Raw genomic sequence first — 144,179 nt, forward strand, 5'->3', positions numbered from 1 at the left:
TTCATTTCTCTGGGGGCATCTTCTCGGCAAATATTTGCCGAGGTAAATGGCTGTAATTTAATCTTCAAATTTGTTTCAATGAAGTTTTCTCAACTCTGCTCCGTTGTCTTGTATTCCTTTGGTTTTTTGTTTTTTTATTTTGGTTTTTACCAGCTCAGTTTGGGTCACTTTATTTATATAGTCTTGCGTATTTATTTAGTGCTTTTGCGATTTGTTTTTTTTTTGTGATGTTCCCCAGGGCGGATGCGTAATGCAGTTGCATTGGATTCCCTGGGACACTTTCCATGTTACATTTATCTGTTGCATGGGTCTTGGAAAGTTATCGGGGACTATCTCAATGAAAAGGTATTCGGGCTAAACGGAATATAAGGATATTTTTCTTACAGATTGTTGCTTTGCTCAGTCTGAGGTGGTTTTTGTTACTCTTACACTGGAAAATAATTGTTTCTTTTCAGGAAATTTCCTTTTAGTTGCTATAAGATAATTATGTTAAAATTAAATACGAAATTATTACAAAAATTACATTAAAATAATATAAAACTATATTTACAAAAATAAAGCATACTTTTTAGGGTAATAAAGTTTTTTCCGTATGCCACATTGGTTCACAGGGAAAAAAGGGAAAAACTAAAGGCCACTAGGGTCCTGTAAATGTCGCAGTCGATTTTGTTGGTGGTAAAGAGCGCAGAGTGGGTGGCCACCCACTCCAAGGTCGTTTACGCTGGTTTTGGCATTTGAAGTAAAATACGCGTAAAATGATCGGAAAATCTACTGCCAACAACAAACACCCACTTGTGCGTGTGTTTGTTTCGTAACCCACAAGCACTAATACCAAAACGCTTTTGTTTGCCACCCACAAAAGAAACAAAGTGTCAAATTTCATTTTATTTTTACGCCTCTCGCTCACTCCACCGCACTGCGGCATAGTGCCCTACCACTCGCACATATGGCATACGTCCGATTTTGCCTGCCATTTGTTTGTCTGCATATTTGGCGTCTGATTCCCATTACTCCCTCTCTTAATACCCTGGAAAAGGCTCTTATTTATATGAGAATTAACCTAACAGACCTCCCTTTTTAACATATAACAGAAGTATATTTCTTTAAAACCCATAAATTTTTATATCAAAATGTAAAATTGGTGTACATTTTAGGTATTTATTTTGAATAAGTCTGAAGGTTTTTAAGTTTCTAAAAAAATATTTCAAAATACCATTAAACTAAGTTACAAATTTCGTTAATATTCTATTATTTTGTTCTGCTTAAGATTTTCTTGAGAAATTTTACAATCATCAAATTTGTAAATAGTTTGTTTATTTAAATTATATTTTTTAAAATTTGTATTCGTATATTGCTTACATTGAAAAGTGACCTAATGATTGCTACCTAAACTACAAGTGAAAAATAAACATTAAATAATGACAAAAACTCATGAAATCCCATTCCTAGGGTATTAACCAAATCGATTTGGTTTCCCACTTGTCAGCCCGCATTTCTACTTCTCATTTGAATTCAGATTTTGTTGGTTTTCCGTTGGTGTCGCTGTGCGTTTTGCTTTGCAATTTGTTTTATTTGAGGGCATTAAATTACTTTAAATGCTTTTGCACATTCGCCCACGCATTTCGTAATTAATTTCATGCGTGTGTGCCCAGGAATACAATGGTTTTGTTGGGGGATAGGGTAGGCTTCCTATCAATGGAACTTCATCGACTCCCGACTCCACTAGGCCCGCCTCCATTCATCGCACTTCTTTTGACTCGTCCGCACTTTATCATCATTAATTTTGCAGTTAAAAGAAAGCGTTGAAATTCCATTTAACTGCACACCCACCAAAAACATCAGCCCTATGCTACATTTCCATCTTATTTAATCATGCGCGCATACGGGTCGCCATATAATATCGCCAGATATATTATTTCACACACACAGTGGGGCTAACTTTATTAGTATATTTTATAGAAGTAGGTGTACAGAATTTAAAAAAAATAATAATGGACAAAAAAGTCTTCGCTTTCTAGAAATAACAGTATCAATGTATTCATTTTGTCATAAAAAAAAACAACAACAAAAATGTAACTACATTGCAAATTATTTCTTTGCCATTTTTTTCTGAATTTCATTTAGTACAAAAAACAATTTTTTTTTAATAAACACAAATAATAACAATTGTTTTTACACATGACTTTTAAATAAATATTTTAGCATGAAAACACAAGTATTTACAGAAATAATAAAAAACTAATACAAATTAACTGGAGACTTAAAAAGTTTAAAGATAGATTTATATAAATATTTTTGCAGAATAAAAAAATTTTAAAATAAAAAATTAAAAAAGTGAATTATTAAATAGCTTTCAAATATTTTTAAATATTCAATTAGAACGCGTTGGAGCAATACATTTTAAGCCTTTAAAGCATGTTTTATTTTGTTGATCCTCTTAAAAAATAGCAAATAATTTGGTTTAGAAATCTTAATTTAACAAACTAGCTATTTAGCTTTGAAAACTGATATTTGCTGTGGGCAAAGACGGTTAAAATGTTTGTTCTCAGGGCTGTTTTTTGGATTGCTTGTAGGATCCTGTTCCACGGTGTCCTACATCCTGCCCTTGCCCCTTCATGCTCGTCCTTTTCGCCCTCCTCATTAATGTGCGCCGTGTGCGCTTCAAATTAGGCACGCAAAGCGTTGCCATTAAAAAGGAGCACAAAGGATCCTCGTGGGTGGAAGGAGCAAGGATGGTAACAAACAAAAAAGGAAAAGAGCCCACTGAAAAACGAATCTGTCGCATAATTACAAAAAAATGTGTCAGACACGGTGGCCAAGTGGGAAAATGGGAAAGTGGAAAAGCGGGACTGCGAGGCTTTTATGTGGAAATGTCTAGACGCTGGAGGACCCAGCTGATGGATGGCGGGCGGTACCATGAAGGAAGGAGAAAGGACGAAGGACGAACAACGAGCCATATGTCAAAGCAAAGCGGCTGCCAATCTTTCCTCACTGCAATTGTTGTTGCCATTGATGCTACAAAATCAATATTTATCATTGTTGTCAGCTTAACCACACACACGTCCATAATTTAATGGGAAATATGTGAGCAGCAGAAAAGACCTTTTACTAATAATTAGAAAACATTGTAATCATCATAACAATCATTTCAGAAACCAAAAGGGTAGCCCAATAATGCCATACAAAAATTGTCCAATTATTTATTTATTTATTTATAATGAGGGCCACAAACAATACTTATTTAAACACAAACATTAATATAACTAGTAATAATAACTAATAAAAAAGTTCCGAGATTCAGATCCCGACGCTAGAAAAGCAACCTATTAATATTTTTTGGAATTCGGTGTAGTTAACAAAAATTACCCAACATTTTTTGGAAGTTATTCATAAAATTTCCAATCGATTGGCATTCACAGAAATATTTTTGTTTGAAAAATTTGTTTTTGTGTCAAAACCCTGGGAAATAATGCTCAAAATGTGGAATGTCATACACCGTTGAATTCGTAATAAAATTTCCAATCGAATGGCATTAACAGTTAAAATTTTTTCAGATTTTCAAATTTCTGCAAAAAATGATGATGTACCCCCTTACAAAAAAGTCAGAAATTTGGACAAAAATAAATTTTTTAAAAAACGTTTTTCTAAATTCTGTTTTTGAGTCAAAACAAAATTAATTGTTTGAAATCGATCATGGACGGATGGTATAAGTTTCCAGCTGTTCAAAATGGCAAATCTTTTGACTTTGGGTCTTATTTGGCAAAGTTACAACAAAAAGACTATTCAGAAATAATTTGGTTTGAAAAATCGTCAAAAATCGCAAAAAAACACATTAAAAACTTGGTTTTTGTGTCAAAACCCTGGGAAATAATGCTCAAAATGTGGAATGTCATACACCGTTGAATTCGTATTAAAATTCCCAATCAAATGGCATTCACAGTTCAAAATTTTTCAGATTTTCAAATTTCTGCAAAAAATGATGATGTACCCCCTTACAAAAAAGTCAGAAATTTGGACCTAAATAAATTTTTCAATAAACGTTTTTCAAAATTCGGTTTTTTTGTCAAAACGAAATTAATTGTTTTCAATCAATCAGGGATGGATGGTATAGGTTGCCAGCTGTTGAAAATAGCAACTCTTTTGACTTTGGGTCTTATTTTGGAAAAGTTACAGCAAAAAGACTCTTCAGAAATAGTTTTGTTTGAAAAATCGCTAAAAATCCCAAAAAACACATTAAAAACTTGGTTTTTGTGTCAAAACTCTGGGAAATAATGGTCAAAATGTGGAATGTCATACACCGTTGAATTCGTAATAAAATTTCCAATCAAATGGCATTCACAGTTAAAATTTTTTCAGATCTTCAAATTTCTGCAAAAAATGATGATGTACCCCCTTACAAAAAAGTCGGAAATTTGGACAAAAATAAATTTTTCAAAAAACGTTTTTCTAAATTCTGTTTTTGAGTCAAAACAAAATTAATTGTTTGAAATCGATCATGGACGGATGGTATAAGTTTCCAGCTGTTCAAAATGGCAAATCTTTTGACTTTGGGTCTTATTTTGGCAAAGTTACAACAAAAAGACTATTCAGAAATAATTTGGTTTGAAAAATCGTCAAAAATCGCAAAAAACACATTAAAAACTTGGTTTTTGTGTCAAAACCCTGGGAAATAATGCTCAAAATGTGGAATGTCATACACCGTTGAATTCGTATTAAAATTCCCAATCGAATGGCATTCACAGTTCAAAATTTTTCAGATTTTCAAATTTCTGCAAAAAATGATGATGTACCCCCTTACAAAAAAGTCGGAAATTTGGACAAAAATAAATTTTTCAAAAAACGTTTTTTCTAAATTCTGTTTTTTTGTCGAAACTAAATTAATTGTTTTCATTCATCAGGGATGGATGGTATAGGTTGCCAGCTGTTCAAAATGGCAAATCTTTTGACTTTGGGTCTTATTTTGGCAAAGTTACAACAAAAAAACTCTTCAGAAATAATTTTGTTTGAAAAATCGCCAAATGGGATGGATAGTACACAAAACTGTCACTCTTATGGATATGCGTTTTATTTTGGCCAAGTTGCAACAAAAAGACTCTTTGAAAATATTTTTTTTTTCACATATCTCCAAAATCCCACAAATTATGACACAAAAATTGTCTTTTCTTGATCCTTTAATAATAAAAATACTTTTAATATGTGTTATATATTCTACGCATATTAAATAAATTATGATTTGGATTTTACTACAGTAGACACCCCCATTAAGTACCCGCCATCAAAAGTGGTGATTCCATTCGATTGCGATTGATTGTGGCTCTAAAATGAATCAGACTGAAATCCGTCTAAATTCAGCAACATTTAATGGCATGTAGAGGACGATGATGGGTCAGCATCAGCACAAATAATAAAAACAACGAAATGAGCTGGCCGAAAGGCAATTTAGCCATTCAGTTTTTTGCCCTGTTTCTTTTTCATTTTTTTTGGCAATGTTTTTTTTTTTTGCTTGTCTGGGCCAAGAGGCGCATTGATTTAAATTGGCCATTTCATTGCTTCATTATTTGCCCGGCGATTCGGGCAGATACTCAAGTTGATTGTTTGTTTTGTTTGGTTGGCGCTCTTTTACTTATTTCTGTATATTTAGTAGTATTTTATCTGGTCGGGATTTCTGGAAGATTTGTGGAATTTCCACAGTCGCCATTGACAGGTTAACTTTCAAGTAAAGTCCCCCATTTAAACCTGATTACCAACGAACTTGGGTGTAATTTTAGAGCCGAGCCACGCGCCTTTTCTGTTTGCTAAATTATGCAAATCGAGAGCAGCATAAAATGAAGTCAGGGCCACAACATACGATCGGCGGGTCAAAGGCTCCCCAAATTTTATATATTATTTTGATTATTTTTTTTTTATTCGGCGACCCACTCGTCTCAAGTCTGTCTACAAATGTGGATTTACTTAATCAAGTATTTATGTTGGCCTACAAAAGTTAAAATTATGTGGTGCCCATGGTGGCCGTCGACTGTCCGCGTCCCTTTTCTCCAGAAGACAAATAAAAAAGGCAGCCAGTACGAGGAATTCAGACTGAAAGAATATCCTGCAGTCGGTGGTTATCATTTTACAATGATATAAAAATAATGTTTTGTTTTTGTTGCTCTTAAAAACATATTACTTATACACCATGTTAGAAAAAATGAGTAGTATTTTAATTGGATTTAAACAACTATTTATAATAAACCCATTTTTTTTTATTTATATTTCTTTGCTTCTATAAACATATATTAATTGGATTTTAAAAACTATTCATAATGAACCTTTGAAATTGACTGTAAATAATATTTAGTTTTATATATATTTATTTGCTTCTAAAGACATATTACTTATACGCAACGAGACATTACATAATTTTCTATATATATATATATATATATATATATATATATATATAAATACCCCAAAAATATTCTAGTAATGGGTATTAAATGTACAACAACAAGAGGAAAATATGTACCTCCGTCTGCCAAGAAAACTCTCAAGGACGTCAACGAAATTGAAAACTTTTTTAATACCCATGGCCGTCGTCGTGGCTGCAGTCAAATGAGCGAATCGACGGCGCAAATGTGTCAGGATTCGTATTAGAATTAGAATTAAAGTCGCTGCAAAAAGGACCTCGAAATCTGCCACATCCCTAGGGTAATTTTATCCAAGAACCATTTGGTAAACAGTTTCTGTTTGACTTTACAATTAGTTGGCCCGTTTTTGTTTTTTTTTGGGCGCCTTGGCAAGTCCTTTGTTTCTACACGGCTTTCGATTTGTTCAGTCGGTCGAAAAGATGCAATAACAGATGGCCTTGGCAGGCAGAACAGTGCGGTATAAAACTATAAGGCCGAGTCCTTGATTTATAATTTAATACATATCCAAAGAAAATAGTTAAGTTCAGACTCCATATTTATGTGTTATATTATTAATTAGAATTTGGCCAACGATATTAGGCCTTATATTCAAACATGTTATAATAAATAACACTTTATAAGAACTGAAAAATCAATAAGTTAAGAAATAAAATTGTGAGATTTATCAATAAGAAATTTGTTTTATAAGTAGTTTTTTTTTTTTAAACACTATAAAAATAGTTATTTAGTTTAGTTTTATATATTTTCATTGTTGTTTTTATAAACCACAGACAGCCTTATTGCAATGGGAAGCACCTTTTCGCCTAGCTATCCCTTCTATTGTTCTATTGAATAATTGAAGCTTTTCAATCTTATTTAATTAAGAAGCCAGGAGCCACAGGGATGCGTAGATGGATGGACAGGTTTTTTTGGGGCGCGTGTTCAGATTTCGGATCCTTTGGTCTGCTGGCCACAGACAGGACTATAAGGGCGATTGGGATTTGGCATTGGAAATGGGGCCTGGTGTTGGGTGCTGGGTGCTTGGTGCTTGGTGCAAAATCCCAAGTTCCGAAAAGAATAACGAATAAAGTGAATTGAATTTGGATTAAACTGAACGCATGTGCGTGTTTTGGGATGGCCTTCGATGGGCACTCGTTGGACAATGTAATTTAATTTCTGATTTTCCTGGAAGCGAGACACGATGGAGGCGATCCTGGGTCCAGGCATCTAGGCAATTAAAAAATAATATTCTGCCAGCAAACTGTGGCGCCTTTGTTTGCCCCGGTCACGTCAGCCAATTCACATCAAATTTGTGCCAAGCCAGGGCCTCAATTATCGGCCAACTGCAGATCCGCTTCCAGGCTCCAGGCTCCTCAGACTCCCGACCTCCTCGACACTGGGCGAAATGGTTGAAAAAGTGGTTAAATTAATTAAGCTTATTAAGACACACAAATAAAAGGAAGAAGTTTATTTAACATAAGCCCATGTTATAATAAAACTACATCCACAAAAAACGTAATAGTTGCTTAAATTCAGATTGACTATTACATATACACTCAGAAAAAAAAAGGAATTTTTGACTTAATTTCCTTTCATAAAATGTAAAAGTAGTTATGGACATAATAATAACAATAATAATAATTACTCGTGACCTTGAATTTATGGCCATGTGTGTCCATGATTGCTTTATTTAAGGAAATGTAATTTATATTTCCATGGTTTTTTTTATATTTTTCTAGCTGAAATTTACACTATTTTGGTATAGGGTATTTTGTTTAAATTTTAATATAACTTAAAGTAAATGCTATTTAACATTTAATTTGGTGATTTTCCCACTGTGCGATGTCAGTGCAAAATGTTGCAAAGGGCACGTTTTCTAGTGAAGCCCATTCCCTTGCCTTGATTGATTTGCATAATTGGCAGACTGGGCGACAAAGTGGATTAGAGTCGCCCGCCCAGGCACACAAAACACACTCGAGATTTACAATTTGACCTCTTCAATTGCCAAAAAAAATCACATTTGGGTAGGCGAAATTAAGACGAAAATAATTAAGCTACAAAAAAACAGGAGTCACACAGTCTAGAAATGTGCGACAAAAAAAATGGGTAAAATTATCTACATGTGTCTGCTATTTGCATAAGGGTTTTTGGGATTTCGTTAAAAAATTAACAATTAACTGTAAAATACGATTTTAAATTTATTTTCAATTCAATTGATTTCCATGAAATCCAAAGTAAACACTGTGCCAGGAATTTGAGCTATTTCCATGTAAAATTGGTTTAAGTTAACGTGTCCCTTGAATTAAGCCTCTGAGCCATATGCCAATTAACCAAATTTCAAATTAAAATTTCATCAATATGTGTGGGGGTTACTATCTTTTGTAAGCTATGTAAACCGCTCGACAAACCCCATGGGCAGCCAACTAATGAAGTGCATAATTTCCAAACGATTACGATTCCTTTTGGCTGCCTTTGCGTTTGCCTCTTCCACTCCCATTTGTCTGGGCGCATTAAGTGATCAGAATTTGTTGCCTGAAACAGACAGAAACACTCGGAGCACCCACATCAGCTCATATCTGTGCTACTTAAGCCCAATAAAGATGTGCATATTTTTTAGGCAATTACCAAAAGTTGGCGTACGCCTTTGTACTGATGTAACGCATGGCGGGCGAAATTATGATGTCGTTAATACAATTTCTACGCTGGCATGGTCATACAGTACTGCATCGCTGAGTAGAACAGAAAGTGGAGCATTTGAATCTATTCAATAATAAATAAAATTTACTTATAAATCCTAACCTGGTTCACCTGCTGGTTCAATAGAAAAGAAAAATGGGTGAACAAGAACGCGAATTCTTTAGCTTCACATTATCATTACGTTAAGAAACAATTTGTCAGCTCAAGATTATCAATATAATAAATAAGATTTAGACTAATTTGGGAGCAATTGTTAACATTATTAATTAAAAAAATTAAAAAATAGGTATGCTATATATAATTTTATTTGGCTGAAACTACAATTAAGTAATGACAATTTTGTATACTATTTTGTGGCTTTTTGGCAATTTAATTTGTCGTACATTTGGTTTTATTGCTGGATTTATTTTGAATAAGTATGAAAGACAATACTGATTTTCCCATAACCAATACCCACTGTAGTTTCCACTATGTCCCATTATGTTTCACTAAACACAACCTAAATCAATTACCAAGAGCAGGACAACAGAAGATAAGAGTTGAGTTGGCCATGATGTGCGTGCCAGTATCGCCCGGCACAATTTCCATGCTTTTTCTAGCACTGTATGTCGGGGACACCTGTAGCACAGTCTGGCTGGAGACCTTTCACCAAAAAAAAGAACAATAACCACAAGCTTTCAGACAGTTGGCAACAATTCTCATGGGCCAACAGAAAGTCACTGCCACAGTGAAAGTGAACTAAAAATATTTTTGCAAAACGGATACCCTCAGTTAATCCTTTTAAAAAAGTTTACCCAACTAATTGAGCACACAAATCAAATGGCTGCCAAGCCGCAAGAATAACAACAAAGGCGCCCAAAAAGAACCAAAACAAAGGCCCAACAATAAGAAAGGCTAATTAAATATCATAACAAAGAATAAGCGTCAAGGGAACCAAAAGTTTTGGGGGGAAAATATCAGTGGCAAGAGGTTAGTTAGTTAGTTCTTCCAACTGAGAATTCAAAATAAGCGCCAAAAGTTTAAAAAGCTTGCACAAAAAGCTATATTTTAAGTGCTTTCATAACACTGAATTCCCGTAGTAAAAACTTTTTTTAAATATGCATTTGAATATAATCTCAATGTTATATTCTTATTATATGATAACATATATATTTTTTAAGACAAGCAGTTTTAAATGGAAAAACATTGTTTTTAAACATCAATAGCTTTAATAATACTACATTGCTATTAAAAATTCAATAGCATTCTCTCAAACAATAAACTTAAGCCAAATAATTTGTAATCCTTACTTTTAAATACCACCCAAAATAACACAAGCTTAATAGTTTGTTTCTCTTGAACATTTACTTGCAGACACATACATACTTTAGCTATTTTTTTAAATTACATACGTTGCGTAATATTCAATGGATTTCTGCTAATTTGATTTACTTATAGGAGAACTTTTCTAGTAAATACTGCAATAGCACTAAACAAAAATTCACTAACTTAAAAACAATTGATGGAAATATATGATGCAAAAGTTGGTAAGTATACGTTTAGAAAAAAAATTAATCATGTAATAATAGGATAAACACAGATATTTTTGTAGTAGACTTAAACATAGTGGATCGAGACCCGAAGTGGCATTTTTTTTAAAATATTCTTTTGGGGCGGGCTTTTTCTTGCTTGGCCGCGTTTTGTTAGAAAAGAAAAATCGCGGTTTGTGTGTTTACCTTTTGTTTAGTTTGTAGTGTTGTGAATTACAATTAATGATTTTTCGGGTTGTTTTGGTTTCAGTTTGGGGAATAGCATATATATATATCGAATTGAGGACGGCACATTCCTGCAGCAGCTTACGCCTCCTTCTTGTGCTTGAACTTGTTCTTGAGGAGGCCGGGCAGCAAGGAGGCGCAGGCACAGACCATCAGTATGCCCATCGAGGTCCAGGAGAAGGCCTCGCTCGAGCTGGTCATCTTCTGGAGCGTCTTGCCCGCCTGGATGGCGATCACCGAGGGCGGTGCCACGCCGCAGAAGGTGCCCAACGCGAAGACGTGCAGCGGCACACCGATCACCGGCGATGCCAGGTTGATGAACCAATTGGGCAGGATCGGCGTCATCCGCAGGAATAGCATATAGTTGAACAGACTGTCCCGGTACTCCTCCACATGCTTCGACCACTCGCTGGTCTTCTTCGGCCAAAAGTGCCGGATCAGGCGACGTCCAACCAGATTGGAAAGTGTGTAGCATAGGGTGGCGCCCAGCGCCGAACAGAAACAGATGAGGAACAGGGCGATCGGGAACTTGTACAGGAATCCGAGTAGAATCGACAGAAACAGCGATCCGGGAATGGCGAATGTTTGCAGGCTATAAATGAATTTCAATTGGGTCAAGGCAACCAGTCGCAGGCGGTTCGATCTGAATAATGGCTGAATTATTTTGTACAGTGGCACCCCACTAAGCGTCAATTCAAAGGAATTGAAAGGAATCTTTCGGATGTTAGCCACATTGAAAGCTTATATTTCAAAGCTAACATTTTTAATGACGTTTTAAAATATAAATACTTTTTTCTATATTGGTTCAATTTTGGGGCTTACCACATTGAAAGCTTGTACTTTTAAGCTTACATTTTTAATGGCAAAAATTTATTTAATTTGTATTTTTGTCTACTTTGGTTTAATTTTGGTTTTTACCCATTATGAAAACAAAAAAAAAAAATTTAGAAATGCAAACAATAAATGACAGCATTTGAACTCAGCCCAAACCTACGTGAACCCCTGCAAAATATTTTTTTGTAATAGATTTTAAAATATAAATCAATTTGATTGGGGATTTTTCTAATAAAATTTATTCCTAGTAAACTAACATGTTTCTAAGTTCTTCTTGTCTAGGAACTCCTGTATTTGGCATTAAAGGCAAATCGTACGACTAGTTGGACGCGTGCTCGAACGTCTGTGGGCGGGTATTTATAGACGCCAAGAGTTGACAATGACACCCCCATCGACACGAAAGACCCCGACAATCCCGCAGAATCGTATCATCTGGCATCGGACCACGTATTCTACAAATGCCCGATAACAATTGCACGGGGGCAATAAAAAACATTCACCCACACACTGCTGCACAGCCATAAAGTTACGTATCTGCTTTTGCTTTTGCTTTTTTGCTTTCTGCCTTGGCTGGGGTCTAAAAACGCAATTAAATTCAAAGAGAGCACTAAACACAAATCAAAACACTGACGACAAAAAAAAATTGTGTCCAGCTCAGCTGATTTCTGAGGCGAAAACAGCAACAAACACAAAGAATGCGTCACATGAATGTCCGAAGTCGATTTTTGAGGTAGCTCATGCTCATGTGCATTAGGGTGAACCTGTACAAAAAACAAATATTAAAAACTTGATTCTCAAGTTATATACTTCTGCCTAAATTCAAAACTGGTCCACATTTTCAAAGCGTTTCTGATTCATAACTCATACGCAACGTTGACCAATATTTTCCTAGTCTGCACTAGTTTTGTTATCACCACAGAAAACTTTGATTTTGAAAACCCATCATTCTAAGGTCCACTCTAGAGAGTGCAAGTAGTAAGTGCGTGGAGAAGTGCGAGCGGGAGGGCAATATCAGCTGTTCTGCCGCTTCCTAGAGCCAACTCGCTCGCACCTCCGCGTGCTGCCCACGTAATTAATATGCACACTATGCCCGCCGTTCGGTGATCGTGCATTAATTAAGGCAAGGAAACACACGATCGTTGGACCGACCGTGAATAGTTTTTTATGCGGGGCCTTCTTTTTTTTTGGTAATCGGGTCAAGGTCACCGCGCCGGACAATAGAACTCTATTGGGCGCTTATCTAATCGGTCTTAACCGATTTTGCTTACTTGAACTTTGATACTCAAAAAAAGGATACAATACGTAGGCGACGACCACGCCGAACATCACTTCGAAGTAGTACATGTCCTTGTAGCGATCAAGGACCTTGGCCAGCATCTTAGCATCTTGGATATCACGCGGAATTTTCAAATGTTGTTTCTCCGACCTGCGGAAATCGGAAGAACAAGAGAGAGAAAAGGTGTAAACATGGTGCATATGTATAAGTATATTATATTGGTGGCGTGACTCGATATATGTGTGTGCGTGTGTGCGAATAACCCTCTCGCCAGATAGAACTGTTGATTCCGACATTTTCCAGCCAAATCTGGCTAATATAACTACGACTTACTACATATGTAGGTAGTAATTGTCTAAACTAAATGATTAATAACTTAAAGTAACTTAACAAGTTTCAACTAATAGCCAGTTGTTTTGTATAAATAGTTGACTAAATAATAGTTATCTACTTTAGAACAAACTATTTCTAAAAGCGTTTAACTATTTATAGCTATTTGTAAATAGGTCTTATCTTTACTCCCTGAAAACGCCTCTTGAATGGAAGCCAACACAATACAAAAGATAAGTGCTTTTATAGTACCGTAAAAGATATCATTTAGTAACTATTGCAATTGTTTTATAATCACGATATGGCCAAACTGTAATGACGTGCCCTAAAAACGCTAACAAACAGACAAAAACAGATAAGAAAACTTTCACAACTCTATTAATTAATGACAAACAACCTAGCCAGGGACTTAAAAAAAGATAAGAGTGATCCCCCAGTGATCGTATTCAACCCCTTGCTTTTTCTAAATAAATTTGACAAACAAAAAAATGAGATTATGCGATGACTTGCTGATTTAATGTAAATCAAATTTCAATGAATTGGGAGAATATATACTATAGTCTTGAATTTTATACACCATTTTGGTTATTTCAGTCTGTGACTAATATGATTTCCGAGGAACAATCTGGTTCCGGTTTGAAAAAGTACAATAACGGAAAGGGGAATTTATTTTCCTAGAAATGTAACGTCTTCTTTTTTTTGATGATCAAGACTACACAAAAATGAAATGCAATTTTCGGAAATGTACCGAATCGACTTTGGATAACAGATCAAGGTGTTATTCTTAACCGCAGTTAGATGTGTTCTAGCTTCTTTTAGCGGATCTTCGGCCGTCATCTCTGCTCTCTGCTCGCAAATCAAGCGAGACCGCGCACACACACACACACAGATCGTGGCCACTTAACACCTTACAGGTGCACGAATGCGCTGGGGACACATCATCCGTGGCGGATTAACCCCAGATAGACCCACTTACGCGTTGAGCTCGGGGAATATGGCGTACACATAGCACATGGTGGCCAAACTGGCCACAAAGATGCCCGCGACGATGACCAGGGACTTTTTGGTGGCCTTCTTTTCGTCGGCGGACATGGCCTGCTGCTGTTTCTGCGGGGTGGCCTGTTGTGGGTTAAGGTCCTGGTGCTCCTGCGGCGACTGCGGAGCCACCTGATCCGGCGACTGCTCCTGGGGCGCCTTGGTCCTGCCATTGCGCAGCGTAATGCCCTTATCAGACATGTCTAAAAGGGGGAAAAACGAAAAGGTGTCGATTTAATCACCACCGACTGACTACGGTTTAATCAGCGTTCTTTGCTTCGCAGACAGTACACTGACTACGGGTTAATCACCGTTCTTTTGCACCAGCTGATAAGCAAAAACAACAAAAACGCACACCGACGAGAACTACTCACCCACACCAGTGCAGCACGACATTGCGGTTTAGACGATGTAAACTTTGCTTTAAACTTCTGTAACCGATTTATTTCACGCGTTTACTGGTTTATTATGCGATTGACTCATTTAGCGTCTAAGCAATTTATCAATTGTTATTGTTATGTGTGTGTATTTGCGCGCCAGCCACAAATTGTTGTTTTCCTCTCTATCCGCGTGCCCGTGTGTTTGTATGTATGTGAGTGTGGGTGTGCGTGTGTACTCACAAAGAATTTAATCAATAAAAAAAAAAGAAGTTGTCTAACAATTTGTTGACACAATAGTTTTGTCGAAGGCTGCTTATTCCCGCTCGTGTTCTTTAACTGCAAATTTTGGCCGACTTCCGAGACGCGCGCTCTTGTTGAGAAATAAATTTAACTAAATTAAATTAATTTCATAAATTTCCGTCGCTACCAGTGTGACCAAAATAACTGCGTTGCTATAAGCCAGGAAAAAATTTATAAAATATACATTAAATATACCAAAACCATATGTAGCTTGTGTTACAGCATGGCCACACTTAGGAAAGAAGCGCGCCAATTCGTTTATTTAAATATTTAAAATATTCTCTTAGCATTTAAACTAGTATTGTTTTAAATTTTGTTCATCAACTTAAGTGAAAATTGTAATATTAAAAATTTCAAAAGCTCAAAAATTTATGAATTTTTTCAACGGGATTTTGGTTTATTTTATTTAAATGATTCAATATTATTATTTCCATTGAAATATTGTTATAAGGAATTTGTATTATTTAATAAATAATTAAAATATTCTTTTAGCTTTAAAGCAAGTTTTGTTATACATTTTGTTTGACGGCTATTGTATATTTAATATCCTTTAGTTGGAACCGCAATAAAAGTATCTCCATTAATCCATTAATGTCATAAATATATAAGAAAATAAAAGCAAATGATTTGTTTTTTGTTAAAAAATGTATTTACTATGAATCTTATCAATTTATCAAACATTGTAAACCGAAATACAACTGCTCTTGTATTTCAGAAGGTAACAAATGCATTTACATAACCTTAGTGATTAGGTTTAGGGTAAAAAAATCAAGTATATAGTCTATGTTTTTTCAGTTTTCTCAGGCATCCGCCGACGTCTTGTATTTCAGAAGGTAACAATTGCATTTGCATAACCTAAGTGATTAGGTTTAGGGTAAAAAAAATCAAGTATATAGTCTATGTTTTTTCAGTTTTCTCAGGCATCCGCCGACGTCTTGTTCTTGAGCTGACGGTACAGTAGAACCATTTTGCTGCGCTCCGATTCGAGCATAGATCTCGTGGCCAGGGGCAGATCCTTTCGCTTGCCCTTCATCTGCGCCTTGGTGGGCGCCTTAAAGGCGCTCTTGGATTTGGCGGCCACTTTGGTGCGATCCTCCTGCGGCTGTGGTGCCTGGGCTTTGTCAGGATCCAGCATGGATTTCAGCAGGAGATTGGTCTTGCGTCCTGGCCGTGGCACAGTCTCGTTTTTGGCCGCCTTGCGTGGCAGGACTTTGAGGGAGGGCGGGGCATGGACAATCTCGCCGAAGGCCACCACATCGTGTTTGTACTCCATGGGCCCGGCGTTCTGCTGCTCCTCGATGTCCACCTCCTGCTGGGCCTCCTTGTAGGCCCGTTTCACCAGCTCCCGACTGGTCCTGGCATCCATGGTCGGTTTCTGTGCGCCCTGCTGGGGCTTCCTGCGACCGCCGCCCTTGCCCGCCAAGCGGCGTTCCTTTTGCTTCTGTTTGAGCAGCTCGTCAATCTCGTTTTTGGGCCGCTTCTGGACGGTGATCTCCCCGGTCTTGGGGTTCCTTATCACATTCACGCCGTACTTGGCCTCGTATTGGGCCTCCTTAACGGACGCACTGGTGATGCGGTTCACACGACGCAGGTAGTCCTCGTCCGTTTCGTTGGCAAACTGCTTGATGTTTCGCGTTTCCTTCGCGGCGGAGGAGGAGGAGGAGGAGGAGGAGCTGCCTGGCGCGGATTTGGGTCTATCCTCGCGGCCAATTTGGGCCAGTTTAGTCCGCTTGCCCGTTTTGGTGGCATCGGCCAGCTGCTTGAACTGCCGGAACTTGAAGGACACCTGCTGCTCGTCCTTTCTCTCGGGCGGATTGTTGGTGACTTTGGAGAGTCTGCAAGTGTGGACATGTGTTATTCGAGTTATTCAACTTAATTTGCACCCACTTCTTTTCCTTCTGCTCCTGCTGCTTGAGGGGATCGCGAATGCCATGGTGCTTGCGCACCGGAATCTTCCGTTTGCGAGCCATTCAATTTCTTTATTTCTTATTATTTTGGAAAACAAAATTAACGATTCCACCAAACTCGTGGTCAAATAAAATATACCAATCGCTTGGTATTGCGAAATACCAAATATGCCATACAAAAATCCCTTTTAGCACGGACTTAAACCATTACAAAAAAAAAATATACTCTTCTAAAAGGGCGCCAAATTTAATTTAAATAAAATGTGATGGTACATTTTAAACAATATAGTTGAAATTATAAAATGATTTGGTTTTCGCACCGAAATAAAACCCTTGATTTGATAATAATTAAGGAATTAAGTATATTTTAATTAAAGTTAATTAAAACTGTAACAATATCATATAATATAATAATATAATAAACCAACTATAGGTTCAGTATATAAAAAAATAAAAAAAAACGCACACAAAAAGGAAAAGTCACAAAATGGACACCCGCTCTATTTAAGAAAATACAGAGGACATATAGATATTACAAAGAAAAACACAGATTTTTAAAATTCATTTTTAAAACTGCGAGGGTGTATTGAAACTCAAGCTTCAAATCAACCTGCCTTTGTTTTTACTTTGAATTTCAAGAATCCGTCCACATGCTAACTTTAATCCACGTATGTGTATTTAAGTTCATTGGATCCGTGATAAGAAAGTTACACAAAAGTATTATTATGTTAATGATTGGATAAATGTCGTTTGAGATAACAAACTAAATACAAAAATTATAAATAGTTTTGAGAGCACCTTTAACTTAAATCTTTACATTTCTAAAGTACCACTAGTTTTTACTTATTATTTATAATTTGTATAAAGGTTTATCCTCCAAAGAGGCATGTTTGGCGTTTATCAGATAATTTTTTTATTTTAATAGATCAGATTCAGATTCTTATAACGTTCGGAAGTAATCCCCTTTTTTTCTATAATTGAATGAATTGCAATTGTTGAGCTAAAATTCTGCTTAATCATTTTTATTCTGCTTTAATTACCTTGACACAGTTTGTCGGTTCTCACAACTTGAACTTCATTGGGGGTCGCTTTAAGCCGAAAAAATGAAGATCTTGAAAAGTGCAAGCCAAGTGAAAAATTGCTTATAAAATGGATGGTGCCACAAGCAGAAGTATTCAGTGAGTCGGAAATTACAAAATGGGTAAGATCTGGTGATTTAAATATATTAATAAGAAAAATAGCTGGACAATTTAGAATCATCATTTGGTCTTAATTGCAACAAAAGCTTTAAAGTGAGATTTGGAAAAGGAATCATTAAAATAACTTACCCTTCTAATATCTTATAAAGTAGGGACTTTAAAAAGTTTAATATTTTACTATTTATAAATATATTTCTTAAGCTGTCTAATGCGACCTAAATATAACAAAACGTCTTAGAATTAATTTCGTTGTTTTTTTTAGAATTTCTGGTATATTAAATTTATCTCAATTTACCTTTTTTTAGCTGCGTTTAAGAATTTCCTGCTGCTTGTGGTCCTTTTGCTGGCCATCCATTTGGAGGCCTCGAAAATAGTGTACAAGAAGCCGCTCTACGGAAATGGTAATACCATCAAGGAGAAACGTCTGCGGAGTAAGGGCCTCAAACCGGAGACCACCACAATTAGCAGCACCACCGAAGCAGATTGGCTCACTGGAGCCGTGGAGTTTGTGATTGTGACAACGCCCAGAAATGATTTGGAGACCAGTTCGGAATGGATTAATAATAATGCCAGCACCACGGAATCGATTGTCGGAGATGTCGCAACAAAGACGGTAGTAGAACATCCGACTACATTGGCCGAACCATCCCTAAATCCGCTGATGACGACCACCATGTCGAGCAGTTTGGCCAACACAATACCATCACCACCGACGCCAGGATCAGCGGTAATGCCCCAGCAGGATAATCAGCCAGTTCCTTGCACTTGCGGCGTTTTCCTGTCCTCGCAAATTCCCAATGGCTTGCCGACGAAGCCATTGATCCACCAGGAATTGGATCGAATGTTCCCATGCAATGCCATCGGTCGCAAACAGTGCCAAACTAAGTGTCTGGAGGCGGTGAGTACTGTACAGTAAACACAATATAAAGAATTGAAACATTTAACTGGATATCAAAATGGGAAGACATTTTTAATTTTCAAATCATGATACATACATATTAATTACCTACCATGATTTCCCCATTTAAATGTATATATATTTTTAAGAAAATTAGAACAAATTTCATTAAATATTTATTTTAAATTTCACTTTACAGAGATTTTAAAGCTCGATTTACATTTTTCCAACACTTATATTTAACAGTGTTTATTTTAAACTGCAATTTATCTATATTTTTTTAATTTCTCCATCAAAAAATGTAATTAATAAGATATTTTCTCATTGCAATTCATGATCATGTTTTAATATAATTTTTCCCAATACTCAGTAAACACTAAACTATTTACCTATCAATTTTAGATCGTTCAACATCTGCCGAATTCCGCAAATATTGTTTGCTCCACATTGGGTCACGATTGTCACAAGGAACGGGCCTATTTGTTCATCAAAAACTGTCACAACCAATGGGTTAATACCAATCTGCAGGCGGGCAGGGAATACTGTTGTCGCGGTGGAAACCCCTACCGGTGTCCTTTAATGGGTTAAAACTGTGGAAATTCAATAAATGCTTGATACAAAAACATATTTAAAAATATTTTTTATTGGGTTAAAATACAAGAATATAAAATTATGGGGTTAATATATTAGAGATTTATGTTAAACGGTCTAAGAAGTATAAGACTGTTAGGATTCGGTCCTCACTAGCATTTAGTATATTTGGAATATAAGAGTTTGCTTGTGTATAAATCTTAGATATAACCTGGTCACACTGTGCACCAAAAATTAATTAAGACTTAAAAAATAAAAGGAAAACAAAGCTCCCCCTGGAAGATAACTCCCCCTGGAAGATAACTCCCCCAGCAAGTAAGTAAGATATAAAGTTAGGAAGTCTATTAATCCAGTAATACCACAAACGACCAGGTTTTCCCACAAACCAAAAGAACAATGGTGTGCGTGCCCTGTTTTATCATTCCACTGCTGCTTTACATTTGGCACAAATTCGTTCAACCGATTTTGCTGCGCTACTGGAATCCCTGGCAAAAGAAGGATGCCGAGGGCAATGTGATCAAGAAGGGTCCCGAATTCCCCTTCGAGTGCAAGGGCGGCGTCTGTCCCTTCGTTCCGGGGGCCAAGAAATCCGCCGCTGACGGTGATGCCGATTCCAAGGATTGCGACAATCCTCACACAACGAGTACAACAACGTCACCGGAAACGGAAGAAACTAAAAAGGAAATCTAGTCGACATTTTCCAAAAACTATATTCTAATCTGTAGTCCTGTTTTTTTTTTTTTTTTTTGTTTGCTTGTCTGTAAGATAAGAAAAACGCACACTCAACACAACTAAAATGTAACGTCATCATGCGATGTGCGGTGGGCGGCGGTCGGTTTGGGGGTGTGGCCTTAAGGGAGCAACAAGATCCCTTGCCGACAAATTAACTTAAATTAAATGTACACCTTTGACAACACGAAAAAGCTGTTTTTCTCTATGCATTGGTTGTGGGGGTTAAAGGTTAATTTTACCAAATTCCATTAGTCACAACTAAAAATTGTATTTCTTATTTTGTTCAAAGCTATGCTTTAAATAAAATTTTTAAAATGTTATTTCAAGGTGTCAAATTAAAGCTGAAGAATTTGCAAAAAATGATTAACAGCACATTAATGCTAAAGAATTCGCGGTAGGTATGCATATAAACATAAGTGCTTTCTGTCTGAAGTTGCGGTTGATGTTTTTACAGAATTGTTCATAATTATTTCCTTTATGTATTGTATTTTTAACTCACAAGGGTTTTTCGCTCCCCCACAAAATAATTAAAACACGTTGTTTTTAAAATAATTATTTAATATTTATTATTTATGTCAAAAAGGTTGCATTTACGTTTTGCTGTCTTGCTGTTTAAGTTAGGAAAACAAATAATTTTACAATTTACACATTAAAAACTTACACAAAATATAGACGATAGACGAAAGCATTACAGTTCAAATTAAAAATAGGGCAATTCGAACAAAAAAATCGTATTTGTGGTCATCTAGTGTCTTTTTCTGCCGTATATTTTTTGAAAATATCTATTAATCAACTAAGCTTATAAGGGGGGGCCTTATATATATAGAAAACTTGGCTGGTTACTGTCTTTTTTCTTTTTTCTTGTTTTTTGTTCGTTTTTGTTTTGTTTTTGTTTTTTTTTTTGTATTAGCATTATACGTTCTCGTTGGTGATTTTTTGTATAACTTTTGCAATTCCTTTTGTTTTGTCAACTTAAATCAAACAGTTATGAGAATCTTTTTACAGTTTAGCTTAGTCAATATGTAATAATACATAATAGTCGTAATAATAATAATAAAAAAAAAGTTGGTGTAAAAAAAAAGGTTTTGATGCGGTGTACGTCTAACAATTTTGTTTATATAAGCACTTCAGTTTCGAAACCTACAAAACTACGAAATATATATATTTATATAGCTGTGGGCCATAATTAAATGTAGAATTCGATAAAAACTTAGCCTAGACTTAGGGCCTAGTGATATAATGGTCGCTTACAACTACAAATGTCCCACCAACGTTTAATCGATCAATCAGAATTTGCGCTAAGTTTAGTTTCTCCTCTCTCTCTCTCTCTGGTTATTATTTTATGTTTTTATATTTTTTTTTTCGTTTACTGGAAGCTACGATGACGTTACGACAATAAAATAAGATGCGCCACAAAACGAGCTCTTAACTGGTATATCTATGAGTAGATACCTCTATATATAGTATATATATATTTATATATATATATATTTATATATATATGCGATCGGCGCGCACTGTACAACAAGCATTAAAATAATTTAAGTTCCTACAATTTATGACGCTTCTTCCGCTAGAATTGCGCATTTCGATCTAAAATCTAAAACTTATAGACACACACATACTCAAATAAAAAAAAAAAAAAAGTCGCGTGAAAAATACATATTCGTAGAGATTAGAGAATTACATTTATATAGCATATTTTAGATAGAACGTAGCCGCGGACTCTTTAAGAGTCCCTCTGCTGTCATCCTTGGCAATCGACTTTGCTTTCGATTTCAATCCCATCCGCATCCACATCCAGATCCACACCCAGATCCATTTCCATATGCGTCTTGTCCAGCTTATGGTCAAATGTAGATGGCCTCGGATCCCTTGTTGGCCTGATGGCCACCGGAAATGTAGAGATTATTGGCCGCCGGCGACTGGACGCCCTCGCTCCAATCGGAATTGGATCGCGGCGAGGAGGAGGACCAGTGGCCGGGCGACTCCGGCGAGGGCGTCGGGTAGCTGTCCAGCGTCTGGACCAGGTGCTGCGGCGTATGGCCGCCGGAATGCTGGCTCGGGGGCGTTAGGTACTGGTAGAAGGCCTGCTGGTTGTGCTGCGACGACGGCGACAGCATGTTGGTCGACGGCGACGAGCCGGACATCGAACTTTGTATCGAGGGCGGATTCATTTGACCCGAGTGAAATGAGTCTGCAAAGTGGAGCACACAAAATTGATTAGTTTCCACATTGATTGAAAGGCATTGCAGCTTAAAACACCTATGTTTTCAACCTTAAAGCTAAAACAAAAAAATTAAAATTAAAAAAAAAAAAGTATTTTCCCTTTCAGCTAGCCACATTAAACAATTTTTTATTGCCAAAATAAATAATATAGGATTATTACATTTAAAATGAGGGTGCATTATTTTATAGCCATTCCAAATGTCTATAAACCTATATATATTTATAACGCTCTGCCTGCTATTTTTACTGCCGAAATGAATGGTATATTAATTTGAAATCTTTTACAAATAAATCACCAAATTTCTATACAAATAAATATTATGAAATTATTTTGAAAAGTAGAAACAAATAAAAAAATTCGGGCAAATTGCACACTAAAAATGGACCTGCCATGAAAATTCGTGAAGATTAAAATCTTAAAGATCAAACATTTTACAAGAAATAGTGCTGATATAAGCATGTTTAGGCTATGGGTAGTCCAAATTTGGACATTTCGTTTGTTAGTATGTGATATATATGTATATGAACCTACCCGGAGATCCACAAAATCCATTCAGGTCCAAGCCCGCTGAACCGAACTCCAGTCCTCCGAGTTGCTGTTGCTGCTGCTGATGTTGCTGCTGCTGCTGCTGCTGTTGCTGCTGTTGCTGATGCTGCTGCTGCTGTTGCTGCTGCTGCTGCTGCTGCTGTTGCTGTTGCTGCTGCTGTTGCTGGGGGGACATCGTCTGCATTATTGCACTACTCTTCGAGGATTGCGGCGGGGCGAGCATGATGCCCATGTCGCTGCCCGTTGGCGAGATGATGCCCAAGCTCACCGGTGAGTTTTGGGGCCCCAGGCCGCCGCCTCCTCCTCCGCCGCCTCCGCCGACCACGCCCCCACCGTTGGCCCCGCCCAGCAGGCTGTTGAGATTGCTGCCACCGAACTGCTTCTGCTGGGTGGCATGCCTCATCGCCTGGATGTGGGTGGGCGAGGTGGGCAGACTGGGTCGCGACTTGGCCGGCGATGGTGAGCCTGGAACGGAAGAATTTAGATCGATTAGTGAATACTCGATATGGTCATCATTACATATAAACTATGGATAGGTGAATCTCATACAAAATGTGTTTGAAACCATTCAATTTCATTGCTTTGCCACCAAAGCAAAAAGGTAATACCTACTATCAAATAGATTTGATAATCATTTTAAATCAATAGTAAAATCCCATATAACTTTTATTTTAAAGCCATAAAATATCGTTGCTTTGACATCTAATTAAATAATGTTAATGCCAATTAAATAACTTAATAATTGTTAAATAAGTTTATTAATTAATTAGTCTGTATTACCAAAAGGATTTCTTATAAATCTCACATATCATTTTTATGAGTACTATAAACTCATATAAAATCACACTAATATTTATTTACAAACATGGTGATAATGAAAGCTCTAATTGAGTGATATGCTATAGTTTATACATTTTTGCTAACTAGTTATATATTTATCAAGTTTAATAAAACTCAAAATCAAACCACATTCATGATTGTTGAAAATCGAAGTGATAAAGAACACTCTAGTTGGGTAAATATGATTGTTTGTATGGGTTTTCAGTCAATAAATATTTGGTTTATTCATTAAATTATTTAGATTATCGTATTGTATTGTATTGTATTGTATTTTTTTAGTATGAGTAAAAGTAGTCGAGTCGAAACTTACCCAAATAGGCGTGGGGCGAAAGCGCCAGGCTGCTTTGCACCGAGTGCGGCGGCGACTGGTTCGAGTACGGCGGACTCAGTCCCTGTTCGTGGCTATTTCCGTTTCCGTTTCCGGTCCCGGTCAGTCCGCCCAGGCCGCACAGTCCGGCGGGCAGCACGCCGGCGACGACTCCGTTCCGCTGGCCATTGCCGTTCATCCCGAGTCCTTGGCCATTGAGCGGCTCCTGCTGAAAGGGCGAGCCCATCGAGTAGCCATAGTTGTCCAGCTTGATCATGTCCAGACCGTTGCCCTGCAGCGATTGCAGTGATTGCGCATTCTGGGAACAAATTGCGGAGAAATTATTAGCATCTTACAAGCTGTTTCATTGCAATTATAACAAAAAGTGTTTTAATTGCACAACTAATGTATGTACATAAAAAACTTCTCTCCATGATTTATGTATTATGAACCAGTCTCAAAAGCACATTATTGCCCTATTCCCAAAATCACATTTAAATTAATGCTACTTGAAGAGATGCTTAAGAATTCACTGTTTGCATGAAAAACTGAATATTTTCCTTAATCTTTGCTTTATACTTTAAGAAATGTAAGTACAAGAAGGGCTTAAGAATTCGCAATTGGATTTAAAAAAAAAATATTAAACGCAAAAAATGGTTTTTTTTCTGATAAGCACAATATTGACTGGAAAAATGTAGTAATAGCAGTGATGCTTAAGAATTCACGTTGTTAGAACAAGTGATGCTTAAGAATTCGCGTTTATTTTAATACTTTCTGCTAGGACAATTTCTGGCCAAGTGATGCTTGTCTTTTACTTTTAACAGTGCTTTTTATAATTCACACTTTTTAATCATCTTCAGTTACACAAGCGATGCTTAAGAATTCGCGTTGAACTCACCTTGATGCAATCCTCATAGCTCGGCGGCTGTTTGGCGCCCGTGTTCGGATTGCCGTTCGCCAGCGGTGCGGCCATCGCGTTCGAGTACATGGAGCTGGTGTCGTACGGACTGGGCATGTTGCCACCCATGCCGCCCACGCCCACGGGCGATCCCTCCAGTTCGTGTGACATGGCCGCCACGGCAGCCGCTTGTGCCGCCGCCGCCGCCGCCGCTGCCGCTTGTGCCGCCGCCGCCTGTTGGGCGACAGCCGCCGCTGCTGACGGCACTCCCTGCTGCACCAGCTGGCCAGGATTGAGGCCATTCAGGGTGGCGGCCTTTTTGAGGCCGCACTTGTCTTTTTTGAACTGGCCTTGCGTCGCAGACTGCCCGTGGCATCCAAGCCATTGTCCGGACTGCCCTCGATCAGTTTGGCCTTCTTGGCCGCCTTCTGCTTGGCCGTTTGGCTGCTCTGCTTCCCGTTGGCAGAGCCGCCGTTGTTGTTGTTGTTGTTGTTGCCGCCGCCGCCGCCGCCGCCATTGCCGGCCGAAATGACCGTTGGCTGGGTGATCAGCTGCGGCTGCTGTTGGCCCTGCGGCGGCGAACCGATCATCGCCTGCGGCGTCATGCTCAGCATTTGCGGTGACCGCGGCACATGCTCGTCCAGCAGCCGCACAATGTCATGATGCAGTCGCTCGCTGGCCACGTCGCGCGGCAGTCGATCCATGTGATCGGTGATCTCGCGATTGGCAAAGTTGTCCAGCAGCGCCTTGCAGGCCTCGTAGCTGCCCTCGCGGGCGGCCAGGAACAGCGGCGTCTCGTCCTTGTCGTCCTGGGCATCCCGATTGGCATGGTGCATCAGCAGTATGTTCACCGCCTCCGTGTTGTTCACCGCCGCCGCCCAATGCAGCGCCGTCTTGCCCGAGTTGTCGGCCGCATTTATGTCCGCATCGGCCGTGATCAGATCCTCCACCATGCCCTCGATGGCCAGACGGGCGGCCAGTATCAGCGGTGTGGTGCCGTCGTGCATCCTGGCATTCAGATTGGTGGCCCTGTTGCGCAGCAGGATCTGGAACACGCCCATGGCATCGGCCGCCACGGCCGCATGCAGCGGCGTCCGGCCCGTGTTGTCCTGGCAATTGGCATCCGCTCCGGCGTCCAGCAGCCGCTTGGCCGCATCCGCCCGCGCATAGCGGGCTGCCAGGTGGAGCGATGTCTCGCCCGTCTTGTCCATGGTGGCATTCAGCTCGGCCCCCTGGGCCAGCAGATCGGATATCACCTGGGCGGTGCTGTCCTCGTTGTTCTCGATGTCCTCGCCGGTGTCCAGGCCGCCGCCGCGAACGGCGGCAATCATGAGGGGCGTCAGGCCGCAGGGACCGCGTGCATCCACGTCGTGGTCGCCACCATCCTGATGGGCGGGCGGCGTCATGATGGCCCTCACATCGGCCACATCGAGGTGGGCCTTCGACCACACCCGCTGGTCGGCCTCCTCGTACTCACTGACCATGGTGTGATCGCTGGCATAGCCACCGTTGTTGCCCAGGCCACCGACGCCGGAGCCGGGATCGCAGCGCTGCCGCTTGGGCAGCTGCATGTCGCTCTCATCGTCGGACCAGTGCGCACCCGGCTGGCCCACTCCCTGGGCCTGCAGGGCCACCTGTTTGTTGAGGTTCCGCATCTCCTGGCCGTGCGGATCTCGCCGACGGCGCGACATCACCGCTCCCGGGGCTGGGAATCCCTCCGGGAACCAGGTGACGCCATGCGCCCGCTTGCGCTGCGTACTCAGGACCATGCCCAGGAAGGCCAGCACTATGATGACCAGGATGATGCCCGTTATCACGTACTTCACATTGGCCGGCGGCTCGCCGTTGTCCTCGTCGCCGGGATTCTTGATGCCGCGCACACTGTGGATCTGGAAGTCGTTGCGCAGCTGATGCTTGGCCGCGGTGGCGGCTAGGAACTCGGCTGCCTCGGCGGCATGGGTGAAGCACTCGGTGCACTTGCGATTGTCGATCTCCAGATAGACCTGGATGCCGGTCTGGAAGACCTGCTGCGTGTAGAGTATCTTGTTCTTGCGCGCAAAATCGGTGTCCTCGATCTCCGGCACTCGGACATTGTCCTTCCAGCTGATGATGTAGTCACGGCCCAGGGAGTCCTTCTTCAGTCGCACCGTCGTGCGGAGCATGTGGCTCATGTTGCGCAGGAACTGGGCCTGCACCTCGCGGAACGCCTCCACGTTCATCAGCATCACCACGGACATGGCGCCCTCGGCCAGCACCGGGCTCTGGGTCTTGTTCTCGCAGTCGAGGCCGTCCCAGCTGCACTCGGCATTGTTGCAGCCGTAGTCGCAGAAGCCGTCGCCGTAGTGCTTCTGGCAGTAGGCGTCGTACAAACTGTTGCAGCTCTTCAGCTTCCGCTCGCAGTCGTGGCCGTCGAAGTGGCAGGCGGCGTTGTTGCACTCCTCGTTGCACTTGCCGTTCTTGAACTTGTTCCAGCACTCGTTGGCCGAGCAGTTGGCCCACGGGTTGATGCCCAGCGAGCAGTCGTTGCCGTCGAAGTTGCAGGCATACGTATTGCAGTCGGAGTCGCACACCCCGTTGGCCTGCTTCTCGCTGCAGCCCCGCTTGTCGCACATCGCCCGCTGTTGCTCCAGATCGATGGCATAGCGCTCCTGGCCGCCAGAGCCGCCGGAGCCGCCAGAGCCGCCGTTCCAGCCCGGATAGCTGGCGTCGTAGATGTCGCACCGCTTGCCGTTCCACTTGCTGGGACAGAGGCAATCGAAGTCGCCCAGCAGATTGTCGCAGGCGGCGCCCTGGGCGCACGGATTCGGGGAGCACTCGTCCAGGGTGTCGATCTCGCAGTGCTCGCCCACCGTGCCCCTGGGGCACTCGCAGCGATAGCCGAAGCCCTCGTCGGCCACCACACAGTTGCCCACGACGCAGGGATTGGAGTCGCAGTCCTGGCCACTCAGCTCACAGTTCTTGCCGTAGAAGCCGTTGTTGCAGATGCAGTGGTGGCCGCTCTGCCGGATGTTGCAGTTGCCGCCATTCTGGCAGGGACTCTGGGCACAAAAGTCCACCTTGTGCTCGCAGTGGCGTCCCATGTGTCCGGGCCTGCAGTTGCAGTGATAGTTGTTGACCAGCTGCACGCAGTCCAATGTCCCCGCATTGGAGCACGGATTGCTGAGGCACTCATTGATGTCGCCCTCGCATCGGGCGCCCACAAAGCCGGGCTGGCAGACGCACTCAAAGCCGCCGACGCGATCAATGCAGCTGCCATTGTTGTGGCACGCTCCCGGCTTGCAGTCGTCCTTGTTGATCTCACAGATGATGCCCACCGTGCCGGGCGGACAGCTGCAGCTGAAGTTCATCACACGGTCGTGACAGGTGCCGCCATTCTGGCAGGGATTGGGCGCACAGTCGTCGATGTTCAGCTCGCAGTTCTGGCCCTGGAATCCCTGGCGACAGCTGCACTCGTAGGCCCCAATCAGGTCGCGACAGGTGCCTCCGTTCTGGCAGGGCTGCGACTGGCACTCGTCGATCTCCTTCTGGCAGTAGCTGCCCGCATAGCCCTGCGAGCAGTAGCACACGTGGCTGTTGCCGTAGTCCTTGCACGTGCCGTTGTTGCACAGCTGGCGCAGACTGAGGCCCTTCCTGTCCGCCGCGTCCTGGCAGGAGATGGTCTGCACATCGCACAGCTTGCCCGTCCATCCGGCCGAGCACTTGCAGCTGAACTGGTGCTTCATCTGGCTGCAGGTGGCCCCGTTCTCGCACGGCGACTGGGCACACCAGTCCACATACTCGGAGCACTGCTTGCCCGTGAAGCCACTGGGGCAGTGGCAGGTGTACTCGTCCCGCTGCTCGTGGCAGGTGGCCCCGTTCAGGCAGGGATTCGAGTCGCACTTGTTCAGCTTATACTGACAGTTGGCCCCCGAGAAGCCGGCCAGGCAGCTGCAGTTGTAGCCATTGATGCCGTCAATGCAACTGCCGCCGTTCAGGCACGAGCTCTCCGTGCAGTCCTCGTCGTTCGTCTGGCAATTGATCCCGCTGAAGCCCAGCGGACAGGTGCAGGTGTAGCTGTTCACATACTGGCTGCAGGTGGCTCCGTTCTGGCAGGGCTGGCTCAGGCACTCGTTGATGTCCGTCTCGCAGTGTTTGCCATCGAAGCCGTCCACGCACAGGCAGCTGTAGTCCCCGATCCCGTCCAGACAGGTGCCTCCGTTCTGGCACGGGAACGAGGCGCAGTCGTCCGTGTTGATGGCGCAGTCGCGGCCCTCGTAGCCCTTGGTGCAGAGGCACCTATACGAGCCGGGCACATTCAGGCAGCTGGCCCCGTTGCGGCAGGGTGAGCTCAGGGAGCACTCGTCGATGTCCTCGTCGCAGTAGCGGCCCGTGTAGCCCAGCTTGCAGGTGCACGAGAAGTCCAGGAAATTGGAGCTGGGCGTGCACTTGGCATCGTTCTTGCAGCGATTGCTGGCACACGGATCCATCTTGCTCTCGCAGTCGCGGCCCGTGAACGGCACCTTGCACACGCACTTGTAGCCGTTTACCTTGTCGATGCAGGTGCCGCCATTGCCGCACGGATTGGTCACACAGTCGTCTATATTGGTCTCGCACTTGTGGCCCGTATAGCCGGGCATGCACTGGCAGCTGAAGGCGTTCAGCTTGTCATAGCAGGTGCCGCCGTGCTGGCAGGGATTGCTGCTGCACTCGTCGATGTCCTGGTCGCACCGCTTGCCCGTGTAGCCGGGCGGACAGTGGCAGATGAACTCATTGATGCCGTCCTCGCAGCGACCCTCGTTGAGGCAGGGATTCGAGGCGCACTCGTCCACATCGCTGAGACAGTGGGCGTCGTAGAAGCCGCGCGGACACTCGCACTTGTAGCCATTGACCTGGTCGATGCACACACCATTGTTGGCGCACGGACTGCTGATGCACTCGTCCACGTTCTTCTCACAGTGCTGGCCCGTGAAGCCGGGCACACACTGGCACTTGTAGGAGTTGATGCCGTCGATGCAGGTGGCCCCATTGTTGCACGGATTGCTGTGGCACTCGTTCACATTCACCTCGCAGTTCTTGCCACTGGTGCCGGCCTGGCACTGGCAGTAGTAGCTGCCCACCCGGTCCTGGCAGTGGCCGTCGAACTGGCAGGGATTCGATTCGCACTCGTTGATCTGCTTCTGGCAGATGTAGCCCGTGTAGCCGGGGTCGCACAGGCACTTGAAGCTGTTCACGTCGTCGATGCACTTGCCCCGATGGCAGGGATTCGAGTCGCAGTCGTTGATGTTGATCTCGCAGCTGGTGCCCGTGTAGCCCGGCGGACACTCGCAGCTGTAGCCGGCAATGGAGTCGTGACAGATGCCCCTGTTCCGGCACGGCTGGCTCTGGCAGTCGTCGATGTTGATCTGGCACCGGGCGCCGGTGAAGCCCAGCGCGCAGCTGCACTTGAACCCGTTGATCTTGTCGTGGCAGGTGCCGTCGTTGAGGCACGGGTTCGATTGGCACTCGTCGATGTCGATCTCGCACTGGGTGCCGGTGAAGCCGGGCATGCAGACGCACCGGAAGGTGCCCGGATCGTCCAGGCAGCTGCCCTCGTTCTGGCAGGGATGCGACTCGCACTCGTTGATGTTCGTCTCGCAGCGCGGACCAGTGAATCCCTGCGAGCAATTGCAGCGGTAGCTACCCGGGGTGTTCACACAGATGCCGTTGTGCTCGCACGGCGATCCCTGATCGCACTCGTCGATGTCCTCGGAGCAGTCGACGCCCTTGTAGCCGGTGGCACAGGAGCAGGCGTAGGAGCCGTTGATGGGACTCGTGTCGCAGATGGCGTCCGCATGGCAGGGATTCGAGGTGCAGGCGTCGTCCAGGTGGCACAGCAGCCCCGTCTTGCCCTTGGTGCACTGGCAGTAGAAGCTGCCAACGCCATCGATGCAGGTGGCTCCGTAGAAACAGGCCGCCTGCTTGCAGTCGTCCGTGTTGTTGCTGCAGTCCAATCCTGCCCAGCCATTCACGCAGATGCAGCTGTACGAGCCGTGGGTGTTCGTGCAGGTGGCTCCATTCTGGCACACCGGATGGTCCCGCTGCGCACACTCGTCCACGTCGTCCTGGCAAAACTTTCCCGTGAAGTTCGGCGGACAGCGGCAGCTGTACTCCGAGATGCCATCGATGCAGGTCCCTCCGTTCTGGCAGAGATGCCCCAGACACTCGTCGAAGTTCTGCTCGCAGTTCTTGCCCTCGAAACCTGTAGGATGCGGACAAGTACATCATGAGTGAGGTGTAAAATAACTAACAACCAAACACTAATATTTTCTAAGCTTAAGCCTTAATGTAGTATAGGAAAATAGGACCATGCTCGATTAGCAACCATTAAAGGACAGAAAAAAATTTTATTTTAAATTACAACCCTGGAGTTCATAGTAATAACATGGAAATGTAACATAAACCTTATCATATGTAAATGGCAAAACCAAGAACTAAACACTATATTAGAACCCATTAATTGTTCTAAATTTATATATTAATAGTAGTATTAGGTCTTACGATCGATTATAATATTAGATTATAATTCGAATTTGTAATCGAGAAGTTCGTAGTAATATTTGATAATTAAAAAAAAAATATCAAAAATTTAAATATAATTTAAAATTTCCCTGATACATCTAAAATCATATCATATCGATATCATAATGGTAAAATATAATTAAAACTAAAATATAATGAACATTATATTAAAAATGCTTTTGGGCTGCTCTTTTGACAAAAGGCCCAAATTGCCACCACTACATAATCCAATAATTGAAGGATAAAGAATAAAATCGTTTTATTTATATTAAAAAATATAGCATTTTAAATTAAATTAAATTTTTAATTAAACAATTTTTTTTTATTTGAGCATGTTTTTTTGCGTTTGTAATTTCATGTTGCATTTGATTTCAGTGTTACATATATTTAAAAACTTCAAAATTTAAAAATGATTTTCTTCAAAAAATTGTTTATGAACAACTTAAAAGTGCATCTGTCCTATTTTCTACCATCTCCCTCACACCCACTGAATGCAATGAAGTGCATAAAAACCGATTTATGGCAAGCAACGTAAAAATGCTTCAATAATAAACGATTACAGCAACAACAAAAAGTGGTTGAGAAACAACAATAACAAGAGGGGGAAGAGCGAAGGAGACATGCAAAAGGAAAACGACGCTTAAAATTGTAGATTTGCAGCTGTGCAGCACATGTTTTTAAGAGCGCGAAAGAGAAAACGAAAGAGTCATATTCAAAAAGAGAACATTTCTCTTTCCTTTTTTTTTTTTGTTTTTCAATTTTTTCATTTTTACTTTGCGCCTGCGCTTCGAAATTTATGCATCTGCGCATGTGTGTTGCTCCTTTGGCTACTTCCTCGCCAAATATAGAGGCAGAATTCGTTTGGCTTAGCTTACTTTTAGCGTTTTTCAAGCATTTCTAAGCAGACAGCTGGCAACACTGCTGCGCATGCGAAGCGAATGGGCAAACAAAGTGTAACGAGAAAACAGACAAGGCAAGGCAAAAAGCGCGCAGACGCAAACACACAGTCATTTACAAACAAACAACACACGCGCACAGCAGAGGCCAAAACAAAAGTAACTGGTGTTGAAAAGGGTTTTTTGCAATTTATTAACCAATCTTTTAATATACAAATAAATTATCCAAATTCTCTTAATTTGTTTGTAACTTGTAAAACTGAATATTTAAAAATGTGCTCGGTAAATGATTATCATGTTGAATTATTTATGCAACACTTTTTTCTTTTTTTTATATTTCATTCAAAACCGATAATAGGAAATCATTTAATGGAATGTTCTTCTGTTTTGATATAATTGTTCGAATTGCTCAATATGTGTCCTATTATTGTGACCGCTATTGTGTCAGCATACATGTGGCACTCATACACACAGCCAGCAACAACATGTCTTTCGTTGTTCTTTCCCACGGTCTCATATCTTTTGCCCCAAGCCTCTGGCGCGGTCGACGTCCACGTCGCTGCCGCGGTCAACTATTTCGAATGCGCGCCAAGCCATCTTCCCTCTCTTTCGCACTGCCACTCTACTTATTATGCCATCTCTTTCGCACAACAATGGAAAAATGCCGTTTATGCTTAATTTTTTTTCGCTCTCTTCTCGCGCTCTTTTTCTCTCTCGATCGCGTTTTTGGACCTCGTTCATTGCGCTTTATTTTTCTTAGTGTGTATGTGTTGGAGGAATTAAATCGCATTTTATGTGCATTGGTATTTTTTTTTATTTTTTCTCTCGCTCTCGCCCACGAGATTTGTTTTTTTAAATGGATTTTCTTGCCTGGTCGGTTTTTTTTCCCCATTTTTTCAAGCCACAAAAGAAGGGCCACAAATACACAAACACAAGAAATATGCATGCGTGTGCGGCATTTATTATTATTTTTATTATTTGCAACTGCAACTTGTTGCTGGAAAAGTGCAAACAAAAAAGGAAAGGAAAAGGGCAAGGAAGAAATAATAAGGAAAAAAAAGATAAACCAAAAAAGGAAGAAAAAATTGTGACGAAAGTGACATTTTAAGGGTACCCCACAACATTCACCATTTTTTTTTACATACATATATAAATAAACCAAGCAGAAAGAGATAGAGCACAACATAACAACCACATCTGTTTCATATACATATGTTGCGCTTTTTTTCCCAAGTCACCCAGTCACTTAGTGACCGCACTTTGAACTCTAATCCTTAAGCATTTTTCCAAAAAGAGTCCCTAAATATTTTGTACCTTAACGAAAAGGAACCCTTACTTCCTCTTACTATAAATACACATTTCTTTTACTTCCTTTCAATGTTTGGATATCTTGATTACTATATACATATATTTTTTTTAATTCTTCTAATAAAATGTACAAATTTTTTTTTAGTTTTATGCAATACTATATTTTAAGTCAAATGTTCCGTTTCAAAATAAAATAAGCTAATCCTTTAGATGTTATATCTGTGTTTTAGACATCCGTAAAAAAAATTGTTTTTCCGGAATGTATTTCTTTTTTGCTAATAGACCCTAAGATACCCGTTTTCATTTTAAGTCTCCCTTTTCTACATCAGCTTTTTAACCTTCTGTCGCCAATTGTCGCCCATTCAGTGTTTTCTTATTGTAATTTTGTATTCATCATGTAAATTGCTCGCATTGCATTTATGCACACATGTGTATGGGTGTGAGTGTGTTTTGTGTGCAATTTTCAATTAATTCATTTCAATTGATGCGAATTGCACACGACAATTTACAAGCTGCACAAACTGCAGCGAGGGGAGTTAAAACAATTTGATAAGCTCTGTGTGTCTGGCCTTTTAATTGCGCCCAATCAAAAATTCTAATGAGGCAAACGCAAATGAAAAGTTCGAAATAGATCAGATCAGCTAAAGATCGTGTGAAATAGGGATCAAAACAGCAGGAATTGAACAATATTTATTGCACTGGGAAATTTGTATTTGCGGAAAACGCAAACTTTTCAAATTGATTCGGAGGGAAAAAACTTGTTTAGTTAACAAATTATTTTAAAAAAAGAAAAATTCGGCAACAGTGTTCCTTTCTAAAATAATTCCAAGTGTTAAACCACCTTAACTTGGATTGTGTAGAAGTTTAAGTAACATCAAGTGCTTGTAAAGATCGTGTGAAAGTGTGACCAAGGCTGGAATTTGTAATATTTATTGCAATGGGAAATGTTATAACGCCTTTTTCGCACTCCGTTGTTGTTGTTTGTTAAGCTTAAGTTGTTGTTAACCAATGTTGAGCAATTCCAACCGAATTACAAAAGCAAGCGAACAACCAAACAACGAACAACAACAACGAAACCGACACGACACGAATCGCCCTGTGGACATCACGTTGCAATAAGAGTGCAGAAAAAAAAACATAATGGGAGGGGTAAAAAGGGGGAGGGGCAAGTCAGAGTTGCACTCATTATGCAAAATAAAGAAAGAAGTAAAAAAAAAAACTAAACAAAACAACGGGCGGCAACTAACTTAAGTTGTTGGCTGGGAAAACAAGTTGAGGGCACCAAAAAATAACAAGGAAAAAAAACCGTCAAAATTAATTATAAATAAGCAAGAAGGAAAAAAGTAAGACAGAATAAAATACAAATATTTTGAAATAATTTAGACAAAGTGCGATAGGTTAAAATAGTGCAAAGAAGGATTCTGATTAATCATATTTATAAAATCTGTCTTACAAATTGTTAAAAAACGGCTAGTTGTTTTTCAATAACTTCATTAAATAACAAATTAAATAAATAATAATGGTGGGAATTAAACCTATCGTAAGTTTGATTGGTATTTGGTGTACTTGTCAACCATTCATTTTTAAGATTATATATATTTGTTTAACCCTTTTAAAAAGTAATTAAATTTTTAAGATTATATATATTTGTTTAACCCTTTTAAAAAGTAATTAAATTTAAGCCATAAGTGCAAACTACAGGGGTACATCTTCCCGATTCTTCTTAATTTATCTGATACCCCCACAACTGGTATCTTCCGTCCAAAAACTTTTACCAATGATCTGCGGGGTGGCATGGATGCTTAAGCACAGTTACGCCCTAAGGAGGTCATGCAACACAATCGGAAGAAACCAAGGAAGCCGAAGAGACCGCCAGAAGAAACAGAAGAAAGACGCGCTGATGGGGCCACGATCTTTAAATTTGTAATGCGCCCGGAATGGTGGAATGGTGGAATGGAATGAACTGCACTGGGAACGGGCTGCAATGTAAAAGTTGCAGTCAAAAAACTGATGAATGATGCTGGGCTGGTCAAAAAAGAAAAAAAAATATATATATATATACGAAAAAAGAGGAGGCAAAGGGGTTTTTAGCTGACAAACGAGTTTGCCCCTTGTGGCAGCTACTTCAGATACTTCAGCGTGGGCGACTATTTCTTTTTTCTTTTTTTTTTCCTCCATTTGGCTCGTGGCCAGTCATGAGTCATGACCAACCATCATCGATAACTGGTTATCGATAGGCGGAGGGAAGCGTTCTCATCGGAAAGCGTCGCGAAATTTCCCCTGATTGCTGAGAACTTGAAGCCTCGGGTTGGATTTGGTTGCTTCCATAGGAAATTAACCTCCAATAACAGATCTCCAAGTGGGAGTAAGCAATTGAAATTTGATACTTTAGGGCTTACACTGATAATAGTGACTTTAAAATAATTTCAAAGAGTGTAGTTACTTAAAATACTAAAGTAACCCATAGTAACTTGGTTCGGAGTTAAGACCAAGATATGAAATGTGGTATTTGGATGGTCTGCATAAAATACCTATGTTTTAATTCGACTTGATTGTAATGACTCTTATATTTAAGATGTTATATTAGAAAACCTTATCGTAACTAGTTTTGTATGATGGTTCGTCTATTATTTTTGGTACTCATTTGAATTTAAATCAGATTAAATTGGCTCAGATGTCATAAAATATTTTTTAATATATCTAAAGTTACCTTGGGTAACTTTGATTCTCACGAAACAATTGATATTAAACTTGATATTAAAGTACCTTTTAATTGTATATTAACATTTGTAGTTAGCAACTTACCTTTGGGGCACTTGCAGTCGTAGGATAGACCGTTCGACCGGCAAACTCCACCATTCTGGCAGGGCGATGGTGAGCAGGGCTTGTACTTGGTGTCGCAATCCTTTCCCGTGTAGCCCGTGGGACACATGCATCTAGAACAGAAGCGAGAACAGCAATTAAACGCGGTTTTAATAGCAATTAAATTCGGGCTGGCCGACTGGTGGGTCGCCAGGGAAACCATAAAATCTGTCCCTTGCCTGAACTTCCGTTTTGGTTGCAATTCGAATTCGGAATCGGATTCGGATCTGGATTTGTATCTCAATCCGAAGGGGGCTTAATTCGAGCGAGTGTGCGAGTGTGTGTGAGTGTGAGTGTGTGTTTGGTGAACTGGCTGTGGCTTTGCCACAATTGCTTAGAGGAGTTTCGACCGGTTTTTCGTTTACCACAAAAAAAAATAAATAAATAAAAAAAAAAACAAAACAAAGATATATAATAAAAAAAATAAAATAAACTCCAGTGGAGTATCTCTCTCTGGGACTCTCTTTTATGGCCCGGGTTTTTGTTCACTTTGATTTTGTACTGCCGCGCGCTTCTTCTTTCATTCTTATACCATTTTTTGTTTTTTTTTTTTTTTGTTTTTGTTTAATGTGATTTAAACTTAATTTGCTTGTGCCTTGTAAACCGAACCAACTGCACTGGGATTCTTGAGAAATGTTTTTCAGCCATTAAAACGGGTTTGGTTTTTGTGTTTTTTGTTTTTTTTTTTGGCCGCGTCGGGAGCACCTTAAAAGGCCAACGGACAAGACCACGCCCCTTCCAGCGCTAATTAAGACCATTAAAGAGCATTTAATTAAATTAAACAATTAAAAGGCACCAACCGAGAAGCAGCAGCAGCTCTTAAAATAGTCAGCATGGCCAAAACAGAACTCATTGGGGATCCCAATTCTTCGTAGAGACCCCGCAACTTTTCCCCCCCAACCCCCAACGCCCATCTCCAATCTCCAATCCCCATCGCCATACGCATATACGCATTTCCCCAAAGGTTTTCGAGTAAATTACATTGAATTGAAAATTGCCGGTGCCTAACAAAGAAAACAAAGCAGAGAAACATTTCGAAAAAAAATTGATTTTTGATTGACATGTGAAATCCAACAGGCCAATAGCCCAAGGGCCTCTCTGTCTTTTTATTATCTCTCAAAACGAAGATTGGATTTTGGGTTTTGGGTTCGTTGAGTTATGGGTTCTTTTTATTTATGGGTGTGGGGCTCCTAATGAGCAAGTGAAATCTGGGCAGATTTCAATTATTTATTTACAAATGGTAAATTTCTTTTCTTTCATAAAAAAAAATATCTCTAAAATATTTTATCGTATTTATCAAATTATAATCAGCTAGCTGATTGGCGTTTTCTTGGAATTACCATGGTAATCTTATGGGGACATAGAAACAATACCCACTATCCACACTGCACTCGAAAAAAAAATGCAGTTCACCTTTGACCGACTCCCATGGAATATTATTCATCCATTAAACCACTCAATATTCAATGGGCCCATTCCAATTGCCATGAATAAGGAATCACGAATACCGAATACCTATTCAGTTAATTATTCGTTTGTGTTCGACAGTTTGTTTCCATTAATAAATTCCCACCAACTGACAGTTGACAAATAAAATCGCTGTCTTTGCCAAAATAAAACGAAACAGAAAACCTAAAACCCCATAAACTAAAGCATGACTAAGCTTTCGGCCGCAGGTTTTAGGTTTTAGCATAGAAACATCATAAAATCCACAAATCGAATATGAAATTTATGCAAATTGCCCTGCCAGAAATTCAACGGTGGCAGAAGATCATTTGGGCCCCCCATTCACTTCCCGATCGCAACGATTTATCATATTATATTTTTGTGACACACACACACACACACACACACACACAAAAGGACCAAAATTAATTGCAATTTATGGGGTTTTAGTTTTCTAAATGCATTTATTCCTATTACGTTAATTTGTATTATCTGTAACTTTAAAACGAATTTATTTCAAGTGTATGCTAATTGCTTTGAAAACATGCACAGTCAAACTAAACTAAAACAAACAGCAAACACATGTTCACATCGCACTTTTCGGCTCAAATGGTTTTTAGTAAAGATATATATAAATGCCCACACACCCTCTTCACCGCTCCCTTTGGATAATTTGTGTGTTTCAAATTAAAAATGCAAATGATTCCGAACTGACACAAAAAAAACCAAAAGCCAAACGTAAACGTAAACGAAATAATTTAATTTACGTGGCTGAACCAGTTCCCCTTAAACAAAAAAAAAAAAAACCTAAAAAGAGTAAAAACTTGTGTTTTCTAGACAAAAGATCGCCGGAAATTTGAGATCTTTTGTCCGACGACGACTCATTTTCTATAGGTCGATCGCTTTTTGTGTGTTTTAATTAGAGTGGAAATGTTGTTGGACCAATTGGCAATTTGTTGTTGGCCTAAACGAAAATCAATAAGCTATGCAAATCGCTTCGAAATAAAATGCGATTTTATAAGTTATTACTCTTAAATTGCCATTAATTAAAGGAAGCCACCAGCAAGCAAGCGGCCAAAAGCTTCAGATAAATATGCTAATCGTTTCGCAACGATGATTTGTTATCGATTTTGGGGGATTTGAGGTTTTTTTTGGGGCGCCCACAAAAACAAAATTAAAAGAAAAGAAAAGGGTGCAGAATCAGACGTGTTTGATCTTTTGTCGAACAGAGAAAACAATTTGCACTTGTCAGCGGGAAGTTGAGTTATCACATCCGTTGACAATTCGATTTATTGAAAATCGGCGTTTCGATTGATATTCAAACGGATTGGGATTTCGATGTTCATCGATTTGTTTTTTTTCTCTTTAAGTTATTGTCTGAAGAGCTGTGTTTTTCAATGCGTAATCGATGCGTTTAACAAAAACTTGACAATGCTTAATGCGATTTCCATATATTTATTGGTGTTTTTTTTAGATTTTTGATAAAATTAGCCAAATTGGAATTACTAGTTTTCTTTTAATCAAAGGTTTTCTTTTCCTAGTTAATGATGGTTAATAACAAGTTATTTCTTTATTTTTATTTTAGTTTAATCGTTTGGGTTATCCTGTACTTATATATATATATATATATCCACTTACTGGTACGATCCGTGGGTGTTGACGCAGGTGCCGCCGTACTTGCAGGGATTCGACTGGCACTCCTCGATGTCCTCGGAGCAGGTGTGACCCGTGAATCCTGGCGGGCAGGAGCAGGTGAAGCTGCCACTTCCGGCCAAGGCGGTACAGGTGGCTCCATTGCGGCAGGGCGAACTGGCGCACAGATTCTTCGTCTCGCAGCGGGCACCTGTATAGAATTGAGTTAGATATAGTCCCTGATCCTGGTCAATGATCCTAAGGGTATTGAATGCTCACCGGTATAGCCGTTGGCACACGCACACGTGTACTCCTGCAGGGTCTTCAGTTGGCAAGTGCCTCCGTTTAGGCACGTCACATGGTCACAGGCATTCGGCACCGCTATTTCGCACAGGGACTCGTCGAAGCCCAAAGGACATTGGCACGAGATGCCCAGGCGACCGTTGCGAAAGGTCACCTGACAGGTGCCGCCATTCTGGCAACGCATCGAGTTGCACGGATTGCGGTGTTCACAGTAGTCGCCGACATAGTGCGAGTCGCAACTGGAAAATGAGACATACAGATGGATACGGATTAGCGGGTTTGCCATTTAAATGGGCTGCAGGTGGCGATTTGAATGGGAGCAATGAGACACAGATCTAAGCACTGGGAGAAAAAGCTCATACTCCACGGAAACGGATTTATTCAAGTGGCGCCTGGCCTCACATTTTTCCCCCCAGTGCTTTCACACACAGATATCGTTCGGCTGGCTGGTGCAGTTTATCGACTTGTCGGCTTAGTTGACCAAAGTCAGGAGCCCAGATCTGCGCCGCCTGATAAATCCCAGCTCCAACGACTCCGAAGTGTTAAAGCTGACAAAGTAGCCCCATTTCCGCCCCAACGCTGCTCCTTGCACCACTTTCACATGGCTGAATTGGGATTGGATTTGGACAAGTTGGAGATCCAGATGAAAGAAAGATCGGATATCGCGACAAAGGTGATTTCTTTAGCTTGTAAAATACCAAGTTATTAATTAAAATATTTAGCACCATAAGAAATGCCTTCTATTCTTATCTATTTTGTTTATAAATTTCTTTTCTCTTTCTAGCAAGATCCCACAGTTTTTCACGACATTTCATAAATCGGGGCCAAAAGAAAATCCCTCCAATAAGTTTCCCATAAACAATGTTTTAAAAAAAATACTACAAATTGGTTGGGTAATGACAATGATGGAACAATATCTGGGCTTCATATTGGCGACTCTCTTTTGCCGATTCTCCACTCCCAACTTGATTTTAGTGTTGTTGTTCTTCTTCAACGACATTAAGGCCTTTTTGTTGTTACTTTTCCCTTGAGAAAACAATTTTTATGTACGGTAATTTGTGCGCGATCTTGATTGCATATTAAATTTTTTGCCGCTGCCGCGCTGTTGCTGCTGCTGCTGCCGCTTCTTCATCGGCGCTGCAATGAGAAAATTACACGCATTGCTGATGCAGTGGCAACAGCAACATCAAGCAGCACGGCAGCAACATACCGAACCGAACAACCGAACAACCGAACAACCAGCAACAAGCAATGAATAATCATTAAGGCGGCTGCTGACCAACCTGAAAAGCGATGGAGAGACGATGGGATGTTTGCTGGTCCAGCCAGCAAAGCAAAATCAGCAGCAGTAGCAACAGTGGCAAAAGCCGAGGAAAAACTGCTTTTCTTTTTTCTTTTTTCTTTATTTTTTCTCCTTTTTTTCCTTTTTTGTTTGTCGATGCCTGCTTACTTCCCGTTACAAGTGTGTGAAAATGCTTTAGATTTAGCATTAATTTGTAGCAATCCCCTATAGAGAGGCCCTGCCTAACCTCAAAGTCTGTCGATCGTAATCGAAGACAGCTTGCAAATTTTTAAAAGAGAATTTAGAGAGTTTGCCAGCAAAAAAGGCGAAGTGTATTGGTACACTTAAAACAATGATGAAAAGGGTTTTCTATTCGCAAAATTAATAATTAAAACATGAGGAAATTTTAATAATTATTTGATAAAGACATCGATATATTTTGCGTCGCGATAAGTTAATCGATAATACAACAATGTTAATATTTGCCCTAATAAGTATGAATATAGAATTTAATAGTCTAAGTTTAACATTTTTTATAAGAATGAAAATACATTCTATTGCTCTGAAAACGGTATTATTATTTATAGAATTTCGATAAACCGATATTCTGTTGATAAATAAATTTTAAGCTTTCTTCGGCACTAATCTGGCAGAGAATTCGATAGGTATTTAGCCGATATTAACCCACTGATAAGACCTTTCTAAAAAGGAGAAATAAGCTCCAGCAAAATCTTGGATGAGAAGGCAAAGAAGTAGCGAAGGGGAAGCCCCATTCAAATGAGGTGTCAGGCTTTTTGCTTCTGCCCGAAAGAGAGGGAAAAATTGTTGGATGGAAAAATTAATGTAATATAAATTATAGCCAGGCCAAGCCGAGTTTTTCAGTTCGAGTTCGAAGTTGTTCGTAACTTGTTTCGCGGCGAAATAGAGAGAGGGATAGACCGGGTCAGAAAGAGAGGGCTGGCAGAAAACGTGACTCGCATTGGCAAATAAACCAAGGCAGCCACTACTGGGTGTGTTAGTGTGTGTTGCTGGCTGGCTTTATCTCCTTCTACCCATTATACCCCTCTTATGCCCCCCTTGATCTGCTTCCAAGCCTCCTATATAAAGTTGGCCAAAAAGGGAATGAGTCACCTTTGTCACGTGAAGGAAACGGAATGGTAAATGGGTAAGGAGTATATCTTATAAATGCCTAAAACCATATATTTGTGATCAATAAGTTGTATAACTATAAATGCTTTTGACCAACAATATTTATGTGCTTTATCGGTAGATAGATAGATAAAAGTTTATAAATGTAAAATTTTAAAGAGCACATAAAATTGTCCACAATGCCTTTTTGAAATTAACCTAATTTAGCCATTATTTTATTTTGAAATTAATAAACCCAAATCAGTCGTGAGAAAAGCCAACGCTAATCTACCTCAGATCGGATCAGATCATTGTATCCGTATCTGCATCTCAGCATTTGTATCTGCATCCGTATCTCCGCTTCCAACTCAATTTGCGGTCGGCGATCGGTACAGAAATTGTTCACAATCATAACTGCATGAAGTGAAAATGAAATATACATAGATATATTTTATATATGTATATTCGCTTCTCACGATCGTTCGATTGAATGGGTAACCACAGCAGCTCGTATCGAATGGATTATGAATTTCTGGGCTAGATGAGGGGCGGCGGTATGGCCATAGACTCATGGCTCATAAGCAAATGATTTAATGTCATCGCCCGATGATCATTCATCTTTTCATTTTTTTCGACCACTCCGCTTTACTATAGCTATATATGGCTTCCAGAGATCGAAAGACAACTCCTCTCGACTCTACGTCTGGTCTGTCTTTCGAGTCTCTAATTTCCCTAGTTGCAATTCACACGCCTTGTGCACTGCTCAAAAGTAATTCTATTATTAATAAATTAAGTATTCCATGGTTTTTAAAATATACAAAAAATATTGCAAAAATTTAAATGAATTTTAAAACATAACAGAACATCGTTTTAATATATTCTTTTTGACCATAGCAAACATAAAACAATATAAGCTACAAAAATAAATTTGATTAAAATGTAAATGTGAAGCATATATATTTTTCAAATATATATGCAGCTTTCTGTTGATCTCAGCACAATATCACAGGATCGATTGAGGAGTAATTGGGGGGATTTGGCCTGACAACAAATAAACTGCTTATCGCCGCACAAATATTCCCCAGACAGTTTTTCACAGATCGCAGTCACTTTTTGTGTGATCCCATTTGCTTAATTAGCTGATAGGACACCAATTAGTTGGACTGGACAAGTTTGTCCGATTCAAAGTAATTATGAAAGGCATTCTTTGTAGGGGCTCTTATTAATCTTGTTTTATCACTACTCGATTAAGCTTTGATCCCAATCAATCTATTTTGCTAATCTTTCATTGGTATGGAAAACCCCCGATTTGTTTTTGCGCGTTTTTAATGGTTTCTAAACTTTGACTTCGGAAATATCAGCATTGTTAATAGGCATTTGATCTTTTGACATACAAATAATCTTTGAATTTGACTAATATTTGATTCTACGACTTCATGATCATATAATTTATACAAGTAGATTTTATAATTTATTTCTTAAAGAAGCTCTGTCTGAGTTTTTCCTTAAAAAATAAAACATTAACTGCGCGGTAAACAAAACTTCAGCCAAAAACGAGAAGCGAAAAGAATAATGAGGAGTGAAGGGGAATATTCAGGGTACCGAGCACACTTCTCGCATTACATGCACTCAGTTTTTCAGTTTTTCAGAGTTTCCCGTTTTCGGCTTTTGCTGAGCCGTGTTTTTCACGTGAAAATGTGTGTTCGTTTTCCATGCGCAGGTGCAACACGCCCAAAGTATAAACACACATATCTAACACATATCGGTATGTGTGTGCACATGTATATATCACTCGCCCGATTCTCCCTATCCCTGGGCCTTTATCTATCGCTTCCTTTCACCCAGACATTTGCTGGTATTTGGTATTTGCTTAGCTGTTCGAGAACAATGGGAAAAGAAGGGAGGACAGAGTGGAAAAACGAACTACACTAAACTGAACTGAACTGAGCTGAGCTGAGCTGAGCTGAAATGAAATGAAATGCGTGACCCCCGTGCTCACTAACAAATTTTACACCAAACAAATTTCCTTTCCGTTCTGTTTCCATCCATATATACCACATACCACATCTATCTATCTATCCATGCATCCATCCATCCATCCATTTCCAGCTGTTGTTTGTGAAGAGATTTAAGGTCTTCTTCGGTTTGGTTTGGTTTTTGTTTGATTTCCCATTGTCCGTTGAGCAGGTAACAAAAAGTAGAAAAAAATGCATTTTCTGACACTGGTCCGTCAAATGATTTCCACAGGTTCCAGTTTCCAGGTAACGAAAAATACCTGACCATATCCCATTGCACAACGTGGAGATATCATTCCCGAAAATTTCTGTTATACAGAACTCCCATTTTATGAGCTTTTATTGGTTTAATAAAGCGGAAAAACTTCTTGTAGATATGAGCCATAAAAAACGGTTTAATGATGGGCTGTTTCACTTTGTCAAACTTGTTTGTTTTATGCAAATGTTAATCAATCTAAACTATCGCTAATAAAAAATATCTTTATGCTGTCAATTTGAAAATTTTAAATTTAACTGTTTTTGATGATAACATAAAACCACCAATGGAGCATTATCATAAAAGCGACCATCTGAACTCATTGGAACTTGGGTTTAGTCATGAAATTTGTGGTATGTGGTATACCTTAGACCAAAGCCTTTATAATAAACAAAATGCTTTGAGATATTTTAAAGAGGGTTCCCAGAAAATTACTTTTTTACTTTCTCATCGAAATTCGAACTAGGGAATTTATGAATGTTACCAATACTAAATTTAAATGTGTACTTATTATCCATAAAATTAGCAATGTAAACCCTGTAATGTTGAGGTATGGTTTTCCCTATATTTTAATACATTATAATCCCTTCCAACATATACAATTTTTGTTTTAGAAAGGCTTCCCAAATAGGTACTCCCACAAGTTATAAACTTCGATATGCGATTGCCTGACTTGTGGATGTGTGTTGAAATGATTTGTCGCCGGTAGTAGAAGAAAAACCCAAAAAGGTATTTTCATATATGCATAATTAAGAGATGCAAGCCTGGGAAAATCTTTCATTTGAGTTATGAGAGAAGACAAAGCTCAGATTTATGTAATGCATCATTCCACATTCGAATAATTAACATTTTGCCTTCTACGCCTCATCTTCTCTTCACCATCGAACCGAACTGAACTGAACTGAACTGAACCATCCATCCAACCATCCAACCATCATCATCATCATCATCAACAAACAACAACAACATCGTCTTCGAGTTGGTCTACCATCTTCAGCGTTTCGTGAGAATGCGCAACTTAATTGAGTTTCAATAAAACGTTTTAATTTGACCAAAGAGAGAGAGGCAAAGAGACGACCTGGCTAAAGGAATTTTGTACGCCAACGCCTCGACTGCAAAACTAAAAAAAAAAATAAAACTGCAAAACAAAAAGCACAAAAAAAGTAAATAAAAAATACGATAAAAACAGAGCACATAAACATACAAGAAAAAAAAGGGAGCAAAAGGGCCTCTTGAAGAATGTAAAATGCAAGCGGAATGCACAATAAATATTCGCTACGCTTTTCGGGTAGCCAAGATCTCATGGGATGGGCCCATGGTACTACCACTCCGCGCAACTCTCCTCATCTCGAAGACCCTTGTTTCGTTTCTTCGGAGCTTGTGTAACACAGAAAAGCAATCAGAGCAGGTTGCAAACAAGTTTTTTCTTTTTTTTTAACATCCGAAGGATGTACACATATATAAAGAAAGAGATTTTTATATATATATATATATATATATATATAATAAAAATGGCGGCTGCAAATTAAATGTGTCATCCCAGCACAGATGAAAAGTTGGCTTTTCCATTGTCATTTCCAGACCATATAGACCATAGACCATAGAGCATAGAGCATCGAGCCCCATGGCCAATGTGCTTAATGATCAGTTAATTAAAGTAATTGCAGCCTGGAAATGCTTTTCCCCCTTTTTTCACTTTTCGAGCAGAAAAGAAAAGGCGAGACAAGAAAAGAAATGAAAAGAACAAAACCAAGAACAAGAACGAGGAAAGAGGCAAAAAGGAAAGGTAGAAGAAAGCAGAGAACATTTTCAAGTGCAAAGCGTGTGAGCCAAGAGTTCAAATAAAAACGTAAATTATTCCCCTGCTGTGAGTGTGTGTGTGTGTGTGTGTGTGTGAGCATTTAGAAACACGCACACACACACAGGTGATGTCTTGAAAACAAAAGACTTAGGCAACGAACTTTTCTCACTCGACGGTTAATTCACTTTCTGAAGATCAAATACGCCTGAGAATAATGCTTTATTTCGATTTAATTCAATTTGTCAAACAAATTTAAAGATAATTTGATTGGACTACAAATTTAAATCGATTTTACATGGTTTTTACAGTTTTTACACCTTTCTTTTTTACGTTTAATTTTAAAATAAATTAAGTTATAACTGATTAGTTGATTCCTGAAAAATTAAGACCCATTTATGTTTTTTTCTAAATCAAATGTTTTTATTGGTTAAGTTTTAAAAATCTTTCTCTATTCAATGTTATTAATAATATATTTTAAAATGTTTAGCTAGATAGATCGCATTTGCTCATTAAATCTAGTGCCACAATCAATTCAACCTGATCTTGTTTGTATTCTAAAATAGTACAACAGTTTCAATGGCTGATCAGTTTGCCTTTTCTGATCGCCGAGATCTTGGCGTTCGTTGTAAACAGAGTTTTCTAGGGGAAACCCCCTGCCGCAATCTCTCTATAAAGAGACTCCACATGTCAACCGATCCTTTAGCCCGCTCTTTCTTCAACTATCTTTGGGCAATTACATAAAAGCGCTTGCCTCTTAGCCTAATACTGCGATGCCGCCGATGCCAGTTTGGCTTTGGTTTTGGTTTTGGTTTGTTTTTTCATTCGTTGTTTGTGTTTCGTTTATATAGTTTTGTGCAGACTCTTGGATCTCGGGATCCGTGGGTTATTTTATTTTGCTTTTTTTCTGCCTTTAGCTTTTAGATCTTTCCTCGGTTGCCTTGCCTTGGTTTTGCTGCGATGATCATCAAAGGCACGATCAAGCCAATGGCCATGTGTATATGTGGCCTCTCTTTCTTTAAGACATTTTTTTTTTTATTTCGGATTTGGCGATAAGATCGCTTTGAACTTTTGTCTTGAGCTTGAGCTATTAGAGCTGATTTTTTGTTTCGGCCTTATGGCCAACTGATCCTCGGATCGTTTTCGGTTGATCCATGCTGATCCATTTACCACATTGTCTTGATTTGGAATTGCTCTGGTTGTTTTCTGGCTGCTTTTCTCTGTGGCGGCCAAAAAGCTTGGCTTTTACGATCGCTTTTCCGCCTGCCAGCTTGTTTGTTTAATTGACTTGATTGCCAACAGAGCAACAGAGTTTGGTTTTCATTTTTTGACTGGACCACGACGAAACATTTTCGCATTGCTCCTCATGTCAAATGTCATGTAGTCTGGCTCAATTTTGTCTCTGCCATCTCAGAACAATGAGTTTGATTTATATGGCAAACTGTGGGCAAACGGTTAAGTGCCACAAAAGCGGTAAAAAAAAAAAAAAAACAGAGTTTCTTTCTTGCGGTTTATGACATGTTAATGAGCAGCATCTCTTGGCCGGGCCGGGCCGGGCCACGCCCCCTCAGCGCGCCCCCCTTTTGGCGGAAATTTCTTTTGATGTATGAAACTGCTTTTTTCTTCCCTGCTTATTTTTTTTTCTTTTATTTTTGATGAGTCAATGAGCCGAAACGAACATCAATAAGGGTAAATCAAAATGAATATTTAGCGCGAAATATGAGAGGAGGTTTTTAGAAATTCGTTGATTTTACAATTTTTGTTGGCTAATCGTTGGTTGAGATTTTTGACTTACAACATTTTTTAGGAACAGAAAAACTTTCTCATTTCTTGTCTATTAGCTTTAAAAAAAATATTTTAAAGAAGAATTTCTTGACTAGCAAAAAACAAATACTTATAGTTAACAGTTACTCCTCTTAACTAAATTTTTAAGTTGACAATAAGATATGTTTTCCTTATCTCACTGTTGACTCATAAGGTATGCGACAAAATTAAACCTAAAATAAAACTCGATCGCTGGAAAAATAGTTTAAGCATGAGTGTGCGTCTCCACCTGGCTGGAATGCAATTCGATCTCAACTTTTTGTGTGCGTTCTTGCAATGAGTTTTTTAATTATGCCATGTAGGTTGGTGTTTTTCTTTTTTTTTTTTGGTCGGCCCGCTTCACAGACTCGTAAAAATTGTTGACGACAGTCTGTCAAAATATATGGATATAGCCGATCGTTTCACCGACTCTCCAGACTCTCTATTTATAATAACTCAAACGGAGTTATGCGTTGCGTACGTGCCGTTTGTTTTGGGCCGCATTTGATTTATTGCGGAGACAACAACAGAGAAATAGACAAAAAACAAAAAAAAAAAAACACAAAAGTCAAGAAAGAAATAATAAATAAATAAATAAAAGACAGCAAATACACGAAGGAGGAAACAAAATACAAAAATCGAAATACGAAATACGAAATACGAGATACGAGGCGAGTGAAAATCATGCGAACCGGGCTAAAGGCACGAACCAGAGACTCCCAGACTCTCGTTTAGGTTCAAACCGATTTGCCAGGAATGTCGCTCGACAACGAGCCCGATTTGATTCGATCCGCCGGGGAGAGGACTGTAGAAGACTCAACTCTGAAGACTCAAGACTGAAGACTGGCGATTGGGGGAACTGCAGAAGACTGCAGACTGGAAACCGCAGATTCGAGAGACCGAAGATTGTGCGGGCGCTTTTGTCTGGCCAAAACAACACAACTTCCCTCCTTTGTCTAGACGAATTTCGAGTTAAATTAAAAAGAGTGCACAGAAAATCCCTTGTCCTTGAAGCTGATGAGCTCTTGATTGACATATGCTAATGCCACGCCACGCCACGCCACGCCGCCTCTCTCTATCGCATCAGTCTAATATTCCCTATATTTATGTCTCGAACTTTACTTACGCGCAGTAGGTTTTGCCATTGTTTTGTGTGACGCAGGTGCCGCCATTCTGGCAGCCCAAACTTGTGCAGGAAACAGACACCAACGCGGTATCTGTAAGGACAATTGAAAAAGGATTATAATTAATTGGGGTTGATAATATACATGTCATTTTAAGAGGTGCTGAAATAACATAGCACCCAAAAAACATATAAAACCTGGTAAATTAAATATATTCTTTGTTTTAAAAATATCTGAAAGTAAAGTGCAACTTCATTTTAATTTGAACAACCATATTTGTTATTATTTGTATGAGATTGTTAATTGTTCTGTGTTAAATCTTTATTAAATAATCATCCTTTTTTTTTTAGTTTATATAAAAAGAATATTTATTTCGATTAAAACAATTTAAGGTTGTTAGTTTAACAAATTTGGAGCTATAAAAATAACACTTATAAATATTTTAAGCTTGTGCATTAAATTTAGTTTTTTGTTGTTCGCCGCACTAAATATAACAATACCCAATAAAATTAGTTTTCTCTTTACTATACCAATTTTATGTTGTCTTTCTAATGAGTTTTGAAAATATGGTCATTACTTAAAAGCTTCTCAGCTTTTACCAACCAATACATCTTGTATAAATTGTAATAGACAACTTCTCAACTGACCCGCCCCCAAAGCTGTCCGCCATATCTGTATGATCATGCTAACTTGTCGCCCATTTATGTCTACTTAACATGCCTCTTCGTTGCAAAGCAAAGAAGAAAAAAATAAGAAATACTGGCAGGGGAAAAGAGTGGAAAACATTCTTGTTCTGTTTGCAGAAGATCGGGAGATCGTATATGTATCTGCCTTTTAAGGGCAAACGGGCGGCATGTCAAAGTCACCGTCTTCATCATCATTATCATCATCATTGTTGCCAATCACAGACAAAAAGTTCACTGCACTTGAACTGCCCAGCGCTGCAGAAAAGTAGTTGGATAAGAAACTGAAACTTGTGCAATCAAATCAAATTATTATTATGCATAAAAAAACACACACACACTGAAAATAAAATGAAATATTAAAAAAAAGAAGGCACACAAAAATTATGCTTATTCCATTGAAAAATATCTGGCACACGAAATTAAACAAACGAAGCCGCAAACAGGCAATCCCCCCAATTTCACTTCACCTCTCCAGGTTCTGTGATCCAAAAAAAAAATATTAGCTATGAACAGATGGGCTCAAAATATTAGTGGGTTTTTAACAAAAAAAAAAAAAAAATAGTTTTAATGAGATTTCAAAAAATATGTTTAGTATTTAAAACCATTTAAAAAGTTTTTATTATATTGTTATAGACTAAAAACTAAAATTATGGTAAAAGTCTTATGGCATAAGTATCGACAAGCTTTTGGTATTTCATTAAGAATCCATTACTACTCAAGGAAAATGATTTGCTTGCATTCATTTACTTGAATTGCTTTTCTCAGCACTTTTCACACCTTCTTTGCTAATATTTTGCGCTCAACTGTATATTTTGTTTGCTAATTGGGCGTGTGGCGATTTCCTGCGCTGAAATAAACCAACAAAAATAAATAAAAAAGAAAGCAGAGGGGTTCCTAACTCAACTGAACTCAACTCAGAATTCCATGCGGCTCGGTTCATTTCGGTTCGAGGCGACGACAATAAGTTTTGATTGCCCCCGACAGGCGGAGATAAATAAATCGCTTTGTCTGCCAAGGGGGTGGGGGTGTATCTGGAGGGTGTCCACACACACACTAGCACAATGGACTGCCACTGTACCGCCTTGCATACACAAGCATATATCAAATGCAAAAAGGTTTAAGTTAAGCGCCAATTGAATGCACAAATTGACAATTTCCAAGAAATATATTTCAGTTTTTTATTGGCTGATTTTTAATTCATTTTATTAAGTATTATTTTTCAAACGGTTTTACTAAGAATTGTATTTCAATATAGTTTGTTTTTTTTTTCAAAATATTTATTTATAAAAATATTTTTAAGGCTTGTAATTCGTTATTTTTAAAATCCTTTGTAAATTTTGTTTACGTATTTTATAAGATTAATAGTAATTTTATATTTTTTTGTACTGTCCGTAATATATTCCATAATTTCGCTCACTGTCTGTCGTCTCCTTTAAACATTGATGATCGATGGCTTGTGGACAAGACGTGGCATAAATCCCAAAGATACCCCAGATATATGTATGTATATATGCCTGATTAACTTGCTAATGACAATACATAAATAAAGCAGTGAAGGAAACAAAAAAAAAAAGAGATAACTCCAAATTGAGTCACAATCCAAATGTGTGCACAATATTGCAGAAATTTATGCAAAAAGAAAAAATTATTGCAGCATGCTCTCAGATGTTGCTCTGCATTTGATTGTCTTCGTTTGTCCGCGAGTGTGTGCGTTTGTTTGTAAACTAATTGACCCCAATTAGTGTAAAAAAAAAGCAGATGCAAAAAAAAGGTACAACTCTAAAAGAGGAAAAAATATAAATAAAACGCATTGTCAGTTGTGGGTGCAGCCTCTTAAATCTGCTGATTTGATAAGTTTGTAGTTCTCTAAATATTTAAAAAATTTTACAATTTTATAATTAATAATTAAGTATTGTAAAACTGAGAAATAATATTAAGTTTCAAAATTTGATTGTATTCTTTTCTGTTAAATAGTTTATTTGGGTTTAGGTTCCTAAATAAATTATGTTTTTTAAGGAAATTAACCATTTTAAATGCTGGTAAAATGTATATGTGTTTTACGTGGACTGCATGAGGAATAAGTGAGGCAAAGTTGCTATCCAAACTGGGCAAAATGTCTGAAATTGAATTATACAAATTCCAGGTAAAGATCACACAAATGGGGACAGAGCTTAAATGGGTTTTTCGAGAGGTGTGGCCGGGGCTTATGACTCTGTTTAATTAATTTGCCGGCAAGAGGCGAGAAAGACAGGGATGGCATGAGCACTCAACGCTTCATCGACAGAGCGTGAAAAGATTTTCAGTTTTTCAAGTAGTTTTTTTTTGGTTTTTATACCTATCTGGGCATTTGTTTTTATTGCGTGTGATTTACCACACATGTAAAATCAACGTGGAGCAAAATTGTGTGGAATTGTTTTGGCCGGTATTTATGCGCCGTTTAAACAGATGCCTGCCTGCACATGCTTTTCCGCTTACTCGCTTTTCCAACAGTGCCGACAAATGAGCTGTTAATTGCTTGACTTGGCCCAAACCGAGTTAAGACCTAATTAAACTTGCTCAACGATATGTGTAATAGAGACTGGCAGGGGCAGCAAATCGGGGGGATCTCTCAAAGTCACGACATTTCACAATCAACGATGAAGCAGGCGTGACTGTGACTTGCAAATATCCGTGATATTGATCGATGAAAATGGCATGGAAACGACAGTCAATGTTGCATGTAATAAAACCGAGTTATTCCATTTTTTGAAAGAGTGTATTATTCGGTTGTGATTTTGGGCTTAAACTTTTTTTCATATCGATACAAATTTATCAATTTTTGGGATAACTATTAAAACTAATATTTCATAACTATCTTTCAGAAATAATAAGACAAAAAAAGGTTTACTTAAAATGGTAAATTGACATTTTTTTTTGTTAACCAGCCAAATCTCTTCCATAAAGCGATCAATGAACCACTTGTAATTACCCAAAAAAAAAAAAAAAAAAAAACAATTTACATACATCAAACAAATAAATACAACAAAAAAGGGAAGCCAAGACAATAATGAAATATCTCCGCGGATTTTTTCTTTATAAATGGCGCTTATCGAATTTAAATTTTCGCATTACCACATACGAAAAAAAAACAAAAAACAGCAACAATGAAAAAGTAGCAAACGCTATCAGCATAATAAGCAACAACACAACAGCTGCGACAACTAAAACAAAAAGCAAACCACACCAAACTAAAACAAGAAAAACACCAACAACAAAATAATAAAAAAAAGAAAAAAACAAACCACGGCCAAAAATTTCTCACGCTTTTCTCTAGGAAAAAAAATATAGAAAACAAAAACATATCAACAAGAATGTCAGCAAGTGGAGATATAAAATAAAATAGCAACAGAAATTAATGCTTACACGAATTCTAATTATGAAAGGAGAGAAAACAGTAGAGTGCAAATTATAATGTTTTGGGCACACGTGCAATAAGAAAGATAAATTGACTTGCGAATGAAATCGGAAACTGGGTTGAAAGACCAGAATCTTTAACGGCCTTATCGCATATCCATACACTATTCCGTTGGGCGAATTTCTTATCTAAACTCGGTTTGTTCTCAGGCTTCATTCATGATTTTTATTAGGCGACTGTTTCGCCACGAATTTTAAATGGACCAGAAAAAGTCCGGAAGCTTAATGAAATTTGATTGATTTAAACAAATGTAAAAATAGTCTAGTAGTTTTGAAATTCATACCATACACTAGTCTTCAAAGTGTGCCCTTTATGTAAATCGATTAAATTTAAATGATTGCACAAAATTGTTTCATTAACAATAGATGTAATTATTTTTTTAATGGCAATATTTAATTATATATTTTCGGATCGATCAAAAGAAACTGTAACAGTTTCTTGGAACGAATCTTTTTTAAGCTGCCGAAATAAATTCGTGTAAATTGCTCATTGATTGCTTACGAACGCTTAAGCCCCCGCAATATATCATTTGTTTCCAATTTTGTATTCTTCTCAAGTATTTTCATTTGCCATTGATCTCTTCTGGCTCATCTCTTTATGCGCATTTTACATGTTCGAAGTGTATGGCGAAGATGATAAAAGACATTTTCATAAACAATTTGCGTCGCAAAAAAAACTGCAACAAGTGATAAGCTTCCAAAGAAAACGAAGTGATCATCATACGATCATTCTTTCTATGGGAATTGTTCATCGAATGATCACAAATTGCTGCGGGGGCCAGCAATAAATAAATACTTTGCCTACATAAATGTGTAATGGCAAGTAGAAAATTGGTTAGAAAGAAGTACAGCGGTGGCAAAAATAATAGTGGGGAAAACGTTTGGAAAAAATTTTTAAAAATATTGGTATTATTATCGATATTGCCGTTAATGCTTTTATCTAAAAATGTAATTTAAAAACCAAAAATCTACTTGATTTACTATTTAGATAATGTTTATTAAAAAAATTACTGAGCGTTATCATTGTGGACTTCATAATGATGCATCGATATTAAAATGCTAAGCAATTTTTATTTTATATTGGTTTACACTTAAAAGCACGTTCATAAGCAATATAATTTTTTGCTAGCAAATAAAACACATTATTTTGGCCATGGCTGTAAATGTATAGAAGATGGCGAGGGCATTGGAAAATGAGCGGCATGCAGAGGCGTTGTAACAACAGCAGCAGGCAACAAAATGCGGAAAGATTGTAAAGTGTTAATGAAAAAGTAGCCGAGATCGCTGGAGAAGCGAGTAGCAAAATGGGGCTCGATGAAGGAGGGGGAGTGGCACAACAGGGGCGGTGGGGCGTTTGGGGGGCGTGGAGCAGGGGCAAGTCGTAAAACGAATAAACGAGTGTGGGAACCACCGACGTCAAAGAAACACGGTCTCGCTCTTTCTTTTGGTCTTTTTGGGTTATGTGGCATGGAATTTTGTCTTTTTGCTCTCTCTTTCTAACAAACCCCCTCTTCTGTCCGTCTCTTTCACACCATCTCTAGCCATCTCTTTCCTCCTTCTATCTCTATCTCAGCTAACCCCTTTTGTTGGTCCGAAGCGTTTGTAGCTTTTTGATAGATTAATAGGCCACAGTCAACTGTCGTCGTCGATAGAAAAAATAAAAAAAAGGAAGCAAAAAAAAAGTATAGAAATAGAAAACACAACTCCAATGCTCCTCCCTATCATAAACCCTTTACCCCCGCCACTGTTTTCCCCATTCATGCGCACAGTTTTGGAGCAAATGGGGGAGGAAGTTTGTGGTTTTTGCGGTCTACGAAATGGTTATTGCAACATATGTTGAAATAGATTTTGGATTAGTCGATTTTGTAAGGGGCGAAATAACCTAGAGGAAGTGCCTGAGAGTGTAGTTTATAGATTCCCTGATTGATTTCTCAATAAGACTTGTATTTGAATTTGTTGATAAATAAACTGCGTTGAAGTAAAAAGTCAAGAAAAATGTTTGTTAAAAATACTTTTGATATTTATAAAACAGAATACAATATAAAAACAAGCTAAATACTTACTATTATTTGAAAACAAGCCATTAAATAGAGTTCACCAACATAATTTTGTTTTTTAATATTATATTTAACAATTATTTCTGTACTAAAATTTACAATGAAAGTAAATAAAAACCCTATTTGCAAGTGGCAAGCAAAACTTTTCACAGTTGAGCGCTGTTTCCACTTGATGATCATCACTTGTTTTCCCCCGTTTTTCACCGACTCGCATTTTATTTTCCCACATGAGAAGCTCGGATGATTAGCATAATGCTTAGCCAAATGAAAGATAATATTATGAGAATAATTGACCTACCCGACGATGTAATTGAGTGCATGATAAGAAGGGGGTGGAAAACGTTTTGGAGGGAGGGATGAGTGATAAACAGCCCTCAGGAAAGGACACACAGCTGCAGTTGTAAGTAATCTATATAAATTTATATATATGTACATATATTTTTTTTTTTTTTTTTGGTAATTGAAGTGCACTTGAAAACATATGCGACACTTTGACAAAATCCGCCCTCGCCGGAAAATAAAAAAAAACGCAGAGAGAGAGAGAGAGAGAGAGCGAGTTGGAGTTCAAAAGGTCGAGGCTGAAGGAAATGCGCGCCAAACTGAAAAAAGGCCACGCAGGCGCACACACAAAAGGGTTGTTGTCGCTCGAAAATCCATAAAAATAATGGCATATGAGTGATATTGTATGGAGTCTCGGTCTCTCTTTTACTCCGCTTGTGTACTTTAAATAAACTGAAGCATTTAACACTTCCGGCAGACAACAAACCAGCGTGTGAATGTTTAGTTTAAGTTTGGAAAAAGAGGAAGATAGAAAGAAGGCAGAGTTCGAGTTCGAGTTCGAGTTCGATTCATATTTACTTTCTGCGACTGTTAATTTGTCACAAAAAGAAATGCTAGTTCTTCTGGCGCCGCACGGAATGGTGGCCTTATGCAAATGTGCTAAGGGAAAAGTCAAAGAGAAAGAGGCTGAAAATTCAATAGATGCATCCAAAAGATATGCCTAATCAATGCTAAGTGATCGTTCGGCTGAAGTGGAACCAAGACGCTAATGATCGTTGCATAAAAGATACAGCTTAAGGAGCACTAAATAAGTTGCTTAAAATTCAACTGAAAAGTTGCTTCTGGGATTCAACTGAAAAGCTATCTTATAGATATTGTCAAGACAATTTCTTTCTATATAATTTGGTTGTAAAAATATGTTATAGGTTTTTTAGACAACCAAATTCGTTTTTAGATGTTAGACCTAAAAATGTAATTGTTGTTATTAATATGTACTTGAATCTAACATTACCCAGAATTTCTTTCAATTACTTATATCAAAAAAAAAGCTTCTTTGTCTATTTAAAGTTTCTCAATTGTTTTGGTAACTTCAGCCAAAACAAAGTACATCCTTTTTCGTATTTCCTTGAGACTCGAAAAGCATCTTAAGTACTTTAGAGCCAACAACTGTCAGATGCTTGAAATTTGAGATGCATTTTCAAGTGGCAGCTTGAAGCATGTGTTTATCTCCGTGTTTGTGTGTCCTGCAGTCTTAAAGATACCTTTTTATTTTGTTTTAAGTATCTTTCATGGTATCCAGTTACTTTACATTGTATCTACTTTAATAAGTATCTTAATGGTTTACCAAAATATCTAACTCATTTTTAGCAACCGATCTTTAAGGGGAATAAGAAACATACATAGATTGCAATCAAAACTAGTCTTAGGCATTACATATATCTTTATTACTGTGCAAGAATCGCATCTCTTTACGATGCGCAATTCCTTGCTAATGCTGCTTGAGTGTATCTTTTAAGGTTCTTAGGCTCTTATAGACCACCATGAAGATGTATCTTTCGGTCATATCATCCCGTATCTTTTGGCAGTGCGTTTTCCCTCGACCACCGATCATTATTGTTATTATTATGCAAGCCAAAGTATCTATGCATCTCTTAAAGTCAACCACTCACTTCAGCTTGCACCGATCTCTATTTCTTCCTCTTTACAGATGATTCTCAAACACGCACATGAGGAGGAAGATGGGAGAATGAGGCGGATAAAGAGAAGACAATGAAAAAGGAGGAGAAGAAGAAGGAAAGGAACGGAACGGAACGGAAAGGAGAAGGTAGAAAAGACAAAGTCGGAGCAATTTCAGTTTCAACTTGAGAAGACGACGAGCACACGATCGGCGACTGTCGTCGATCCGCTCAAGTGTATATAATGATGATTGTCATTTTTCATTGCCTCCTCCAAAACAGGATAGAAGACGGGAAAGAGACGGCCTATGGGTTGAGCGAAAGAGACGGGGCGACAGAGCCAGCTTGGCCAAGAAGTTTCTATGCCAACTGATTGCGTTTGCCCAGGAAATCGTAAATTTCTTTAATGCCAAGACCAGGGCAAAGAAAAAGAAATTTTATTCAACACAGCATGTAACAGCAATTTTCTAATTATTTTGTGTTTATTCGGTTTCTTTTTGACTGCCCAAAAACATGTTTACAATTATTTTTAAGTTTTATCATCAAATTACATTTAAAAAAATTCCTATGGCTAGGTTATTGAACCCATAAATTTCGCAAATATCTTAATTAGTTTTCTTCGACTACAGGAAATTTGTATTATTAATCATAAGAGATTGCAACCTAGGATTGTCTTCTAAAGATTCGCAATATTAAGGGCACCCTCTTTGTAAACCATTTAATTTAAAGAATTGTCCCTATTAATTTTTAAGCCTTAAATAAGTTATTTATATAAAATTATTTATTATAGCGCAATGAACCAAAAATATAACTCCCGAATTCTTTAGCATTTTCATAGTCTGTTTAAGACTTTTGTATGTCAAATATAAATTACTGCTTAATTGTTTATAAAAGTGGTAGCGAAAATACTATCCGCCAATTTATCAGCATTTTCAACCGCCAGGCAGATTAGTTTTAATCGAAGCTTAGACAACACACAGGTATTTTCATTAACATCGACGTTTTCCAACCGATTTCCCACTTTTCGAAGACAAAACGAGAGAGCGTGCTGCTTGTATAAGAGAATCGGAACAGATCCCATGGCAACATAGCGTGCATTGCAAAGGGGGATTTGCAGGGGCGGGGGCAACCCAGGAGGGGGGGGGTGGGGGCGTGGCAGGGGCCCAGCCTAAAAGCCCAAAAGCCAGGAAGACAAAAAGAGACCGGGTCGAAAAGCGAAGGAGAGAAACCAAACCAAACCAAACCAAACAAGACAAGACACTTTGGGTAATATCTATAAAAATTGCTGTTGGTTGCTTTGGGGGGCGAAGAAGGCAGGGTAAAGGGGCGGGGCTGGGTCGAAAGGAGGGGTTCTTCTGAGGTTGTCAGCCTTTTTTTTATTTTTTTTTTTCTTGTATCTCTCAGATACTTCTACTTGGCGATCGCATTCGCGTTCAAGAACAAGCCACACAAAGGAGAGAAGACCAAAGAGACCAGCCAAGAAAACCCAAGAAAAAAGAAGAAAACGAAAGAAAAATAAAAAGGAAAAAAAAAAACTAAAAACTTGTTCGGTCAGTGCGTCCGTCTGTTTGTGTGTATCTTGTATCTCGTCGTCTTGGCTCAAACCGTACCTGTATCTGTGTGTGTGTGTGTGTGGTACCTGTATCTGCTGGTCTTAAAGTGTGTGTGTGTGTGTGTGTGTGTGTTGGCCTGGCCATAAAGAAAACTCATTAAACTGGCCATGGCAGAAAGAGTAAGTCAGGGCGCACTAATTCGCCTGGCCATCATTAAAAGTCAATAAAGGCCGCGAAGAGCGGAGAGTGGAGAGTGGAGAGTGGAGAGTTGAGATTTAGAATCCATACACAATCCATGGATTTTTCAAAGCGGATTTAATTGCAGACACACCGACACATACTGACTGTTTTCATAATTAGTTTGACCAGCAAATCATACACACATGTGGAGAGGGAATAGATGATGAAAACCTCAATTCATCGCATCGCATCGCATCGCATCGCCGATGCCTAGCCATTTGAGGCATTTTCCCAAGACAAAACTTGGCTTGGAAAGCAGTTGTCAACAGGAGAGATGGGCTGGGAAAATGAATTTCATGTTTATGCAATGACGATGGGAACAAATAACAAATATCAGCAAAGCGAAGAAAATCACAAAAAATCAGTGTGCAAGCAAAGAAACAAATACAAAAATAAAAATAAAAATAAAAAAGCATTGTGGATTTCCGGAGAGCAAAGAAGCGAGCAAAGTAGACATTGGCAAACAAAATTCTACCTGAAAACCTTGCCAATTCTGGTTTCGAGGTGTGTCCCGAAAAACAGGATCGGCATCGGCATTGGGATCGCCATCGCCATCGCCATCGCCATCGGGATCGGGATCGTCTGGAACGGAACTGCTCTGCCTTATATCCAATGCCATATCAAGTTACCGACCAGGCAACAAGATTCCACTTCTCTTTTTTTTTGTTTTTGGTTTTTTGTTTTTTTTTTGATTTTTTACTTTATCACTTACAGGTTTTTTTTTTTGGTTTTTGACCAGGCGAAAGGCAAGGAGTAACAGCAGATTTAACACTTGAGAAATTAGCCGATTTCATATACCGTTTTTTTAATTAAGTCTTCTTAAGTTACTGATGGGAAAGTTATATTTTTAAGTGATACTTTTTTCTTTTTTTTTTTTTGTTATTTGGGCCAACGTCGGCGGTGTCGATTAATTAATAAATGCGACAGTAAATGGTCGATAAGTGGTTGTCTCGAAATTAATTGAGACGCCGAAATAAAAGAGAGACTTTCACAATAATCTGGGGGTTTTAAGTGCCGCGCGTCCTTGGAAAAGGGTTTTGAAGTCGTGAGAATTGGCCTGATTTTTGGATTTTATTTTGGGTGTAATAAATGAGTGATTCACCTTAATTAATACATATTATCTGCATTGCTTTGAACTTAAGATTTATTCATAATATTTGCATTTTATTTAAGACACTTATGAAGACATTTTTTGTTATCGATCGCTAGATCATTTGCTGGCGCAATATATTATTGTTTGTTGTAATTATTTACTTGAGTTTACCTCTTACTTTGTTGCTTTAAGAATGTTGTCTAAGCTGTTCTTAATGATCATTTTATGCATACTTTATTATAACTTATCAATAATTTATTCACGATTTCTAGTCGAACTTTAATTGATCCTACAATATTTAGAAGGTTAACTTAGCTGCCTTAGTTGAATTGAACATAATTTTGTATTTTGTAATGCCGTAGTCATAATATTTTTTGTGAGCCGTATGTTGAGTTATTAAGGACCTATAAAAGTTTCCTAATTTTTGTATTGTGGTATGCTTTCGACTGCAAAAATAGTACAAGTATGTACAATTTTAAAGGTTACATATATTTCCCAGCTGTAAATCTAGGTAGTACTACCCTCATCCGCCAGTTGATCCTCAGTTTAAAGCGATATATTCCTTCAATATGAGTGCTCTCTTCCCCTTTAATTTTATTGCCATTAAATTTAGTTGCAACTTTATGTGGATGATCCATCCATTCCGATCATAAAATGCACATTTTACGACCCATAACCATGGGCATGTTGGCTATGGATCGCTATATACCGACTTTATGCGCATGGGTTATATAGTATTTATATAGTATTTACTGAAGTCTAGGCGAGGGCTAATTAAGGAACCACCGCCGTGTGCGTGACTTACGAAAGTCAAGAAATGTGTTTTTGGTTTTTATTTTATTTTTTTTTTGTTTTTGTATTTTCGGGGTGCACACACAGGATATACAGGAAATAGCTGAGCGAGAAAGAGCGAGCGAGCGAGAGAGAGAGAAATAAATACGAGGCATTCAAAAGGGAGCAGAGCTAGGGCAGGCAGAAAAGATACAAAAGTATCTGAAGCGCGATACTCGACTATATTTTCTCTCTTTCACGGCTCGATGATGCCCCATCCCGCTCGCTCGCACGCTCACTGCATATCGTAATTTGATCTTTCAGCAAGCAGCAGCAAAAAGGACGCGCATGTGCAATATGCCAGGATTCAGGGGTTGCTCCTGCTCCTGCTCCTGTTCCTGCTGTTTCACTTTTGGCTCCAGGAGCCCAGCTGTCGTTTATTCTATATGCTATATAGTAGTCCCTGTCCCTTCTGCCCCGATATGATGAAATCGAATGCGGTGGTGGTGGTTGCTTGTTGGTTGTTCTTATTGTTTTTGTTGTTTTTGTTGTTTTTTTTTATATTTTTTTATTTTTGATCCCCGAAACCGTTACGTGCCACATTAAACCTGCAAAAAATAAAACCCTAAATTGTTGGCTAAATGCAGGCGTTCGATCGCCGAAAGTTGAATAAACTTGGATTGGAGCAAATGGGGCGTAAACTTTTCAAAAAGAATATTAATAACCTTTTTTTTTCTCACCGGCATATTTAGACATTTTTTTCTATACATATTGTTAAGAAATGTTACCTTAACCATTTGCTAAAAGGGTACTTTTGATTGCTTACTATCATGAATTACTTAGTTGACTGTCATAGTAGAAATCTGACTTAAGACCCAAATAAAACATTAAAACATTACGATTAAAAAAATTTGTTTGTGGACAAAATTGAAGCAAGTTTACTGTTACAACTTACAAGACCGTTCCAACTCTATCCATCCTAGCTAAAAACGTTCAAATGTATTTAAAGGGTAAAGTCTTCTGTAGAACTTTAGAAAACTGTATTTTTTGGGCTTACACATTCAAAAAGTTAAAAACTATTTTTATTTCTATTTATGTACTATTATTTCAAAGGATTTATGAGGGGAAATACGAGGCATAATTGAGCGGCGGCTTAGAACTTGTATAGCGAATACCTAAACTTGGAAGATCAGTTTAATAACCACGAGATTCCAGGCTAATATTGAGGGTTGTTTATTTTATAAATTTGTTCATACCAAAATCGTATGTCAAAACTTTAAAAAAATCTACATAATTTTTTTTAACATAAAAAGGGTTTACTCATTTCTCATTAGCGTACTCAAATTGCGTTTTTTTTATTCTAATCCATTTGAAAATATAAAAAATTGCGAAAAAGCGCTAGAAAATTACAGGTACAGTGGCCAAAGAGTATAAAACGCGAGTGGAGTTGATTTCAGTTACGTTTAATTATACCATACAAAGCAAGCTACATATATAGTGGTTAGTCCTTAAAATGCAATTACAACCGTAATTTAGGATTGATTAAGATCTGGGAATTGGTTTTAAATCTATCCAATAAAGTATAAGAGTCTACAGCTTAATGGTGTTTCAAGTTATAGTTTGGTGTACCAGAACCGTAATAAGACCCTGGAATTCATGTTTCGCAAGTGGAATCTGGGACTTGTAGACCTGTAAGTCGTCTAAAACCTCTAAATCTCTCTTTGTTAACTATAAATTCCAGTCGAATATCATCCAGTTTTTTGTAGCTTTAGACACTTTTGGTTGCATGAAAGCCGCAATTTAGTGTTCTTGAGCCCTGCAATTCCTGTTTTAGCGCCCACCCTTTTTCCGCGACTTGTGCTGTGTCCCCTCGTTCTTATCGGCGTCTCCTCTTTACTCACCAGTTCCGCGAACGGTGTGCGGCAAATTCGCAAACGCCAGCGTCAGCAGCAGCAGATGCAGCGACGCTGGCAGCGAAGCGACCGCATGCATTTTGTTAATCCAAAAACAAATCCAAGTGTTTAGTGCGCGACTGCGACGTCGGCTGCGCTGCCATTCCATTGTAATCCAGTTTTCCAGTTAACCACTTTTCCAGTTTTTCACTTCTTCTGGTTTCTTTTTCTCTCCTCTTTCGGTCTCTCTTTGAGGATATTTATTTAACAAAGGAATTTAATTTGTTTCGTATATATTTAAGTGTTTAATATATCTAACGGTGTTTTATAGTTTTAAACTTTAAATGTTAAAGCTTTTTTTGGTAAACCAAGAGGAGACACTCTCCCGACGACGGCGACATTTTCCGTTTTGAAACATTAAAAAAAATGCCAAAAAAAAGAACAATATTTTGTCGTATTTCTTCGAGGATCGAGCAAATATTCAAATTACCGACCGACGCCGCACGCTTTTTGCTCTTTCTTTCTCACTCTATCACTCACTTTTCCGCTCGTCCGCTTTCAACCGTTTCATGCACTTTTTCGCTTCGTTTTCAATTCAAACCGATCTGATCGCACGCTAGAGGCGGACAAACATCGATGCCGACATCGATGCCAATGTATCGATGATTGAAACTATCGATGAGCCTGGTTGGGAACTTGGCTTACAAATCGATTACCCAATCGAAATGTTAATATGTAGTTTGCCTAACAGAAGGGTTACAAGCATACAATTTTTCCTAAAAATAAGTGAAATTAAAATACAACGTTTTTTGTAACAGAGAAATGTGAATGTTAACTCGGATGCCAACTTCAATGCTCACATTGATGTATCGATGCATGAGACTGGTTGAGAACTTGGATGAGGCAACCGATTTCCCAACCGAAGTTCTTTAGACTCTAACGAGTATTCCGTCTTTTAAAAATTCAAACGACTTACTTACTTTGTTACTTATTTTATTTATTACGCACTGTAACATTCATATAAATAAACATAAGTTTAAACATTGTTTAAACATTAATGTTTTCCGCCAAAAGCATCGATACCCGCAAACAGCGAATCGATCGAGGTTGAAGTAACAAATAAGTGAAGCCGAGTTTTCAACCTTTGTCGGCCAATAACATGGCTGTCTAACAGAAATGTTAAGAAAATGTTACTTAAAGTAAATAAAAAGGACTAGTAATTATAAATTAACCAATAAATAAATTAAAATATAATTATTTTTACTTTTATAATCGAAATAAATATCCATTGGAAACCAATAAATTAAATTGCAAAAGGGATGTGATATTGATGAAGATTGGACTAGACTTGAAACCTTGAAAATAATAAAGGTTTATTTTCTAACTTTATTTATTTTAAGATATACATAAATATATGGCATATAATATTATAATTATGCAATTTTTTAATTTGAATATCTACTTTTTTTTGCTGAGAAAATCATAAAATCATAAATCATCACGAGTTCGCCGAATTAATGGCATTTCAGTTTTTGAACTTTATTTTCCAGGGTTTTAATAGAAATACAGAAACATGTTAAGATTTTTTTTAGTTTTGAAGGCCATTTGATAGGAAATTTAATAACGAGTTTAACGATGTATGACATTCTAACTTTTGAATATTATTTCGCAGGGTTTTACTATAAATAACATACATACATGTAAGTAGTTTATGTCGCAATTTAAAAATAATATATAAAATTATTTTAAAATGAACTACATACATATGTACATACAGCGCTTCAAATTTCTTGATTTTTTTTTAAATTTAAATTTTGAATTTTAGAGCTGAATTTCCCAGTTTCCCATTGCAAAGCCAAGAATTCGGCTTAAAAACTTTCGAGTTCCGTGGAAAGTTGACATTTTACTGGGGCAATCGACCCTAAGTACACCTACATAAAACTACAACCGATTCGATGCAGTATTTACTCAGTGATTAGACAACGGCCGTTCCATATGCAAATATCAAATATTCCCCTCGCTTCGCCAGTTGTCAAATAAACCACATAAATGTGGTATAGTTCATTAAGAGGAGTACTGGAAAGGAAGTTGTCCACTCGAAAAAAACAAATAGCGAAGCGAAAAACTCAAAGGAAAATGTGCTGGCACAGAAATTTTGCCTTTTGCCGACGGTAAAACAAATCTTTTTTTTTCTTGTGAAGGCGGCTTTGTAAATCTGAAAGAGCATGCGTAGTCAGCAAAGAGACAAAATAAGAGAAAAGGAAAACATTTAAGAGAAAAACAAGAAACGTATAAAAAAAAACGACCACCTGTCCGAAAAATGACAACACAACAAAGCGAAGCAAAGGAAGGGGGCGAAAAGGAAGAACGGAGAGCGCAGCCGCAAACGCAAAACGCAAAACGAAGGAAAGGAAGACCACGACAAAGAGTGAGCGAAAAGAAGGGTGAGAAATTTGGAGGGCATATTTTTAATAAGTCTCTTAAAGAGCTGCATTTATAGAGATTTAAAGTCACTTGGTTATTATATTTCCAAAGTTGTTATCGTTAATAATCTAGATTTGTGTTTGTGAAGCTCATTTAATCAACAGGTAATTATGGGTGTCTAAAGTATTTACAAATAAGATCGTATGTTAAGATCATAGGAAACTACATACAGTGGGCAAAATAAGTTAAAGTACACTTTGCCTACTGTATGTATCAATATATCAAATTGTGAGAATTTTCCAGTTGGAGTTATTGTGAATTGGATTAGTAAACTATAATTTTCTTTGTATATCAAATCTATAGGCGTTTTGTCAACTATCTTTTACGAAAGAATTTCATTTTATAGTTCAACATTTTCAGCATGGGCAAGATTTTATGTTGGAATTAGAAATGTGGTACCATATCTCAACTACCGTTAATGCCTATAAGTCGAACTGGTTTTATTGGAACTAGTAAGTGTATTTATAAACAATGTTCATATATTGCCTATATATGGCTTAAAGTTTTGTTAAACCCGAAACCAGAGTGCGTTGTTCAATAAAATAACATGATAAGTTGTTTATGCCGATTAAAATGCACTCTTCAAAACCGGGTTTAAAAGTAAAAAAAATTTAATAATCCCATAAGGTTGTAAAAACTTGGCATAATCAGGTGGTTTGATGTATGTAATTATATTATTTAATTTGTGATATAGTTTTAGATAACTAAAATGTCTGAGCCAAATACCATTGGCATATTGTGTTAGCCCTATTTTTTTCCGTGCACAACTCTCTTTATGACAATTAACTGTGGAGTTTTTTTCAACTCATTTTTACTTACTACCACTTCCTTTGGCTAATTTCTTGCAGCTGAATAATGCAAATGTTTTGTCGTTCGCCTTTGAGTTCGCAAAGATCACACCACAACTCCCATGGCTAATAAACCTAGAGAAAAAAGAGTTTAGGAGGCGGAAACCCGAGCTCAGGAAATGCCCAGGTAAAAGTTATAAAACTAATAGTTCAATGATCTTCATTCAGTCGCAGCTGTAAAAAACTGTGAGTGTTCAAATAGAGTATGGAAGAATGAAACTGCCTGATGTTCACGAATCTGAGTTCTGGTAACGAATATTTAATTGCTGGAAAATGATCTGCAATGATTGATGGATCGTAGGACCTACAAAATGCGAACCGAAACGAACTGGAGAAAGATATTAAGGTAATAATAAACTTAATCAATTTAATTTGAAGGGTAAGGTGATTAGTTTTTGTTCCAATTTAGAAAAAATATTTTTCAAATTATTATTACATTTTTTTTTATTGTAAATCAAAGCTAGGAGTTGTTTTTGGTTGATAAGACTTTAATTTCTCAATAATTTATTAGTGAGCTATTTTAAAATTGCGACCTATGAGAAAGTTGATAAGTTTTATGTAATTTTACAGTTCTCTCGATTAAATCGTTTTTTAGGAAGTAATTTACTAAAGCATTGCATACAACTTGAACAAATTTTTTTTGAAGTCTTAATCAAAAAAAAAAAAATAGTAATCCCTTTTCACGTTTTTTTTTTCTTTCATCTTCTTTTTATAATCAACCACCAAAATAAAAAATCGGATATTTAGCATTTTGAAATATTTTTTATTTCCTCTTTTTCTTGTATTTTTATTTGCAACTAATTTGAGTTGTTCTCGACTTAAAGATACATTTTCATTTTCTTTTCATTTTGCACGCAGTACGTTCTTAGTTCTCGACGCCGTTTTCATTTTCTGAATCTTTTACTCTGCATTCTGCACTTCACATATTCGTTTCTTGTAATTATCATAATTTACTTGGCTTAATAGGATTTGCATTTGAATTTGTTTTTGTTTTTGTTTTGTTTTGTATCGTTTCGTTTTTGTAACGTCTATGTAATTGAACTCTTAATTGAATCGTTTGACAATTATCCAAAAAATGTAACACCATCTTTTATATCCGATATTCGGAACGTTATCCCATTTAAAAAGCTCATACCAGCCCAAGGAAAGAATAGAAATAGAAATAGATTCGAGTAATTAAATCAGGTTAAATGAAGAACATTTAAAGCATTTTGTGTATTACTCTATATAAATATGTATATTTCGTGTATATGTTTGACAAAAAAAAAAATTAATTACAGTATTGGCTTAATGATTTAAGAACCCAACAAGGAATCATAAGGCAGCATTTCGTGTTAAAAATTTTACGCTTTACACTTACTTTGGTTTTTTGGTAGATCGCTCAAATGTTTTACAAATTGTTGCTAAGCTTTTTTAATTTTTGTTTTACCTTTAAAATTGTTTACATGCACTTTTTTTTTTACTTTTATAAATAGGCTTATATTTCTAGGCAGAAAAAAAAAACAATCATTCTCTCTAATCTTAGCTAGTCATTTATTTTAAGCGTTGACATACACATTTATGCTTCATAATTATACGATATACAATATTCCATTTGTTTCTTTACATAATTGATTTAAAGTTAAATTTCATTTACTCGCTTAAGGGCTAGACAAAAAATTTTTAGTTTTCACATGGATGCTGATGCTGAGGCCCTTGAAACCCGATCAAGTTTGGATTTGGGAACTATGAAGGCGGCCTTTCTTAAATTAATCAAATTAACTTTGAACACCAATATATGGATTTATTAATCTAATATTTTCTAAGAGTTTGTGGTTTTTGGGCATTGTTTTTTAAATTGTTTTAATACTGAAACACCCCAAAAAAATATAACTTTAAAAACAAATCGGTGTTTTTTGAAGAACAAAAAAAATATCAAATTATACGTTACAGAAAATAAGTTTAAGTTTATTTTTTCATTTTCATTTACTTTTGGCTTTTCTTGACCGGGTCACAAATAAAATACAGCACTTACTCTAAAAGTTTCTCTCACTGCATTCATTTCGTATTTTTTCATAAATATATTTTTATATATTTATTAAAGTCTAAAAATTGGATAAATTTTGGCTTAGAAAATTGTTTTTGCTTGCTGCTTTTGCATTTTCTTTTTTTTTTTTTTAGATTTTTTCGTTTACTTGGAACTAACTACAGGCATTTTATATTTACGTTTTTACATATATAATTGAATTGATTTTCGGTTTTCGTTTAAAAATGTATGCAACTCGCTGTTTAAAATGAACTTTTGAAGTTTTGTAGTTGGTTTATTTTTGCATTTCTTTTCGATACGTTCCGTGTTTAATTGATATACGATTTTTTTACTCGATAAGTAGCTTAAGATTTGCACTAGTTGATATAATTTGCCGTTGCAAAACTCATCGAGCTTTGCCATAAAATAATTAACGCTATAAATCACAATACGGTTTTTGTTTTCTTTTTTTCTATGCTTTTGTTTTTTTTTGTTTTTCTTGTTTTACATATGTTTAATTTTTACTCAAGGGTGTTTAAACTATTTTCTTAGGGTCCGTTTTTTTTTATATGCCGAGCAATACGAACAAAAATCTCAATGGTGTATATCAATTTCACACTTGATGCTGAAAATAGTGATTGCCTTTTCGAAAATAGTTAACACCACTTGAATCAGAATTACGCTATTATTTACTGACAAAAAAAATATTACCACTAGAAGTTCTGCGTTATCTTTTTTAAATACATTTACGGGTTATGCTAATGGCTCTTCCAATGATTTTTAAGTATATATCTATATATATATATATGTATAGGGTGATCTTTCGGGCATTTTGCGTATTTAAACGTGTGTGGCCAGAGGTCCTTTTTGCGTGTGTCCTTTGCCATTATTGGACAGTATAAATTGCCCGGACGGACTCTGGGCACACTGGCCGCTGGTTCCGCCTACGCCCGCTAGGGGCGTGGCCGCCAGGGTATTACTACTGGCGGTTAAATTCGAACTGCTACCGCTCACACTGCCGCCCGCCGCCACGACCCCGCCCATGCCACTGGGCGTCGAGGCGCCGCCGCCCCCACTTCCGTTCAAATTCCCAACTGGACTCGTCGTGATCACTGCCCCGCCCACAAAATGCTTGAGGCCCCCATTGTGGGCATGGCCGTGGCGGGCGGCATTATAGGGAGGCGGGGCGGGCGTGGCCGCCGGATTGGCGGTACTGGGCGGCGGGAGGGGGGGCAGCAGCGAGGAGTTCGTCCTTAGGTAGGGATTACCGTAGATGGCGCTAAAGCGGCTATCGATGCCGTTCTGGAGCAGCGGTTGTCCTGGAAAAGCAACAAAATTCGATTTATTTATTTATGTTAGGTAAAAGGAGAATTATTAAATAGAATAGTCTAAATTTCATAGAGCTTTTTACATTCAGTTACCTCTTTGTGCTAAGTGTTTTGTGTAAATCAAACATGAACTTATAAAATAATGGTACGAATACTTTAACACTAAAACATAACAGAGTGTAAAAACCCGTTATCTTGGCTAAACTGAATAAAACTAATTTAACATTGACACGCCACCTCTTGGTGTGTATATAAACTAACATTTTACATGTGTAGCGATTTCAAGCCTTTAAAGATTTTTACAATTTATATACATACAGTGAGCAAAAAAAGTATACGTACATTTTGTATGAATGTACTTAAACTTTATTTGCACACTGTATATGTATGTAAATCTGATATCTCTTAGATGTTTAAAAATGGTATACTATGAAAAATTGTTTTAATTTTGGTTTCAACCTTTTTGTTTTTTTTCACTTTTCAATTACATTTTAAAGAGACTCAAAATCTAGAATACTTAACATAAACACTGAAATCCCAAGAGGCTTAAAAACCACTTAAAAGGTGTCAAATAGTATAGTGTTAAGAATAATATTATATTTAAATAGTTTCTATATCATTTAAATTCATTTTTATTAATTTAAATATAGTTTAAATTTGAATTAAATTTTTAAGTACTAAAATCAATTTCAAAAATATTTAAATAAACAAATTTAAAAAATTGTCATATTTTCATGATTAAAATAATTAAAAATGGATGGAAATCGAAGCCAAAAATATTTTAATTGAGTAGCACTTTTCGAGACTTTTATATTTAATTATTTATTTAATTTCACTTAAATTAACACAACTTAACTCACCTAGAAATCCGTTGGCCTGCTGTTGTGACTGTTGAAGTTCGTGTCTCTGGTTGCGTGGCAAACTGGCCCCGCCCCCATTGCCAGCGCCGCCCCCGTTTACAGAGGCGGCAGAATGGGGCAGTGTGGCCGAGTTCATGCCACCGTTCTTGACCTTGCCGGCAGCACCACCTCCACCTCCACCTCCACCTCCAGCACCGGCCCCGCCCACAACCACAGCCGCCCCCTCACCAGGCGGACTGTAGTCGAGGGCATACTCGAAGTAATGCGCATATCCATTGGCCTGGGGACTGCCCTTGTAGGCGGTCTCCTGCTGGTTCTTCAGATTCTTGATGTGACACTGGCGATTGTATCGATCCGCACCCCCGAAATCGCCCGAAAATCGTTCATCGAATTTCACGGGTCCGGCGAGCGGTACCCCCAAAGTGGCGCCCTTCATCTGCACATCGGGCATGGGCGATTGCGTCAGATTGATGGCCAGTCCATCGCCGCCCGCCTCCGAGTACTCCACATCGTAGGCCTTCGATCGCAGTTCGCTCTTCAGCTCGTTCAACTTGTCGCCGCCACGTGACGCCTCTGGAATCACGTCCGCCGGCATGGGCTTCTTGCGACTGCGTCGCTTTCGGTACACAATGATGATCATCACGATCATCAGGATGATGGCCACGCAGAACATGGAGCCCATGACGACCAGCAGTACGGGTATGCTGCCCGGCTCACGCAGCAGTGTGATCACCAGTGAATCACCGCCGTACGAATTCATCACCGTGCAATTGTACTTCCCGAAATGCGTGGCCTTGCTGTCGCGAATTATGAGCGCTGCCCTCACGCCCTCCGGCAAATGATGCTCCTCGAATATGTAGATATCCGGATCGGCACTGCTCATATTGATGATCTTGCCCTCGAACGACCAGAGTATGTGCTCCGCTTTGGGTATGCTAAAGGCCAGGCAATCGATCTTCACGCGGCCACCAACGCCGCCAAATTGCACCTTATGCGACGTTATTTTCGGGGCCCTCTTCACATAGACCGTGGCCTCGGCTCCGATCTCGGGGAAGCCATTGACCACCGCCTTGCAGAAGTATCGGCCAGCCCTGTCGCTGGTCACCTTCATCTTCAGTTCCGGTGAATTGCCAACAACCTGCGAAATAAAGGGTAATTATGTATTGTACAAGAAAATTATAGTAGTGTCACATAATCTCTGGAAGGCAGCTCATTGTTTATTTTTAAATCAACGCGAATTCTTCAGCCTCATCTTAACATCAAAGGTTTCTCAAATTATCAATCAAATTTGTAGCCAGTAAAGTTAATTAAAGTTAATCACTGCTGATTTTACTTTAACATTACGTGAATTCTTTAGATTAATCATTTTTAAGCATTTTCTTTAACATTACGCGAATTCTTTAGATTAATAATGTCTAAGCAGTGAAGCAATGCTGAGACAATCATCAAGAAAATTCAATTGGAATTCAAATGAGTTCATTGTTTACTTTAAAATCAACGCGAATTCTTCAGCCTCATCTTAACATCAAAGGTTTCTCAAATTATCAATCAAATTTAAAGCCAGTAAAGTTAATTAAAGTTAATCACTGCTGATTTTACTTTAACATTACGTGAATTCTTTAGATTAATCATTTTTAAGCATTTTCTTTAACATTACGCGAATTCTTTAGATTAATAATGTCTAAGCAGTGAAGCAATGCTGAGACAATCATAAAGAAAATTCAATTGGAATTCAAATGAGTTCATTGTTTACTTTAAAATCAACGCGAATTCTTCAGCCTCATCTTAACATCAAAGGTTTCTCAAATTATCAATCAAATTTAAAGCCAGTATAGTTAATTAAAGTTAATCACTGCTGATTTTACTTTAACATTTCGTGAATTCTTTAGATTAATCATTTTTAAGCATTTTCTTTAACATACGCGAATTCTTTAGATTAATAATGCCTAAGCAGTGAAGCAATGCTGAGACAATCATCAAGAAAATTCAATTGGAATTCAAATGAGTGGAGGATTTTCTTTTGGGTAACCGCGAGTTCTTTAGATCTGTATGACCACATTTTAAATTACCTTATCGGAGTTTTCGCTGATCCATTCGATTTCGGGCGTGGGATTGCCAGCCACCTCGCAACGCATGGTCACAGTGGCGCCCAAGTCCGCCTCCACACTAACGGGGCGTTGTCGGAAAACTGGACCAACTTATGGTGGGAAAAAATGATATATATTTTAAATATTTCAAATACCAGACATAACAAATATTTAGTACTTACAGCTTATGTCCAGTTTCTGGTTTTCCTCGCTTTTGCCCACCGCATTGACCACTTCGCACCTGACACTGGCATTGTGATATTGCCGTGTGACATTGTGAATGATCTGGAAAAAATTATTGTAAATAATAATCATATATAATTAATAGTTTAATAATATATACTCACCATTTTAGTGGTAAAATCACCGGTCATTAGCTCATCGTTGATGAACCATCGATAGCTGAGCTCATGCGGATTGGCGTCGGCCTGGCAACTGAGGATGACCTCGGCGCCCTCGGGAATTTTACCGCCCGCCAGGGCACCACCCACCACCGAAATGGTGACCTTGGGCGCATACTTGACCTCGAGCAGCAGTTTGGCCGATCTCTCCGTTCGATCGGCCGTGTTTTGTGCCTGACACGTGAACGTCGTATTGTGATGCTCCTTTTTGGGCGCCAATTTCAGTATGGATCTGGCTGTGATCCTGCGCGAATCGGCCAAGGGTTCCTTCACGTATTCAATGCCCTTGGTGAGGACATTGCCCAGACCATCGATCCAATGGATTTCCGCCGCCGGCTTTCCACCCGTCGAAACGCATTCCAGTTCGATTTCACGATCCTCGGTGGTCACCATGTAATCGCCTTGGGTGATTTTCGGTGCCTCCGGTGGAACGAGAACGGTGAGTTTGGCGAATCGCGATCGTATGCCATGTTCACCCTGCGGACCGGGACCCACTTGGCACTGGTACTTGGCATCGTCGTCCAGCATCAGTGGATAAATGTCTAGGGAGAAATCGCCCTCCTCGTCGCTGCCCACCATGGAGTAGCGTTCGAATCCGCTCAGATTCCTGTGCTGGCCCAGTCCGAAGTCGTCTTTGGTCCACTGGAGGGCACCCACCTTCTCCATCACCCTGCAGGGCAATGTCACCCGGGATCCGACCACTGCTGTCTGATCCTGTGGCTCAATGGCAAAGTGCTGGCCCCCATTATCGCCGCTCTTCGGTTTGTTTTCCTCATTCCCCGCGGACGAGGAGGATCCCGACGACGATGACGACGATGACGACGATGACGACGACGACGACGATGACGAGGAGTCACCGTGGTGCGAGTTCGAGTTGGACTTGTTCTTCTTCGACTTGGCTTGGACGGCAGTCGGTTGGAGGAGCATCGTCAGGATCAGCAGTAGGATCAGTGGCAGCTCCAGGAGGCGACTGCTGCGCATTCTCTTCATTTTCACCAGGCAATTGTTAACTCAGCTGCAAACAGCAAGGTTAAATGCAATTAGGTGATTAAGAAGGATTGTGGAAATTATTGAGTAAGTATATAATTGTATACATATAATAATTTATTAAAAGTTTGAGCTACCAAAATAACTGTGGAATTATATAAGAATTACTTTTTCTTAGTGGTTGAATTAAATAATTTTTTTTAATTTGAATACCTAAATTTGGATTTCCAAGGTGATAAAGGTACAGAAAATTTGTGTAAAGTGTTTGTCAGTTGGTCTATTTAACAAGAAATTAAAAATACAATTTTGCATACGAAATGTTAACATATTTATAATTATAATTGACTGAATAATTAAAATAATGAGAAATGAAGTTTTGTTAGCTAAACAAATTCTCTTAAGCCTCTGTAGCTTAACATATGTTATGCGATAGCATATGTCCGACAATACACTGCTGTCAACCGCTAGATGTCGCCAAAGAAATTGTTTAAAAGTAAAATGTAAGATTCATGTAAATTGATTTTTCAAAAAATGTATATAAGTTTAGAAGATTTTAAAGAAATTGTTCTTTAATTGCAAATTCCGCCACAAAAGCGCAAGTCTTGGTACTGTTTAATATTCTTCAAAATATTTCAACAAACATTTGTGTAACTTATCCGTTTTTGGAATTTATTCCATACTTTTTTATTCAAGTTTTTTTGTTGTTTATATTATTCCCTTAATTGAGTTACATCTTTCGGTTTCGCAATGAATGAAATCGGGATGAAAACAGATGCCATAAAAAATAATTACAAGCCAGGCCAAAGGAGATTCGACTTTTTAAAATCCCCAACCCCAACTTTAACCCCACTCCCACTCGCATTTCCAATCCCTTTTCCACCTTTCACCTTTTTTTCTTCTCGCAAGGCAAGCGAATGCAATAAAATTCGTTTTTGTGGGTCAAGTTTAAACCAAATGAAAGGGCAGAATGTGTATGAAAACTCTGGTATTATGAGGCGAAATGTGTGGGGTTGTCAGTTGTCTGGATTTGTGCCATCAACTGCAGCAGACTGCGACTGCCAACTGCTGCTAAGCTGCATATGTAACTGCATCTCTGCACCGAAAAACTTAAGAAATATATTTTAATATTACCAACACTACATTAATATTTAAACGTCTCCAGCCGAATATACAGATATTTTCATTTTATGGTAGAAAAATTTATAAAAATCACTAGACCAAAGCAAATATGCTTAAAGTTACAGATATAGGTCTTATAAAAGTTTAAAGTCGACTTTAAAACTAGAAACAGTAAGATTTATTGTGTAGAAATTTTCAAATACCTTTAACCGTCTTAAGGTTTTAAAATACTTTATTTAAAGTGTTATTGTAGTTTTGTGCTTTTCGAAAGAAGATGTTTCTTTTTCCATTTACATTTTTTTTCTGCATGTAGCCAAAATTGAAATATACTCGATGCGGACTTTGCACGCATTTCTGCTTTCTGCAGGGTTTTCTTTTTTCCGGCGATTTTTAACGCGTTTTTTTCACACTTTTTGTAGCTTACTTTTTTGTATTTTCCGTTGGGCTTATGTACATTTCCTCACTTCCATTTTTCCTCGACTGAATGCGGCCCCCATAAACAAACGGGCCGCCAAACATATGTATGACATATGGGATAGGACCTCCCCCTATTTTTCCTTTTCATCCCCTTGTCAGTCGGTGTTTGGCCTTGGCATTTGCGGCTTTTGTTTGTTATTCGCATTTTTCTTTTTCTTTTTTTAGGAGGAAAAGTCGGTGCTGACCCAAGAGCATTTAAAGCAGAAGAAAATGCCAGTTGTTTGTGAAGTAAATTTAAGTAAATTAAGTACATTTAATTTGGAAGTATTTATAACTCAAAATAATCATTTCTTCTATCCCAATATTTCTTATCTAATATAAGCTATAGATACCTTATTATAATAATAGGAACACTAAAATTTTGCAGTATTGCATCAGTGCTAAATTGTTTGCCAAGCAGACTAAATAAATGACTATAAAATCACAGTTTTATAAAATATAAAAAATTAAATAAATGATGCACAACAAAATTCGAACTGGAAAAAATAAATAAAATTATGAGTTAAAGATTTGAGTTCTTGATTAGCCTTTGTACTTTTTTGTTTTTTTTTGTTTTTTTAAGATTTCTTAAAATGTTAAATTTCTTGTATTTGACACTTAATTTAAAATACAAAAAAATGTTAATTGTTTGTTAATCATTGCTATTGATTATTTTTGTTTCCGCACTTGAAAGTGCCACTAATATTCCAGAAGTTGACCACGCGAAATTCTTTTTAATTCCTTATCGGGTGTACACGTGAGAAATTTCCGTGCTTCTTTTGCTTTCGCCTTATCCTTGACACTCGCACACACTTGAAACTATGGAAAATCTCCTCGTTTTTCCAGCAATTTTCCCTTTTTCCCTCTTTCAACATCTAGCCAAAAGGTAATGCTAACGATTTCATCAAATTGGCGGCACCTTTGGAGGGCAAAAACAAGAAAACAAAAAAAAATAAAAAGGAAACATCTGAACGGAATAGCAAAAAAAGCGCGAAAAACGCGGAAAACGCGGAAAACACGGAAAAACGGAGCTCAAAAACGCGCTTAAAACTCTAACGAAACGCGCCGAAAGACATCGTATATATCCCCACAATCCGTATCGCTATCGCTTTAGCTCCTGCTATAGCTATACGACTATCCCATTCGCTATTTTCAGAGTTTTTCTTCCCCTTTTTATACCCTTTTCAAAACGGAGAATATCGGTTTAATGATTTGTTTATTAGGAATTAAATTTAAGAGTTAAAAGAACTCTTTGTTTTTTAATATTAAAGTCTCTTATATTTTCATACAATATGATTCGGAAATGCAAATTAAATCAAATCAAAAATTTAAAGGAGTTTTTTATAACTTGTATCTAAGATTATACCAAAACGTAATAAACAATAAACAATAACAATAAACAATAACAATAAACAATAATAATTTTGCTCTTGCACACTGATAAATAATAATGTAAAAGTAATGGCAAATACAATATAAATGTTAAAAAGTTTCTATAATTGAATAATTTATTTCCAGGGTATTTACGGGTGCTTTTCCGCAAAGTCCTCCATTATTTTCGTGCAGTTCTCTGTGCAGTTCTCACTGTTGCTTGTTTACCAGCGCCATGATTTACGGCATTTGCACTTTGACTGCGACTACTGTGCTGCACTGTCCGTATCGGTGTCCGTGTCCAGGTCCGTCCGTATTTTGTCCGTCCAGAGAAAAGTCCGGGCATATATAGAGCCGGAAATGCCCGGCGTGCGTATATGCCAGGTGATAAAGGGGGTCGAGGGAGGTGAGTTAAGGGGAGTTGAGGGGTTAAACAAAAGGCAAAGAAAAACTGTGGAAAAACTTCGGATAGCTCCGGGTTCGCTTGGCTGGCAGCAATATGCTTGCCTAAATTATTAAAAATTATAATAAAATTTTTATGACCATAAAAGGCCACCGAACGAAAGCCGCTTGGCTTGAGGGGAGGGAAGGGGAGGAAATGGTGTGTTGTAGACCCCCGAAACCCCCCTCCCCCCCCCCCCCTTTTTTTTTGTGGCAGGACCCCATGGGTCCTTCGACCGAAAGTTGTACAGGAAATGACTGGACATGATTTTTCGTGCACACATAACTTTTGTTTTTAGTTGCGGTAGATTCTCGTTGGATAGTAAAAACCACTTCCCCGATAATACCCATCCCCAACCCACCCCCCTTCCACACACACAAACACACACACTAACACACATACCCATTTTCTTTTGCGTGCTTGGGACCTAGAGGATTTGAGTTTTGTTCTTCAGTTTTACCCACGACTTCGGCTTTTATGTACTTCCAGGCGAGACATTAAAATTACTTTTGGCCTGCCCTCGCTGTGACACTTGCTTTTTATTGTCCCTAAGATCATGAATTACTGTAATCACTACGATTGTCCAGAATTATGTGAAGTGGAACAGGAAAAAAATATGAAGGTTTACTAACCTTTAGATGGTATAAAAACATCTTTGATTGAGTCTAATGTAAATTAGGAACTACGCAGTAGAAATGTGAGTTCTTTAGCTATTGGGAAATGTAAAAACAATCTTAAAAATAATGTAAAATATACACACTCCTATTTGAGAAATTTTAGGATACATTTTAATTTATCGCGATTATATGTGATTCAGGTTTCGATAAGTAAAGAAATGTTCATTCCAATTGCTTTCTAATAAATGAACAAATGTGTAGTGTACGATAATTGCTCAATATATTGAGTGTTGGGTAATCGTTTATCACGCATTATTATTAGTGCTAATCGGCTGCTGACTGTACTTTTTCGAAGTATTACCATAATCAGGGTATTGTACACTTTTCGAGACCGCACCTTTTAGTTTCCTTTGTACGACTAACCCATTTCCTTTCTGTTGTTGTGTCTTTTTCTCACACCTTTTTTTTTCTCTCAATTTTCCCCATTTGCCAGAATTTGCTGCGTTTTGTTTTGTTTATTGTAATTGCGGACTGTCAGCATTGTTGTTGTCTTTGTAGTTACTTTAGTTGGGTTTAGTTTAGCTGCCATTGTTGTTGGTATTGTTGGAAACGCACGTGCTGAAAATGCCACCGCAAAAGGAAAAGCGAAAGAGACGGGTAGAGTGCGGAGCGAAAGGGAAAGATTAAGGGACACGCGTAGAAAAAAAACATTTTTTTAACCTTTTAATATTTATATAGGGAAAACAATAAAACAAAAATGTTTATAAATATATGTTATTGTCTTGAAAATTTAGTTTGTGCTTAAAAATAAATTAAATATTTAAATCTTGTTAAATATGATATCTAGATATTTAGGTTTGTAAATCCTTGTTTAACCCTATTTTTAAATGTTTATAAAAGTTTTTCTTTGTGTGCAATGGCAACATAAACCGGAGTTGGTAAAAGTGGAAAAACACATGCCACGAAAACGCTAATGACACATACAAGCAAACACACACACTCACACAAACGCACACATACACCCACACAAATGCAGTGTCATAGAGATTGTGGAAAAAAAAGGTGAACGAGGGGGTGTTCCCAACATTATGTTAATTAGATCCCTCACGAAGGAATTTTCGCTGGAAATATCTTTCATTCCCCAGCATTGGGTAAACAAAAGTTTTTCCTCCTCTTTGGAAAACTAAGCCACACACTCACACACACTCAAGCAAATTAACACATACACGCGCACTTTCTGGATTGTCATGTGTTTATTATCCTTTTTTTGTTTTTTCCTTAGCGGAAGTTTACTTTTCACAAAGCGAATAACTTCAAGATAAAGTGTAAAAAAGGAGGAAAAATGAAAAAGTAACTAAAGACAACTTAGGAAATTAACGAAATAAACAAAGATAATTAAAAAAGGTCTATGTAAAATAAAGAGTATTACTTAAAGTATTTTAATAATTTTAAACATCAAAGGGTTATGCTTAATTAATTTATTAAATAAAAAGTCAGGCATAAACAACAGGGAATTTGAAATTGTTTAACAAACAGTTGACAATAAATCCAAAAAGAAAAAAATCAAAATCCAGATTAAAGCATTAAGAAGGTGAATTTAAAAATGTGCCCAATATATAATTGCACTTCATTCTAAATTCCGTTAAGAAACAACTGAGAACAGTAAAGGATACACAACTGTTCCCACTCTCCGAAAACAATGTTGAAAAAAACAAAATTGGAAAAATCGTAATCAAATTTATGTTGCTCAGCTGCTGTTACGTTTTCCTCTTCTTTCCGCTCATCAGTAGCAGCCATAAATTAGTCAGGGGGCGTTGAGGAGGGGGGCGTGGCCAGGCCAATAAATTCATCAATTTTTGTTTTCGGGCCCCAAAGAAAAATAAAGCGATAGGGGAAAAAGGCATTGAGGAGAGCTAAGCAAAACTTTTCGCGCCGCCTTCGCACTTGCCAACTGGCCACGCCCCCATGGCATCCTGCGAAAAGCCGCCCCCCTTTTAAACCACTCCAGCTGAAGCCTTTTAATTGAATATTAATAACAAAATCCTGCATATTAAACGGAGGCCGGCAACAAAGCAACTTTAGCATCAGGAACACAGGCAGCCGCAGAAAGGACGAAAACCTTTTGTTAATGTATGCACACATCTGTGTAGGCGCACTGAGAGAAAAAATGGTGGCCTCTAGTGTCGTTTTACGTTTGAAAATCATATGTTTTAATCTTAAGGTATATTTTTTTAAGAATTTATTTTAAGCCAAAAAAAATTATGTATTTAAATGTATTAAGAATTTGTGCTATTTTTAAATAGCCTTTAGATAGCCCAAATAATCTTAAGAGCATATGGGTTAATTTAAATTTTAAAAATGATTAAATCACTTTAACTAATGGAATATATTTTTTATTACAACATAAATAAACACAAACTTTAAAATGTTTTTAATTGCCAAAAAAAAAAATGATTAGCAAAATATCTTATTCAAAGAAATGTTTTAAATTCATCTTCAAAACTTTTCCTTTTAATTTGCTTTTATTATTTATAAATTTTTACTTGTAAATCTTTTAAGCTTAAATCTTGTACATATCGATTCTGCCAACCAACTAACACTTATTTCCCCCAGTGTAAGCGTGTGTGTTGTGCCCTTTGTATTTCGGCACGTCTCCTCCATCCTGACCAAAAGTCCTGCGCTCCTGACGATGTCAAATGTTAATGCAATCAAATTGGAACCTCATTCAGTTCGACGTGGAGTGAGAATTAGAACAAGCGGAGTGGTACACTAAATTCAATTATGCATATAGTGCGGGGGATTCGAGGATCTAGAGCAGATTAAGACCAAGCCGAAAACGTGTCCTTCTTTTTTGCGCCTTTGCAGCTTAATTTCGAGGATAATGGGAACAGTGAATCCCTTTAAGTGGCCCTGAGTCCAAATTAAAGTCACCAAAACATAAGCTTATGTCAAACTTACCCAACTAATTCTAGTTTAATAATTTCAAATGTAACTTCTTTTGGAACATGGCTTACCTGCAAATATAGGAAATAGAAAAATGTTGTCAATGCAGAGTTCTTTAATACCAATACCAATATTTATGACATACTTTCATAGTTTTTATTTTAAATTTAGAAATTGATGAAAAATATTTACAAATACAGCGGGGTCTTAAAATTAAATATCTTGCTTTCAAAAAGCATTAACAGTTTTTTGAACGAAAATAAAACACATATTTTGTAGAGTGTTCTTGTTTTAACTGGGTCAAAGTCAAACTGACTATTTTATGCAGCTACACCATTCATCCCCATTTGATTTTTATAAATTATTTTTTCTGAATTTTTTTATAAAGGGTAGCAACTAGTTTTTTTGCGAAGATTGGCCAAAAATAACATTTTTCGGCTGCAAATGCTATTTGATTGACATTCGCAGTTTCGACCAATATTTAGCCAGATTTAAATAAAAAAAATATTTTTTTTACGTTTTTATAGGAATACCTCTTTTTATTAAAAAAATATATATTTATTTATTTTTCTCTCACTTGTTAATTCAATGACTGGTATTCAAATTAGGCAAGTCATCCATTTACGTCTTTTGAATCTTTGCGTGTCGCATTCGCTTTTCTTTCATTTCACCGTGGCTACTTTGTCCACTTTGCTGTTGTTATTGTGTTGGATACCACATGCATATATGCTGGGTCCCATCAGGCCCCCTTTAACCCCCTCGTGACCCATCCTAGCCCCTGTTTTCCCCCTTTTGTCGAGCGGGGCGCAATTAAATCGATATTACGCGAGCCTGAGCCTGAAGTCTGCCTAATTGCGGATGACACGAAATTGTTTGCGCTATAACAATAAAGCAAAGCGCACGCCCCCAACGCCCCCTCAACACCCCTCCCCCTCAACGCCCGTTTGGCACCTCTAATATACGATAGATTAGGGGCGTAGTCAGGATTCTATCAGGGGGTTAACGAATTTTAGTTTTTTATAAGCTAAAGAAGAGTTAGTAATATGAGAAAAAACATTTCAAAATCAATTTCTGCGTATATTTCTTATTTTGTAAGCAATCTGTTTACATAAAAATATATATTATTGAATACATATAAATACAATTTTGAAAGTATTTCTTTACCAATTTCTTTAATGATTTGATTTTTTATGGTAATTTAATTAAGGGAAGTTCAACAGAAACCTTTTAAAAACATTAGTAAAAATTTATGGGGATCTTAACCCAAAAAACCCCTATTCACAGTCAACGCCCTTGAGAAATTTGTCTGTCTCTTTCCTTCCCGCGGGTTAAAGGCAAATGTTGGCCTTTCTTGACCCGCGAACCGAGTGCTGCTCAATATTTGCACTAGATGGCGCTGCAAAGTGATTGAGCGTTGTGAAATTCTAATTGGAAATTGATTCAATTGGAATCCAGCGAATTCCCGCGAATGAAGGGGTTAACTGTGTAATTAACTCCAGGGGAAATATTTCATTAGTGGCCCATCAGCTGCTTGTTGGCTTAAATAGTTACGTGAATTGGGTTAATTTATTAGGGAATTTTTAATGTCGTTTACTGGTGACTTTGTGTAAATTAATTTAATATAATGATTAATGATTGAAAATTTTATTTTATTTTGCTGTTTTTATGTTATTTTATCAGAGTAAATTTTATAATTATATGTAGGTATAATTTATTATATAATTGTATAATATTAGTTAAGTGTTATTTGCTTAAATTTAAAATTAATTTAAAATTTTTTTATTTAATTAATATTCTTTAATGCTTATCAAATGTAATTTGTATATAAAGGCTATAAAATATTCAATTAAATCCTGCCAAGTGTTTTGTTGTAGGTAAGCAAACTCTTTATCCAGTGTATTCCCCCATAAAGGAATTTGGAAAAAAATACCCAGGTCCTGAGCGATTTACCAAAAGGCTCGCAAAATGAGTTTAAATTCCCTAAATGCGCTTAGGTACAAATTTTCTTGCCCCAACATCAAAAAGGAAAGAGGAAAGGAAACTAAATACAGTAGGTCGATGCTGAAACATCCTTGAAGCTATAAGAAAAATGTTGTTTCTATTGGTTTTCTTTAAAACCAAATCAGTTAAGATCAGTAAGAATGCCGTAAATTATTCTTTTGACAAAAATGAAACGCATTTAATTTTTGAGCTTTTATTTTCTGATAAGCCCACTCAAAACAACGAGTCGCTTCTGACTATATATATATTTTTGTATAATAATGAAAAGTTTTTAAAATCGATTAAAATAAATCCGTGTCTTTATCGAATCGCCTGATGATCCTGGTTAAGTATATACATATATAGTTTATATTTTCCAGAAAGTATTAAAGGCCTTGCCAGCTTCTGACAAAAATTAATCTACCCCTTGCAAGGGTATAAAAAAAAGGAAAATGGAAAACAATTTAAAGCGTTTAAGCAAAGTACTGAAAATAAAGAAAAAATAAAGGACAAATGAGGAGCGGGATGGGGGGAGTAATTGCATGTGTGTGCGTGTCTATTCATGTGCAACAAGGCGTCTGCTGTCGTGGGAATTTGGGCTGGGCGCATGGTGGGTCGAGGGGGCGGTAAGACAAGGCGCCCAAGCGGACATGTGTTTCTCATTTTTCTAGTATTTTCCTTTTTTTTGTTGAATTTTTATTTGTGTTATTGTTGCAAGGAGGCGAATGCAGCGCAGCCTTCCGCCTGCTGCTGTATAATAAACAATTTCTTTAAACACACACGCGGCAGACACACACACACACACACACACACACACACACACACACACACACACACACACACATGAACCCAAAACACATACATGGGCAAAAGTGGCGCAACTTTTACATGGGAATGGCAGCAACTGCAGCGACTATCGAATGAATGATTCACGCAGTAATGAATACGGCACACTGTCAAAATTCGGTTTTTAAATTACATTTTTAAAATATTCAAACACGCAATTTACATAAATCAGTGAAATCAACGGTTGGTTTAAAATTAAGTGTGACCATGCCATAGGCATAGAATAGGATCGATTTGGTTTTAAATATGATTAACAAAATTATTTATTACTCATGAGTTGGGGAGCTAAGAGATTTTTCTCAGTAAGTCATTTCAAAAATTTAATAACGTAAATTCAAGTAATAGAAATAAATGATTTTAAAATGTATTCATTTTTATAACCATTATTTTACAGACTTTTATTATTTTGCACAGTGTCAAGATGTGAGAATGGAAGAGCCAAAGGTGCAAGAGCCAAGAATAATACAAACATTTTAAAGAAATTGCAATGGTTATGCTGAGTGCAAATTTAAAAGCACATAAAGTCGCTGAGTTTTCGGAGCATCAAAGAGATTTTAAATAAATGAAAACGAATGCTATAAAGAGCCAATTAAATTCAACAATTTGAGTAAAGAGTTGAAATGTAAATGCATTGAATATACATTTGAAGCGGCTTAGTGCCAACTACAAGGTTTTTTTTAATAATATGTATTTTTCAAAGACTTTGGCTAAATTAAATGGCTATAACAACTCTTTCAATTTGTTTTTAAACCACTTTTATATTTGTGGAAACTTGATTAGGTATGGCTTAAATCAATATTATACGTTTTCATTTTCACAGCAGCCAATTAAACAGAAAAAGCAACATTCTACTTCCCCTTCATGGCATTTGATGTTTTTGCTATCTCTCCTTCAGTCTATTTGTCCGTATTATTATTATGAATATTAAGTTGTTCTTTGCTCCTGCGGTTGTTGTTCCTTCGGCTTCATCCCTTTTCAGTGTGGTGGCAGCACAAAATGGCATTAAATTAAATAAAGACCCGTATTAGGCATGCCCATGAGAGGGGACTAAAAGGGCGGGGGGTCGAGAGTTGAGCGAGGTTACGCCCCTCGGTTAAGGTGGAATAGTCTCTCCTATATGCCATGGATCAATAATGGGCACAAAGTTCCCTAACCAGTAGCAACAAATAAAAAAAAGGGTTAGACCAAGGAGGGATTTTCTAATGCTTTTATGCACTGATAAAAATTAAGTGATATTTTGTATATTAAAACAAAGGTTATTATGTTATATATTTTTGTCTGGCTTCCAAAAACACGTATTCATTTATCTTATTAAGCTGTCATTGTGACCTTTTATTTTGTTGAGATCTTTGAGTGTGACCTTGCAGTGTGCGTAAATTAATAAATATGAAATGCAACAAATAAAATATAGTTTATTTAATTAAACCTTTGTGCTTTTTTAAATTAGGAGACCCTGAATATGGTTCTAATTTTTTCCCATGTAGTCAGGGGTGACTAAGGGGTCGGGGGTAGCTATTATTGCTGTTGCAGTACAGTTAAGTCAATTTTACAGCAGCAATAACAACAATAAATGGCAACAATGTGCACTAAATTGTGCAAAACTTCGTTTTCGTTGCGTTTTCTGTTTCTGTTTCTGATTCGGTTTCGGTTTTAGCTTTTGTTTTGCTTAGTTTCGATTTTTCCCCCCCTTCTCATTGTTCTTGTTATTGGCTCCACTTCTGCTTCTTCTTCGCTTTTTCCCATGTTTGCCCTGTCATCAATTAGGACATGCATTTGGTTTTACTATTTTTCTCTCCTTTTCATGTTTGTTGGTCGATTTTTGTATTCTTGTTGCTTTTCGATATGATTTGGTGCAGTCGAATATCAGAGAATGTTGCATATATTTCAGCGCACTGAGGTTTGAGAACATATTTAAAGAACAGAAAATAGGGTGGATAAAATTTAAAAAAAAGGAAATTAAGTAAGAAATAAATTTAAAAGGTATTGCAACAAAAATAGCTTTTTATTTAAAAGTAAGCCAGCAACATTTGCAAATGTTTAAGTTTTTTGACATAAAAATATATCCAAACTTCTATTTAGTATATCAAGTAAAACTAATACATACATTTTTGACAAATCAAAAACTTAATGCAATTTCAAAAGCTATCAATTCCATTTATATTTAAAATTTTAGCTGACTTGACCTGTCATCTACATTTTTAAACAAATACATTTGTTATGCCCTGGCATTTAAATTTTTTTCATTTATTTTTACTGCATTGATAAATTCAGCTTGGCATAATATTTCAATAATTTATTGATTAGTTATCTAGCTGAAGCGCGCCTTCAATCAATTTGGAAATGCATTTTGTCCTTGCGCATGAGTGGACGTTGAGCTGCGGGGCAAGGACGTTTCGAGGAGGTGGCAGTGGGTGGTTCAGAGGGTGGTGCAGTTGCACGACGACGATATTGGAAATGCAGTAAATAATCAAGTGCAATGGGTGCCGGGTATGCACGGTGAATAAATGCAAGCGCAATATAATGTTAGCACATTATATTACATTTTATTTCATAAGGCTTTGACTTTATGTGGTGTTTAGTGTGACTAGTTCTGTTTCACAAAAAAAAAAGGAACGTTTTATTTAGTGTGCGTTTTTTATAATTTCCAACTCCCACGTTCTATAAAAAGTATTAAATACTTTCCAGCAGAGTTTCCTGATGAACGAAGTTTTTGTTTAATTTTTCAGTGCATACTCAATATGTACGAGCAGGGCGGGGTGAGGGCGTGGCTCTATGCGGGCTTATGCAAATGTCGCGCAACGATATCCACCAACAAAAATCGCGAAGAAAACAAAAGGAACCGAGAACAGAGAGGAGACGTGTGGAAAAAGAAATGAAAGAGAATTGTGCACTTGAAAAGCGGCCAAATCGATGTCAGCAGCAGAAACGCAAATCAAAAAAAAAAAAAAAAAAAACAGTTTACGGAAAATCTGCGGGATAAAGGCGAAAATAAAAAAGGAAAATCTCGCTCCTTGGCAGTTTTTGAATGGCTCGCGGGAACTAAAATGGGAGCAGCTCAGAAATGGATATGGTAAGCGGCGGGGTATGAAAAAGTGCCGGACGCACAAGGATCTTTGTCCTTTCAGGGAAGCGAGCGGGAAATCCAGCGGAAAAATCCGCCAAACGAAAGTTATACGAGGTCAGCGAAAGGGAATTGTGTGCGATTTTCCAAAGATCTCTGCTAAGCTGTGCAGAAAGTAGATATTCAAACGGAAAATGGCAAATCAGCAGTACAGCTGTCATATTTTCATTTTCAAATGTTATTTGCCAAGCCGATAATGTAGCATAATTTTAAAGCCAAAAATTTGTTTTGTTATTTTGGGTATAAGACAACCGTTTCTATTACTTAAGTATATGCACACATGTATGTACATTAAAACTAAAATTGAATACGTGCATAAGTCAAACTTTTAATATTATCGCTTTAAAATACTTAAAAAACCTACTAATTTAAATACTTATGTAACAGTATTTTTGCACAATTTCTTAATTTAAACTGCTTAAAGGTTAAGTTAAAAATTTGTTTATATTAAATCTGTTGAAGATGTAATTTAAGGAAAAGTCTATGTAGTTTTTCCTTCATTGTTCTTGGAGGAAAAAATAAATTCAGTGGGTGGGTGGTATTTGGTGGGTGGGTGCGTTCTTGCCAACGTTAATTGCGGCAATTAAGGACTCGCTCCCCGTTGGATGTCCTTGCCAAAGTATTGTTCTCCTGCAAGACCCTCCCCCCTCCCCTGGCCGCTCCATTCCATTCCGTTTGTTCTATAAATGTTTTAAACATTTTAATTAGTTTTAATAAACGGCCTCGGGAGGTCGTTCAAGTGGTTGGGGAAAAACTGTTTGAAGTGGCCCGGCTTCGTCAACAGTTTCGTGTCAGGTGCAGGTCCACTCTTTCTCCTCTCTCTTTCGCTCTCCAGTTTGGTTTGACCCCGCATTTCCCCTCTCTTTCGTCGGCACACACGGCTTGACAATGAAGTTACGTGAAAAGGTCGTCGCCCACTTTTTTCTTTATTTCCTTCCGCTTTGTTTGCTTCTTTTGTGAGAGCTTTTCCAGCTGCCGCTGGTCCGCCAAATGGTCAGAAATCCATACACTCGCGGTTAAACTATCAATGAAACTGTATGTTTTTGAAGGCGTACCTTTAGTTAAAGCTGTCATGGCCAATTTCAATGATCACATTAACTCGGAGAGTACGAATTTATATGTGAGATTAACTTCAATAACTAACTTTAATTTAATTATACTTACAAACAAGTTCACTAGGATCCTAGTAACCCAACACTTTGAAAAAATTTAAAAAAATACATGTCAGCAAACAAAAAATATCACAAGGCGTTTGAAAAAACCTAACCATCTTATGTTCTCATAAACATGTAATATATTTTTACTGTATTTATTGTAAGCTACTATTTGAATCTGTTTTAAATACATAAAATACTCAATGTAATTTCTGTCAAAACATTTCATGGCATGCAATTTATTTAAATATATAAATAAATCTAAAAAATATTAAATAGATATATTTTCAAAGATTTTTAGCTGCATTAGTGCTATTATCCCAGCCACATTTGTGGCTCAAGTGGGATGAATAGTGTGTGTTTGTACGCGGACCACGAGGTGTATGCGTAATGTTTAGTTGGCGGTCGCCCTTAACCCCCCAATGCCCCCGTTAACCCCACAACGCCTTCTCGGTTTTGGTTTTCGGTTTTGTTTTCTGGTCGCTGCGGTCGCTGCGAAATTTCCGCCTCTGAACTTTAGTTCACTTTTGGGTTGCGTGTTGCCAGTGCATTGTTTTTCTGTACTACTACCGCTACTACTCTTGCTCTTTCCCACTCACTCGCATTTGCCGTCTCTTTCTGGCTAATATGTCCCGTCCCGTCTCTGTCGTGTGTTTGTGATTGGGTCTTGCGGCCGAGCACTAAATAAGTTGACAAGACTGCGGTTCCCGGACATTTCGGGAACTGCGTCGCGTCACTGGGAAAGAGGTGGGTGTGGCACATGAGGGTTAAGGGGTTACATGGGGTTGAAAGGTCGCAAAACCTCAAAACGCTTGAATTTCGCAAATTTACCAATTTCGAAAAGGTTGGCCCGGGTTAATTTTGGGTTCAATCGAGGGACGCCAGTGGGCGGTGCGGCTTAAATCAAAGTCAAGTGTTTTGAGGGACATATCGAGGGTCCCACATATTTCGCATTACTCTCAAGGTAAATGGCTTTATTTAAATCAGCCTTATCTAAACATAAACTTCAGCTGCGGCATCACAGTAGTCAATTTCATGGAGGTTTTTATGGGGAAAATATTTTATGTATAGAGAATTACAATAAGAAGCTATTCACAATTATTCTAAAATATATATTTACTTATTTTGAATATTTATGTCTATATTAATTTACTTTTAGGGCAGGTAGATTTGCATATATTGGGTCTTTTTTATCGCAAATTTTAAATATCAACACTTTTGTTGTATAAATTAAATATGATAAAAGTTACAAAATTTTAAAGGATTTATAATTAAAATAATTTTCTTTCATTTTTAACTTTAACTTTTTGACCTACTTTAATCATAGTTGTATGGGTTGACTTTAATGCCGAGTTATTAAATAAACAAATAAAATGTATTTATACTTATACATTTTATTTAAGCATATTTAAATTTACTGTTAAGGTAGTTTCTTAATATTAATATCAGTATTATTTTAATAGATTATATGCAACAAGATTTATATTTAATACAAAATACTTTATGTTAACCTGATCTTTTTCCATTCATTTTTAACTTTAACTTTTTGAGCTACTTTAATTGCTGACCCAGCTTTATGGGTCGACTTTAATGCCGTGTTATTTTTTTATTGTTCTGCCCCTATTTTTATGTCATTTAGTTTGCCAGCTACCCACAAACAAGAAAAAGAAAATTTCCGCGCTGGAGACCCGGAAAACTTGCAGATAAGAGAACGGTTCGTGTTGCCTATGAGGCAACGAAAATAAGTACAGGAAAAGTCTCGCCTTGCCAGTGGAATAAATATAACGAAAATATACAAGAAATGCTAAATAAATAAATAAATAATGAAAAATAGCGATAAAAAATCTACCAAACTCCATGCTATATTTTTCCAGGACCCCGAAAAAAAAAAAAAAAAAAAAAACAGAAACGAAAACGAAAACGAAAAGAAAAACCATTTGCTGTCATCGCGGCGGTCGCGACAGGAAGACGATTTGCAGCCATTTGTCATGTTGAGGGCCATCGAGAGGAGGTGGTTGGGTGGTTGGGTTGCTTGGATGCAAGACTCAGCATGCAGGGGCGTGAGGGGGCGGGGTGGCTGGAAGGTCGTGGGTGGGGGAAGGGTCGGCTGGCACGGAAGTGCTGCCGAAAAATAAAATATATATTGGAGGGGGGGTCGCCGTCAAGGCCGAGGGAAATCGTTTGTTGTTGTTTGGTTTCATTTCTGGCTGCTGTCGAATGGCAAGGGGGGTGTTGCGGGGGGAGGGGTTTCGAGGGGCTAGGGGTATCGCGAGCGATATCCAAGAGAGGCTGTGTCAGTTTTTTAGGGGGGTGTTAAAATATATAAGCAGTAAATAAGCTTAAAAGCCGAGTGGGCGGCTACAGCTTCTGCTCTTCGCGGCTACAGTGATCACTGGATAAATCAAAGTTTTACATTCTCCATTTTATTTGCTTCTAATATTTAAATCTTAAGAAATTCTTATAACATTGTTTCTTTGGAAGAATTTTATATAGGGTATTGTACTTTTATTTATTTTAGGCGAATGTTTTTCGACTGTTAACTATTGCTCTTAAAATAAGAATCACTCACTTGAAAAATGTTTACATTTTCATCTTTGTTTTACAAATATTTATTTTTTTTTTGTAGTGTAACACTTATGGATTTATTATATTTAAATCTTAAGAAATTCCTATTATATAAATCGCATCAAAGCGAATTAAAACAAAAAAATTTAAAAAAATTATACTGTATATAATAAAAAATTTGAATTTATGCGAATGTTTTTGGACCTTTTATGTATTATATACATAAACTTAAATTGAAGTTTTCATATAATGATAACTCTAAAAAAATGTTTTAATTTAATTTAATTTTATGTTGTAAGTCAACTGTTTCCGATCCGCACTGTACTTGTTGTTTGGCTGTTTTCGAAATTTATGTGCCTTGATTCTTCACACATGCAAAAGCCTCTCACATCGCCACCAGTACACTTTACATTTCAAACTGTTGGAAATTGCAGTACAACAACATAAACAAAAAAAAAAAAGGAAAAAAATCAAACAAAAAATATAAAAGAAATGGGTGGAAAGAGGAAAAAGTACTTTTTCCATGTTGTAAATTTCATTTTAAAGTCGCAGCGCGAAAAGTTTGGCAGCTCGATGGACTCGGAAAAAAGAAAATCACTGCCCCCTTTTCTTTTTTATTTTTGCCCAGGACTTTTCCTTCATCTTACCCTTGATTTTTATGGCTTTGCTCGTTCTGTTTGAGTTTGGTTTGAGTGTGTGTGTGTGTGTGTGCGTGTGGTGGGTGTTTCGCCTCCCCTTTTTTTGAGTGCATATATGTTTGAGTTTTGTTTCAACAATTTATTCAAATTGAGTTTCACCGACTGCCGGCCATAACTCAAAGCCAAGTTTCTCTGGCTGCGAAATAAATATTTTTCGCTTTGGTCCTTTCACTTTCATTCCCTCGAATTTCCTCTGATTTCCCACCCCCCCTACTCAACTTTCCTCAGCTTTTCTCTCGCTCTAAGCAGGTGTTGATGGCTCCATTTTGATGGAGCAGAAGCTAAGCGGAAGCCGCAAAAGTGCGTGAGTCATAAAAATAAATTCTAAGCCCAAGTCCACAAAAGCTGAAAAAACAAAACAAAATAAATATATATACATATATATATATATATATAGAGCCAAAGCGGAAAAAATAAACAAGAGAGCATAAAAGAAAAGAAATGGCAGGAACAAAAGGGAAAGTTTGTCAGGAACTTTGAATTATTCGCTTTTGGCAGTCAATCAGTGATGTTGGGAAACTCGAAGAAGTAAGGGGAAAATTTTGGCTCAAAGTAAAGTTGTTCTTGGCCGGGCTTAAAGCCAATCTATTTGGGATAGGTCAGAGAAGAATAAACGACACAAATCCTAGGGAAATTGTGGGTAAAGTTACATTACCCTAAGGAAAATGATTGCTTATTGTTGACTAAATTAGATCATAAACATTTTTAGACATTTGAAGGTAAATAGACTTAATTAAGAACAGTTTAATACAAAAATATATCTAATAAAGTCATAACGAGAAATATGAAAAACCAAAAATATAAGACCACGTGTGTGTAATGCTTGCCTTCTAATCAAATATTGATACCACAAGTATGAATTTTATAAAGCATTTCTATACCATTTCTTCCATCGCCCTTTTCCATTTCTTTTCCATTTCTTTTCCATTTCCAACTGGTTTTTATCTACAAATGTCCCTCTTTTCCGCACTCTTGAATCCAGCCTGCTGGCTCATTTGTCACGTGGACTCACATGGAGCCAGAGTCCTGGAAATAACCATAACCCTTGGCCAACTTTGCCTCTTCAGCCCTCCCCAAGAAAAGAAAACATCAGACTTATCATTAGGACTTGACTGAAAAAATAAAGTTGTAAGATGAAAGGTATTTTAAAAAAATTAAATCATCAAGATAATAATAATTAAAATTGGACCTGCTTCATAAAAGAAATGGATACTATAATCGTACAATCTTACAATCTTATATAAAAAAAATTACTTAAATGAAAATGAGTAAATTAAAAAATCTTGCTACTTATCTATTAAATTTTTTTAGAATTTTGGGTAATTTTTAGAAGTTTTTATTTTGTATTGTTATTTTAAGCGTACTTGCTTGTAAATTTAATAAAATGAAGCTTTTTTTTTCTGTAATGGCTTACATTTTGCTAGATTTTTGATCATAATAAATACTTAGGAGAAAATAAGTAAGCTAAACAATCGTGCTCCATATCTATTTAATTTTTGAAGTATTTTGGTTAATACCTAGTGTATTTTATTTTGTATTCCTGTTTTAAAGCGTACTTGTTTGTAAATTTAACAATGTGGTAGGGCTTCTTTTATAATAATTTCTACCTTTTTAGGGCTATTTTGTCCTATTTTTTTCTCAGTGCCCTTGAGCAGACGCAGACTCCAGCTGAGATCTGAATTGGAGTTGCACTTCAGTGCTAAGAGTTAAGAGTTAAGAATCGGTGGCGGAGCAGGAAGAACACGTCCTGGGCTCAGCTGGGATAGCGATGCTTTCGCATCACGTGCAGGCCAAGCAGACTGGGGCGGGGCTGTCGTGGGTTAAGAGAGGGCGGGGCCATAAAACGTGGCCAAGACTACCGCCGAACAAAAGGAAAAATTCCTCACCATTTTTAGACGGCTTTTTTTTGTTGTTGGTGCCTGTAAACGTATCAATGCGATTTATGCAGGAATTCTAAAACCTTCAGCATTTCCCTTTTGCAACTCTCGTACATGCATAAGTCGCTGCAGCAAAATGTCGCGATAAAAACGAGAAGAAACCGGGCCAAAAAATCACATATATGTATATATATATATATATATTAAATGAAAAAACCCCACAGAAAAAAGTATTTGTAGTAGAAATACCCTGGGTTGACTTTGTAATTCGTGACAGACAAAATTTGTAGAATCGGTAGGAGTTTTTATTTAATAATAATATAAACTAAAAATCCCATAAAAAAACAATAAATATAAAAATCTTATTTAATGTTACAATAAATATATATATGGTATTAAATTATATATATATTCAGTATGGCATTTACATTTGAAAGGGTATAAAATGAGGTAGAAGTAAAGTGATGGACAAAATCACCCAAGAAAATGCAAAATAAATTGGCAGCTACCTTTGGCATGCCCAGGCTTTTCCCCAACCCATTTTCCTCATTTCCCTCATTTTTTTCCTGCCTTTCCGCCGCTTTGCTGTTGCATATTTCAATGCCGCAGGGCAGCAAAAGGATGAAAAATCCAGAGGAAAGAGAAAAATCTGCGACAATTTTGTCTCATTGTCGCTTGTCTCTGGCTGAGCCACAGAAATTCTTGGCAGCATTTTGGGCCCTGTTTCTATTTTCTTGGCCGGTTCTTGGCTCCTTTTTTTGCTTCTCTTATTTGACTACAAACAAAAATTCTTGTCAATTGCCAGCAAGCCATTAATCAAAGAGGCGTGATTAAAGGCAGGCAAATTTCTGGAATCGCCGCTCGGAAAAGCCATGAAAAAAACGCTGCTTGCTGTATTCAAATTGGGCAGAAAACAATTTTGAATAATTATGACAATTTGAAAAGTTTTCGATTGCTGTTGACTTGGCGCAATGAAAAGTTGTTGGCGGGCTGGCCTCATAATTAATCACTTAATTAATTGAATAAAACCAAACAGAAGTGTTGAAGTAAATAATTCAACCCCAGGCAATGAACAAATTGGTGGGGAAAGGTCAAGGAAAACAAGAAAACGGTTGATGAACATGGGATACTAAATCTTCAATATAAACACAATTGTCAATTAAAACTGGAAATGAAAAAAAAAAAAAAAAAACAATTTCCAACTTAATAAAACCAGTGGTTTTTTAAGTTTAATTTAAAAAATTGTAAAAACAAAGAAAACATTTTAGGAAAGTGTTATTTTTAAGAATAATACATATATTATGATTACTAAGCTAATATAATATAAGTTTGTATATTTAAAAGTTAAAACTTAGTCTATAATATTCGTACATTTTCTATGTGATAGTTTTTAAATTTAAGCTAATTTCAACTGATTGACATAATAAATTACTGGCCTTCCGTTTTATTTGCTTTATTTAAATTTATAATTTGCCAGCTAATGAAATTATTTGGAGCCTTAGGCTTCCCAAATATTTGCCACTGACTATTGCCAAATTAATAATAGGAAAATTTTCTATAAATTATTTATCGCCAGAGGAAATGCGTTCAAAATGGCCGACAAGGTCACGCGTATTTTCACCCACACCCTTTATATATTTATTTTTTTTGTTTTGGCCCTCAATTTGGATTTGTAGTTCGATTTTCGTTTTGTTTGTTGTTCGCTTTCGGGCTGCAGATTATAATCAATTGCCACGCCCACTTAATTAAATGGCCCCCCGACTAATAGGCACTTAACTACGGAATGGGTTAAGAGTTCGCCGGGGGGCGATTGTAGGTTAAGGTGGGCGACAGTGGGCGATTGGCTGGTGGTGACCTGTTTGAGGACTCGATTCCAATGCATTTGCTGGCAGATAAGCCGCTTAGGCTACCTTAACATTCGGCGGACACAGTCAAGTCCAGCTCATTAGTGCCATTCGAGTGGCACGGGAACTAATTTGCGATAATATCTCAGTCAAATTTTGATCTCTGTGATGTACATTTTACAAAGAGTTCGCTGTCTATTAATTCAATAAACAAAAACACTTTAAAGATTTAAAAAATTTCTTTACTCTATACACAAAAAAAAGCGTCATAGAAACTTGATGATGAGGATTAAATTAATACCAAATACAAAATAAAGGCCTCAGACTACAGTTTAGGTTTTTCGGTATAAAAATGAAGCTTAAAAGTATATAGGTTATAATATTTAGTATTGAACTAATATTTATACTTTAATACTGTCTATAATTTATTTTCAAAACTAACTAATTTAATTTATCATTCTTTTAGTTGCTAAACATTTTTTGTTTTAATTTTCTTGCTGTTAATTAATACTTTTTTAATAATTAGCTTGACCTTTGAGAATGTAATACTATAGAGAAAATGTTCCCTTATATATCTTTATATGATTCCTCTGTTTTATTTTTCTTTTCAGCTGGTTTTTCTTTCTTCGATCTTTAGCTGCTGCTGCTGTAGGATTTTACTAGTCAATGCCTCGTCGTTTTTCCCTCTTTTCCCGTCTTAGTTTTCCCCTTTTCCACTTCAGTTTTACCGAGCTTTGTTCTCTGCAGCCGCTTTTCCTACTTCTTCTTGTTATTATTTGCGGTTTGATGGGCAAAAACTTTTTGCCGTCTCTTTCCCTCGGCTTATACCTGTCTCTTTCCGTTTCACCTGTAATTTTTGCAACTTTCAATTAGGAAGGCATTAAGCCAGAAAGTGCTTCATTGGGATGCTGGGAACTGGAAATGGAAAGGGGTTTTCCATGGCCAAAATGAAAAGCTGTCGCAGGGAAAAATATAAAAAATGTAGAAGAAAGCAGGGAAAAAAATTCAGACAGCTAAAATTGTTCTACTCGAAATGAATTTGACTGAAGATGGCAAAAGAAAAAAAAAACGAGGGGGTTGAGGTTTTTGGTGTATATATAACTATATATTCTATCCCTAGTTGTTGGATTTTGCAAGTTTTTTTGCGAGCTTTACTTTTTTGCGGTGGGCGTGGCTTGTTTTTAATTAAAAATGAATTCACCTCTTGCCGCATCTGTCTTCGAAACGAACTAAAAAATTATTTAGGGGAAAAAATAAATTGAAAAATAGATGGAAACTTGCGAAAATGTGAATAAATTCAATGGGGGGAGAATGAAAATTTTATTTCGAGACTTTTGCATGATATATTCCTTTTTAATTAAAATAAAATTCAGTATAACTTTGTTCAAATAGCATTGTTTCTGTTATCTTACATTATAAGTTTTGTAAAATTTACTTTCCTAACGCTGATGCCATAAACATAAATTTAATCAGCAAGTTGTTTTCTCTTTTCTCATAAAATGGCACATTTCCCCCTTCCTGCGAAAATAACTTAATTACCAAAGTACCAAAATACACTCACTTATCCAGTTTGCGCAACCCATTAAGTGTACTCGAAATCCCTGTTTGTCAACTCACCTGAAAATAGAGAAAAAAAAGGTAAACAGGTTGAAAATCAATGTTTTTAACGATTTTGTCAGCAATATTTTTTCCTTAGCTTATTTTTATTTTATTTATCGTATGTATTTTCAATTCTGGTATACCATACATTTATTTGCTTAACAGAAAGAGCAGAAAAGAAAAATATAGAATGGTAAAAACAACAACATCAAAGCAATTGACAAGCTCCAATTACAACAACAAAATTGATTTAATTTGCATTTCTCGCCAATTGCAGATACACAAAATGAACAAAAGAACCATTTTTTCGGCAACAAAAAAAACTATAAAATAAAAAAAGATATATATGCCCATAAATAAACACAAGTGAAATATTTCGAAAAATCTAGTGGAAAGGCAATGGGGTAAAATATTGAGTAAATAAAATTGACAATAGAGAAAACAAAAACGTAGTGGCCAAAAATGAAAGGTTTGGTTTGTTATTGGCTGATTTTTCGCATAGTCCAATTATCCAATATTCTGGGCTTCTGGATCCAGGGGCGCCGAAAGGGGGGCGTCAGTGGGCGTGTCGTGTCTGATTTGACCTCGTTGTGTGCGGGCAAAGTTCGCGGCAATAAGCGAAAAACTGATTACACTGCCAGCGGCAGTAAACGCAATTGAAATTGATAGAGGCCGCTGGTCATGGGTGTAGTTTAAAGGGGGGCACATAGTACTATATGTGTATATCTTGGCCTCGGAGATGGAAGATAGGAGGAACGGCAGACGAGGCCGCAAAATTGTGGAAAACTGTTCTATTTTTGCGGCATACAAATGCTGGCCATACATTTTTGTCTGTCTGGTGGGTATTTAAATTTGAATTCCTCGCTGCGGAGATTTTCGAGTCTAAGTAGGTAGCTTTTGGTATAAAACATCTAAATGTTTAAGCTCTTACTTTGCTTTTCTAATTTATAAGATTTTCGAAGTTTAGAAATTCAATAACATTCTTTAAATGAATTAAAATTGATGTATTTTAAGTAATGTTTAGAAACTGCAATATTAAAACTTCTAAGAGTTAAATTATGTATTTAATATCGTTTATTCTGATATTTGACTATTAATTGGTATTGACTCAGCGTTACACATTTGTAAAAGTATTTTCCTATATATAATAATATTAGTTGAGTTTCATTTAAAAACACCTTTCTCATTAAATAAGTTATCGACTGCAGAGATGGTATCGCTAATCGATTAGCCCAAAAATCGAATATCGAAATACACCCTTGCTTTAATCACTGCGTATTCAATAATCACATTTGTTAGGCGCGATTCATGGCTTAAAAGGACATTTCGTCATTGTGCTTTAATTGCCCGATGATGCATACGCAGACACGCACACTTTCACTAATGCCCAACACATTAACAACTCACAAACACACACAGGTGCAAAGCATATATATGTACACATATATATATGTATGTATAGATGAGCTGTGAATTATTACACGACACCGGGCGCATCTAATTAATAACAAAATTTTAATCGCACAACGATAGCCGGGCATTAGCTGCCACTCCCACCCTTGCCACCGCCCCTTTTTCATAGCCACCACCCACCACCTCCTCGTAATGTCACTGATTATTATTGTTATTGTTATTAGCGCTTGGAAATTTATGTGCAAAAATTTATTTGCTGCGTCGGCACTCAAATTGAGCATAATTTTTCATTTAAGTGGAAATTAATATTTTTACGCCCTAATGCCAGGGACACGCCCCCCTATATATTTTCATCCTGTATTTCTCTTTCTTTTGCTAATTATGTCACGTCATTTCGTTTTCGTTTTTGTCTTCGAAGGGACGAAAAAAATATATATATATGTTGGAGGCGAAGTCGATTTTGATAAATATATTAATGTGCCAAGAAAATGGCTCTTTTTTTTCCTCTTCCTCTGCTTCTTCTTCGTCTTCCCTTCTATTAAATATTAATTTTGATATATAGATATATACATAGATATTCCGATGGGGGGAGGCATTAAAGGAAATGACGGAATTTGTAGCACACTTTTCGGGCTGATTAGAGGATATTGAACAGGAAATTGAATGGGAACTCGACGGCATTCGTCGTTGCTGCTGTTGGTCAGGTAAATGAATTTAAAAGGGGGCGAAGTGCTGAAATTTGGGCCGAGAACTTTCACAGATTTCAGAGAAATGTTGAAAGTGAAAATTGTAGATTTGTGAAATTATTTGAGACAGATTTTCTAAGGAATGTGTTGGTGGTAATGAATGAATAAACTTTCTTTAGTTGCGCAGATAGTTGACATTATGTTTAATTTATGGTATTTTTAATGAAATGTAAGTCTAGAAAATTAAAAATTTCTTAGTACAGGAAAAACAATGTTAGAATATAATAGTAAATTTAAGTTTATTTAGTTTTAAATAATAAGAAATTATTGATTGATTTTACGTTTAAAGAAACCAATTTCAATGTACTTCAATATTTAAACCTCTATCGTCCAACATTATTTTTCAACCCAATTATATAATTTCTTTAATGTTTACTTTACAAATTACTAAGTGAACCTAACGTGTAAAAATGTATGGACATATAAAAACTGATTAAAATGATTTTTTATCCTATTTTCTGTAGGAAAATATTTGTTGTACCTTAAAGAAAACACAAATATTTGTGTAGTGTGTTCTCCCTTAAGCTCTATATTTTTGATAACTTTTTGTTTAATGTTGTATCTTTCATCAGTAAATTTAACTTATCGAAGACTGTGCCAAGGAAGAAGTTTGATCAAACCAAATATTTTTTTTGGCCTCGAGAAATCGAGTGCTGGGCAGCATATGGTTATTCGTGCCACGCCTCCTTGTATCTCTCGATTTTTCCTCCCTTTTTCCATGACGACTTTCCCCAAAACACATAGCTCATTGCTCATTGCCAGGGAGAGGCATAAATTTTCCTAAAAGAGAGACCAGCAATGTTGCTCTATTTGTCAGCTCGTGAAACAATCATAACACCCCCCTTGGAAGCCCCTAGGAATCCCCTTTTGTCCCGGCTCTGCTCTTGGGTTGCAATGTGTTCTAGCCTTGCATGTAACAAGCCGACTCCCCGTTTCGTCCTTTGGAGTCTTGCTCCTGCCCAGTTGCATATATTTGTCATGCTATTTGGCCAGGACATCGGCACACAGAAAGAAATAAATTTTGTATCCAGTAGTTTTCCATTTTAAAAAGGTATGTATTAAACATCATTTCGTTTTTCTAACGTTTTCTAAGGATTTCCAAGCCATCATTCTTTTATTTCTATATACAAAATTAATTAATTAATTAATTATCTAAATCGTGGAAAATTTATTAAACATAACTTGTATGTTTCCCAGTTATATTTTTGTATAACTTATATTTCTAATTGAAAATCATGTGCTTAACTTCAAATCCTTTATATTTTGTATTGTTTTACCTAACTTTTCACCTGATAAAAACTTAAGTTTCATTAAAATTTTAAGATATTTTAAATAGATATAGTTATGTTAAATGTTGGGAAAGAAAGTATTGAATATTTTATAGTGTTTCAAATTGATATATTTAGGCAAGGTATTTTTTTTTGTTTGATTTGTTTTTCCCAGTGCATTCCCACAGTGCCCCCTTTTAGCCTGCTGTGTGTCTGTGTGAAAAATTCATTGAATCATATGACAAGACGGAAAACGCATTGCCTTTCTTTTGGGGCAAAAACATTGGGTAGGGGGTTTGGTAAGGGGTTTGGTAATGATAGCCAGGCCTAGCACAGATAGCAGCGCAAACATTTCAGCTTACCAGATCGGCCACGCCCCATTCGCCCTTTTGCCCCAGCCTGTGTTTTGTGCATTACATTGGGAAGGGTACGGGGTGCCATTGAAATATTGCGTATACGCAGTGGGCCGCGGGCGAAATGTTGGGTTAATGGTTGAAAATCAGGGAGGCCATGCGAGGTATCGGTATGGAAAACTAACGATGCCCCAGCCACGACTTTAAAAATCCTTATCAGTTGCAGCTGGAAAAGCGACCAGAGAAATGCAGTCACCGAAAAATACTGTGAGTAGTGAGGGTGGGGAAAATGGAAAATGGAAAATAGAAAATAGCAGGGTGGTAAATATAGAAAGAGGCCGGAGAGTCCTTCGGGAGGCGGAGGCGGCGCACTAATGGCTTCAGTCTGCTCTACTTTCGCAAAAACTCTAATTATTAATGAGCTTTCAGATATGTGGGCGAATTTGGAATTTGCTTCGTTTCCCACAAGGAGAATCAATGGGAAATTTGGTAAGCAATTGTGCAATTAGCAAAACATTTACATTCAAACGTTATGTCGGTAAAATTCCTAAGCTTTTAGGTAATTCCCTGAAACTATAAACTCCTCTTAATTGATCAAGAAATGTAACACAAAATATAAATTCGATTCAATTTAATTTGAAATTAGAAAATAGGGAGTAAAATTAAAACTAAAACAATGCAATCTGGTATTGCTGTTAAATCGAATGAAAAAAACACACATAATACAAATGTCTTAACACCCAAGGCATTTGGAAAATGTCAAGAATTTCCAAAAAAATCAACATTATTCGTCTAAATTTTTCCCCAACTTTGTGACGACCTTCCAAGCGACTTTAATTTGAATAATCTACAAATGCCACAATAGCAGCTCCCACACACATGTCAAAATCAAAAGTATCGGCTCGGCGTATTTAACTTTTCCAGCTTGGCAGCTTTGAAGTGGAATCAACCGGAGACAAAGACGCCCACCGACAACACACGAGTAATCTTTTGATTAGCCAAGTTAAGACGAGGGCCACAATATCAAAAACCAGGGCGACGGAAACTACGGCAACTGCAGAAAGCAAAATCAAAATCAAATGCCGAAAAACATCAAACGATGTGCCAGTATCACCTGTAAAATTTGACAACAAATGTTCCACTTGAAAGGCTTTAAAAGGCTGCAAGTATGTACAGCTGTTTTCGAAAAACTAGTACTAGATCATATATAGATATATTCGCTTATATCAAACATTTTGTATGTTATTTTAGTTCACACTAGTGCTCTGAACATAGCTGTATGAGAATGTTTGGTTAGTTTCATTGTTTGTAAGCTATTCCCAGCAACACAAAAAATGTTCGCACTCATTTAAACAATTTTTTTAAGCAGACAGCAACATCTACAGCAGAAACAAAGAAGACGAGCCCGGGCGTCAATAATACGCACTTTGTTTCCACCTCCCGACATTCCACCCATATTTTTTGTAGCCTACTTTTAGGAGGACAAGCCAAACAAAAAGAAAGTCGGTAAAAGAGACACTGGGGAAAAAAAGGGTGCACTAAGTCGGAAATAAAGAAAGTTTTTAAAATATTATAATTCCAAACTTAAAAGCTTTATTAAAAAAAAATTTAAATTTTAATGATTATAGTGATTATAAAAATTTTTTTTTAATAATTTAAAGCCAAAGTTTATTTTATTTAAATATTATTTATAATTGGCTTCTAAAGATATTAGGGATGTATAGGTTGTACTTTAACAATTCCAATACATCCTAAAATCTTAAAGTGTATCGTCTAATTGAAGTCATAAAATTTGCTTTCAGTGGAGAATAAAAAAATCAACATTTCGCGACATGGTACGCTGATAAAAATGACAATTGATGGGCGTACGTGGGCTCATTGGGGCATGGGCAATTGCTGAGTTATGTTTTATGACAAATGGGATGCCGGGGCGTTGTCCGGAGGGGGTGGTTCCCCAAGACGCCCACCAATTGCCGCAAATGCAGAGATTTTGTGCCAGGAACGAAGAGATAGCTGAGGCAAAAGTAAAACTAAATGGAAAATTAAGCTTTAAGTAAAGGTGGACACAAGGCAAACTTGATGTTCAATTCAATTTAATGTACAAAAAGTATATATACTTAATACACTTAAAGTCTAAGGAATGATAAACAAGTTTTTCGTTGACTTTAAATATTTTGTTAGCTCATCAGAATATTCTCCTTACTCATTTTTATATTTTGCTAATAGCTTGTATACTTTGTGAGATGTTTTGCTCGTCTAATCCTGATCCATTTTGGATTGGGTCAAGAGGAAATTCGCCCAATCAGCATTTTCCGCCTTGTGAAAAGATGTGAAAACGCTTCTTCTCCCCCTCTCAATTTTCTTTATATTCTTCGTTTTGTTGTTTTTTTTTTTTTAGCTTTTTCGATTGCCTCAAATTTTTGATTTGCTTACGTTTTTATTTGGCATGGCAATTTTTGTGTTGTCTTTTTATCGTGCATTTTGTATTCCGCTTGTCATTCATATTCGAGTGTTTCTTTTTCGGCGCTTGTTGTTGTCACTTTTGCTGTGGCAAGCGGTACGTGTCCTGCTTAACTAATCAGATATACCCACTCGCACATTCGCACGCCCAGGAGACAAAGCCGAAAAAAAGGAAAAAAGGAGGGGGCCTTGCGATATGGAATAAAATGAATTTCAGTTACTGTGCACAGTCAAAAACGCCATTCAAATCGGCCATCGATATTTAGTACTTTAAAGTTTCGAAAAAAGGTGCATTTGAAAAAGCTTTCAAAAATATCAAAAATTGCTTTCAAAATTATATTTGTTGCTTTCGAAAAAGTATTATAATAACTTGTACTTGTTATAATAATAATAAATTACAGAATAAAATACATTTGCATTTTTTTGAGATACAAAATTATTATTATGTGTGATATATCCTTTTGAATAAAAGCGAAAAAAGAACGGAAACTTCTGAAAGAATATTTAATTTAATTCAATTTTAAAAATAACTTTTAAAAAATTATACTTATTATAATAATATTTTATAATAACAAAAAAAATATATATATCTCCATGTTTTTCAGAGGAAAAGTACCAAAACTTTTTCAGAAAGTTTAATTTTATTATAACATAAAAAAAACTCTTGTGATTGGAATTCATTGGGAAATTAACCGATAAAGTGCTGTTATATGACCGCTTTTTCTGAAAACGATTTTTTTCTTGTGAAACAAATACTTTGACATGTAAAAACGATATTGATTCAAGTATTGGTTTCACTTATTCTTAATAGAATTGTACTTTTTTCCGATAGTTCAATCTTTTTCCTTTTAATTTTCTATTTTTTTCTGTTTTTTTTTCTGTGTGCGGTTGTTGGTGGCGGTGCATCTGTGCTCAATTGTGCGGATTGTCAATCGCATGCAATTTAAATAAATTGAGTGTTTTATTGGGTTTTCAATTTGAGGCCCACCGCACAGAATTTCTCCGCTTTTCTCCCATTGTTCGTATTAATCATCGACGATTGTACGGCGGCGGTTTTTCGATGGTTTGGCAATCGCAATAAACCGAAGTTAGAATATTTTTCGGTGCGCAAAAATAATCAGCATGAGGTTTATAGTACACGCTTATGGCATGGCTTGCAATTAATACCCGCCCGTTTAAAATCAATTTTTTTTCTGTCGCCAATTCGAAAATTTGGCAAATATTGCAGGGCATGCAATTAGGGGAAAGGTGTTGAGGGATTGCTAATCGACTCAATTGTGGTCAAATCAAATCGGAATGCGAATCAATTAATTTCCAACGGTGTGGGTAATTCCAGAATGCACTTGTCTGTTTTGTTACAGTTTACAATTATGTTTCAAATATGAATTGTTGCGGGTATTGTTCTTTAACATCTTTGTCTTTTTTAATGCTTTCAAATATATGTTACTACTTTTAAGGAGTTATTATATATATATATAGACTACATATTTTATTTTATTTAGAAATAGGCAATTCTCGTACTTCTCTGTCAAATGTATTAATATTTAAATTAAACAAACCTCATTTTTAGCAATTTTTATTTTCTGATATTTTAAACTAGTTTTTCTGCCACGCCCTCTCATTATCGTTTGCCCATTTTTGTGTTGCCTTTAGTTGTTGGCATTTTTTTGTCATCATTTTGTGGCAGTGAAATGTGTTCAACATAAATAAATATACAAATTCATTAAAACGAAACATCAGAGCGAATTAAAAGAAAGAGATAGTGAGTGTTGACACAGTGCGACTGTAAAAATTGCATTTGTATTTAATTTTGCTAGCAAAAACAAAAAATGTAAACAAAAAAGTTCTTGCGTTTTTGTTGCATATAATTCGGAGTAAATAATGTTTTCACAAATTTGTTAGTGCGGGTTGCCTTAATATTTTACACGAGTGCCCAGACGGCTATAAAAAGTTCATAGTATCATTATAAATTTTTAACAATTGTGACAATTGTTGTTGCCAGGACAACGCACAGCCCATTGTGTCCTGCATCCTGTTTCACGTCCCTACACAGCTGCAATTTTCACACGCTTGTTTGGGTTTAACAAAAGCAGCGGTGCCAGAAAAAAATATAAAAATAAAAATATAATCATCATCATCGTTACAACCAAGGCAGGAAAAAAAAATCATATTAAATCTGTTTATCTTCAGTTAAAACATGAATTTAAGTTGACATTTGCTGGGCATACAGTGAAAGCTAGTAAAGCTCATTATGAAATGAAAAGTCATTTTCAAATGAAACAAACACGAAAACAAATAGTTCTAAAATGAAAATAAAAATGGGCACAATTTTAAAGACATTCAATCTAAGAAGGCATCCTTAGTTTAAGAAAAGTACTCTTTCAGCTGCATAATTTCGGTGCGCCAAATGTTTGCCATCTTCGATTTTTCTACCCACACTCGATGACCCATTGAACTTTTATATTTCCTTCCACGAAAAACCCTTGCACATGTATACACATCTTTTTACATTTTTTTTTCTTGCGAGCTGAGTAAAAATAAATAAAATTCGAGTTATAAACAAAGGCAAAAATATTGAAGGGGTAAGTTCGAAGGACTACGATGCAAAGAATTGATGCAGAATTCGAATAATTTTATGGCATATTTAAGTGTCTGCATAATTTGCTCTGCAAATGCCTCAGTCCGTCTCTTTCGACTCCAGCATAGCCATCTCTTTCTAGAGATGAGCACGTGATGGGATTACGAAATGCCGAAACGCATGCGAATAGACCGAATTTCCATGAATATCCGAGACATTTGAAGTTCTCGGCTTCTATCTATTGCATAACAAACAGCTTCTTCAAGTTGTTTTTTAATCGGGATTGACGGTCCTTGTCTTAGTTTATTTTATTTTTTATTAAAACTTGTGATACGGTACGGTTATAAGTACTTAAACTTATAAGGGCCACTTCAAAACGAAAAAATAGTAAAAATAGCAGCACATTTGTTTATTGATTATTGTTTTTATATATATATATATATTTATGCACCTTAAAACTACATTTCTTTTAAAGTCAATTTGTCATTATTTTTTTATTTCTGCAGTTTTGACACTCAGTTTTCCTAATAAATGGCCAAGAATTTCCGTGTTTTTGGACCCATCTCTATTTTTGCGGTTGGCTTTGCTGTGTAGTTCTGAGGCCCCCCTTTTCCCATTTCCCATTTTTCCATTTCATTTTCCATTTCTATGCCTGTGGGTTTTCCACAGAGTGTGTGTGTGTGTGTATGTGTGTGTGTGTGTGTGTGTGTCGGTGTGCACATGACATGAAGCACAAAAGGTTCAACTGACTGTAAAACGCTTAAATTGATTTAAATGCAAAGTCGACCCGAGAGTCCGAGTTCGAGTCGAAAAATGAATGAATGAGCGAATGAATGAGTGAGTGGAGTAAGTGATTGGATAGTCAACGGGTTGCCCCCCGCAGCATTTGCCTTTTTTCTGACCATTTTCCAGCTTTTGACTGGCCCCTGAGGCCATTTTCTTTTTAGCCCCTTAACTTACTTTAATCAAAAGTGCCAAGGAAGCGCTAAAAGTGGCGCACCTAATTTTCGCCAATAATAATTAAAAAAAAATTAAAAAAAAAATCGTTTAAGCTAAATGGATTTTTTAATGTTAAAGGCGAAGTCGAGATATGTGTCAACAAATTTGGTTTTACATTTTTATTGTCTCAGAAAATATTATTTTTGGCAAATCAACTGAGGTCGATTTATTCATTTCAATAAGTACTTGAGAAGTTTGCAAATACTAGATACCATATTTTTGTACACAACTGTAAGTGTGCAAAACTTTTGGCCGCAAAACATGGCGATGAAATAAAAATAAGCAAAATGAGGAAGGGGGAAAAGTTTGTTGGCTCTGCGTGAAGCTCAATGAGCTCAAAATCTCTTTTTAATACTTGGGCATAACTAAATTAACAAAGCATAAGTACAAACTAAGCTGGTTTGTGTGTGTGCTTGTGTTCTTGTCTGCTCCTGAAGTTTGGCTTCATTTAACAATTTTAGACAAATTAAATTTCGGCCAGCCTGCAGGCCAAAGCAATTTTCCAGCTACAAATGAGCAAAAATTTTGAAAAGTGGGAGGCATTTTACAGCCTCTGTTTGTCTGGCATACAAACATATATGATAAGTCAGGCCTTCAATATATGTGCTATGAGATAAATGAGGTTTACTAGAAAACATTTTGTATTAACTTTTTTAGTTATACGATTAAGGGTTTTATCACACCATAATTCAATGAGTTAATATATATTTATATATTTTTTGTAATGCTTATTATTAAGATCATATCAAAAATGATTCCCTGACTGCGTTTCGACACTTTTGTGCTTTTGGCACCAGCAAACTAAAACGAAATGCGTTGCGCAATAAGATGGTCAGAGGACATGGCCAGGATGTCGGCAAATAAACGCTTGCAGGTTGTATAAAAATTGTGTATGCAAATGAAGGCAAACAGCAGAAACAGACAGCGGCGGCAGCAAACGGAATAAAAAAAGTTGAATTTTCTTTTTTTGTTTTTTTTTTTGTTGTGCTGCCCATTTTGTTTGCCTCTAATGTGGAGTGTGGAGGTGAAACGGACGGACAAGGGCCGGACTCACTTCCTGGACGGTGTGTCACTCTGCTTAAAGGATCCAGGACCAGGACCCTTCAGGGATAACGAAGGATGAGTGGCAAACTTCTTTTTGTGCCGGCCTTTTATTTTCTGTCTTGTATATACTATATAGTACATTCATTTATTTCTTTTCCTCCTTTTATTTTGCCCCTTGTTTTGTATTCCGTGACTCCTTCTCGTGACTGCGCCTATGAATTGAATTATTAAGCATGCTCTCTCGCTGCCAGGTCATTCAAATGCAGAAAGCGCCGGCAGCGAGCTACGCGATTTTCTGCTCAAATGGAGGCACAAACTTTAGCCAAAAAAAAAAAATGCAAAAAAAACCAAAAAAAAAAAAAAAAAAAACAAAATCGGGAAAGAAAACCCGGCCGGAAAAACCCGGGAAACATTTTCATGGCGGTAAAGTAAAATGTAAATGCTCCCTGGCAAATAAATGAAAATTAACCAAAGTGAGACGGACTCAACTCAATCGCAGCTCAATTGAAGCTCCTCTTTTTTACGCCGTGAACTGGCTTAAATAATAATTAAGTAAAGTATGTAAGGATATTTTTTCAGGGCTTTCGCAGAACTCGGCTGCATGAAAATGTGTAAATACAATACAAAATAAAAACGTTGATGATTTTTTCAAGACTGTCAGTAAGTTTTTAAAGGAATTTTAAAATGGTTTTTAAAAGCTTGCAAAAGGCTTGCAGTTTCTAAAAAAATGTAAAGAAAAATCAAGTGAAATGAATTTAGTTAATTTAAACACAGCAAGATAAACATAAAGGACTACTTTATTCAATTAAAATCGATCGATTGCAAAAAAAAAAACCAAAGGCGGGAAAACTGCGAAAAAAATGGGGCGGCAAGTAAAGAAGGAAAACTGCAGTTTTGTCCACTTTAAAAACTTTCGAGTTGACCGAAAACTTTGCCCTTTTCTCGGCGATGCTGCATAGGCGTAGAAAAACAAGAGAAAGCCCAACCTAAATGTATACATAAAATAAAAATAAAAATTACAAACAAGGAAAAAACTTTTCTAATCTAAAAAGCACAAAGGCAAACACCAGGCGTCGGTGGGTGGTGGGTGGTGGGTGGGGCTTTGGTAGGTGGTGAGTTGGTGGGCGGTGGTCGGTGGGTGGTGGAGTGTAGGCCAAGTGCAAAATAAAATTATGGTATTAAATTTTCATGTCAATTACAAACGGCGACAGCCAACAAAAGCAAAAACATTGAAAGCAAAAAAAGAAGAAGTAGGCAAAATGGCTGTTGGAGTGGGCGGAAAAGCCAAGAAGCTGGCCATAATAAATGGCTGCCCCCTCCCGGCGAATTTTCACACCCCCTTTGGCCACCCAATGAAAAGCAGGTGTCAAAAGCAAGTGGCGCGCTTGCAATTACAACAAAAAGCAGCAGGAGCCGCAAAAAGGCTCGCAAAAATTTAAATGAAAACCCAAGAAAATGCTGAAATTATGGCACACTTTTTGGAGCTGGGTAAAAAGCCAAGAAATTAAACGCATATTTTCCTAGTTTTTGATATGGCTAGAAACTTAATAATAAATTACTTACTTCAAGTATTCATTTGTGTTTAATAGAGATTTATAACCATCATTAATCGACCATATTTTTGTTTATCCTTTTTTTATAAATTCCTAATACTCTAATACTCATCATGTATTTTTAAAGTTGTTGCGTGTATAAACAAACCTTAAATATCATTAGCTTGCTTATTTTGTAAATAAAGTCCAGAAAAATTTTACAATTAATTTTATTTACTTGAATAATTTGTCCTTTGTGTAAATATTTTTATAAAATATTTGCCAAAGTAATTTATTTTAAATTCTGGTATTTTATTTTAACTTTATTTATGCGAGAATGTTTGTGAAAGTTTTTTTTAAGTAAATAAATGTCGAATAAATAGTGGCGCTTTTTACGTAAACTTTTTTGGATCAATACCCATCGGTATTTTTTTGTTAACTTTATAAATTTAAATTTTAAAGGGTGATTCTCTTTGATTCCCAATTGCTGCTCACTTTGAGCAAAGTTTTTGCGCTAGTTTCTTGTTTATATATAAGCACCTATATACGTGGGTATTTTTCACTTTTTGCCTAGCTTCTTCCCGCTTTCCAAAGTAGGTAAAAAACTTTTCCGTTTCCGCTTCTCCATTTTGGCCACCTACTTTTGGCCAAAACCAAGAGCTTCCAGCATTTTTTCGCATTGCCGTTTATTTCCCTTTTATTTTGTTGGCCAATTTCCGGTAATTCAGTTTTATGCAGCAAACTTTTCTATTTTTTTCCGCTCCACTCCGCTTTTCCCATCGTATTTATAAATAAATATGTTATTTTTCTTTTTTTTTTTTTGGCGGTGGGTGGCGGGTGTTTCTGGTACCCAAGGTCATTGAGATGTGTAAACTTTTGCCCATTTGCAGTTGGGCGAAGCAACAAATGATGATGAACATTTTTATGGGGCAGCACAGTGCGTTTCACGTCGTTAAATCACTGGCAAGGGATCAGAGTTGAGAAGTCTCTGAAGTTGTGTGCACTTTTACGGATTCCATTTGCCATGGCGAATATTCGCTGGATTTATTGTTCTACTTTTGAGTTTTGTTTTCCATTATTGGACTTTTCTCTCCTACATATGATATGCTTTTTTCCATTACATTTTATTTTAAGAATTTACTAAGATATTTGGATAAATTAATTTTAAAGGATTGACAGAGAAATTTTTTAAAATTAATTTTAAGGAATGACAAATATTAGATATACATAATTGTATTTGATTAACATTTAATATACTTTTCCAATTTTTTTTTTAAATTTGCCTAAGCTCTTTGTTTTGAACTTTAATTTTTAAAACTTTTCTATTATTATATTTAATGAGGTTTTCTATTTAATTTAATATTTTAATAGCTTAAATACATTTTCCATAAATTGCTGATAACAATTATTTGATATGAACTGTACTTTACATTTAATATCTGCACCGACTTTAAAATGTTTTAGATAATTTTCATTTTCACAGCATCACACACCCGTCCCCCAATTCGCCCCAGTCTTAATTTGATTAGAAAAGTTTCGACTTCGAAAAAAACAGAAATTTTATGACTTCAAGAACGCAAGGAAAAAATGTGAAACACCAGGAGGAAAAAAAAACAACTACTAGAAGAAGAGAAATATTTTTGGTTTGGTTTGTTGAGGTTTTCCTCCCACATTTTGCCGAATTTTCCGCTATTACCCGTTCTTTTTCCTCAGTCGCTTTGTTGTGGTCTTCACTTGAAAAATTTGATTGGCAAACAAGACTTTTTGTTGCTGTTGGTTTCTGTCATTTTAGCAATTGGCTAAAAGTTAATGGAGTGGGAACTAGCGGGGGGATTTTCACAGTCTTTCAAGTGAATCGCTCGCAAACTACAATTAAATTGTGAGAGAATCTGAACCAAATCAAATCCCAATCTGTCAGAAGTGAACCCACAAAATGGTTTCTCTTCGTATATTTTCTTTCACTTTTAAGCTTGGCCTTGGGCCGTCAGGAATGCTATCTGAACTTCATAAAAGTATCTACGAATCGTTCGGAAATCGTTCTGATTTGACAGATAAATTTACATCTATTCTTAGATATGGGAATTTGTGGGAGCACAACATAAATTTTACAAAACCATCATTATATTATACAACTGTTGCTTAGTCAATACTATATGTAATATTTAATGTTGTTTTGATTTATAGTTCAAAAGGTTTTGTCTGAAAAGTTATATTTATTAAAGGTTTATTTTAATTTTTTCTTTTATGGATACAGCAATCCTATTGAACTGTAATTGGGCTCCTACTTGAATGGTTATAATATTTAATTCAACTGGCCTACATTATATGTATGTGCCATTTCTTATTGTTTTGTTTTTATATGTACATTTATTTAAAAATGTAACCTAAGCCATGTTTGATTAAAAGGAATTTAGAATGCCAGATATTCAAATCAATTGATTGTTCATATGTAATATAATCATAGCCTTATTAGTTTCCTGTCTGTTTTTATTATTTTTCCTATTGGAAATGTTGTATATGCGTTCCCAATTGAATATTTCCATTGTAGCCAATAAGAATATATGACCTTAATAGAAACCCAGTTGGTTTTATAAGCATAAGAATAAACTATCAAAAAAATATCTTTCTTAAACAATTATAGTTTATCATTAATTTCAATTGACAAAAATGTGTTTAATGAAAAAATTCAAGCCTCTAAGTACAGTGAATAGGAATATATATTACAGATTAGCCCACAGAAGCGACAACATCAAAGTGAATTTGCTCAGTTGAGGAAGTCTGGCATTTTTGGTCATTCCATTAGCGAAGTCCGGAAGCAGAATACGACCTCTGAACCCCGGCGAAAACCGCCCACCTACCTTTTTATTTATTTTTTTTTCTGGCTTGCCCACATTTATGACGTGGGCGCCTCTCCTAATTGACTTGAAACATTTTCACAATGTACTAAATGCCGCCACCATAAACTCGTGTACAACAAAAAAAAAAAAGTTGCAAGTCATTTTGCATTGATTGATTGATTGATGGATTGACTGATTGGCCTGGCTTGGATTTCACTTGCACCCAAGCAATAGCCCCTTAAATGCAAGACAAACAAAGAAAAGCTCGGGGGAAAATGGGGAAAATAAAGCATAGCATACTTAGCTGCATCAAGTATGAAGGAGAAACATTTTTCGGTCTTGAGTAAAAGTCCTCGAGCGAAGCTCAGACCTCTTAGCTCTTGCCAAACCTTTGGGCTTTTTTGAGTTTACCTTTTGAACATAAAGCAAACTTTAAGTTTGTGTGTGATGGATAATATAAGGATATGGGAGTAAGACTAATCGAAACTCAGTTATTTTTAAATAAACTTACAATATCAATTAGACTTATTGTAATCTAACCTTTGCATATCATGTTGTAATTCAGGTATTAAATCATCAATATTGTTTTCTGTTAAATCAAAAACTATAGGTTAATGACCCTTAAAAATTAGAAATAATTCTATTAGTCAAGTTTTGAATTACAATGTAAAATGTGACACTTTAAATATATTATTAAAAAAATGCTAACTTAAGTAAGGAAAGTAATTATTTAAAATCTACTTAAGTGCATTCCAACACCAAGTAACCTGAATATAATAAAATAAATTCCAAGAGCCATATAAGTTAAAGTCTTGGCATATCACTTAAGTGCCACAACGGCTTTAAATGCGACTTACCATAAAGGAAAATGTTCAGGAAAAATGTGGAAAGTTGTTCACTGCTGTATTTTCTTTTTTTTATACTATTTTTTCTTGTGCGGTCCTGCGAGGTGTTTTGTTGTGGCCAAGTGGATATCGTGTTTGGCCTTGGAGGCGCTATTCTTTTCCCTCCCCACAAAAAAACGGGTTTATGTCGCCAACTTCTACTTCTATGAATTGCTTTTTTTTAGTTGTATTTTGTATTTTTTTTTAGTTGCAGGTGCAACTTGCCTCGGATGCTGAATGAATGGGTTGGATCTTTTTTTTTTTGCAGACCGGTTGCACAGGAAGTTGGCCAACACACACAAAAACACAGGCACACACAATAACAGAAAAAAAATGTAATTTATTATTTCGTTATTAAGGAATATCTTTCAGATATTTTGTAGATTTATTTTGCATTTTATGTTGTATTTATTTAAAATTTAATATGGATTTTCTTATGATTTTCTTCATGGTTTTTAGATGTATTTTTATCAATTTTAGGAACAAACACAGATTGCACTTTCAAAAAATGATGTTTCTGATATATTTTGGGTTGGTTATACTTCAGTTGTTTTTGTTTTAATCTGGCTGCAGCATGGAGTTGTTGTGGTTTTTTATTTTGTTTTTTGACTCGTTGTTGTTGTATTTGTTGTTGTTGTGTTTTTGTGATTTTTGTTGTTGTTGTTGCGAGCGACACGCAACCGAATTACACGACTGTCTGCTGACACGGCGGAACACGTACTAAAAACTTGTTATAGGAAAATCGCTCTTTGGCCGTCGCATTACCGCCTCTGTCGGCGTCGACTTCGACGTTGGCAGCGCTGTCGGCGTTAACAGAGGCACGCGCATGCAAAAACAATGTGGGGAAAACTGTTCCCGTTTTGACGCCCCAACCCCCCTCCTCCACCACCCATCGGGGCAAAGTGTTCCCAAATAGTGGAGTTCGCGTGCCGTCCTGCTGCTAAAAATAAAATACCCGAGCGTTGCTCCCTCTCTGTCGCACTGCCTATGCCCCTCTCTCTCTCTCTAATGCATGGCTAGCATGTTGTACTAAATTTAAGCGAAGTGAAACGAAGGCAACTTCGTGTTTAAAAACCAGGTCGTCGTTGGCTGTCGGCTCGGTTCTTATGTTAACAGGATATAACAGTTCTGTTTTTCGGTACCATAACAGCATTGACTTTTTTTTGTTGTTTGGGTGGAGGTGCTATGGTATCCGAAGATATCGGGGGGCTTAAGTGATATTATAGCCCGGCATAAATTAGCCATCGGGTCCGACGCATTAAAATCTTGATTGGTGGCCGGCAGATGCAGTTCCCAAAAGAAGAAAAAAGTAAGCGGAAGTGCCACACAAAAGTGACAGCAGCAACAGCATGCCCCACATCGAAAAATATATATATAAATAAATACATGCACACACAAGACTTTAAAAATATAGTTATATTTGCTGGGCTTAAAAACATTTTAATTGAAAGTTTGTAAAACTACTAAATAGGAAAACTTTACACATCTCTGGCTTGAATTTTTTAATTTTAATTGATAAAAAAAAATGTTTAACATATATAAATATTTTAAATAAAAATAAATATTTTATACATTTTGCTCAAAATAATAGAAAAATTAAAAAAAATAAAGTTATTTTATAAGGTACACCTTAATGTGTTAAATAATTTTTATTATTTTATTTCACAAATGATTTATTTAACTAGTGTTATAAATGGTTTAAAATGCCAAATGTCTTCAATGTATATTTTCTTAATCAATTTACACAGAAGCACCACTATTATCTTGAACTTGGCTGTAAATGGATAGGTATAGCCATATATTGGAGAGGGCTGCCCCCGCGGGGGAAAAGTGTTGTATGGGAAGGCGAACTCTTGACATTGATAAGACAAACTGGCATAAAGAGTCCCACTGCCACTTCCATTTCCACCGGAGAATGGGTCACCCAAATGCTGGGAAAGCACAGTGGGTGTTGGAAAATTCTTGCCTATCGAGTTAATTATTACAGCAAATTATACACTTCATTAAGGCCTCTCTTACTCTTTCTCGATTCAGGTAAAATAAATCCTAAATAATGTGTATTGATTTACTATGTTTAGAATTTAAATTATATTTACATTCCTTGCATTTTATATTTAAGCCTTTATAGTTATAACTGTATATTTAGGTTTGTATGAATTCTTAGAGATGACTTGATCTTTGGCAGCATCCGATTTGGTGCCACTGTTTTCCCTGCGGTCTCGTGACAAAGCACCTGAAAGCGTTTTCCTCGTTTTCCCCAGTTTTTCCAGTTCGAAGAACTATTGATAATTCACGCTGCCGGCATCTCGTTCTTTTATTGTTCCCTGCGATTGGGAATGGGGTTAAAAATTTAAATAAAATGCGCATGCAAAAAAGAAAGGGCAACAGAGAGGGGAAGGGAGACCAATGTGAAGAAGACACAACAGATGTTTACAACAAAGGCCAGGCCAATAATTAAAAGCTGGCCCAGAATGCAACTGAGAACTTTCCATACGCCCACCCACGAACCGCCCACTTCTTGAACTGGCCCACAATAGTTTAATTATATACATATCACTTTTAAGATTTTTCTCTTAATGGATAAAATACACGATACAATGTAAAATCATACCACATCTTATTAAAATTAAAAATATATATTATTTTAATAAATGTGATAGTTTGTTTCATATATCAAGTTTAACTTATTAAACAACTAATGGAAAATAAAATGTTAAGATCAATATTTGAAAGCCATATTAACATTTATTTAAATCATTATTTTACTGAAAAGAGCTTGATGCCTATTCAAAATTAGGTACTTTTAAGGCTGATTAATGTTGAATCGTAAAAAATTAGCCCAATTTTGTTCAGTGCCCCAAGGCTTTTCCTCGTCGATAGTGCGAAATGTTTTTAAGCCGAAATTTACGAGTAACGCCTCCTAAAAAAAACTAAAAAAAAATACATATTCCAGAAGCTAAAAACAACAAAAGGGGGGCGTCTTTTCGTGATTTTTTGGGCCCGGGATCTCGTTTCGCTTTTCATTTTTTTTTTCGATTTTGATTTCTGGGGGTTGTGACAGACGAATGTCAATAGAACGAGACGGCCGATGGACTGGGGCATCGCCCCGTCTCACTCGCACAGCTCAGCAGCCGTCGCATGCCCATCAACAACAAATCAATGACGACGACACATGTTGGACATCCCAACTTGAAACCGAAAACTGGAAGTCGGAAGAGATAGTACAGAGTGGGGACGACACCAAGAAATCAGGGTGCACTGGAAAAAAAAAAGCTGTGAAATCTGTTATCCAACCATACCAAAACATTTAAACTCTAAACTTTTGTTAAACCTTCTACGCTATATTGTTAAGGATCGGCATAATAAGCTTTTAATTCATTTTCTCTAGATTTGAGTTTTTTTTTCTCTTTAAAATATATTACCATATTCTTGCATGAAACAGTAATTATACAAAAAAGTTCTACATCGCCATAGTTAATTCACATTGTTTTTTTGCGATCCTTTTTTTTACAAAGATCGTTTGATTATTTTAAGCAATTAAACTAGTTTTAATAAATGTAATTATTTTGTCTGTCTATAATTTTATTAAATCAGTAAATACAGGATATGAAGGAAATGGTAAAACGGGTATTAAAATTTAAAAAAGTTCATTGGGGATTTTATATATAATGTTAAATCTAAATTTACACCTGACAACGAGTTTTAAAATAGTACATACATTTCCATCGAGGGCAACATACAACAAACGAAATCGAAAATTGCTAATCTTAATCTTTGGAAATAATATTCCTAGATAAGCTTACTACTACTATTGGGGGCATTAAAAACTTTTCTCTCAGTGTTTCGTAGGACAGCAACAATGCAAGCGTTTAAGCATTTGGAAGCAATTACCGCAGCAATGAAGCGTTGAATGAATGGGAATGAATGGCCAAGAACGGCAGATGAGGTAGTTGAGCGGTATGCCGAGGTGCGGACAGAGTGAGAGGGGCATATGGAGTCTTAAGCGGTGTGACAGGGAGGGCTAGACAGAGCGGGACACACGTGTCCATGTGGATCAGTTTGCTACACCCCCTTGCCCACTACCAATCCCTTGCAAACGAATTTATGTACATTTTTGTGCATATTTCCTGGGATTTTGAATGCTCGTTTGGCGCTCGGTCGCTTCTTCCTCTTATTTATCGGGATTACTTACTTAGTGGAAACGACAAACGACTTTAGACAAAGAGGGGCTAAAAGGAGCGAAAGAGACAGAGATGGAGACGGAAACACGAGACGCTTCAAATGCCAATGAGCCGCGGATAAACGAGATGGGGACTACAGTAGATACAAAAAAATAAGTTCTTACATATATAGAACATTGTGAACATTTTAAGGAATACAAACAAATGTGTAAGAACTGTCTTATTACAATGAAATCATAGTGAAAAAGTGAATTTGAAAGGGATAAACACTTTAATAAATATTTTTAAAAATTTTGTAGTTATTAAACTACAGCATTTTACCAATTTTGTATTTAATTATTTACTTAGTAAATTAAAGCAAATCTCAAAAATTTTTATTCCATGGTAAAATTGTGTGGCCAGAAATTCGTAAACGATTTTTCACAAGACATTATTGACTAAATATTCAATAATATTTATAAGCCTATGGTAAAAAAGTCATATATTTAAATATATGTAGAATTACATAGCATTATGTGTTGTTAACAATAAATAGAAAATAAGTTTTTAAAAATATTTAAATTCGAATTGCTGAATTTGAATACATCTATGTATGTTTTATTTTTTTTTTCAAAAATTTTTATTAAGTGATCACTGTAGTTGAGCCTCCGACTTTCGGTGCTGAAGTTGTTTCCGCATAATCGGGAGCGGAACAACGGAAGCTGCATGCAGAAAGAGACAGAACCATGTGATCACCGCAAAGGAAAGGCTTTTTATGGGTGAAAGGAAGAGGGAAGTTTACTCTAATTGCTGGACTCCAGAAAATTCAAACGAGCATTTTTGACTTTGCATTTTAATCTTTCTTCCCTGAGTTCTCCGCCCCCTTTAATGTCTCTTTGCTTTCTTCTCTTAGTATCTTATTTTCATTTTGGTTGCCCTTTTACGACGTTGTTGCTGCTTTTGTTTGTGTTCTGCCTCTTTAGTGTTGTTATGATTGCAGTTGTTCGAGGCGCTCTTGTTATTGTTATTCTGTGGCCGATGACAGCTGAAAATTGGAAGGAAGCGCCGCCTGAATTACAGTGGAATAAACGAGTAAAATATGTACTTAAAATATTTTATAAATATCTTATAAAAACAAGTTATGTAGATACAAAATAATATTTTATAATAAAAGCAGGTTATGTAGATACTCTTTTTGGTTATATTTAAATAATAATAAAAAATTTTACTATTACTATTTTTGAAAAGTCAACTCATGTATTGACAAAGTGCTGTCTACTTTTGAAGACAGATCCATGGTATTAATGATTAAAAAAATAAAAAAATATTAAATGAGAAATTTCCACAATTCTTTTTATTTTTTGGGCTAGCTTTATCGTTATGTATTTTTTTAAAAATACGTGGTGAAACAAAACTGAGCTTTTAAAACGGATATTCAGTGATTTAAATATACCTTTTTTCTGTAAAAACATTTTACAATTGTAAAGTTAATCACTTAATAATGTAATTTAAAATTACATAAGATATTTTTGATCATTTTTTTATCCACTTAATCCACTGTAACGCAGCCTCCAATCATGGCCTAAAAAATCTCTGACGCTTGGCACTTCCGTCGTTTTATGCATTTTTAACATTTTTTTTTTGTGATTTGTTTTGTTACCTCCTGCTCCTGTTTTTTTTTTGTTTTTTTGTTCAACTGTTTGCTCGGGCATTTCAATAGAAAATTTTAAATATTAAAGTTTTGTATGCTTAGCGCCTGATGCCCGTGTTATTGTATTTGCGTTTGATATATTTGTATATAGCTCCGCCGCTTGTTGTTGTTTGGAAATTGAGTTTCGGCGTTGATACTTCTATTTAGTCAGGCCGAAAATTTTGTTTTTATGTTTGATTTCAAGTGGGTGCGAGCGAGAGGACCGGTGTGGAAGGGGGATGCGTGATGAGCGCTTCCGTTTCCGGCGCTAGTAGGGCAATTATTATGCTACTCAAACCGTTCGAGCGCAAATAATTCGAACTGAAAAAAATGTGAAAAAATATAGCAAAACGTAGCAGACCCTTTGCTATCCATTATGTTTTTAGTCGGCTGTAAATTACTTCATTTGCTTGTGAATTCCTGCATAAAGTTGCGGTTAATTGAGTGTCTATATATGTATTTGTATTTTATTTATTTTTATCTACACGCATATTTAAGCAGACCATAAGTTTTTGGGAACTTTACACAAGCTTACTTTCATCAACTAGTTAAAAATGATTTGCTGTGTTTAAACAATTGCATTTTGAATATGTTTTAAAAATTCAGTTCACCAACAAATGTTATGCACTTAACATATGTTTTTGCCATTTAACGATAATTAAAGATATGTATTTTCTTTTTTTCTGTGTATTATATAAGGTAAAACATAAGTTTAACTATAAGTATGTTTTTTATTCAATGTACATGCTTCATTTTGGTTTTTATTTTATTGTATTTCAGTAAAATGAAACATATAAAAATAAATATATTATTAGCTGCATACCTAGCTTATTGCCATTAATAGCCAACATTTTTTAAATAAAAGGGTAAGCGAACTGCTTAAATATCAATAAAGAGTAAGAATGAAAAAGAAGCACCGTGACTGTTGTAAGTCGTTGTTCATTGTTGCCTTTTATCAAGGGGCACACGTCAATAATTGCGCTCGAAAAGAAGTTAAGGAAAACACAATCAAGCGAGGGGTCCTGCCAAGATCTTAACCCCTGGCTGCCCCACCGTGCCCTTTGCGCCCCTTCGTGCAGCTCTTAATGTGAAAATCATGCAATGAACCAAATTCGAACGGAAATGATTCACACTCCAGCTGAAATGCGATTCGAGTGGCTGAGGGACCAGAACAAAAATACGAAAAATACGAAAAATACAAAAACAAGGGGAAAGCCCCCGAGAAGGGCGTCTTGAATCGAAATTGCGTTTTCAACAATTGCTGCAACAACAGTGACGCCATTTGAAACAACAATAGCAAATGTTTTTCTTACCCTTACATGTTTTTGAGATGAGCGACTGCCAGCGATGAAAGCCAGAAGAAGGGGCTGCCCACACTGTGAGAAAATTGGTTGAAATCAAAATAACAAAGACGGAAAATAAATTGAAAAGAAATATATAGTCCTGTTATTATTAATTTAAATTACAATTACTTGTTGTTCTACGATATTAATAAAGGTATAATAACCATACATGATATATTAATGGTATAGGATATGGTAAATACTATTTAGATCCTTTATAAATCCTTTACAAAACTGCGTCAGTACCACAATATTTTGCTCAGTGCACAATGAACAGATAAACACTGTCAAAGCAATGTCAACGCAAGTATTTCACTTCCTGTTCTCGCTAGAGTTTTCCTGAGCCAAGCTCCGACAAAAGGTTTAAAGGTCAAGGATTTTCACGTTTAATTAGACATAAGACGTTGCCACAGCAGCGGTACGTGGGCGGCAAGCGGGCGTGGCAGCATCTGTGAGCGCAGGAGCGGCATTTAAATTTCCAATTAGCCGCCCACTGGCGGCAAAAGCTTCAGGTTAAATACCTGAGTGACACAAAGAAGTGTTTTTTGAAGCTTAGTCGCTCGGACTGAGGGAAAGTCGGTGTGGAAAATCAGGGGGGAGGGAATGGTGGGTGGAAAAACTGGTCGGAAATGGGGGTGTTGACGAGACATTGTCCTGGCGTTTCTTGCTCTTTAATTATGCGCCAATTTATAATTAAATGATCTTGGCAATATTTCAATATTTTAGTTGTAATTTGCCTTCTAGTGAAATAATTTTCATTTCGCTCCTTTGATTTATGCCTTTTGTACGTTATTAATAAACTCTCAAGGAACAATAGATTGAGTGGGGAAACTACTTGGCAGAATTAGAATCGAATTTCTGTCCGCTTAGCAGCTAATAAATAATAGGGAATTAATGCACATTTAAGGAAATCAATGAATGGAAATGTGTTCAATTAATTTAAGGCTTGAGTGAAAAATTGAAATTGGTTTTAGCAACTATAATTATTTCAGTAAAAAGCATTTACATCTGTTAAAGTTATATTTACTCAGTTGAATAAATTTATTGCTAAATTATATAACAAAAATCACAAAATATTTTCGTAGGAATTGTTAATTGTTAGTTAAAAAGTAATATAATATTTAATCGAAATATGAAAAAATAAATTGTTTTTATAACATTTGGCCTCAAATTTCGTTTGGAACTATAACATTCAACTTTTCTTGGCAACCCAAGAGTGTTCTTTAGCATAACACATAATTATAATTATATTATAAAAGAAAACATTTTAAGAAAACATATTTTTGCATTACTCGCTTCAGTTTTTTATGTATTTTTGGGCTATTTGAAGCGCAAGCAGACGTTTGTCGCACTTGTGCCCACTTTTTCCACCCAGCAGCCTTTTAAGTTGTTTTCTCGAGACTCGACGCATGCCATTTGCCATATTTCAATCGCATTTTAATTCATTTGAGTGTGTGCATTTCCAGTTTCTTTGCAATTTAACCCCTTTGAGCCAGACACTTTTCCCACTTTTCCCGCTTTTCTTGGGAGAAACCAGCCCCTCGAGGACGAGACTGTGGCACTACTTTAGCATTTAATTATTCTGAAAGAGATATGTGGGGTTAATGTAAATTTTTGGTGGCAATTTCATGGCAAACTTCGGGTTAGATTTGCCAACTGGATTTGAATGTAAGAGTGGAATAATATGTTAGTCAAATGTTTGCCTCTATTTAATCGGGATTATGCAATTTAAATGCACAAACACTCGGACAGGATGAGCTTAAATAAAGTAAAGTACACTTATACTTTAGTATTTTATTTTGATAGGCTTTCATTTGACGTAGTAATTTATTTGTTTTTAATTTTAATTTTAAAATTGAAACTTCAGTTATCCGATTTGCATTTCATTTCATTGTTTTTACTTTGCCTTTAGCCATTTAATATTGTCACTGTCCCGTTTTCTGTGTTGTTTTTCTGGCTTTAAGGACGCTTTTTTATGGGGTTTTAATTTTCTTTGATTTGATTTCCATTTCCGACCACCGCTTTTCGTCTCGTCCCTTTGTCCATGCATAAATATGTTTTTCCTCGGCTTTTCCTCCTTGAGGTCCTTGCAGTTTTTTATTTATTTATTCGGTTCCGTTTCTGTTGTGGTTCGCTTTAATAGCTTCATAAAAATTTCTTCATTTGATTTCATGTCAATTTGCCCACCACCCCCACCAACAAAATGATCAAAATAAAATAATAAAATGCAAGTAAATGAAAATGAAACGCAAATAAAATTTTATTAACTTAAAGTGAGGGACATTTTGCGGTTTTTGTTGGGGGCGATAAAAGCCAAGGGGGTTTGGCTTTGAGGGTGCGTTAAATGTTAACACGAAATATGGCTTAAATTAAGACGTCGTAAAAGGTTTTTTTTTTACCATCCATTACTAGGTAATAAAATGAAGTAGTATTTGTGTTTTTTATGCTTTTTATTTATAATTGTTGTAGTTTAGAAATTAATTTCCTAAAAAATAAACTAGTTCGAAAAAAATCTAGATTATTTTTATTGTTTAAAGAAATGGTACATTGTTAACGTAAATCCAACTTACCAAAGTGATAAATATAAATTAGTAAAATTTTCGTTTAGTAAATCACTTTCATTTTTTCCAGCAAAGATATTTTTTATCTATAAAAATGATAAGTTAAAGTACAATTTAGTACAAAATTAATAGTATAAATCGTTTTTGATTAGTAAATCACTTTGATAAGTTGAACATTTTTAAACAAAAAAAACTTCAAATTAAATCTTACAATTTATTTGGAAAACTATTTAAGAATACATGGAAATAAGCAATAACATAGCAAGTAGTAATAGATCAAAAAATTCATTTAGCCGTAAATACTTGCGTTAAATATAAGAGCTCAGAGTTCCAAGTAGAGTCCATTAAAAACGGGAATTCCGAGTTCGTTGCAATCTCAAGCGTAATTCCAGATTCCGCAATTTTTTATCGCCGCCACTCAAGGCGAACGTTCTCAGTCACTCGAAATAGATTCCCTGTTTTGAGAAGGGACCCCTTTTTTGCTACATTTCTTTCCCCAATGCAGGACTCCAATGAATTCCCGGACTCAGGCATCGCCCGGTTTTCAAAGGGCCATTGTGCGTTTAGTTATACAAAATATTTCCGCTTTTTCCTGGGATTTTTTCTCTTCTTGATAAAATTCAATTTATTCATAATTTTTTCAAACTAAGGGAATTTAGTTTGCTTGCGTTTCGCCACCCCATGTATTCTTTTTTGTTTGTGTTTTATTTAATTTTTTTTTTGCCCGCCTTGAAGTGCAGCCCACTCAATTTCCTGGAACGATTTGCAAGCACATTAGGAGCGGTGGGGGCTTTAGGGGGTTAAGGCGGAGCTCGCACCTTGACCAAACGGCTTGACAAATATTGACGAATTGTTTGGCCACCATTCAAATAGGAACGATAAGCAAGCACCGGACATAAATGAAGAAATAAAACTGAAAATAGAAATGGTACAGTAAATTATCAACACATTGCTACTGATGCTAAATTTATACATATGTATATAAATTGAATAAGAAATTTGATGAAAAATCAATAGGGTTTAAATATTTTTTTTAAATTTTTTTTAGCAATCAATGAAAAATTAAAAAATTATAGTATTCAGTTTCCATTACACAATATTATGGTTGAATTTATCACCGACTCTATGCTTAAAGCTTATAAATTGCATTAAGGAAAACTTATTTATCTTTAAAGTTTATTATTATTTTATTTGAAAAGTTCGAGTGAACTAATCTTGATTTAATTCCTGGACTATTTTCCACTTGTCGATTGACTACTGTAAATGCGAGGAAAAGCAAATAACAGTTAGCAGGAAAAGCGGGGAAACCAAATGAAAACCTAGAAAAAATAGCGCAAAAAAGGACAGAGAGAGAAAAAGAGAGAGGGATAGAGAAAGCGAGAGAGAAACAGAGAGAGAGAGAGAGAAAGAGGGGAAAAGAGGGAGACCACACAATAATGGGGAAAAAGGAAAGCAAAGTAGGAAATTATGATATCATCTTTATGACGCCATTATGGTCGCTGTCGCTGTCTTGCTTTTCCACCCACATTTTCACCCTTTTCCATGTGTGTGCGAATGTGTGTGTGTGTGTGCGCGCGTTTTCCGCCCGCCACCCACTCTGTAAACATGCTATGACTAACTGTCATGACCTCCCCCAACTCCATCCAGGAAAAACCACCTCCTGTCGAGGAAAACTGTTGTAAATGTCAAAGACCGGAAAGGCAAGATGGGGAAAATGCAACAGTTTTGCCTTCGGCTGTCTTTGGGTTAAGCCAAAGGGTTAACCGTGCCCAAAGCCAGATAAAAAGTAGCAGATTCTTTTTGCAACATTTCAAAACCGCAACAACGCGGGGGGAAATGTTGCGAAAATGGGGGGAAAACACATTTTCGCTTCGGTTACTTTCAACTAAATTTCGATAATGGATTTTCCTCTTAAAGTAGTGCAATATGCATGTGAAAATTCAATAAATATTATAATTTTTTGATGTTAACTAATTTTTAATAGTAAACTACATTATTTATTTTGTATTTAAAAAAAAGAATAGGTACAACAATATCTTAGTTAACTTAGTAATTGTATAATAATCGCTGGCATTTTTAAACATTGAATTGTTCCATAAACAATTAATATTCACCGTTTTTTTTTTTCGTTTCTTGAGTATTTCTAACAAACCTTAACAATTTTTCACAGAAAAATATTTGTTATTTATTTTTAATTAACAATTTTTATATCCACAGTTATATCCATTTATTTCTTACATAAGCATATATTTAGGATTAATCTTTGTACTTGTTATTGTACATTTTTTTTACAATTACTTTTAATCCTTGAAAATTCCATTTAATATAAAATCGCTTAAATGTCTTGTCCATTTCTTGCCACATTTTGGAAGTGGAAAACTTTATCTTGTGTTAAATTCTTGAAAACCACTGAAATATTTAGTTATGGCCTAAGCCCCCACCTGGGATAATTATGGCAAAGTTGTGCTCCTATATCGGAATATATATATATATATATATATATATATACCCCTCCTCACCCCTCCTTCACCCACTAAGCTGCTTTGTTTCGAGCTGTTTTACGTGTTTTGCCAGGCCAAAGTCTCTCATAAATTTAATGATGTTTTTGCCTCGGCTTTTCCTTCTTGCCTTCACAATTTCCTTCTCTTTTTTTTCGTGCGTATTTTTCAGGCTTCAGCTTCAGCATCAGCTTCAGTTTGGTTTTTTCATGGGGCCCCTAATGAACGCGCTGATGAGGCGGGCGCATAAAACTCGACTTCCAACTCAGCTTCCAAATGCGGTGTCTAACGTTCTAGAAATAACATTTGTAGGTAATAAATTCAAAAGATAATACACCCACAAGGCCCGGTGTTCGGGGCTCTATTCTGGGTTTCTTTCCAGCCTGTTCTAGGCTGCACATAACTCGCCTTGTCCTCCTTGGGATTGCTGCACTGCAAGAAAATCGTAACTAAAATGGGATTACCTTGCAGCCCAAATACAGTTAGGCAACAGTTTTTTAAAATTTCCATTAAATAACCTCCATTTTATATTACTTAAATATATTTAAAATGTATTTGCATAGATAAATTGCCTTACTCGCAGTGTATTTATTGCAGCGTAAAGCCAAGCCTGAGTATACATTGAGCCGAGTGTTGGGGCGGTAGGGGGTTAAGACCCACGCACATTGAAATATCACACCTGCAATTGGCGATGTTGGGCCGCGTTTTTGTTTTTCCCACTGGGTGGGTGTTAACGAGGTTGTGTGTGTATGTGTGTGTGTGTGTGTGTGTGCAGGACTAAGGCTGAGGTCAGAGGTTACTGCGTATAACGATGCGTTTGTTAATGCCAGACATCGTCTTCATTAACCAGATATGTATGAGCCCTTATTTTACTTTTAAATTCTGCTGTGATTTTGGCTGGCTTTATTATGTTTCAATTTAATAAGTAAATATTATTTGTCGGTTTATAAAAAAGGTTATTTATATAAAATGCTTTCTTTTGTCAAAAAAAAAAAACTAAACTTTATGTTTACACTATGTATTTTATTATTTAAAATAAACAATTTTCTAATATAAATTTGATTCAAAATAAGTTCAGACTTTTTTTTATTTATTCATTAGAAAAGTAACCTTTTAAAATTTGTATCAAAAAAAAAAAAAAAAACACCGTTGTAATTTATTATTTCTTTAACCTAAAGCTTTAATTTCTCTTTTCCTGCAAAACTTTGATTAACCATTAACCAATAACAATAAAACCAAATTTAAAATTTAAAACAAAATACTATAGTATCCTACGTATAATAAGGGCCAACACAAAAAAAAATGAACAAATAAATCCAGCGATGATATACTCGTACCCCGTATCTCTTTGCATTCTCCTCTTAATGTTTGTTGTACAACATTTTCCACTTAAGCCACAGGAAAAACCCAAAAAACAGATTCTCCTCTTACCGAAATGGGGATGTGGATATCTGGCGGAGATTTCGTAGTGGGTGGGGGCTTAAAGGCAGCGGCGTGTCATTAGGTTACATGCTTGTAATTACAATTCAGTGACAGAGAGGGAACACGGGACAAAACAACAAGAGTCCAAGGCAACCGCCCCTTATCCTGAATTTCGTCCTGCAGACTCCTGCCGGGTCATCGAAGTTGGGGGAGTTCTCGCAAGTCGGGAGGCGGGACCCGAAAATCCCTGTGCCCACATATGCAGATTGTCTGCTTGGCTCACCTTTTTTGGGCGCCATCGTGCCATTCTTTTTTGTGTTTCCTGCTGGTGAACAACACAGAAATTATGTCATAAAAATGTTGCCGCTAATGTTGAGCACATACACTGGGGGAAATTTAATTTTTAAAAAATATTTCAAAGTTTTATTTAATAGATTTAGTCTTATCCATCTATTTCTTTTTTTCAAAAATAATTAAGGTAAATCGTTTAAATATCAAAGGTTTTTACTTTAATAAAAATTGTTCTTCAATTCTTATTAAATTTGACTCTGAAATGTATAACTCAACAGTTATATTAAGGAAGGAATACATTTTAAATGTTAACGGAATATCCAACAGATAAAACAATTTTGTAATATGATTAAAAATTACTAAAATTGAAAACCAATTTGAACCCCCAAAATATTTTTCTTATTTTCTTTTTTAATAACTTTTTCGGCTGCGTGCATGTGTAAAAAATACACACTTACAAAGGAAGCCGCAGCAACAAAATGCCGCATTAAAATCACAAAAATAAATACAATATGCCGGGCTTTGTGGCAACACCCCTGCCGAATTTCCCAGCCGCCCCCCCCCCCCCCCTTTTCGCCGCCCATCTGTTTTGCGGAAGGAAGCAGGGAACTTTTATGTTTATGGAAAATTTCGTGAAAGGTTGTGGGGTCCAGAAGGTAAAATAAAATAAGAAAGGCACACGAAGGTAAGTGACTAACTTTCGAAAGTTTGCCAGCGATAAAAGGCGCTACAACAATTCTTTTTCGATATGGAATATTTCCCGTTATTACTATATAGTACATACCACCCCGCTACCCCCCCAAAAAAGGCAATTCGAGGGTGCTTACAGATGCGGTGAAAATAATAGCAGTGACACATGTTTAAAGTGTTTAAAGTATTTAGTACTTTTATCTTCTTTTTTTTTTGGTGTCATCGGGATTATATAGTAACTTAGTCGATCACTTGCTTTGAAACATTTTTAATTAATTTGCATATTCAAATGTAATTTTCTGTGGTTTCTATGCAAAATAAAAATTAAATACCTGTCGGATAAAAATTGGAAGCCGTAACACCTTTTAAAAATAAACTTGAACTAGCATATATTTATATTTATCTAACAGATATTGACTTTCTAAGCTAGGAGAAAAGACATACTTTTAATTTAATATTTAATTTCTTGTTGACTTTCTAAGCTAGAAGAAAAGAGATACTTGTATTTTGCTATGTTGCAATTCTAAATATACTGTTCACTTATTTGCCCCACACATTTCCTTTGAACATGAAATTATAACAAAATGCAGTTAGTCTTAAGCCGCGTAAATTAAAATTCAATTTCTGACCCCCCATAATTCCCCGAACTATGAACTTTGCGTACTGCCAGTACTCCGGTATTCCAGTTTATGATCTTTTAAGCCTGCAACCAATCCCCATTAAAGTGCCAGATGCGTGTGGGTCGTAAAATATGAGTGATTCCGTGTAGTATCCGTGGGTATTTTCATATTTCCCGCTTCCCGTATGTCTTTGTATCTCTGTATCTCCGTATCTTTGCATCTTGCGATTCATTATTCTTTTCCATTGTCATTTGCCCCACACCCCCCCCCCCCTTCCCAAAAAAAAAAAAAAAAACCCCCTCCCCATTGCGTTTTTTTGCTTGGCTGGTCTTTAATGTGTCACCGTAGACATCTATTAAAACTTCATTCATATTGCGGTTTGCAGGATACACGCGATGAGCAGGATCTCCATCCGCGAGGAGCGCATTCAAATCTGATTTCGGAAATGGAATATGCGGTGAGATGGTGGATTCGTTGATTTTTGGGGGTCGGGGATTCCCCGTCAGCGGCAGCGAGAACAAATACCAGAAATTAGATGAGCTCGGCTTCAGCTAGCAAGTCCATCTGTCAAACATTGTGCCCGGTGACAGTTTCTGTGGCTTTTTATTGTTGCCGGGGGAGCTCCTGTTTTTTTTTTTTTTGGAGGGTGGATGAGCTGAGCATCCTGCACGCAAAACAATATTTCTTTCACATTTTCCTAAGCTGAAAAAAACATTTGTACACCACTTATATTTATTTACCTATAGTGAATTTTATTTGAAATTAAACTAAGAATGCGAGTTGCATAAAAATTGTATACCTCCGTTTATAACTATTAGTTTACTGTAATTGTGGTATTTGTGGAGAAGAACTTAAAATAAAAAATTTTCAATTAAATATGACAATTTTCTTACACATTTAAAAGCATGAGTTTTTGTTAAAAATAAATATGATTTTAAAAATTAGACTTTTATACTTTATATCAGTTTATGTCTTAGCAATACATTAAATTCAAATGAACGGAAAATTTTTCTGCATGTGTGTGGGGGATGCTGCTTATGATGATGTTGTTGCCTTTTTGATGGTTCGTTTTCCTTTTTTTCCTGCGTTGTTTTTGGGGGGTTGGGGAATGTTAAAATATGAGCACATTTCACTCGCTTAGAGTGTGTGCTTCTGTGTGTAGATGTTGTGTAGATGGCACATGTGGCCACCTCCACCTCCACCTCCACCTTCAGCTCAAGCGTAATTTCCCCCCTTCCAATACCATTGCTGTTTTTACCTATCCCATCGCGCTACCTGGCAACCATATGTGGCCTTTTATTACGATTATGATTACGTGTAAGTGCAGGAGTTGTCCCCGGGCTTTTGGCTCCATTAAAGAAATCAGAAACCGGCAACAGCTGACAGAATCAATATATATATATATATATATATATGTGTCCCCACGCCAACCCCAGCACAAGCTCATTATGCTAATCACAATGATTAGAGCTGGTGAAACCCAGAAACCAATCTGGACCCCGACTCCCAGCAATTTGTCACGCCGCCTGGGAAGCCCACCGCCTTTATCGGAAACACCAGATCTCGAATCTGAGACCCCAGATCTTTGAAATCGTCGGGGAACGAGTCAAAAAACCCCAAAAAACGAAACTACGGCGGAGATTAAAGATCTATACCCTGTAATGCAGATATGCACTACCGATTTAAGCTTAAAGTCCACAAAAGACTTAGATAATATAAAACGTGGTCTTTTGCCTCTTAATTTAAAAAACCTCAATTGGAAATAAAAGTAGTCATAAAAATATTAAATAAAATTAATTAATTTCAGTAGAGTTAAATCAATAAAAACACTTTTAAAAAATCGATTTTTTATCAAAGTCCTATTGCTAAAACTAAAATTTTCAAACTTCTTTGAAATCGTCTTGAAATTTCCAATCAAATGGCACTAACAGCTGAAATATTATATTTTTGTACAATTTTTGACAAAAGCTTTTTGAAAAATTCTATAATTTTTATATTTCTGTTTTTAGGAGAGCATTTTAAACCAATATATATTACCAACTTCACAGAACGGCCAATGGACTCCTTCTCATGGCTAACGATTAATTTGTGAAAGAAGTTCGGCGGTCAGTTGGGCAAGTCCATGTCCAAAGCCAAAGACAAAGACAAAAGCCAAGTTAAAAGCCAAAGAAAGAGCCCTGAGCTCCAGTTCCAGTTTTAAGACAAAGACAAGTTCTTGTGTTATTTAATGTGGCACGGCGACGGCGTTGGCGATGTGCTCATTGATAATCATAATCAAGCTAATGATGCGGCAGACGATAAGCTGCACCGAGAGAAAAAAGTAATATTAAATATATTTAATTGTGTAAAACAATATGGCTTAATTTTATTTTTAAAAACAAAAGTTTTTCTACCCAGTTAAAGTTAAAAATATATTGTTGGAAGAATTATTGTATTTCTAAATGGAAGAATAGATGTTATTAAAATAATTAAATAACAAATTTTAGTTTATTGTACAACTCAAAAATGTATGAAAAGAGCAAACTAATTAAATATATATATATATATTTATTATTTTTCATTATTTATTACTCAGCACAAATAAAATAATGTCGATGGTAAAACAAAACTATTTAAAGCATCAAAAGCGCTTTCCATTTTTATTTTATATTTTAAATTTTGTACGGAACTTTTTGCGGAGTGTACGCTAGCGTGTTGCCTGTACCATTTTGCCGACCTGAAAGCGGCTTTAATGATGATATAGCTGATCGCTCCGCCGGCGAGTGACGATATCTCGAATTGGCCCGAAAAACATTCCTCCAATCCTTGGATTGGATCCACTTGCTACTTATCCGGGCCAATTATCTCTGGAAAGAAAAAACCGATTGGCCGGCTCATCGAAGACTGGAGTGTGGACTACCGGACTATCCGACTATCAGACTACTGGACTAATGAGTGCAATTTGCTTCTTGTCTTGGCCACTAAATGCTCGCATTAGTTTAGATAAATAGCTTAATTAATACGTTTAGTCTGGCTGGCGAGCGGGAGCCTCCATGCCTATGCCTCCATGCCGGCAATTACAACAATAACGAGCGGCAATTATTAGCCTAATGGCATTGTTTGATTTCCGCACTGCACTTTTGGCCGCCCTGTATACCATAGAGTATATATGTAGTAGTTCGAGATCCGCTAAGTGGTCAGTATTTAGGGGGTTGGGGGAGTAATGTTTGGCCGGGCCAAATAGATGGATGACCGTATTCAGTGGCCCGATTAGCGCATTTCCACACGTGGGCTTCCATTAGAGCCATTCGCATAAATGGGTGCGAGAAATTCACCGGCTTCCATCGGGGTCCACTTTCGCTGATGGACGAGGGCTCTCAAAAGAATATCGAAACAAATCCCAAACTCTTAAGCAGTTCACACAGGCCAACTAAAAATGTAATACAACTTTAATGAGGCTCACAGACTCCCAAGAAGAGTTTAACTTATGGGCTCGAAAGAGACCCTAAATGATTGGTTCATAAAATCGGTTTATTCAAAAATATTTTGTATTAGAACCGATACAAACAGCTATCCAAGAATATACCTTCTACATTTTATGTCCGTGTCTGAATTTTTTAAGAACTTACAAAACTTTTAAAAACTATGTTATTTATACATAATTTTAATGTATCCAAAACTTATAATCTGTTTTTCTCGAAGCTCTGATTCTCGATTTTGCGTACACGACTTAAGCCCCTGTATTGAACCAATAATTGTCAATTTTTAAAATCGTTAAGGGATGTGTTTTTGTTTGATTTTATTTAGTTAGTTTACAAAAAATAAACAGACCTTTTTATTGACACAATTTGTTTTCCAAATACTATGTTGTATTATCTTTGCCAGACTCTACCCTATCTGCTTCATATAACCTAACGATTCCCTTAGGTTTTCTGATCATTATAATAATGGTAATCCAACTAGCGACTGTTCGTTCATAACTGACCGTCACTTAAAAGCTCATATAACCGAAAAGAAGCCCGCATGTGATTATGAGCCACACCTAAAAGATGGGCTTCCGGCGATTCACTCACCGCCAGCATATCGAAATCAATTTCTCACGTTTTCGGTTTCATCGGGCAGATCGATATTCGAGCGATTTCCCTGTGTCTAATGATTGCCCCAGTTTGGTCGTGGAAAATGCACCACAAAGACAAAAGACAATGCCGATCCGAGATCCGAGATCGGAGACCCCCAAAAAACCAAAAAAAACCAAGGAACGCCCCCGTTTCGGCCGAAAAACAATAAGCGTGACTAATGCCAAATACCCGAATGCCTGGCCATGCTCATAAACACCTCATCAGCGATCATTACGATGCCTTCTCGCAACGAAATTAGAAATAAATAGGCAGCAAGACCATACTGAATATATGTCTCAATATACAAGTCGGGGCCATAAATCGTGGCTTGGATCGCGGCTCGTTAAAAAATTAAATTAATAAAACTTAATTTGCACACAGGGCGAATAAAAAGACGAGCGAAGCGGACGCCAAATGACCAAATCAGAGCTTCAAATGAGCTGCCCCTACTTTCCGAAGATCGTTCTCTCTTTTTTCTATAATTTTTGGGGCTTTTATGCCCTTTAACCAAGTCTTACGAATATATGAGCAAAGTTAAGTTTTTTAAATTAAATTTAGACATTAATTAGTTAATTTACATAACTTAAAAAAAATATCAGTATATTTTACAGTCTATTGGATATTCAAATTTTAAAAATAAATTGATCTACCAAAATGATATAATTTAAATATGCCCCCTATACAAGATAATATTTGTTTGAGTAAAGTTATGTCAGCAAACTTTAGGCTTATATATATTAAACATAAATAAAGCTTGAACAGATATTAATGATTTTACAATTTATTTGATATATAAATTTTAACAATAAACTGATCTTCATAATAAAAGCAAAACAGATATTTTTAATGTAGGTAAAAAGCGAAAAGTTATGAGTTATTAAACTACAAGATTAAGCTTAAAATAAACTTAATACTTGTCTAAGTAATTATATTTATTTATATATATATTTAATATGTATATTTAATTTCCAATATCTTTAATTTTATTATACGGTTTAAGACTGCCATAAAGTAGTTTCTTGTAAAAGGGTATTTAGGCTTCCAACTATAGATTTTTTGTTTTTAGTTAGGTATAGATTTATATTTTGTGTGAGTGTGTGTTGTTTTTTTTGTGGGGCGTTTGCGTCGACGGCATTTGCTGATAATGATCGATTTGGCGCTCGAGAAATGTGTCAAAAGCAACACCAAAGTCACTCGAATGAGTCGGCGAATTTGATTGGGCGGATGATTGATGAAACGGATTGGAATCGTGGTTTATTGGAGAGGAGGGGAGGGGCTGGGAGGGTGACCTAGGCTATAGTGGAGGCTCCGCCGGAAGGACCCTTATAATGGATTGTTCACCGTCGGCGGGGGGCTGGAATTAACGATAATTTGATTATAATTTGTTGAAGGACTTTTATGTCCAGAGCGATTCCTAATCGAAATTAAGTTGGGCTTCAAAGACAAGCTAGTTTATTTATCACAACTATAGGCTCACGGTTTCGGCCGTAAGTTAAGGTTCTTAAATTAAAAAAATTAAATTTTAATAATATATATACGAAATAAACGAGAGTTTCTCGTATTAAATATAAATTACAAAAATCAAAATTAAAATATAACATTTGAAGTAAAGAGTAGTAGTAGTACCGGCAAATGCTCGAAATATTTAATACAAGTGTTTGACTAAACTCAACTGGGTCTTAATGAAACAAATATTAATATTATATTAGATATTAACCAATATAAAAATAATGAAGGACGGTCAGTCATTGAATTTTATGTTATATGTCTTTTATTGTTTCTAAGCTTGACTAATAATTAATATTTGTTTAATTTGTTTCACCCAGTTGTGTAAAACAAAATACTTGTATGAACTTTTCGGGCAATTTCCGCTGTAAAAATATTACCCTTTATTTAAAATGCTCAACACATTTTTGCCATAGTGTCCCGGCGATTTAAAAACATTCCTAGCGGGAGGGATTCGCCACAATTTTGCCTGATTTGCTTTCCGAATTTTCCTCCAAAAACACCGAGACTCACCACTCAACCGCTGCAAATCCAATTTGTTTGCTTAGGATGCATGAACCACAAATCAATTACGCGCCCTCTTCAACAACAACAACCACAAATTCTACAAAAACAACAGCAGCAGCAACTACAACAGCAATTACAAAAACTAAAACAACAACGATGGCAACAACAAAAAAAGCAGCGGGAAGGAAAAACTACACGGCTCAAATTAATGAAAATCCAATGAAAAGCGCCACATGCAGAGTGAGTACACGGGAAAACTCCGCACTTTTTGGGCATCAACAGTCATGTTAAAATTTATAGTGGTGTTTACAGATTAAATTTGCAGGAAATTTTAAACCATTTTAATATTTTTCAGAATAGAAAACATTTTTAAAGGTGAAAGTAAAGAATTCATAAAAAGTTTTAAAAAGGGGTTATTAAAAGTTTATTTAAAATGCAATAAAAGCCTTGTGTTTTAACAAGTACACCATTTGAATACTCCTTCATTTGAATAATTGGATATTTAAGTTCAAATTTTCAAACTTACTTTAAAATTGATTTGCTAAGCTATCCCTTAATTATGGTTATTTAAAACACTAAATTCGTAATGTTTTAAATATATGAATATTTTTTTATTGTAAGAAATAGAAAAATCATTAAAATGTTTCATGGTTTATTTGTTTTTTTTGTTGTCTAGGCAATTTGAATATTCAAATCATTTGCTCATGAGCATTTTTTGGAACACAGCTGTGTATCACAGAAGCACGGTATTTTTTTTTGGTGAAAACTAATTTATTACGCAACTAGAATGAAAATGAAAATAGGAATAAAATAACCCGGAGAGCATGACAAATGGAGGGCCCGTTTTCCGGGGGCCCAGCGGGTGTTTTTTTTTTTTTTGGTTATTGAGGCCAATAAAGAGCCGATCGCTTAGCGTGAAAAATGCGTGTGAGCAAAGCCACACAAGTCGACGGATCTCATCTTGATTGAGTTGCATTTCCTGATTTCCAAAAAATTCCAAAACGAATCCGAAACTTCAACCGAAACTCAAGACGACTTCTAAAAAGAAAAAAAAGATTCAAAAATGTTGACAAAACAAATAAACAAAAGTTTGCGGCGCAAATTCAAAGGAAAAACGCTAACAAGAACGAGGAGAAGAAGTTGCATATCGCGTTACAAAGGCTGTCATTATCCTGGGCTGGCAATCCAAGAGGCTCTCGGTGTTTTTTTTTTTTTTTTTGTGTTTTTTAAGTGCAATTGCAGGCCATCTCTGGACATTGATGTGCCCCAAGGACTCGAAGGACTCAAAGGACTCGAAGGACTCGCCCACAGGCGCCTGCAGCCCGCAATCCGATACTTTCAAGTGGTCAACGGAGATATATATATATGCAATGTGCATATACGGCCCATTGAAATTTGATTTCCATGTTTTGGATGTTTGGGTTACGCCCCGGCACTCTCCATAATTTATGGTGGTCATCTGGAAATACTTAGGCCCGCTCCTAATTGCAATCGGCCTGCCTGCAGCTGTCATCCCCGATCTCCAATCTCCCATCTCCCATCTCCCATCACCAATCTCCATATCCTCAAGTCCTCAAAGTCCTCAAAATCCTCTCGAGTGGGTGTGGACTCGGGTCTCAAACTGCGTTGGCATTCCGAACTTAGTTGAAGTGTTCCAGCAGAGATTTGGCCGAGGGTCCCAGGTCGCAGGTCACAGATTCCCCATCCCCTTGAAATGGATGGATGTCGCTAATGACCGGCGACGAAAGTTGCGGGTGAACAGCTAAAGGGCTGGGCTCTCGACAGGATCCTTCAGTTATCTCGGGCCTATTACAAACAAATGATGGATTTTGTCGCACATTCTAATCTTAAGCGATAATTTTTCCTTGTTAAAAACACTTAATAAATTTCAAGCAATTTTGTTAAAATACAATGGCCTACAAATACATTATATATAAGATTTCATAAAATTCCATTTATTTTGGTGTTTAGTAAAGCCATATTTAACAAAAAATAAGTGAATAACATAAGTTCGTAAATAATGATATAAACATTAGCCAGCTTATTAATGGAAGAAAACAGATATAAAATATTATTTTTTATTTCTATTTATGATATTTGGGGGTATTACATTACTTTACAAATTTATACATTTTCTGGTTTCATTTTTTAAGGGTATTATTATAAAGTTTATTAATAGTTTCAACATTTAAAATTCCATAAGCCATTTAACATAGAAAATCCATATATTTTAAACTCAATTTAAATATTTTTCGCTTTAATTTACATTCTTTGCGGTTTTAGTTACTTTAAATATCGAAATATTACCACTTTTTTAAATTTAAATAATTTAATTTAAATATAAAACAGTTAACTTAAGAGCTTAAAAATAATCCTAACAAATAAGTCCATTATTTTTCGAAAAAAAAAAAATCCCACCCCATTAAGTTTCACTCTTCTTTCTGCGCAAGGTACTCTTCCGAGTGCTTAAAAGGCCCCCACAGCATCCGCGCTGTCATTCCGCCCCCAAAAAATAAAAAATAAAAAAACTGCCATCCCAACTTCCTCCAACTCTTGCCCCGATCTTCAAAGGAAAGCCCCAGGCCCACCCCAAATAATGGAATCTTCTGTCGAGGATCTTGAAATCAGATTGTCAACATGGCCTCGCACGTGATATCAATGCATTAACGGAAGTGTTTCAATTGTGTATTCCCCGGGTGTCCCAAAATAGACACGGAAATGTAACAAACTTCTGGCTAAAGATCAATAATCGTCGCATATAGAAAACAGGGAACATTGAAAAATGTTGCCCCGCGCTGGGTCATAAAAAAAAAGGTGTCCAACTTCCCCATTTCGCTTTGTTTTGTTCCCACCCCTTGGAAAAACCGAATGCCTAATACCGAGTACCAAATAACGAATACCGAATACCGAATACCCAAAATGACAAACAGACGCGGCAAATAAATAACGAGGAATATTGTGTAGGGGGCGTAATGCCGCATAGCCAGGGGTATAACGGATCCCCTGGTTTCTACCCACTTAAAACAAAACCCCCGGGCGAGCGACAAATTAACACGCCAGGCCGCGATAGTCGAAAGTCCGGGAAACACGGGAGCTTCGTGGGGATCTATTTTAAGACTCGGGGCAGACAACTCGGTCGCCTGATCCAGTAGAAGTCCATACCATTCCAGCCTATTCCGTCCCCAGTCGCATCCATGTAACACCTTTATTAATTGCAGTCGACGAGACGAGCGTTTGACATGTTTAATGCGAAAATCTCGGGAGAAGCAGGGAGAAAGCAGTGGGAGAGAGTGCACTGCGAGAAATTTCTGGCCCTTAATTTAACTAATAAATCTAGAGACTTATTCAAAATATAAAAAACAATTTTTCAGAATTTTTACTATTATTTTTCCACTGTACTGAGTAGTTGTTTATTAAAAGTAAAGTAATATATAATTGTATGTATATATTTTCAATAAAAAATATAAATTCTTTTTTTTTTACATGTATGAATATTTTGCTTTCGGAAAAAGTCAAGTTTACTTATTTATATATTTTATGTATATGTGTTAAATTAAATGAAGTGTTTATATTATTTTTGAAATAATAATATATTTATATTTTTGTTTTAAAAATATAAGCATTTATTTTGCTAATACGTTATATAAAGAAAAAAATAAATATATAATAAATAAATAAATAAAGATTTATAAAATTAAAACTGATTAACTGATGATTTTTTCTCACTGCACACCGCTTCAAAGTCTCGTTTAAAAGATTGAGGAACATTCGTGGTTCTATTTTCGTAAACAGAATGCCAGAACGTCTCTCCCCATCGCAGGCGACGTTGACATAGGCTGGAAATTCTTGTGACTCTGATTCTGATTCTGACTCAATCTATTTCGGTTGCCGACGAGACAACTCAGCATTAAATAGCATATATAGCACATAGCGCATCGCAAACTGCAGACGCTGGATTGCAGACTGCAGACTGCAGACTCAACACTGAAGATCGGTGGAAAAGACAGCTGACGCCAGGCCCGAGGGCAAAGTCGAATACGTAATGCCATGTGGATCTCTATTCCCCGATCGAAGGGACTCAGTTCGCATGTCTGACTCGATCTTCTTCCCTTTGTTTCCTTTGTCTGCTGCCCTGGCTGTATTTTTACAAAAGAAAAGGGGAAAAACGGCGATGGGGTCGACGAGAAATTCCACAAAATTGGATCTGAATGAAAGTCTTTTTTAAATTTCCATTCACGTTTTAAGCAGGGACTCTATGATGGAAACTTCTTTCAAAACGATTTTTGCACACAATAATTTAAAGCAAGTATTTGGTAGGCTGCACAAAGTTTTTCAATGTAAAGGTTCTTAAATTCAATTTAACAAATAGACCCATAGATAAAAATAAATCATAAATGTTTAAATATATGTCTTTAATGTTTTGCATCAACGAATATATTGAATATTGTTTAAAAATGAATTTAATTTTCGTCAAGAGATAAAGTTTGATATTAAAATATTCCTGATGGATAAGAAAATGCAGTATAAATGTATTTAAATTTTAAATTTTATAATTTTTTCAAGCCATATTTTCAAAGCAAATATTTTGAGAACTGTTAAAAGTTTTCCATCAGAAGTCTGTAAATGTTCTCAATTTAATAAAATAAACCAAACATTAAACATGTAAATAATAATTCCAATAATAATAATAATAATAAATAAATATATTAAAATTTATGTATATAATGCCTTGCATTAACAAATATATTTAATTATTGTTTACAAATAAGTATTATTTTCGTTTAGAAATACCAACAGATAAAGTTTGATAATGCAGTATAAATGTATATAAATTTTAAATTTAATGACACTGCATTTGGCTTCTTAAGTGCCATTTTCTGTGTATAGCCAACCAAGATATCCCAGAGTTTGGCATCAATTATGCAACTCTGTATTGCCCACCTTCTTTTGCTAGTTTTCCAAGCCACTAAGTAAACCTTTTTTCCTTTTCCTTCCTCCTTCCCGCTTCCACTTCTTCATTCATTTGCGATTTCCATTAAAATGTCATTGAAATTTCACTTACAAAAATTTCCCTTCAAAAACCAAACCGAACTGGAGCAAATAAAAATTGAGTAGATGGAAAAACGGAACTGAGTTTTGTATTGTGGTGGAGAAGTCGGTGGAAAAGTGGTATTAGTGGGGGTTGGGCGGTGGTTTTCGGGTTTTTGGGAAAAACTTTAGCTGGCAATTCTATTGCCAAACGCATTTTGCACTTCAATTGCACGTGAAAATGAAAATGGAAGGGGTGGCGTTGGAAAAGTCTGCTGTGAAAAACTGAAAAATTCAAGCCTGTTAATATGCGTAAGTGTGTGAGGCAGGTGGGTGGCTTGAGTGGGTGGTTGAGTAAGTGGGTGGCATATCTGGCAAAGAATCCTGGCGTGAAGTTGTCTCTTTATTTTTCTTTTCAGGCTTCTGGCGCTGTCATTGATATGGCATTCTGTAGCCACGTAGACCGACTGAGTTTTCCCCAACATATCTCCCCCCCCCTGAATTTTCCTCCCCTCCCCACTCCCCCCTTGAATTTTCCCAGCCACCCAGCTCTTCGACCTCACCTTCTTTCGTTGTCGTTTTGTCGCCTGTTGTTAATTGTCATTGCGTCGCTTTAAGCCGCTCAGTGGCAGGAAAATGGGAAATGGAAGGTGAAGCAGTGGGTGGGTGGGTTGGCAAAATCAGGGGGGGTGGTGGCGGATAAAGTGAATCAAGAGGACGGCCAAGGAGCAGCCAAAGTCTATCACACATACTCTTGCCAAAAGTCATTTAAAATCTCTCAAAAAATATAGAAGTTTAAGAAATTTTGAAAATTTATGAAAATCAGTACACAAAATTTAAGATGCAGTGAGCTCTTGACTACTTCAAACTTAGAAGAATTTGACAAAGATAACTTTTGCCACAATTTACATTTTATGACATTTTTAAAATTTTTTAGAAATCTATGCAACTGGTTATTGAAAATTTAAATAAAGACCCGCATTTATGCATATTTTTTGAACAAGTAGCCTTAGGGACATGAAGCTGGGCTTTAATAAATTGCTTTATAATCATTTCAAAAGTATTCCTTACCTGTTTTTTTTTTGGTTAGGAAAACATTTATATTTTCTCAATTTAGCCAAAATTTGTTCGTTATGAAGACGATTGAAAGAGAACAATCCCCACTTCGGTGTTGATAGTTTTTCCTTCAGCCGTTGTTGTTATTGCCGCTGTTGCTGTTTTCACGCGCGGTTAGCGCCTGTAATTGCATTGCCAAGTAAACGACGAACCGCGAACAGTGAGCGACATTCGTATATGTCTCTCCATGGGTGTGCCTCTGCATGTGAGCGCTGCACGGAAAAAAAATGACTTAATATACTTCTTTACGTACATTGTCGCCTTTTAATTGTAAAAAAAAATACCACAAAAAATGATAAAGAAAGGGCCAAACCTATAAAAATATCATTAAAAAAAACTTTGACGTTAGAGGATCTTAGTTTTCAATTGTTTGTATATGTATAATAATAATATAATATTATTAAACCGATTGCCTTTTTTGTCTTAGTTTGTAAGAACAACATTTAATTGTATTGTCCTGTATTTATGATATGATTTCAAAATGATTTTATAAGCCATCTGTGATTTGTTTTCAGTGCATCGTTCGTGCGTATGTGTGTGCGTTGGCGTAAGTGAAATTTATTTCAACAGCCCCCGCCAGGCATTCAGCCCCAAAACTGTCGGTTGGCCAACTTAGGCGAAAAATTGAGAAGCAAGGCAGCAGAGCAGCATCAACGGCAATAGAATGAAATGAGGCTGGCAAGCGGGGGTTAAGCAAGCGGGGCTAAGGGGGGTTAAGAGGGGGAATGGGAATGGGACTGGGACTGGGAATGTCCCAATAGGGGGCGCCATCTGCGGCACACTGGCGCCAAAGTGATGGAAACCATTCCGAATGCACAATCTCACAGCGGTTGATCTCAAAAAGTAAGAGATGCAATTTGGAGGGAAAAGTGTTAAGGGGGGGGTGCATTAAAGTGCCGCAGCGGCTTATGGGTTAAACTTTGTATTGTGTAAAAATACTTGCCACATAATGCAAGTGTTTCGAGCATGCGTCCTGCTTTTATTTGCATTTTTCTTAAGAAATAAGCAGGAATTAACACTCTCAATAATATCAAGATTGGACCTTCTTTTCAGTTCTATTATTATTTTTTTTTGTTTAAAGGTATTGATAAACGGAATTTAAACTCTGGATGTAGTAACTAAAATATGTTAATAGTATTAAAATGTAGTATGTTAATATATTTAACTATGAATGCTTACAACATACTTGTGCCACTTCATTGTTAAATTGAATACTCCGCAAGGTAAACAAAATACTACAAAATATATGTAGTTACTTCAAATATTAGCTTAAATAATTGTTGAATTAGCACGAAAGACCCAAAATTTCTAATTGATCTTATGATATTATCGATTGAGGATTTTATTTGATTATACTTATTTTCCGTCATAGCCCCATTAACCCACTGTGCCCCGAAACCGAAAAACCCCCAACTGAAGCTGCATCTCAGCGTGTTTCTGTTGCTGATTTTAAATTTTAATTAAAGTGCGACTTCTCGGTCTTCTTGGGCCTTTGGGTTTTGGGCTTTGGGTTTTGGGCTATGGGTTTTGGCTTATTTTGCTGTGACCACTTGAGGTCCACGATCCGTGGCTAAAAGCAAACAATGGCCTACAAGTGCGGGCACTTCTTGACACGCTCTTGCCACTCGAACCCCAGGCTATTGGCACTGGCCATTGCTTGTGGCGCCTGGGGCCACAAAGTGCGAAAGAAAGAAAGAAAGGCTTTCTAAAAGCACCCAGCATTCCGTGTTCCATTAAAAACCGATGAGCGAAGAAAGCGTCAACTCATGGTGGGCTATAAAAGTGGCATAGATCTGGACATGGGCACACACAGTCTGTAAGTCCATCGTCCAGAAATGATCAACGCGATTCTAGTGCTCTGTCTGCTGGGCAGTTGGCCCTCGGCGATGGTTGCCCAAAAATTGGACAAGGAGGTGGTGGTGGCCAAGGATCCGGCCACCCGTTTGGCCGGCATTTACGTCAAGGATGGCAACGAGAATGGCCAGCTGCGGTTCCTGGCCTCCGGCCTGACCAGTGGCAGCACCAGCAGCGCCTCCAACACCGGTCTCAATTCGGCCCTCAACCAGTACATAACCAATAAGCAGGATATGCTGGAGCAACTGCGTCCTACGACGGCCACTGGAACGGGGACATCGTTGACAAGTGGAACTGGAACGGTCACGGGCTCAACCACGGGCACAGCTGGATCGGGTCTGGTTACAACCACCGCCAATGGAGCCATCTATGTGAATCTGGGCAACTCGGGCACCTCATCGTCGTCATCCTCGTCCTCATCTTCATCCGCCACCAACGCGGCCATCAACCAAGTGATCTATGGCTCATCACCGATCGCCAGTCTTTTGCCGCAGATCGTTGGCCAGGGGGTTGCCAGTCGAGTGCGTCCCGGTCAGAATAATAACAATAATATCAACAGGAGGCGTGTCCCCGCCCGTAGGCGTCGGGTCAACAAGAGGCGTGGCAGCATCAACAACAACAATCAGCGACGTCGGCGGCGTGGCAACAATCGGGGCAAGAATAAGGCCCAAGTGATGGTTGTTCGCCCAAATCGCGGTTGAACATAACAACAGAAAAACAAAAAAAAAAAAAAACAAAAACATTCCTTAGTTAAGCAACCATAATACACTTTTTTTTTCGAAGGCCTAGCTATTTTTTTTTTAATGATTACTATTAGTATGCGAGAAGGCAACTTAATTTATTTATTTAAATAATTGAAAGCAATTACACTGTTCAACCAAAGTAGTTTTATTTTGGGTTGGGGGCTCTTATGGAATATTCTAATTTTTCAGAACAATATATTGGAAAAGAGTACACATACATACATTGCAAGTAAAATAGATATATATTACTAAATAGCTTAAATGATAACAAAAAATAGTTATTTGGTATTTGAAAAATTTAAGATTTAATTTCTAATATATATCATTTTGTGAAATATATTTTTTTTATTTTAATAAATAGTAAAATAAATAAATATCGTTATTTTTTTAAAGTCTGTTATCTAGAAACTCTTCCAAAAATATTCGGACCTTTAATATTCATGTAAGAGCACAGAAAGTAGCGATATAACTTTTTAAATAAATATTTTACCTTTAGGGTTGGGACATATCAACAAATTTTTACATCCGCAACACATTTAAGTTGCATTTTCTAACATATAGTTGTTAACTTGGGTATGCAATAGTGTTTATTATAATCTTAGTGATTTCGAACGGTATGAAAAATGTATAGTTATAAATCACTGCCCAGCATTCTAAAGAAAATTTAAATAAAATCTTTTTAAATAGGCATTTTCTTACCTTTGATTTATAATAGTGTATTGCAACACCTCAACTGCGATGGGAGAAACCTCAAATTTGTGCAGGCCAGTGTGGGGGGCTTGTGGCACTAATTTATGGGCCAACTGGTATTCATGTTCAGGGCTTTCATTCAGGGGAGCAGCCCCCCGTTGGTGAGCCCCTGGTCAAGTGCAAGACAAACGGTCTCCGGTCGCCGGTCGTCCGGTAGTCGCTGCATGCGGCGGTCAATGTCTTGATAAATGTCTGCCGACTGGCGCCCGGGGAGCAAGCAGCTCAGTCCATTGTAAGCCCCCTTCCGCAATTCGCTATTCGCCATTTGCCGCCACCCATGCCCATGTCGTCGTGGCCATTTCACGCCCCCCCTAAATCACAGTCACG

At 37.0% G+C, this 144,179-nt stretch overlaps 7 protein-coding genes and 1 long non-coding RNA gene across 10 annotated transcripts; 4 read left to right on the plus strand and 4 right to left on the minus strand.

The window, feature by feature from the left end:
• Positions 1-10,378: 10,378 nt before the first annotated feature.
• On the minus strand, positions 10,379-15,137 carry LOC128260472 (transmembrane protein 41 homolog). Its single transcript, XM_052993519.1, has 4 exons — positions 14,687-15,137; positions 14,254-14,515; positions 12,969-13,097; positions 10,379-11,429 (listed from the first exon to the last, which is right to left on the minus strand). Exons 1-4 carry the CDS (start codon positions 14,706-14,708, stop codon positions 10,919-10,921), a joined length of 924 nt encoding a protein of 307 aa, XP_052849479.1. The 5' UTR covers positions 14,709-15,137; the 3' UTR covers positions 10,379-10,918.
• A 481-nt stretch (positions 15,138-15,618) lies between these two features.
• On the minus strand, positions 15,619-17,052 carry LOC128260379 (coiled-coil domain-containing protein 137). Its single transcript, XM_052993344.1, has 2 exons — positions 16,880-17,052; positions 15,619-16,827 (listed from the first exon to the last, which is right to left on the minus strand). The coding sequence occupies exons 1-2, from the start codon at positions 16,960-16,962 to the stop codon at positions 15,909-15,911; spliced, it is 1,002 nt and encodes a 333-aa protein (XP_052849304.1). The 5' UTR covers positions 16,963-17,052; the 3' UTR covers positions 15,619-15,908.
• Positions 17,053-17,934: 882 nt separating this feature from the next.
• LOC128260394 (follicle cell protein 3C-1) lies at positions 17,935-19,619 on the plus strand. Its single transcript, XM_052993365.1, has 3 exons — positions 17,935-18,100; positions 18,404-18,996; positions 19,399-19,619. The coding sequence occupies exons 1-3, from the start codon at positions 18,097-18,099 to the stop codon at positions 19,582-19,584; spliced, it is 783 nt and encodes a 260-aa protein (XP_052849325.1). The 5' UTR covers positions 17,935-18,096; the 3' UTR covers positions 19,585-19,619.
• Positions 19,620-19,983: 364 nt separating this feature from the next.
• On the plus strand, positions 19,984-20,510 carry LOC128260389 (UPF0729 protein GD16342). Its single transcript, XM_052993356.1, has one exon. The coding sequence runs from the start codon at positions 19,984-19,986 to the stop codon at positions 20,275-20,277; it is 294 nt and encodes a 97-aa protein (XP_052849316.1). The 3' UTR covers positions 20,278-20,510.
• A 684-nt stretch (positions 20,511-21,194) lies between these two features.
• On the minus strand, positions 21,195-63,844 carry LOC128260442 (neurogenic locus Notch protein). The gene is given in 10 exon segments (XM_052993451.1): positions 21,195-22,516; positions 23,081-23,560; positions 24,246-24,561; positions 25,141-25,463; positions 25,466-31,357; positions 36,687-36,817; positions 39,828-40,032; positions 40,101-40,363; positions 49,533-49,623; positions 63,240-63,844. Coding segments are annotated over 10 exon segments (8,208 nt in total). The 5' UTR covers positions 63,400-63,844; the 3' UTR covers positions 21,195-22,169.
• A 1,626-nt stretch (positions 63,845-65,470) lies between these two features.
• Positions 65,471-70,870, plus strand: LOC128260388 (uncharacterized). 3 transcript variants are annotated; one of them, XR_008268135.1, is made up of 4 exons: positions 65,471-65,674; positions 66,563-66,689; positions 66,737-66,908; positions 70,760-70,870. It is a non-coding gene; the product is annotated as an uncharacterized LOC128260388 (long non-coding RNA). The 3 variants fall into 3 exon arrangements; XR_008268134.1 differs by having other exon boundaries at positions 66,563-66,908; XR_008268136.1 differs by lacking the exon at positions 65,471-65,674 and adding an exon at positions 65,714-65,818 and having other exon boundaries at positions 66,563-66,908.
• Positions 69,046-113,681, minus strand: LOC128260387 (irregular chiasm C-roughest protein). Its single transcript, XM_052993354.1, has 6 exons — positions 112,950-113,681; positions 73,190-74,258; positions 73,025-73,127; positions 72,825-72,952; positions 70,756-71,893; positions 69,046-69,886 (listed from the first exon to the last, which is right to left on the minus strand). Exons 2-6 carry the CDS (start codon positions 74,231-74,233, stop codon positions 69,408-69,410), a joined length of 2,892 nt encoding a protein of 963 aa, XP_052849314.1. The 5' UTR covers positions 74,234-74,258; positions 112,950-113,681; the 3' UTR covers positions 69,046-69,407.
• Positions 113,682-142,269: 28,588 nt separating this feature from the next.
• Positions 142,270-143,226, plus strand: LOC128260397 (mucin-21). The gene has a single exon (XM_052993368.1). It carries the CDS (start codon positions 142,341-142,343, stop codon positions 143,058-143,060), a length of 720 nt encoding a protein of 239 aa, XP_052849328.1. The 5' UTR covers positions 142,270-142,340; the 3' UTR covers positions 143,061-143,226.
• The last annotated feature ends 953 nt before the right edge of the window (positions 143,227-144,179 follow it).

The sequence above is a fragment of the Drosophila gunungcola genome (genome assembly GCF_025200985.1).
Source record: "Drosophila gunungcola strain Sukarami chromosome X unlocalized genomic scaffold, Dgunungcola_SK_2 000023F, whole genome shotgun sequence".
Taxonomy (NCBI): domain Eukaryota; kingdom Metazoa; phylum Arthropoda; class Insecta; order Diptera; family Drosophilidae; genus Drosophila; species Drosophila gunungcola.

Excerpts from the sequence above, each read along its gene's own strand:
- LOC128260472 (XM_052993519.1), bottom strand. The coding sequence starts at position 14,708 with ATGTCGTGCTGCACTGGTGTGG. Across the intron at positions 13,098-14,253 it reads ATATTCCCCGAGCTCAACGC|GTCGGAGAAACAACATTTGA; the intron begins GTAAGTGGGTCT and ends CGATTTCCGCAG. Across the intron at positions 11,430-12,968 it reads GTGGTCGTCGCCTACGTATT|CCTGCAAACATTCGCCATTC; the intron begins GTATCCTTTTTT and ends ATTCATTTATAG.
- LOC128260379 (XM_052993344.1), bottom strand. The coding sequence starts at position 16,962 with ATGGCTCGCAAACGGAAGATTCCGGTGCGCAAGCACCATGGCATTCGC. Across the intron at positions 16,828-16,879 it reads CAGGAGCAGAAGGAAAAGAA|ACTCTCCAAAGTCACCAACA; the intron begins GTGGGTGCAAAT and ends CCACACTTGCAG.
- LOC128260394 (XM_052993365.1), top strand. Across the intron at positions 18,997-19,398 it reads AAACTAAGTGTCTGGAGGCG|ATCGTTCAACATCTGCCGAA; the intron begins GTGAGTACTGTA and ends TATCAATTTTAG.
- LOC128260389 (XM_052993356.1), top strand. The coding sequence starts at position 19,984 with ATGGTGTGCGTGCCCTGTTTTATCATTCCACTGCTGCTTTACATTTGG.
- LOC128260387 (XM_052993354.1), bottom strand. The coding sequence starts at position 74,233 with ATGAAGAGAATGCGCAGCAGTCGCCTCCTGGAGCTGCCACTGATCCTA. Across the intron at positions 71,894-72,824 it reads TCAGCGAAAACTCCGATAAG|GTTGTTGGCAATTCACCGGA; the intron begins GTAATTTAAAAT and ends TTTATTTCGCAG. Across the intron at positions 69,887-70,755 it reads GCAGGCCAACGGATTTCTAG|GACAACCGCTGCTCCAGAAC; the intron begins GTGAGTTAAGTT and ends TTGCTTTTCCAG.
- LOC128260397 (XM_052993368.1), top strand. The coding sequence starts at position 142,341 with ATGATCAACGCGATTCTAGTGCTCTGTCTGCTGGGCAGTTGGCCCTCG.